At 48.2% G+C, this 136,304-nt stretch overlaps 6 protein-coding genes across 13 annotated transcripts; 3 read left to right on the top strand and 3 right to left on the bottom strand.

Annotated features, from left to right (window-relative positions):
* Positions 1-12,282: 12,282 nt before the first annotated feature.
* Positions 12,283-27,702, top strand: LOC133360355 (uncharacterized). Its single transcript, XM_061579034.1, has 5 exons — positions 12,283-12,397; positions 18,469-18,607; positions 23,234-23,407; positions 24,064-24,225; positions 26,154-27,702. The coding sequence occupies exons 3-5, from the start codon at positions 23,250-23,252 to the stop codon at positions 26,491-26,493; spliced, it is 660 nt and encodes a 219-aa protein (XP_061435018.1). The 5' UTR covers positions 12,283-12,397; positions 18,469-18,607; positions 23,234-23,249; the 3' UTR covers positions 26,494-27,702.
* Positions 27,703-33,475: 5,773 nt separating this feature from the next.
* On the bottom strand, positions 33,476-44,721 carry SPC24 (SPC24 component of NDC80 kinetochore complex). Its single transcript, XM_061579038.1, has 6 exons — positions 44,547-44,721; positions 42,864-43,050; positions 41,099-41,240; positions 38,900-39,004; positions 38,553-38,629; positions 33,476-36,353 (listed from the first exon to the last, which is right to left on the bottom strand). The coding sequence occupies exons 2-6, from the start codon at positions 43,030-43,032 to the stop codon at positions 36,247-36,249; spliced, it is 600 nt and encodes a 199-aa protein (XP_061435022.1). The 5' UTR covers positions 43,033-43,050; positions 44,547-44,721; the 3' UTR covers positions 33,476-36,246.
* A 340-nt stretch (positions 44,722-45,061) lies between these two features.
* FANCE (FA complementation group E) lies at positions 45,062-57,512 on the top strand. Of its 2 annotated transcripts, none has more exons than XM_061579012.1 (12): positions 45,062-45,869; positions 47,069-47,265; positions 48,691-48,862; positions 49,256-49,604; positions 50,487-50,531; positions 51,417-51,482; positions 52,089-52,232; positions 53,362-53,497; positions 54,384-54,459; positions 55,368-55,443; positions 55,590-55,715; positions 56,717-57,512. In XM_061579012.1, exons 1-12 carry the CDS (start codon positions 45,622-45,624, stop codon positions 56,816-56,818), a joined length of 1,737 nt encoding a protein of 578 aa, XP_061434996.1. In that variant the 5' UTR covers positions 45,062-45,621; the 3' UTR covers positions 56,819-57,512. The 2 variants fall into 2 exon arrangements, with proteins under 2 accessions (XP_061434996.1, XP_061434997.1); XM_061579013.1 differs by having other exon boundaries at positions 53,362-53,485.
* A 3,674-nt stretch (positions 57,513-61,186) lies between these two features.
* LOC133360330 (synaptonemal complex protein 1-like) lies at positions 61,187-92,222 on the top strand. Of its 7 annotated transcripts, none has more exons than XM_061578978.1 (29): positions 61,187-61,240; positions 63,103-63,756; positions 64,638-64,702; positions 65,999-66,160; positions 67,853-67,920; positions 68,747-68,820; positions 68,929-68,987; positions 69,109-69,178; positions 70,502-70,575; positions 71,200-71,308; positions 71,698-71,807; positions 71,977-72,152; positions 72,882-72,949; positions 73,129-73,181; positions 74,138-74,242; positions 74,417-74,520; positions 76,503-76,620; positions 76,715-76,785; positions 77,594-77,666; positions 79,338-79,400; positions 81,483-81,596; positions 82,753-82,860; positions 83,848-83,940; positions 85,462-85,527; positions 86,555-86,737; positions 88,309-88,407; positions 89,202-89,279; positions 90,833-90,919; positions 91,519-92,222. In XM_061578978.1, exons 2-29 carry the CDS (start codon positions 63,105-63,107, stop codon positions 91,675-91,677), a joined length of 3,261 nt encoding a protein of 1,086 aa, XP_061434962.1. In that variant the 5' UTR covers positions 61,187-61,240; positions 63,103-63,104; the 3' UTR covers positions 91,678-92,222. The 7 variants fall into 7 exon arrangements, with proteins under 7 accessions (XP_061434962.1, XP_061434964.1, XP_061434963.1 ...); XM_061578980.1 differs by having other exon boundaries at positions 86,600-86,737; XM_061578979.1 differs by having other exon boundaries at positions 71,698-71,792.
* A 1,259-nt stretch (positions 92,223-93,481) lies between these two features.
* Positions 93,482-120,949, bottom strand: LOC133360353 (autotransporter adhesin BpaC-like). The gene is made up of 4 exons (XM_061579031.1): positions 120,667-120,949; positions 100,610-101,321; positions 99,883-100,044; positions 93,482-97,797 (listed from the first exon to the last, which is right to left on the bottom strand). The coding sequence occupies exons 2-4, from the start codon at positions 101,262-101,264 to the stop codon at positions 97,790-97,792; spliced, it is 825 nt and encodes a 274-aa protein (XP_061435015.1). The 5' UTR covers positions 101,265-101,321; positions 120,667-120,949; the 3' UTR covers positions 93,482-97,789.
* A 12,305-nt stretch (positions 120,950-133,254) lies between these two features.
* LOC133360302 (uncharacterized) lies at positions 133,255-135,911 on the bottom strand. Its single transcript, XM_061578946.1, has 4 exons — positions 135,899-135,911; positions 135,088-135,264; positions 133,827-134,242; positions 133,255-133,359 (listed from the first exon to the last, which is right to left on the bottom strand). The coding sequence occupies exons 1-4, from the start codon at positions 135,909-135,911 to the stop codon at positions 133,255-133,257; spliced, it is 711 nt and encodes a 236-aa protein (XP_061434930.1).
* Positions 135,912-136,304: the final 393 nt, after the last annotated feature.

Here is a 136,304-nt window from a genome sequence, read left to right on the forward strand (position 1 = left end):
ATAGAGACCCCATAGACTCGGCACAATCATATCCACAGATGAGCACGGTTGGCTACGTATGGTGCGAAAGAAGTTCGCACCATAGGTAGCCATGAGTCTATTGACTCGCATAGACCCGTGGCCTCGTAGAGACCCATGGCCTAGCGTATAGACCCATGGCCTCGCGTAGAGACCCATGGCCTCGCGGAGAGACCCATGGCCTAGCGTAGAGACCCGTGGCCTCGCGGAGAGACCCATGGCCTAGCGTAGAGACACGTGGCCTAGCGTAGAGACCCGTGGCCTAGCGTAGAGACCCGTGGCCTAGCGTAGAGACCCATGGCCTAGCGTAGAGACCCGTGGCCTCGCGTAGAGACCCGTGGCCTAGCGTAGAGACCCGTGGCCTAGCGTAGAGACCCATGGCCTAGCGTAGAGACCCAGTGGCCTAGCGTAGAGACCCGTGGCCTAGCGTAGAGACCCGTGGCCTAGTGTAGAGACCCGTGGCCTAGCAGAGAGACCCGTGGCCTCGCGTAGAGACCCATGGCCTAGCGTAGAGACCCATGGCCTCGCGTAGAGACCCGTGGCCTAGCGTAGAGACACGTGGCCTAGCGTAGAGACCCGTGGCCTAGCGTAGAGACCCGTGACCTAGCGTAGAGACCCATGGCCTCGCGTAGAGACCCATGGCCTCGCGTAGAGACACTGGCCTAGCGTAGAGACCCATAGCCTAGCGTAGAGACACTGGCCTAGCGTAGAGACCCATGGCCTCGCGTAGAGACCCGTGGCCTAGCGTAGAGACCCGTGGCCTAGCGTAGAGACCCGTGGCCTAGCGTAGAGACCCATGGCCTAGCGTAGAGACCCATGGCCTCGCGTAGAGACCCAGTGGCCTAGCGTAGAGACCCGTGGCCTAGCGTAGAGACCCGTGGCCTAGTGTAGAGACCCGTGGCCTAGCGTAGAGACCCGTGGCCTCGCGTAGAGATCCATGGCCTAGCGTAGAGACCCATGGCCTCGCGTAGAGACCCGTGGCCTAGCGTAGAGACACGTGGCCTAGCGTAGAGACCCGTGGCCTAGCGTAGAGACCCGTGACCTAGCGTAGAGACCCATGGCCTCGCGTAGAGACCCATGGCCTCGCGTAGAGACACTGGCCTAGCGTAGAGACCCATAGCCTAGCGTAGAGACACTGGCCTAGCGTAGAGACCCGTGGCCTCGCGTAGAGACCCGTGGCCTCGCGTAGAGACCCATGGCCTAGCGTAGAGACCCATGGCCTAGCATAGAGACACTGGTCTAACGTAGAGACCCATGGCCTCGCATAGAGACTCATGGCCTAGCATAGAGACCCATGTAGCCTCACGTAGTATTGAGTCTGTGTCCTCACGACATCTGTATCTTGGTTACATCTCTTCTATCATCTCACTCGGAGTCTGCACATTGGGGAGTGGGGGGCGTGGGGGGAGTGGGGGGGGCGTGGGGGGAGTGGGGGGGGGGCAGCCCCCAGCACTTAGAGGGCACGGGCCGTGACTCGAGTGGTCCACAAGCGTCTTGACCTCAAGAGTCCTGCACCTCTTCCCCATCACTCTCTCCATCTCTCTCTCCATCTATCTCCCCCTCTCTCCCATCGCTCTCCCCATCTCCCCATCTCTCTCCCCCTCTCTCCCCCCCATCTCTCCCCCATCTCTCCCCATCTCTCTCCCATCTTTCTCCCCCTCCCTATCTCCCCATCTCTCTTCCCCATCTCTCCCCCATCTCTCTCCCCATCTCTCTCCCCCATCTCTTCCCATATCTCCCCATCTCTCCCCATCGCTCTCCCCCTCTCTCCCCCCTTCTCACCCTCTCTCCCCCCCCTTCTCACCCTCTCTCCCCCCTTCTCCCCCCATCTCCCCCTCTCTCCCCCCTCTCTCTCCCCCTCTCCATCTCTCTCCACCTCTCTCTCAAAAACTCCAGCTCCGGAAATTGGCGTCCGCTTCACAATGCCGCTGGCTTCTCAAGTGGCGCACGAAGGCCCCGAGCTGGGAGAACGGTGCAGGTGCTTTGGTGGTCGTCGTGGTGGCGAAACGGGGTCATTGTGCAAAATTCAGCCATTCAGCCGCTGTGAATAGGAGTTGTTAAAATTTTTTAAAACTTTTACCCCGCGGCTTTGTGAAAGTTAAACACACGAGAGCGCGCGCGCGTCTTAATATTCGCAAAGTTCCATTCGCGGATGTGGCCTTTTGTTTGTTTGGGGGGGGGGGGGGGGTAATGAAGAGTGCAGGGTGAAGGAGCAGCCCCTGCAATCGCCTGCTCACGTCACTGCTGGCGGAAGGAGCCTCCACTGAACGAGCCCCTCTGTAGGGTAGCTTGTTCGAGGGTGCTTTGGCCTACTCTTCCACCCTGGCTAAACGCCTGTGTCATTCTTAATTTTGGAGCTTTCGTGACTGCAGGAATTATTCTTTGGTTCTTTCGGTTAAGTCACGTCTAAAGATAAAATAATAAATTAAATAATAGCATATTACGACGTTTCGATTGCAACACAAGCAATCATCATCATGTATAAAAGAAATAGCAACAAAAATCTAACTAGAAAACTAACTAGAATAGCCTGTGTCATTGCCAGAAATGATTAAACATCTTTTTGTTTAATACTTTGATACTGGCGAAAAGGTCCCATGTTGTAGCTGTTCACCCCGAGCTATGAATGCCCTGATGGTGGTGGTGGCATTGCCCTTGTACTGCTCTCTGGGCTGACACTGCTGGTGAGACTGGACCATGAAGAAGGCTGCTGCTGTCTCTGGTGTAGGGCAATCAGTCTCAAAGACAATGTCCATAGATTATGATCAGATCATGTTTGTTTGCATGTCCACCAGAAGCACTGTGTGTGGTTAATGCAGTAACTGGATTCCTTTGCAACATTTATCCTCTATTTGGTGTTTGAACATCTTAACAACTTGAAACAACTCCTGTTTTATTACTCTTAGGTTTTTTCGGTAAAGTCACGTAGGTAAGAAAAGAAAAATAAATAATAAAAATAATAGAAATAATAATAGAAATAAAATAATAAATCACGACGTTTCGGAGGCAACACAAGTCTCCGTCATCAGGTGGGACCGTCACAGCTAAATTAAAATCCTGTTTTATTGCCAGAAAGAGTAAAACCTCTTCTTGTTTTTTTCATACTTTGATGCTGGCAATAAAGTTCCCATGTTGTAGCTGCTCGCCCCAAGCTATGAATGCCCTGATGGTGGTGGCATTGCCCTTGTACTGCTCTCTGGACTGACGCTGGTGGTGAGACTGAGCCCTGAAGAAGGCTGCTGCTGTCTTTGCTGTAGGACAATCAGTCTCACAGACAATGCCCGTGTATTACACTTGTCAACACACTTTTTCTGGCATAAGGTATTCCAACGGTTTTAATGTAATTTTGGGGTGCTGATTCCAAATCTGGCATCAGTTTTTGTCCATCACATCAGGTTTTTGAGATATTAAATATTGCATTTTCAATAAAAACTGCAGAAGAAAAATATTAAATAAATGTGGATATCTACGTAAAATTATATTATAAACACACTATCCTAAAAATACAGCACCATATTTTAACACTAACGCAGTCACTGACTCGCAACAACTTGCAATCATAAGTGACGAGTTAATTTCGGGTAAAATCAATGAAAATGGGGTATGCCGATAGCATAAAAATGAGATGTGATAGAGCAAATCTGAGATCACATTTGGAATCAGCACCCTGAAATTAGTCTAAAACAGCTGCAAAAGTCCAGGCCAGAAAAAATGTTTTTTTTTTAAATCCTTTATATTAAGTTCGCTTGCTTGCTTACGACCGTGCAAATCTTTCGGTCGTTTTTTAACCCACTTTCCGTGATCCAATCGAGCTGACATTTTGCACACAGATTCGTTGTGCGAGACAATTAATGTTCGTGAAAATTTTTTTTCAAAAATTTTACACTGTTTAGGGAAAACAAATTAAATATTTAATTACCAATTGCTTAATACTGGCAGACAATCATCTGACCCATAGGTGGCAGCCATCTCAAGCCAGAGGACGAGAGGACTCTAGCCGCCACGCATATAAAGGATTTAGAGTGAAAAACTTTGTTTTTACGGGTAAATTTTTTCATGAATGAAGTCACCACCACGACCACCACGATGTGTAGCTGACGGGCTGTTGTCGTGTGCGGCAACGGCGTCCCGAATGTACGCAAAACAACTGCATGTTGAACGTTTTTCGCACCGTACGTTGCCCACCTAATGCGGCCCAATGGTTCGCCAATGCAGCCTTGCCGTGCCCCTCCCCCCCGCGCCCCCACCGCGTCTCTTTGCCGTGAACCCGATCGGTGGTGGGTGGTGAGACCATTGGGAACTAAGTTGTTGTTGTTGTGGTTGTTGTGGTTGTTTGTTTTTGATGTTCCCACACGGCTAACGCCATTGGCAGCCAACCGCCGCCGTTATCAGACGTCACCGCATTCACCATCATCGTCGTCATCATCATCATCCATGAGCCTCCATCATCATCACAATCATCATCACAATCATCACCATCATCATCACCATGATCCTCCATCATCATCCATTGCCTTCAATCATCAACCCATCATCATCATGATATCACGCAGTAACAACGCTGACGTTCCCCACGCCGCTCTTTGTATCAACATCGTTGCCCGTAAAGACACGTGACGTACGGGTGGCCAGCGTTGACGCAAACGTCGCCACGAGCTCGCATATCTCTCCGAATTATAACAAAACACACAAACACACTCACACATGCGCACACACACACACCCACACACACGTACACACGCACGCACATACACACGCGCACATACACACGCGCACACACACGCACGCACACACCTACACACACGCACACATACACACCTACACACACGCACACACACGCACACACACACACGCACACATACACACGCACACATACACACACATACACACACATGCACACACACGCGCACACACACGCACACACACACATACACACACATGCACACACACGCGCACACACACGCACACACACGCACACATACACACACACGCACACACACGCGCACACACACACCCACACACACCCACACACACGCACACATACACACACACGCGCACACGCACGCACACACACACGCACACACACACACGCGCACAGATGTTGTAACAGGGGACGGTTTTTTGGGGTTTATTTAATTTTTCAATTTTACGTGCAACATGTTGGTTCAAATAATAATTGTTAGACCGCATCCCACATGCAAACACTCCGTTTGGCGAACAGCAGAGCGAAAGAATGTCCCATCAGACATTCTCGGAAGGTCTCTCTCTCTCTATTTCCGCCCGGGAACTTCTTTCTTTTTTACAAAAAGCTTCCCCGTGTAGCCTGCAACAGACTGTAGGGGCAAGTGCTGTTAGCGAGTAGCACCTATGAAGGCCGGCACGGCACACGAGGGGGTGGGTGGCCAGCACCACGCCCGGCCGCCTTTGTCTCCCCAGTGGCGATGTTTACTACACACCGCACAAGGTACTCATTCGAGGCTGAGTCGACCTAAGGGAGGCCCAGGACCGGTTCAGATAATCGTCAACGGTGTTGGCCGTGAGCAGGAATCGAACTTGTCTCAAACATGTCTCAAACATTTCTCAAACATGTCTCAAACATGTCTCAAACATGTCTCAAACATGTCTCAAACATGTCTCAAACATGTCTAAAACACGTCTCAAACATGTCTCAAACATGTCTCAAACATGTCTAAAACACGTCTCAAACATGTCTCAAACATGTCTCAATCATGTCTCAAACATGTCTCAAACACGTCTCAAACATGTCTCAAACATGTCTCAAACATGTCTAAAACACGTCTCAAACATGTCTCAAACATGTCTCAAACATGTCTAAAACACGTCTCAAACATGTCTCAAACATGTCTCAAACATGTCTCAAACATGTCTCTCGCTCGAGCGCGCGCGGAGGGATTGGAGGGACGGGCGGTGAGCGAGTGGTGGTGGTGAGCGAAGAGTGGTGGTGGTGGTGGATGTGGTGGTGGTGGAGGTGGTGGTGTAGGTGGATGTGGATGTGGTGGTGGTGGTGGATGTAGATGTGGTGGTGGTGGATGTAGAGGAGGTGGTGGTGGATGTGGAGGTGGTGGAGGTGGTGGTGAACATGGTGGATTTGAAGGTGGATATGGTGGAGGTGGTGGTGGATGTGGAGGATGTGGTGGAGGTGGATGTGGACGTGGTGGTGGATGTGGAGATGGTGGTGGATGTGGAGATGGTGGTAGATTTGGTGGTGGGGGCAGTGAAGAGAGGTGGTGGTGGTGAGTGAGGAGTGGTGGTGGTTAGCAAGGAGATGTGGTGGTGGTGGTGAGCGAGGAGTGGTGGTGGTGGTGAGCGAGGAGTGGTGGTGGTGGTGAGCGAGGAGTGGTGGTGGTGAGCGAGGAGTGGTGGTGGTGGTGGTGAGCGAGGAGTGGTGGTGGTGGTGGTGAGCGAGGAGTGGTGGTGGTGGTGGTGAGCGAGGAGTGGTGGTGGTGGTGGTGAGCGAGGAGTGGTGGTGGTGGTGGTGAGCGAGTGGTGGTGGTGAGTGAGGAGTGGTGGTGGTGGTGGTGAGCGAGGAGTGGTGGTGGTGGTGGTGAGCGAGGAGTGGTGGTGGTGGTGGTGAGCGAGTGGTGGTGGTGAGTGAGGAGTGGTGGTGGTGGTGGTGAGCGAGTGGTGGTGGTGAGTGAGGAGTGGTGGTGGTGGTGGTGAGCGAGTGGTGGTGGTGGTGAGCGAGGAGTGGTGGTGGTGGTGGTTAGCGAGGAGTGATGGTGGTGGTGAGTGAGGAGTGGTGGTGGTTAGCGAGGAGTGGTGGTGGTGGGGGGAGGAAGTGGAGGGGGTCTCGACGTTTGTACCCAGTTGTAAACCTTGAGCCGGAATAAACTGTGACCCGTCATTGTCATCTTCGTCATCGTCGTTCATTACCTTGCACGAACATCATTCTCATCATCATCATTCAGTCATCTCGATCATCATATGTGTCTGCGTGTGAAGAATAGGGGTTTTCCCCTTTTTTCTAGGAACAAAATTGAAACCTTTTACAAGGAATCATGTCTACATTAACCACAATACGTGTGGTCAAAATGCAAACAAAAACACGCTCTGATAATATATGCATTGTCCTTGAAACTGATTAGTCCACAATTGAGACGAAACTCAAAAGAAAGCTGTCTCTGTGTGAGTCTGTGGGTCTCTGTGCGAGTCTGTGGGTCTCTGTGTGAGTCTGTGGGTCTCTGTGCGAGTCTGTGGGTCTCTGTGTGAGTCTGTGGGTCTCTGTGCGAGTCTGTGGGTCTCTGTGTGAGTCTGTGGGTCTCTGTGCGAGTCTGTGGGTCTCTGTGTGAGTCTATGGGTCTCTGTGTGAGTCTATGGGTCTCTGTGTGAGTCTGTGGGTCTCTGTGTGAGTCTGTGGGTCTCTGTGCGAGTCTATGGGTCTCTGTGTGCGTCTATGGGTCTCTGTGTGAGTCTGTGGGTCTCTGTGCGAGTCTATGGGTCTCTGTGTGAGTCTGTGGGTCTCTGTGTGAGTCTGTGGGTCTCTGTGTGAGTCTGTGGGTCTCTGTGTGAGTCTGTGGGTCTCTGTGTGAGTCTGTGGGTCTCTGTGTGAGTCTGTGGGTCTCTGTGTGAGTCTATGGGTCTCTGTGTGAGTCTATGGGTCTCTGTGTGAGTCTGTGGGTCTCTGTGTGAGTCTGTGGGTCTCTGTGTGAGTCTGTGGGTCTCTGTGTGAGTCTGTGGGTCTCTGTGTGAGTCTGTGGGTCTCTGTGTGAGTCTATGGGTCTCTGTGTGAGTCTATGGGTCTCTGTGTGAGTCTGTGGGTCTCTGTGCGAGTCTATGGGTCTCTGTGTGAGTCTATGGGTCTCTGTGTGAGTCTATGGGTCTCTGTGTGAGTCTGTGGGCCTCTGTGTGAGTCTGTGGGTCTCTGTGCGAGTCTATGGGTCTCTGTGTGAGTCTATGGGTCTCTGTGTGAGTCTATGGGTCTCTGTGTGAGTCTGTGGGTCTCTGTGTGAGTCTATGGGTCTCTGTGTGAGTCTGTGGGTCTCTGTGTAAGTCTATGGGTCTCTGTGTGAGTCTATGGGTCTCTGTATGAGTCTATGGGTCTCTGTGTGAGTCTACGAGTCCCTGTGTGAGTCTGTGGGTCTCTGTGCGAGTCTATGGGTCTCTGTGTGAGTATATGGGTCTCTGTGTGAGTCTATGGGTCTCTGTGTGAGTCTATGGGTCTCTGTGTGAGTCTGTGGGTCTCTGTGTGAGTCTATGGGTCTCTGTGTGAGTCTGTGAGTCTCTGTGTGAGTCTACGGGTCTCTGGTGAGTCTGTGGGTCTCTGTGTGAGTCTGTGGGTCTCTGTGCGAGTCTATGGGTCTCTGTGTGAGTATATGGGTCTCTGTGTGAGTCTATGGGTCTCTGTGTGAGTCTATGGGTCTCTGTGTGAGTCTATGGGTCTCTGTGTGAGTCTGTGGGTCTCTGTGCGAGTCTATGGATCTCTGTGTGAATCTGTGGGTCTCTGTCTAAGTCTATGGGTCATCATCTTCAACCCCCCACCACTACCATCATCACCTTTAACCTTCCACCACCATCATCACCATCGTCTTCACGCAGGAGGCTGAATAACATCAACAGAGACGTCGTGTTCTTGGAATATCTGGCAATTCAAGTCGCGTAAATTCGCAAGAAATATTTTTATTTCTTATATCCGTTTATTTTATATATATATAAATAATCGTGTATAAGCAACGTTAACCAACCGGCACGGCATCTGCCACCAAGCAAATCTCGAGAACAGCCGGGGGCGATCTGCAATTCTCTCGCCGTGACTCAGCAGTCGGACAGCGACAAATCTCCTCCGCCACGTGTCACGGCCTCAGCCAATGAGACGGCGCCTTCGCGGTTCGACACCGGCCGCCGGCCCGGGCCGCCCTGGTTAACACCGCGGTCAAACCGCGCACGGACACTCGCTCCTACGGGCGCACGTCGGCTACCGCTCGCTCGCTCCCCCGCTCCCTTGTCGAGCGGAGTGCGAAAACGATGCCCGTGGAGTCGTTCGTAAAACAATAAAAATGGGGGGCCCCCCCCAGCCCCCTCCAGCCCCCCCCCCCGTGTCCGTAGGTCAGAGTTCACATTGACCGACAATATTTTTGTACTATGAGACCTCATTTACCAGTGGAAAATATAGGAATAGGTTTTTACCCTTTCAACTGATACAAAACTGACACCTTTATACAAGGGATCATCTTCTTGGTTCTTTCGGTAAAGTCACGGAGAAGGGAAATAATAAAATAAGAAAAATAAAACATAATAAAATAACGCATCATGTTTGCAATAACCACAACACAAGCAGTCAAAATGCAAACAAACAAAAAAAAGAATCATAATCAGAGTTGTTTCTTTTAGTTTGCATTTTGACTGCTTGTGTTGTGGTTGTTGCAAACACGATGCCTTGTATAAAGGTGTCAGTTTTGTACCACTTGAAAGGGTAAAAACCTATTCCGATATTTTTGTAGGTTTTTTATTTTCACCACCGGATGTCACTCAATTGGGATTAAACGATAGGGGAAGCGATGTCCACTGCTGCGACAACTTTGGCAGGAAAACCTCTTTCCTGGCGTAAACAAGCGAGTGTAAAAATAAACATTTCAGTAGATAATAAAAAAATAACATCAGCATGTCTTGAAGAAATTTTTTTGTGGAAAGTCAACATTGTTTGTCATGCGGAGCCAGACTGGGCCCCTGCCATAGGAATGTGGAATTGCCACCAGCCACTCGTGGCCGTAGGAGGCACGGGAGCCAATTGCGACTGTCTGCATCAGGCGGTGAAGTGTTAAAGGCGCGGCCCTGCAAATTCCTTGCTCGTGTCACTGCTGGCGGATAGGAGCCTGGCCACTAGAGGGAGCTCTACAGAGCCCCTTCAGTGGTGGGTGGGGGGAGGGAGGCGGGTGGTTTGGCCTACTCTTCCACGTTGGCCGAATGTCAGGGGAGAGGTGGTACAACAAACTATGGGTCTCTGTGTGAGTCTATGGGTCTCTGTGTGAGTCTGTGGGTCTATGTGTGAGTCTATGAGTCTCTGTGTGAGTCTATGGGTCTCTGTGTGAGTCTATGGGTCTATGTGTGAGTCTACGGATCTCTGTGTGAGTCTATGGGTCTCTGTGTGAGTCTATGGGTCTCTGTGTGAGTCTGTGGGTCTATGTGTGAGTCTATGAGTCTCTGTGTGAGTCTATGGGTCTCTGTGTGAGTCTATGGGTCTCTGTGTGAGTCTATGCGTCTCTGTGTGAGTCTATGGGTCTCGATGGAGCGCGGTGAGTGACCTTTCCCGACCCCGCAATCGTTCTCGTCGCTCTGCCCACTCATCCCTCTGGCATCACTCTCAACACGCCCGCAGAGCCCCGGACTCTCCTTGTCCCTCGCCTCGTGACTGCTGCTATGATCGCCGGCGAAATTCCATCCTCTCCAGCCGGCGCGGCGGTTTTCGCAGCACTCCCGACGATTATCTGAACCGGTCCCGGGGCCTCACCCCCCCCTCCTCCCCTAGGTCGACTCAGCGTCAAATGGTTGGGTGCGTAAAAACATCGCCACGAGGGAGACCAAAGGTGGCCAGGCGTGGTGCTTGACCACCCACCCACCCCCCTTCGTGTGCCACCGTGCCGGACTTCATAGGGTGCTGCTGCTGCTCGCTGACAGCACTTGCCCCGACAGTCTGTTACAGGCTACACGGGGGACCTTTGTCTTTGTGGTGTTGGCCACCCACCCCCTCGTGTAGGCCACCGTGCCGGCCTTCATAGAGTACTGCTGCTGTTCGCTAACAGCCCTTGCCCCGGCAGTCTGTTACAGGCTATGTGAGGGAGAGGGGTCTCTATCTGCTCGTGTGTTTGTACATTACAGAGTGCTTCAAAAGAATGTGAACGCTTCCGAGAATTTGCAACAACAACGCCACGAGAAATGCGCTTCCTCCGGGCTCTGGAGACCACTTGGAGAAGATTCCAGGAATGCGTTGACAACGATGGCGACGCTACGAACGTACGTGTGCTTGGAGTGTCATTGTCGTTCGCTCTTTTTCCATTAAAAACCATAGTCCCATATAAGTGTTCACGTTGCTTTTGAAGCACCTTGCGTACGGGAAATCTCCCTCGGCAAATCAGTGGTCGGTAAACCACGGGGGGCCCCGTGGGAAATTTGGAAGTTAGGGGAACGCTTGCCGCGTTGAGGCTCGTCACAGCTTAACCAACTCGCCTCTTCATTGACTACGAACACCGAGTGAACCCCAATGCGTTGCACAATAGGAGCTCCCAAATCCTTGAAAAATCTGGGCAAAGTCCCATCGGTGAGCTCGTCCGGCAGGCAAGGCTGCGTTGGCTGGGTCATGTAGCCCGCGTGCCCAGCCACCGCATGCCTAAACAGCTTTTGTTCGGCCGGATCGAGGGGGCTAAACGGGCGCGGCACGGGCTCGAGAAGAAATGGAGTGATGTGGTACAGGAGGACGTGGAACTGAGTGGACTTGCCGATGACTGGTACCAGCGGTGTCAAGATCGGCCTCAGTGGAGGAGGCTCGTGAAGGACGCTACTGGGCAGTTGGAGGCAGTCGCCCTCCAACAACAACGGAGGGCGGAGGAGCGACGCTCACAACAACGAGCGGAGCGCCGGGTGGCTAAAGCACAGCAAGTTGGTACAGTAGGGGGCACAGGTGGTGCATCAGCCAGTCATCTCGGTCATCTCGGTCAGTCGACCCGTGGCACCTGCTGGGTCTGCCCCGTGACCTCCTGCCAGCGGGCGTTCGACACTTCACGTGGCCTCAAGGTGCACATGGCCTGGCACAAGCGTCGTGGTGACGTCACCGCCACTTAGTGGCGAATGGCGGTTGTTGTTGTTGTGTGTATGAGTGTGTGTTCGTGAATGAGTGCGTGTGTGCATGAGTGTGTGTGCGTGATTGAGTGTGTGTGTGTGAATGAGTCCGTGAATGAGTGTGTGTGTGTATGAGTGTGTGTGCATGAGTGTAGCGGTTAGCGCGCTGTGCTATGAACCCGGCCACCCGGGTTCAATTCCCGCTCACGACCAACACCAGTGACGATTATCTGAACCTGTTCTGGGCCTCCCGTAGGTCGACTCTGCCTCAAATGAGTACCTGATGCGGTGTGTAAACATTGCTACTCGGGAGACAAAGGCGGCCGGGCGTGGTGCTGGCCACCCACCCTCTCGTGTGCCGTGCCGGCCTTTTTAGGTGCTCGCTAACAGCACTTGCCCTAACAGTCTGTTAAGGCTACACGGGGGATCTTTGTCTTTGTGCGTGCGTGCATCGAGGCAGAGGAATTCGCGAGGAAGACCCCGAGCGAGTCCTGGACACTGGAGCGGCGGGGAGCTCGGGAGCGTGCCTCGATCCCGCGGAGAGAGAGAGAGAGACTCCAAGACACCCCTTGGGACACTTAAATGTTCTGTGCGTCTCCCCCCCACACACCCCCACCCCCCCACCCACACCTCCTCCTCCTCCCCACCACCCCCACCCCCCTCCCGTTCACTCTTTGGCGGATTTAGGATTTTGTTTTTGTCTTTCGCCCGGAAATTCCAGAGGCTCGCAGGGGCCACGAGAAGCCACCGGGAGGATGATGACGATCGCGACGATGATCGCGATGATGATCGCAATGATGATTGCGATGACGATCGCAATGATGATTGCGATGACGATCACGATGATGATCGCAATGATGATTGCGATGACGATCGTGATGATGATCGTGATGATGATCGCGATGATGATTGCGATGATGATCGCGATGATGATTGCGATGACGATCGCGATGATGACCGTGATGATGATCGCGATGATGATTGTGATGATGATCGCGATGACGATCACGATGACGATCACGATGACGATCGTGATGATGATCGTGATGATGATCGTGATGATGATCGCGATGATGGTCAAGAGTGTGCAAAGAAGCAACAGAGAGAGACGCCCGCTGATTGTTAAACGAATATATCAACACAATTACATCGTTATGAACTTATGAAGCTGACCACACATCTCTCATGAATATTGGGGGGGAGGGGAAGGGGGGGGGGGATCAATGAACACCCGCAAATTTACTCGATTGAGATCGCTCCCCATAACCGCTAATTTAAAAAAAAACGACTTGGCAGGACCCTCCTCTTGAAAACGAGTCTTGAGACTCGGTGAGGCTTTTGCTGGCTGAAACAACAACGTAATAAATTGCGATTTAAAGCTTTCGTGACTGCAGGGATTCATCTTCTTGGTTCTTTCGGTAAAGTCACGTAGAATGGAAATAATAAAATAATAAAAATAAAACATAATAAAATAATTCTCACGACGGTTCGACCACAACGCAAGCAGCCGCCCTCAGGTGGAGAACAGACCTGTTTTCCACCTGAGAACAGACCTGTTCTCCACCTGAGGACGGCTGCTTGCGTTGTGGCCGAAACGTCGTGAGAATTATTTTATTATGTTTTTTTTATTACTTCCCTTCAACGTGACTTTACCGAAAGAACCAAGAAGATGAACAACGTAATAATACACAGATCCATTGATCTAATTGGTATTGGCGCCGAAAGTTTTAAGGAGCCATCGCGACTCTCAGGAAGTCACCTGGAGCTTGAGCACTTTCACATCTGAGAGCCGAATTTTTATTTTTACGAACTGCTTTGTGCGTTTTGTTTTTCTCTCCCCCCCCCGCCTCCCGCGCGCTACGTACGGTGCCAAAGAAGTCCAACGTGCACAAGGTGCACGCGGTAGCGTCAGAGTAGGGACAAGATTTTTCGATTTAAAGCTTTCGTGACTGCAGGGATTCATCTTCTGCTGCTGCTGTGAGCGGTGGCGCAGCGGTTAGCGCTACGCTGCGCTACGAACCCGGCGACACGAGTTCGATTCCCGCTCACGGCCAACACCGGTGACGATTTTCTGAACCGGTCCTGGGGCTCGCCTAGGTCGACTCAGCTTCAAATGAGTACCTGGTGCGGTGTGGAAACATCGCCACTAGGGAGACAAAGGCGGTCGGGCGTGGTGCTGGTTACCCACCTCTCGTGTACCGTTCCGGCCTTCATAGGTGCTCGCTAACAGCACTTGCCCCTACAGTCTGTTAAGGCTACACGGGGGATCTTTGTCTTTTTTTGTCTGTGTGTGGGGAGCGGTGGTGCAGTGGTTAGCGCTACGCTGCGCTACGAACCCGGCGACCCGGGTTCGATTCCCGCTCACGGCCAACACCCGGTGAAGATTATTTGAACCGGTCCTGGGCCTCCCCTAGGTCGACCCAGCCTCAAATGAGTACCCGGTGCGATGCGTAAAAATTGTATGTCGAACTTTTTGATTTTTTTGTCTGTGTGTGGGGAGCGGTGGCGCAACGGTTAGCGTATGTAGCCATCCGCGTTAATCTAACATCGCCTCGAGGGAGACAAAGGTGGTCGGGCCGGCCTTCCGTGGGTCCCTCGCTAAGAGAACTTTCCCGAACAGTTGTTAAAGGCTACACGGGTGATCTTTGCCTCTGTATGTGTGTGTGTATATATAACATAATTTTCAGTACCCATAATTTAATTTTAATTGTAACCTCCCTGGACCAAACAACCTACAACACCACAAACCCACGCACAGAATCCCCAAAGACACTTACTTGCCACAGACACACAATAAAATACACACACACACACACACCACCGCACACACCCACACATAACCATCACACACACCCACACATACCATCACACACACAGAGACAAAGATCGCCCGTATAGCTTCAACAGAGTGTTGGGGCAAGTGCTGTTAGCGAGCACCTATGAAGGCCGGCACGGCACACGAGGAGATGGGTAGCCAACACCACGCCCGGCCGCCTTTGTCTCCCCCAGTGGCGATGTTCACGCATCGAACCGCATTGAGTCAAGCAAAGTCTGACTGCTGATGATGCACTGAATGTCAAAACCAGCCCCTGATCTCTAAACATCTGGGCAGTGCACCAGTATTGAGTCAAGCAAAGTCTGACTGCTGATGAGAGGCTGAATGTCAAAGCCAGCCCCTGAACCTCTAAACATCTGGGCAGTGCACAAGCATTGATTCAAGCAAAGTCTGACTGCTGATGATGCACTGAATGTCAAAACCAGCCCCTGAACCTCTACACATCTGCGCAGTGCACAAGCATTGATTCAAGCAAAGTCTGACTGCTGATGATACACTGAATGTCAAAACTAGCCCCTGACCTCTACACATCTGGGAAGTGCACCAACATTAATTCAAGCAAAGTCTGACTGCTGATGATACACTGAATGTCAAAACCAGCCCCTGACCTCTAAACATCTGGGCAGTGCACCAGCATTGAGTCCAGCAAAGTCTGACTGCTGATGATACACTGAATGTCAAAGCCAGCCCCTGACCTCTAAACATCTGGGCAGTGCACCAGTATTGAGTCAAGCAAAGTCTGACTGCTGATGATGCACTGAATGTCAAAACCAGCCCCTGAACCTCTATACATCTGCGCAGTGCACAAGCATTGATTCAAGCAAAGTCTGACTGCTGATGATACACTGAATGTCAAAGCCAGTCCCTGACCTCTACACATCTGGGCAGTTCGCCAGCATCGTACCCCGGGGTATTGCCATGAGGATACAATAAGCAAAGCACGCGCGTGGATTCCTTTCGCGATTCCTTAGGACTGCAAAATTCCTCGGCGGCAGGAGGAATTCCTCAGCGAGCCTGGCGAAGACTCGCGTGAAAACTCAACTAAAACTACATTTTTTTGTTTTTTGACCAGGTAATGCCCCACTCAGCTTGATGCAGCGCTGTTTCAGAAGCGACACTGGCCACAAATGACAGCTCAACGGAGTGGGATTCATCATCATCGTCGTCATCGTCATCATCGTCATCATCATTATCATCGTCATCATCATCGTCATCATCATCATCGTCATCATCATCGTCATCATTATCGTCATCATTATCATCATCATCGTCGTAATCATCATCATCATCGTCATCATCATCGTCATCATCATTATCATCATTATTGTCATCGCCACGTGAGAATTTACAGCAGTCGCCAAATAACTCTAAACGCGTGGTGACGTCGATTCTAAATGTGGAGGGAGGATCCGGAGGGGCCCAGAGAAAAATGCGCGCGATCACGGGGAGGAGAGAGAGAGACACGCAAACTCCAAATATACAGCAGCAGCAGCAGCAGGCGTCAGGGTCGGGATCGAACCCACGACCTCCTGCACACCAGGCGAGGTAGTCAACATCTCCTAGCCACCGTGATGATGATGAGAGACGCAAACTCCAAATATACAGCAGCAGCAGGCGTCAGGGTCGGGATCGGACCCACGACCTCCTGCACACCAGGCGAGGTAGTCAACATCTCGCCATCATCTCCAATGAAGAGGTCTCAAGCCCGCTAACGACAACTCGAGCGAGCTCGTGTTGAGATGTTCACCGAGTGTTTTTTTTAAAACCTCTTAACACCCACTTTAATTAATGGCATCGTTCAATATACCGATTACTGGCAACATGGTTTCCCATAGATAACGGCCCTAAGCTATGAACATCTGGGCAATTCACCAACATAGATTCAAGCAAAGCCTGGCTCTGCTGATGCGACACTTAAATGTCAAAACCATTCTATGGCCTTAGAAGATCTGGGCAGTCCCACCAGCCGAGGGAGAGCGCCACGTGCCACTGGGCTGAACGTTTCTACGGGACAGGTTCCAGCATTTGATGTTTGCCGAGTAGAGATTTGAAATCTTTTGGGGCGCGAATCGCACAGCGCAGAACGGCTCTCTCACATTTTGCTTACCTGCACGCAGAAAGGCGCGTGAAGATACGAAATAATAAGTAATATTAAAACATACTTTTCTAAAAAAAGACGCTTTAATGAAATGTACCGTACTAGCAATGGCAGAACTCCACGACTCCAGGAAGTGGCTCCCAAGCTTGCCATAACGTGAGTTGAGCGTGGACAATTAGACCTAAGCCGAAACATAACATATAAAAAATGTAGTAAAAATGTTTTCTTTTTTACGATAGAATACAGTATTGTCATCAGTATGGCATAAGTATACCAAGTTGGCAGTCGATACCACATTGGGAAGTGGGTTAAAATTGAGTTACAATATTTGTGGATACAACAACAGACCAAGTGAGTTAAATAAAAGCGTGTAATAAAATATAACCAAAACTTCGCGAAGTAAACCACAACGCAGACTGTTGGGGCAAGTGCTGTTAGCGAGCGGCAGATACGAAAGGCGGCACGGCACACGAGGGGGTGGGTGGGTGGCCAGCACCACGCCCGGCCGCCTTTGTCTCCCCAGTGACTGTATATGATGCACATCGCACCAGGTACTCTTTTGAAGGCTGTGTCGAGCGAGGGGAAGGCCCAGGACCGGTTCGGATCATCCGTGACCGGTGGTGTTGGCCGTGAGCGGGAATCGAACCTGGGTTCGTAGCGCAGTGTAGCGCTAACCGCTGCGCCACCGCTCCCAATGTGAACAAACAAATACAAAGATCGCCCGTATAGCCTTTAGCAGACTGTTGGGGCGAGTGCTGTTTGCGAGCATCCACAAGAACACACACGTGAACACATGCACAAACGTGAACACACCCATGAACACACACATCAACACACACACATGCAAACATGGAAACACAGACACATGAACACACACGTATACACACACACGAGCGCACACGAATACACACACGAACACACACATGAACACACACGGATAGACACATGAACACACACATGAACACACACGCAAACATGAACACACACACACGAGCGCACACGAGCGCAAACATGAACACACACGAACACATACGAACACACACACGAGCGCATACGAACACATACACGAACACACACGCAAACATGAACACACGCACAAGAACACACATGAACACACACACGTGAACACACACACACATGAACACACACAAATACACACATGAACACACACACACGTGAACACACACACACGGACACTTGAGTTTGAATTCGGGCGATTTTGACACAGCGTTGCTCGATTGTTCTCAGTACAAAACACAACGAGAGCGAAGCCACTCCACGGCAGAGACACGCAAAGACAAAGATCCCCCGTGTAGCCTTACCATACTGTTGGGGCAAGTGCTGTTAGCGAGCACCTATGAAGACCGGTACGGCACACGAGGGGGTGGGTGGCCAGCACCATTTCCGACCGCATTTGTCTCCCTAATGGAGATATTTACACACCGCACCAGGTACACATTTAAGGCTGAGTCGACCCAGGGGAGGCCCAGGACCGGTTCACGTAATCGGTCACTGGCGTTGACCGTGAGCGGGAATCGAACTCGGGTGGCCAGGTTCGTAGTGGTGCAGCGCGCTAACCGCTGTACCACCGCTCCCCACATGAACACACACGCGTGCACACAAGTTGCGTTAAAGAAATCAAAATTGGACTTCAACTCAACCGCACACCCACGCATCCTCACGCCCGCGTGTGTGCGTGTGTGTGTGCGTGCGTGTGTATATATAGAAGTTGTCGAGCCACGGGAGTTAGGATCACTTCTAAAGTTCGCCTCCAGCAGGCGACACGAGGACCTGGTAAGGGAGTCGAACCTACAGCCCCTTCGCTTGGGGGCCACTCAACAGGTGTGTCCCCACGTGTCTCAGAGGTGAGTGACGCAAAGGTGAGACACCGTTCGCGACTCAATGCCGCTTGCCGTTCTCGTTTAGCCGTCACGAAACCATCTGTGAGTCTTCTTCTGTGAGTCTGCTTCTGTGAGTCTTTGGTTTTATTCGGTAAAGTCACATAGGTAAAAAAAAACAGATAAAAATGAAAAACAACTATATTAAATATTTAATTTAAAATTTAAAAATGAAAAACTAAATTACATATTTAATTTAGTTGTTTTTTATTTTTTATTTTGTTACCCACGTGACTTTACCGAAAAAACCCAAAGAGTATGGATTCTTGCAGTCACGAAAACTTCAAATCTTGAGTCTCCTACTATGAATCTACTTCTATGAATCTACTTCTATGAGTCTACTTCTATATGTCTACTTCTATGAGTCTACTCCTACCATGGAAGTCCAGTTTATGATGGGAGTCCAGTTTACCATGGGAGTCCAGTTTACCATGGGAGTCCAGTTTACCATGGGAGTCCAGTTTACGATGGGCAGGGGTCTCCGGATCAGCATTGCGGCCCATTGAAGACTCTGCTGCTTCGGACCGTCATGTGCAGTGATAGACCCAAACACCACCGTCTCGTATTCACCACCATCACCACCATCATCATCACCATCATCACCACCATCATCATCACCACACACCATCACCACCACACACCATCACCACCATCACCACCACACACTACCACCACCACCACCACCACACACCATCACCACCACCATCATCATCACCACCGCCACCACCACCGTCTCGTATTCACCACCATCACCATCACACACTACCACCACCACCACCATCATCATCACCACCATCATAATCACCACCACCATCATCACCACCACCACCACCCCACACCACCACCACCACACACCATCATCACCACCACCACCACACACAACACCACCACCACCAGCACCACCACACACCACCACCATCACACACAACACCACCACCACCACCATCATCACCACACACCACCACCACCACCACCAGCACCACCACCACCACACACCACCACCATCATCACCACCACCACCACCATGATCACCACCATCACCACACACCACCACCACACACCACATCACCACCACACACCACCACCATCCAGACACACCACCACCATCCAGACACACCACCACCACACACAACACACAGTGACATTGGCGGTGGTGGTGTTCATATTTTTACTGCAAAATTCGACAAAATGCTTCTCTTGTTGTTGTTTGGGTTGCCAACCTCCTCTCGAGATCCTCCCCACCACCACCGCCGCCTCTAGAAGTGGAGGCCGTGGTGGTGGTCGTGGTGGTGGTCGTGGTGGTGGCAGTGGTGGTCGTGGTGGCGGTGGTGGTGGCGGTGGTGGTGGCCGTGGTGGTGGTCGTGGTGATGGTGGTGGTCGTGGTGGCAGTGGTGGTCGTGGCAGCGGTGGCCGTGGTGGCGGTGGCAGTGGTGGCAGTCGTGGTGGTGGTCGTGGTGGCGGTGGTCGTGGTGGAGGTGGTGGTGGAGGTGGTGGTGGCGGCGGTGGTGGCAGTGGTAGCGGTGGTGGTGGTCGTGGTGGTGGTCGTGGTGATGGTGGTGGTGGTGGTCGTGGTGGCAGTGGTGGTGGTGGCAGTGGTGGTGGTCGTGGTGGTGGTGGTGGCAGCGGTGGTGGTCGTGGTGGCAGTGGTAGTCATGGTGGTGGCGGTGGTGGTCGTGGTGGCGGCGGCGGTGGTGGTCGTGGTGGTGGCGGCGGTGGGGGTGGTGGTGGTGGTCGCGGCGGCGGTGGTGGTGGCGGTGGTGGTGGCGGTGGTGGCGGCGATGGTGGTGGCGGTGTCTCTACCTCCAGCAGTGTCTGGGTGTCGGCATTCTCAGGCCCGCGCCCTGAACGCTGCTGGCTGAGCAATGGTCCCGTGGCACCGGCTATAAACATCTGCGGGGGCGAGCGGCTTGGATTTATACTTCGAGCGAACTTGTGCCGCTGAGAATATGCGTGTCTGTGTGTGCGTGTGTCTGTGTGTGTGCGTGTGTCTGTGTGTGTGCGTGTGTGTGTGTGCGTGCCTGTGTGTGTGCGTGTGTGTGTGCGTGTCTGTGTGTGCGTGTGTGTGTCTGTGTGTGCGTGTGTGTGTGCGTGTGTGTCTGTGTGTGTCTGTGTGTGCGTGTGTGTGTCTGTCTGTGTGTATGTGTATGTGTGTGTCTGTGTGTGTATGCGTGTCTGTGTGTGTGCGTGTGTGCGCGTGTGTGTCTGTGTGTGTATGCGTGTCTATGTGTCTGTGTGTGTATGCGTGTCTGTGTGTCTGTGTGTGCGTGTGTGCGCGTGTGTGTCTGTGTGTATGCGTGTCTGTGTGTCTGTGCGTGTGTCTGTGCGTGTGTCTGTGCGTGTCTGTCTGTGTGTGCGTGTCTGTGTATGTGTGTGCGTGTGTCTGTGTGTGCGTGTGTGCGCGTGTGTGTCTGTGTGTGTATGCGTGTCTGTGTGTCTGTGCGTGTGTTTGTGCGTGTCTGTCTGTGTGTGCGTGTCTGTGTGTGCGCGTGTCTGTGTGTGCGTGTGTGCGCGTGTGTGTCTGTGTGTGTATGCGTGTCTGTGTGTCTGTGCGTGTGTCTGTGGGTGTGTGTCTGTGTGTGCGTGTCTGTGTATGTGTGTGTCTGTGCGTGCGTGTGTGTCTGTGCGTGCGCGTGTCTGTGTGTGTGTGCGGGTGTGCATGTGTCTGTCTGTGTGTGTTTGTGCGCGTGTGTGTGTGTCTGTGTGTGCGCGTGTGTGTTTGTGCGCGTGTGTGTGTGCGTGTGTGTGTGTGCGTGTGTGTCTGTGTGTGTCTGTGTGTGCGCGTGTGTGTTTGTGCGCGTGTGTCTGTGCGTGTGTGTGTGTGCGTGTGTGTCTGTGTGTGTCTGTGCGTGTGCGTGTGTGCGCGTGTGCGTGCGGTAGTGTAGCGGTTAGCGCGCTGCGCTACGAACCTGGCGACCCGGGTTCGATTCTCGCTCACGGCCACCACCAGTGACGATTATCTGAATCGGTCCTGGGCCTCCCCTAGGTCGACTCAACCTCAAAAGAGTACTTGGTGCGATGTTTAAACATCGCCACTGGGGAGACAAAGGTGGCCGGGCGTGGTGCTGGCCACCCATCCCCTCGTGTGCCGTGCCGGCCTTTATAGGTGCTCGCTAACAGCACTTGCCCCGACAGTCTATTAAGGATATACGGGGGATCTTTGTGTGTGCGTGTGTGTACACCCTTGTGTATTGTAAATACGTAGCATTTTATTTATTATTTTATCTCCACATAGAACATTGGCAGCAGCGATACATGCCAATGTCTATGTAGGTTAATAACATTCAAGACATGTACGCGTGCACGTGAGTGTGTGTGTATGTGTGTCTCTATGTGTGTGTGCGTGTATTTCTATGTGTCTCTATGTATGTGTGTGTATGTGTCAGTGTTTGTGCGTCTGTGCGTGTGGGGAGCGGTGGTGTAGTGGTTAGCGCTGCGCTACGAACCCGGCGATCCGGGTTCGATTCTCGCTCACGGCCACCACCAGTGACGATTATCTGAACCGGTCCTGGGCCTCCCCTAGGTCGACTCAGCCTCAAATGAGTACGAAATGTAAAAACATTGCCACTAGGGAGACAAAGGCGGCCGGGCGTGGTGTTGGCCACCCACCCCCGTGCCGGCCTTCATAGGTGCTGCTGGCTAACAGCGCCTTGTGTTGTGGTGGCTAGGAGATGTTGACTACCTCGCCTGGTACACAGGAGGTCATGGGTTCGATCCCGACCCTGACGCCTGCTGCTGCTGCTGTATATTTGGAGTTTGCGTGTCTCTCTTTCTCGCATGGAGTTTATATCCAGGTTCTCCGGGTTTTCCCCTCCACTTGAAGAACCGACGAGTCATTTGGCTGATATTTCGATTTAAAGCTTTCGTGACTGCAGGGATTCATCTTCTTGGTTCTTTCGGTAAAGTCACGTAGAATGGAAATAATAAAATAATAAAAAGAAGGCATAATAAAATAATATAATAAAGATTTTATTATGTTTTTTATTATTATTTTATTATTTCCATTCTACGTGACTTTACCGAAAAAACCAAGAAGATCATTTGGCTGATGTCAATTTGCACGCGATAAGCCACTTAGCCGTACTTTCGTTTGTGGCCAGGTCGCTTGATAAAATCCTCAGTGAAGATGACAGATATTAGACATACCAGGCGAGGTAGTTAACATCTCTTAGCCACTGTGATGATGATGAGAGACACGCAAACTCCAAATATACAGCAGCAGCAGCAGCAGGCGTCAGGGTCGGGATCGAACCCACGACCTCCTGTGTACCAGGGGAGGTGGTCAACATCTCCTAGCCACCGTGATGATGATGAGAGACACGCAAACTCCAAATATACAGCAGCAGCAGGGGTCAGGGTCGGGATCGAACCCACGACCTCCTGCAGACCAGGCGAGGTAGTTAACATCTCCTAGCCACCGTGATGATGATGAGAGACACGCAAACTCCAAATATACAGCAGCAGCAGCAGGCGTCAGGGTCGGGATGGGGGGGGCGATGGGCGGTTTCGTGAGATGAGATGATATGTCGACGACTCGTGAGAAGACGCGTCGTAGCGGAGATGACGCCAGCGATGTCCGTGCCCGCTGTGCGGTAGAGACGTTCCACCAGCCATGCTCATCCACCGCCCGTGGCTCTGCCGACTGCTGCTGCTGCTGATGATGATCGCTGCCCTCTGCCGCCGCCGCTGCTGCTGCTGCCGCCAGCCGGAGCCGTCTGACTCCCGCAGCCCCTCGAGGTCGATCATTCACGCAGCAGATCGCGTCTCAAGGTGAGCGTGGGGTGTGTGGGGGGGGGGGGGGCATTGTGATGTCATGTATTGCTAGGGATGTCCACTGAATGAATGAAGCACGTGGGATGGCGAGTGATGGGATGACGTCATGTCTTGCTAGGGATGTCAACTGAATGAAGCACGTGGGATGACGAGTGATGGGATGACGTCATGTCTTGCTAGGGATGGCCACTGAATGAAGCACGTGGGATGGTGAGTTATGGGATGACGTCATGTCTTGCTAGGGATGCCCACTGAATGAATCACGTGGGATGACGAGTGATGGGATGACGTCATGTCTTGCTAGGGATGTCGACTGAATGAATGAAGCGTGTGGGATGACGAGTTATGGGATGACGTCAGGTCTTGCTAGGGATGCCCACTGAATGAATCACGTGGGATGACGAGTGATGGGATGACGTCATGTCTTGCTAGGGATGTCAACTGAATGAATGAAGCACGTGGGATGACGAGTGATGGGATGACGTCATGTCTTGCAAGGGATGTCCACTGAATGAATGAAGCACGTGGGATGGCGAGTGATGGGATGACGTCATGTCTTGCTAGGAATGAATTAACGAATGAAGGAAGCCCCCAGGTGTAACGAGAAGGCCACAACCTTCATCTCTGCGCGTGTCGCCCCTCCCCCGCAACAGGCCACTCGTAGCGCCATGCGAAGAGGTGGACGAGGCAGCGTCCTCACCTCCTCAACTCCACCACCACCACCTCCTCCTCCTCATCCTCCTCCACGACCACCACCCTCGCTCCACCTTCTCCGCCAGCAGCGAGCAGCCCACGGAGTTGCCTCGAGGCGCCAGGTGACTTGTTTCGTTTTTGTGGTCGAGCGCTGTGGAGGGAGCAGTGAGGTTTGGTGGATCACTGCCGGAGCCGTCCCTCGGGTAATAACTCGCTATTAAAATATGTTTTCTTTAGCAGGTAAAGCCCATTGAGCTACGTAGATATTTTTATTTTTCTTCTTGGTTCTTTCGGTAAAGTCACATAGAAGGGAAATAATAAAATAATAAAAATAAACCATAATAAAATACAATTCTCACGACGTTTCGGCCACAACGCAAGCAGCCGTCCTCAGGTGAAGAACAGGTTTTTCGGAAAGACAGCGTCTGAATGAACCATTCAGCGTGATTAAGGGCCGCAGACGCTGTCTTTCCGACAGACCTGTTCTTCACCTGAGGACGGCTGCTTGCGTTGTGGCCGAAACGTCGTGAGAATTGTATTTTATTATGTTTGATTTTTATTATTTTATTATTTCCCTTCTACGTGATTTTACCGAAAGAACCAAAAAGATGAATCCCTGCAGTCACGAAAGCTTTAAATCGAAATATTTTTTATTTTGTTTACAGAAGCGAGCTGGCCTGCAAATGATGGCTCAAAGAAGTGGGCTTACTCTTTAGTTATTTCGGTAAAGTCACGTAGGTATAAAATAAATAAAATAAAAATAAAGTAAATTAAAAATAACGAAACAAAATTTAAAATAAATCAAATCGCGACGTTTCGTAAGCAACACAAGCTTCCGTCCTCAGGTGGGACAGCCACAGCAAGAAATAATTTGCTGTAGTGGGCAAAACGCAATTTGCTGTAGTGGGAAAAAAGCAAATTGTTTCTTGCTGTGGCTGTCCCACCTGGTGACGGAAGCTTGTGTTGCTTACGAAACGTCGCGATTTGATTTATTTTTTTATCAAATCCTTTATATTAAGTTCACTTGCTTGCGTGCTTGCGTGCTTGTGTGCTTGCTTGCTTACGACCGTGCAAATCTTTCAGTCGTTTTTTAACCCACTTCCCGTGATCCAATCGAGCTGACATTTTGCACACAGACTCGTTGTGCGAGACAATTAATGTTCGTGAAATTTTTTTTCCAAAAATTTACACTGTTTAGGGAAAACAAATTAAATATTTAATTACCAATTGCTTAATACTGGCAGACAATCATCTGACCCATAGGTGGCAGCCATCTCAAGCCAGAGGACGAGAGGACTCTAGCCGCCACGCATATAAAGGATTTAGAGTGAAAAACTTTGTTTTTACGGGTTTACTTATTTAGTTTTGTTATTTTTTATTTATTTTATTTTTGAAAGTGAGCGGCCCGCGATCAATCGGAAAAAATATATCCGTAGAGTTCAAATCCCGGGTCGGGGGTTCAAACTCATTAGGTGATTGGGTGCCATTCGGTGGGGAAGTCCTGCGGGGAGACTCGCCACTGCCATAGGAACGTGGAGTGTCTGCAACTGGCTTCTTCGGGGCAGGAGAGCTGCACTGCCTCGTTTGCTCACCTGGGATTCCGACGATGAGAAAAATAAATAACAACGAATTGACCGCGACCTCTCCCTTCTCGCTCTCTGTCCTCCTCCTCCACCTTTACCATATCCACCACCTCCACATCCATCACCGCCACCACCTTCAAATTCACCATGTTCACCACCACGTACACCTCCACCGCCACCTCCACATCCACCACCACCACGTCCACATCCACCACCACCACCACCTCCACCACCACGTCCACCACCATCTCCACGTCCACATCCACCACCACCTTCACATCCACCAACACCTCCACCACCACCACATCCACCACCACCTCCACCACCACCACCTCCACCACCACATCCACCACCACCACCACATCCACCACCATCTCCACATCCACCACCACCACCACGTCCACATTCAACACCACCTCCACCACCACCACATCCACCACCACCACCCCCCACCACCACCACCACAGCCAAACCTTGCGACGCAGCCCTCGCCAGAAGCGCCGTGCGTCCCCCTCCTCCGCGCAGCCGGCCCACGTGCAGCAGCTGCACCACGGCGGCAAGGGGGGGGCCCTGTCCAGCGGCTGCTCCTTGAGCTCGTGCCAAGTGCAGAATCTGAGCCACCGCCTCTACCGCCTGCTGGGCAAGGGCCGCGGCCCCGAGACGCAGCGCTCCGCCGGGAAGGCCACGCGGAGCCCCAACAGCTTCGGGCGACGCCGGAGGAGGAGGCGGCGGCGGCGGCGCTCGGCGACTCGAGTCGTGGCCGCGTGGCCTCGCGAAGGCCGCCGGCGGTGGCGGTGGCAGCGGTGACTGTGGCAGCGGTGGCAGCGGTGACGGTGACGGTGGCAGCGGTGACGGAGGGAGGAAGAAGTTGAGGAGGAGGAGAGGGAACGGCGCGTCGGACAAAGGGCCGGGAGGAGGAGGCGGTGGCCGTCTGTCTAAAAACTTTTCGACAATAAAATTTGTCTTCTTGGTTCTTTCGGTAAAGTCATCACGTAGAAGAGAAGTAATGAAATAATAAAAATAAAACATGATAAAATACAATTCTCACGACGTTTCGGCCACAACGCAAGCAGCCGTGCTCAGGTGGAGAACAGGTCTGTCGGAAGGACAGCGTCTGAAATTTTTTTTTTTAACCCCGCGCTAAATGAGTTCAAGCTATCGATTTCGGGTTCGGTGATCCTGTACTTGCTCTATTGCTAAAGTACTATACCGCCTTCGACTTTTATGAACGACCGGGCGTTTGAGGTTAGAGATGTGTCGTATTACCCGGGCTGTATAGCAAATGAAAAAATACAATTACTTTACTGTGCAAGTAAAAAAAATTATGTTTTAATATTAACGTGTCTTTTTTATATCTAGGGCCCCTGTATAACATATGCTGCAGGCCCCGCACTAGCTTAACCCGGCACTGGTTGGGGCACTGCCTGAGATGGTTGAGACGTTTGGTGGAGACTCGTTTGCGTGTTTCACGCAGAGCACTTGATCATCATCATTGCAAGGCCCGCACCGGGCCTTAGTGGCCTTCTCTGCAGCCTCCTGACGTGCAGCCAACCCCGACACAACGACACAATAAGTAATATCTTAAAAACTTTTTAAAAAATACGCTTGAATGAAATGTACCGTACTGGTAATGGCAGAACTCCACGACTCCAGGAAGTGGCCCCGAAGCTTGCCACAACGTAAGGGCCGTGGTGATTTACAGCCAACGTGAGTTGAACGTGGACAATTAGACCCAAGCCGAAACATAACATGTTAAAAAGTTTGTTTAAAATTTGTATTTGTATTTTTCATGATAGAATATAGTATTGTCATCAGTATGGCATAAGTATACCAAGTTTGCAGTCGATATCACATTGGGAAGTGGGTTAAAATTTACTTACAAGATTTGAGGATACGACAACAGAGTGAGTTAAATAAAAGCGTGTAATAATAAAATATAATAGATCACGAAGTTTCGATCGCAACACAAGCAATCGTCATCAGGTGAGAACTACAGCAAGAAAAAACTTCTGAAAAAAAAACTCCCTTCAACAGTTTTCTTATTTTTCGATTTAAAGATTTCGTGACTGCAGGGATTCATCTTCTTGGTTCTTTCGGTAAAGTCACGTAGAAGGGAAGTAATAATAATAATAAAAATAAAACAATAAAATAATTCTCACGACGTTTCGGCCACAACGCAAGCAGCAGTCCTTAGGTGAAGACCAGGTCTGTCGGGGAGACAGTGTCTGAATGAGTTTTCTTATTTTTGGTTCTTTCGGTAAAGTCACGTAGAAGGGAAACAACGAAACAATATGAACATAAACCAATAACAATTCTCACAACGTTTCGACTGCAACACAAGCAATCATCATCAGGTGTGAAATCCGAAAGAACCAATAATATGAATCCCTGCAGTCACGAAAGCTTTAAATCAAAATTTCATTTGTTTTCTTGTTGAAGGTGTCTCACCTGATGACGATTGCTTGTGTTGCGATCGAAACGCCGTGAACCATTATATTTGTTTCTACCGACGTGACTTTACCGAAAGAACCAAAGACTATGAGTTTTAATTTTTTAGTTTCACTTCTGGAGTAGAAAAACAACTAAATTCAATCACGTTTCTGGCGCAACACAAGCGTCCGTCTTCAGGTGGGAACAACGTAACCTGTTTCTTCACCTGAGGACGGCTGCTTGCGTTGTGGCCGAAACGTCGTGACAATTATTTTATCGTTTTATTTTTATTATTTTGTTATTTCCATTCTACGTGACTTTACTGAAAGAACCAAGAAGATGAATCCCTGCAGTCACGAAAGCTTTAAATCTAAATTTAAAGCACAATTATATTGAAGACACAGCAGCAGATGTTAGTGTGAAAGCGATGGGTATTACTTTTTTGTCGCGGCATCTCTTGAGGAAGGCCAGCGTCTCGATAAGCTGTGACTTCTTGTCTCGATGTCTGTTAAAAACTCTAACAGATAAGTGGAAATCCTCCCCGTAGAGGGTATTAATTCTATTCTAGATTTGAAGCTGTCGTGACTGCAAGGATTCATATTCTTAGGTTTTTTCGGTAAAGTCACGTAGGTAAAAAATTAACCCGTAAAAACAAAGTTTTTCACTATAAATCCTTTATATGCGTGGCGGCTAGAGTCCTCTCGTCATCTGGCTTGAGATGGCTGCCACCTATGGGTCAGATGATTGTCTGGCAGCATTAAGCAATTGGTAATTAAATATTTTTTTTAAATTCCCTAAACAGTGTAACATTTTTGAAAAAAATTTTCACGAAAATTAATTGTCACGCAAAACGAGTCTGTGTGCAAAATGTCAGCTCGAGTGGATCACGGGAAGTGGGTTAAAAAACGACCGAAACATTTGCACGGTCGTAAGCAAGCAAGCAAGCAAGTGAACTTAATATAAAGGATTTAAAAACAGCAATCGTGCTGTGACGGTTCCACCTGAAGACGGAGGCTTGTGTTGCCTCCGAAACGTCGTGATTTTATTTTACTTTTATTAATTAAAATTTTTTTACCTACGTGACATTACCGAAAAAAACCTAATAATAGGTATTAATTCTAGATTTGAAGTTTTCGTGACTGCAAGGATCCATACTTCACATCTAGAATTCTGGAGTAGAAGGCGTGCGTTCACGTGGCGATGTTGAAATTGCGTGTTTGGTGGGTTTTGGTTGTTTGAAGCGCGCGCGACAGACGCTTCGTTTGCGGGACATGCCGATGTTGCTGGCGATGTTGTTTGCGATGTTGCCGGCGATGTTGTTTGCGATGTTGCCGGCGATGTTGCTGCCGATGTTGTTTGCGATGTTGCCGGCGATGTTGTTTGCGATGTTGCTGGCGATGTTGCTGCCGATGTTGCTTGCAATGTTGCTGGCTGGCCAACACTCGGTCGTGCAACCAGTGCCGGATGAATGGAGTGCGGGACATGTAGCAAATGTTATAAAGGGGCCCTAAATAAAAACACAAACATTAAAACACACATTTTTGACAATAAAATAATTGTATTTTTTTCAATTTGCTATACAGCCCAGACAATACGACAAATCGCTAACCTTAAACACCCGGTCGTTCATAACAGTTGAAGGCGGTATAGTACTATAGTAATAGAGCAAGTGCAGAATCACCGAACCGGAATTGATAGCTTGAAAGCATTTAGCGCGGGGCCCTTGAAAGTGCGGGTCCCGTAGCCTGTGTAGCTACTACATGCGTAGCTACTACATGTGTAGCTACAACATGTGTAGCTACAACATGCGTAGCTACTACATTGTGTAGCTACTACATTATGTAGCTACTACTACATGTGTAGCTACTACATGCGTAGCTACTACATTATGTAGCTACTACTACATGTGTAGCTGCTACTACATGTGTAGCTGCTACTACATGCGTAGCTACTACACGCGTAGTAGCTACAACATGTGTAGCTACTACACGCGTAGTTACTTTTGCTACTACGATAATGTGGCACTGCCTGCACCCGCGTACGGAACTCGTGGCATCTCGTCGGTCCAAGCCGGTGGGCTTTGTTCTGCAACTCCCCCGTTGACGGTGAGACGTCTTAAAACAAATACTTTCGACTGCAGTCGTCCGCTCCAGTTACAGCCCAGATGTTTCCGTTTCTGCAGCTTCCCATCTCTGCCAATATCCCTGTCATGCATCTTTGCAATTCGTGTGTTGGTTGGCAAGGCAAAGCCCCACTCTGCTGACGATTCCTAAAAGAGACGATACATCTTCTTGGTTCTTTCGGTAAAGTCACGTAGAATTGAAATAATAAAAGGAATAAAAATAAAACAATAAAATAATTCTCACGTCGTGAGAATTATTAAATAAGTCGTGAGAATTATTAATTAATTCTCACGTCGTGAGAATTATTTTATTGTTTTATTTTTATTCCTTTATTATTTCAATTCTACGTTACTTTACCGAAAGAACCCAGAAGATGAATCCCTGCAGTCACGAAAGCTTTAAATCGAAAAGAGACGATACAGTTTAAAGCAGCGGTCGGGAACCTATGGCTCGCGAGCCATATATGGCTCTTCCAGTGATGGCATATGGCTCCCAGACAATTTTGAGTTGAAAAAATAAATAAAAATCAGTTTGGAACTGATTTTAAAATACTTGTGATATTGCTTAATAATACTGTGTCATTTTAAAGTAAACAGAAATTAGTTTTGAAGATAAATTTCACGGGTCACGCCTGCATGAAGCTCAACCTCACCAAGTCGTATGAACCAGACTACAAGGCCATCAGCAAAACCATGCAGCACCAGAAGTCGCATTTAAAGTAAGACATATTTAATTTATTATACGTTAAAAATACTATATGGCTCTCAATGAAATATATTTAGAAATATTTGGCTTTTATGGCTCTCCCAGTCAAAAAGGTTCCCGACCCCTGGTTTAAAGGGTAAAAACCTACTACTATATTTTTCCACTGGTAAAGGAGGTCTCATAGTGTAAATGCTTACCCCGAGCTCTCAATACTCTGATAGTGCGCTGTTTTTGAGTTGTACGCCTTTTGGCGTCATCTGGTCCAACACCAATGGAGACTAGGCTCTAAGAAAAGCTGTTTCGGGTGTGGACCAATCAACTTCAAGGACAGTGCATATCATTACCTTAATCAGAGTTGTTTCTTTTTGTTTGCATTTTGACTGCTTGTGTTGCGGTTATTGCAAACATGATGCCTTGTATAAAGGTATCAGTTTTGTACCAGTTTAAAGGGTAAAACCCTACTACTAGACGATACAAAGTTGAACTTTTTGAAAAGGCCAGACTTACCGGAGCGAGACAGCTCTTTTTAAATCCTTTATATTAAGTTCGCTTGCTTAGGACCGTGCAAATCTTTCGGTCGTTTTTTAACCCACTTCCCGTGATCCAATCGAGCTGACATTTTGCACACAGACTCGTTGTGCGTGACAATGCATTTTCCAAAATTTTACAGTTTAGGGAATTTTTGTTTAAATATTTAATTACCAATTGTTTAATGCTGCCAGACAATCATCTGATCCATAGGTGGCAGCCATCTCAAGCCAGAGGACGAGAGGACTCTAGCCGCCACGCATATAAAGGATTTATAGTGAAAAACTTTGTTTTTACGGGTTTATTTTTTCAGAAGCCATCTGGCTATCACCAACGATTGCTCGACAAAGTGGGCTTAACATCATCGAGTCGGAATTTTATATCGGTAGCCAAATACTCTGAACGCTCTCTTCGTCTGTTGTATCCTCAAAAAATAAATCTTGTAACTAAATTTTTACCCACTTCCAAATGTGCTATCGACTGCAAACTTGGTATAGGTACGTCATACTGATGACAACACGACATTCTATCATAAAAAATCCAACATACTTTTAAAGACATGTACACGCTTTTATTTAACTGTGTGTTGCCGTATCCAAAAGTCTTGTAACTCAAATTCAACCGTATTCCCAATGTCGTATTGACTGCAAACTTCGTACAGCTATGCCATACTGATGACAATACTATATGCTATCATTCAGAGGTGTGGACTCGAGTCATGTGACTTGGACTCGAGTCAGACTCGAGTCATGAATTTGATGACTTCAGACTCGACTTGGACTTGCATAACAATGACTTTGTCCCACCTCTGCTATCATTACAAATATATATTTTTAAACAATCTTTTTAACGGCTCTAATTGTCCACGCTCAACTGACGTTGCCTGTAAAGCACCACGTGGTCCCTTACGTCACGGCAAGCCTCGGGGAGCCATGCCCAGGGGCGGGGGATGTGGAAGGAGGGGAGGGGCGATGGGGGAAGGAGGCAGGGGGAGGGGCAGCTCGGACAGTACATTTCATTAAAGCGTGTTTAAAATTGTTTTTTAAAATATTTTATTAAAGATGTTCTTTGTTCATGTTTTTGTTTGTTGCGGTTGCACCCGACTCAAGAGCCGCATGGCTCACAGGGCTATCACGCGAGCACGTACGATGCACGCCGATGCTGGGGACCGTACGAGGGGGAGAGCACCAAGCCCGGAGCTTCGATCGAGTTTGAGAAATTCAGTAGTGACCTCGAGAGCTGTGTGCATCCGCCTCGCTCTGCTGGGTATTTATGTTGCTGTAAATAAAACTGCAATTCACGAACGTGCGGCATTCAAGCATTACGTGTACACAGCATTTCAACTTCAAAACATTTAATTACAGGGACTCCTCTACTTATGAACATTTCACTTATGAACTTTCAGAGATACAAACAAACCTGGTTCGTATGTCCAGTTTCCCAGTTCAACTGCCATGCAGTAGATGGCGGCGGTGGCATCTATATCTTCAGAACATGAAGATCCAGTGGCATCCACATCTGCAGAACGTGAAGACCCAGTGGCATCTACATCTGCAGAACATGAAGAACCAGTGGCATCTACATCTGCAGAACGTGAAGAACCAGTGGCATCTGCAGAACGTGAAGATCCAGTGGCATCTACATCTGCAGTACATAAAGAACCAGTGGCGTCTACATCTGCAGAACGTGAAGAACCAGTGGCATCTACATCTGCAGAACGTGAAGAACCAGTGGCATCTACATCTGCAGAACGTGAAGAACCAGTGGCATATACGTCTAAAAGAGATTATACACATTGTAAAGTAATTCCTCGTGTTTAGTGTACACGCCGTACGTGTTCGGAATTTACAGGAGTAAAGTTGGACACAAATCGACTTACAAACAGACCTCTGGAACATAACTCGTTCGTAAGTAGAAGAGTCCCTGACCTAAGTTTTCTCAACGAACAGTACAGAAAATGTTACAGACACGCAGGAATTGTATAAAGTTGTCCATGACCAGTATTTAAGTAGTGAAACGTTTTTATTACAGACACGTCGGGAATAGAATAAGCGCGTTGCACGTACACTCAAGTCGTACAAAACTCAACACAAGTGCCAAGCCACAACAGGTGCACCTAACAAATGCATAACTTTATTGTAAATTGTGAGTTTAGGAGCGGTGTGTAATTAGTCACGTGTCAATGTGGAGACTCCATGGGGCCAGTTCTTTTGAGAACTGGGGTGGGGGAACATTTTTTCTTACAAGTGGCTGAGCAATATTTCAATTACCTTGTGCAGGCCACACTAACAGACCACGGCATTATACAATCCTAATAGTAACGCACGTGCCGTCCCAAGCATGAAGAGGCCTTCGCAGTGACAGAAACTGAGCGTACTAAAATAAAAAAACACAGTACTACCAAGGCAGTTAGCATGCCCGCCCCCCTCTCTAGTAGCTGTTTAGTGCGGCCAAGATGATTGCGGCGATGGGTAAATATCGCCTTCCAAAATGTATTGGGAATAAACGGGCAAGTTATTGACCAACATTTGGCAGCGAGTGATCCAGAACATGTTGTTCCCAACACATTAATGTTTATAACTCCCGTTTATACACCGAGCGGTGGCTTAGCATGCTGAGCTGTGAACCGCGGTCGCCTGGGTTCGCTTCCTGGGCATAGCTAACCATCGGTGGCAAGTGATACCGACATCACTTCCGGACCTGTGCCACGTTCCAAACCCGCACTGACCAGCGTGGTGAAGTATGGCCAGACAACCGCCCACGGCCGACATGGCACGAGAAAACCTTCATCCGGTAGCGAAATTGACAAAAAGCCTGCACATTTTAAGTTCAGAAACACTGCTGAAGCAGCATCGTTGACAGAAGCACACACACACATATTTATACAAATAACATTTGTACATTCCGTAAAGAACCACCGAGAGATGCACGATGTTTGGGATTAGAAACACGCGAGACTTATGTACAGTATCACAGAACTTAACAAAAGTTAAAGACATCAAACGATCGAACGTAAATTTACTTTAAAAATGTTGACTTGGTATAAATGGGCTTAGGCAGTTTACATTGCCGAGAGGGAATGATGCTCGTTTGCAGGTACCAGGAGGACTGCTACTTTGCGAGACTCCGTCCGGCGGCGTATCGATGACAACCCGCCGCTGGCTCGCCATCGAACAAAGACGGTCGCTGCGTCGCGTGGCGCTTCTGCGGCCGTCTGGAATGTTCTTCCTCTCTGGTATTAGGAAGCCGCTGGGAGCCATGCCGCACTTTTAAACCATCATCGAGATTTGGATTTGAAGCTTTCGTGACTACTGCAGGAATCCATGCTCTTTGGTTCTTTCGGTAAAGTCACGTAGGCAGAAAATAAAATAAATAACGACGTTTCGGGCGCAGCACAAGCGTTCGTCATCAGGTGGGAAGGCGTGGCCTGCTGCTGATGCAGACTGTTTTAAAGGTCTGAAATGGGTGTAGCCCAGGGGTCGGCAACCAAAATAACAAGAAGAGCCATTTCTTTCCAATTCGGTACAAAATTCAGTATTTCAAGAGCCGCAATGCATCTGAGTACATACTGTACATATCGTCAAGAAGCAGCCTGTAAAGAGCCGCATGCGGCTCCGGAGCCGTAGGTTGCCGACCCCTGGTGTAGCCCAAAGGTCATAAAGATGTGGCTGGGGCAAGTGATGTTAATGTGAGAAATTAGCTGTTATTTCATGCTAATCTCTCACATTAACATAGCCACTTCCGTGCCCAGTTACATGCTAATTCCTCACTTTAACATCATGCTAATCTCTCACATTAACATAGCCACTTCTGTGCCCAGTTACATGCTAATCTCTCACTTTAACATCATGCTAATCTCTCACATTAACATAGCCACTTCCGTACCCAGTTACATGCTAATTCATCACATTAGCATCATGCTAATCTCTCACATTAACATCACCAGCCCCAGCCACTTCTTTATGACCTTTGGGCTACACCCGTTTCAAACCTTTTAAACAGTCTGCCTCAGCAGCAGACCATGCCTTCCCACCTGATGACGGACGGTTGTGTTGCGCCCGAAACGTCGTGATTTATTTTCTACCTACGTGACTTTACCTAAAGAACCAAAGAGTATCATCGAGATTGACAAACTAATTCTTCAGAACTGCTCGTTGTCGTGTTTAGTTTGCTGTCCTTACCCCCGCACCCCCCATGAGCGCGGTTGGCTACGTACGCTTGCGAGAGAAGTTCTACACACGTACATACATACAAAAGACTCGTACAGAGACCCATAGACTCACATGAGACCCATAGACTCACACAGACCCATAGACTCACACAGAGACCCATAGACTTACACAGAGACCCATAGACTCACACAGACCTATAGACTCACACAGAGACCCATAGACTCGCAAAGAGACCCATAGACTCACACAGAGACCAATAGACTCGCAAAGAGACCCATAAACTCACACAGAGACCCATAGACTCACACAGAGACCCATAGACTCACTCAGACCCATAGACTCACACGAGACCCATAGACTCACACAGATACCCACAGACTCACAAGAGACCCACAGACTCACACACAGAACCATAGACTCACACAGAGACCCATAGACTCACACAGAGACCCATAGACTCACACAGAGACCCATCGTGTTGTCGTCCTTCCCTCGGCACATCCGATTAGCGCGGTTGACTACGTACGACGACAATGGTGGTAGTGGTAGTGTTCAAGCGGGACTGCTCCTCCGGTTCGACGGTCGAGTTCGGCGGCTGGACACTACCAGACCGAGTCCACGAGGCTCCACAGGTAGTTGACGATGAAGGAGCGGCTGTGCTGGCGTGTGTCCAACTCGAAGGGCTGCACGCCCGTCTTGTTCCCCACCACTGCACGCACCATCGCAACAAAGCCGTGCGCGAACAGCATCGCCGTTAGCACTTTGCATTGACCGTATTCTCCACATTGTAAACCGTGACGATTTCAACAATTTGTGTTTTTATTTTACCAGGTAGCTCTTTATACAGAAGTGTAATGGGTTCCGGAGACACTTGTAGAGGTAACTTCTTTATATTTCGATTTAAAGCTTTCGTGACTGCAGGGATTCATCTTCTTGGTTCTTTCGGTAAAGTCACGTAGAAGGGAAGTAATAAAATAATAAAAATAAATGATTTTATTATGTTTTATTTTTATTATTTTATTACTTCCCTTCTACGTGACTTTACCGAAAGAACCAAGAATATAACTTCTTTATTACGATTCAACACTCCAACAGTCCTGATACTCTGTTACAGCCCAGGGACACAGCCTAGGGACACAGCCGAGGGACACAGCCTACTCTGGCTACGCTCTGGGGTCCTCCGGCTACAATTACCCGAGGGGAGGCTACCTGACCCGACCCAGCCAAGGTGCGGGTCTAGACTCTGGCTTCCCCGGACCTCGCCCTTACAAGGGCGCAGAGCCGGGAGTCCCAGAGTCCCACCACTGTCCCGCACAGCATCCCGGCCCTTACAAGGACAAGCGGGACGAGGGGGTCCAGGGTCCTAAGCTGGTCTTGGGTCTTGAGCTGCGACTGGCCCCGATCGGCTGGGGAGCGGCCCTTTTATCCCCCTTGCCCATCGAGTTGCGTGGGATCCCAAATCCCCCGCAGCCCCCCATTGGTGTCGCCGAGGGGCTCAGCTGTCTGGGTTGTCTGGGATCCTGAGCCCCCAGCAGCCCCCCCCCTTCTTGGGCTGGCAGTGGCCCCTCCCCTGGGGGTCCGAGGTACCTGCAGATGGGCCCTGTCCACCACTGCAGGTAAGTGTGACCCATCTACGGCACTACGCACTACAGAAGCGACCCGGCTGTCACAAGTGATAGTTCGACAAAACAGGGGATTGTGGCGTGGAAATTTCGAGCAGCCACATACTCTTAAACGCGTGACGTCGATTCTAAATGTTGAGGGGAAAAAACCGGAGCACCCTGAGAAAAATCCACGTGACCACGGGGAGAGACACGCAAACTACAAATATACAGCAGCAGCAGGCGTCATGGTCAGGATCAGACCCACGCCCTCCTGTATACCAGGCGAGGTAGATAACATCCTCGCCACCGTAGCCTAAACAGACATTTGGGATAAGTGCTGTTAGCGAGCGCGTATGAAAGTTGCCATGGCACATGAGGGGGTAGGTGGCCAACACCACGCCCGGCCGTCTTTGTCTCCCCAGTGGCAATATTTACGACACACCGCACCATGGCACCCGTCGGAGACTGAATCGACCTAGGGGAGGCCCAGGACTGGTTCAGATAATCGTCAATGGTGTTTGTGGCCTTGGGCGTGAATTGAACCCGGATCACCGGGTTCGTAGCGCAGCACGCTTACCATTGCGCCACCGCTCCCCACAAATTATTAAAGATTATCAGACACACTACCCCCCCCAACACACGTAATCCATGTATTTTAAAGCGAAAGATGAAGATGTGTCTTATAAGCCGAACAATATATCGTCACTCTTGTTCATCTCTCTAATACTGGTAGGAACCACCTGGTTCCACCAGCCCACAGGGGATTATTGTGTCCGTCCATCGTGCATACAAAAATGGGAGGGGTGGGGCTGGGTGGAGAGGGGAGGGTGGGGAGGGGCTGGGTGGGGAGGGTCTGGGTGGGGAGGGGCTGGGTGGGGAGGGGTGGGGCTGGGTGGTGAGGGGCTGGTCACCCCGTGGTGCCCTTATAAAACTCAACGTTTAACCTACTCACGCCGGCTTGTGCCCACCCTCACAGTCGGCCACATTTGCGGAATCCACCACGCCGCCGTTGACCCTGGCCATTGACCGAGCAACCCAACGTTCCTACCAGCTCCCTCTGCAGGAATGTGTTCTGTATCTCTCGTCGACAGCTCTCTCCTCTCTTGTGCATCCGTCTCGTCATCTCACTGATCTGTCTCCGTCTTGCTCAGGCCATAACGTAGATCAGTGGGCGAGGGGGGTCACATCTGGCCAGCGGGCCATCAGTTGCGAGTACCCTCCTCCTCTCGTCGACACGCTCACACTGCACGATCACCACTAGGGAGCACCTACTGGTAGGCAGGCGGGCGGGTAGGAACACGTACCTCCCTTGACGATTGCAGGGTCAGCATCGTAGTCGAAGCGCACGAGCGTCAGCTTGGACATGAGGTGAACCATGTACCTGGGAGAGAGTTTGGAAATGAGACTCGACTACCCCTCCCCCCCACCTCTTTCCCCGAAGAAAATGGATCTGACGCACGTGCCGCGTAACGCTATGGGTAGCTACGCGTCCGCGTTGGCCGTCTGTCCGAGCCGCCTTGCTGGCGACGCACCACTCACCCGTCGTGGAAGTTGTACATCCCGCCCCCCCCTTACTCCCCCCCCTGGTCGGATCGATATAATTAATTTACAACAAAACGCGACGACCGGGCGCGCGTGAACGCGCGCGTACTTGGTGCTGGGGATGACGTCGGTCAACTCCACCGTGATGTCCTCCTCTTGGAGCTTCAGCTCCTTCTCCAAGTTCTTCATCTCCTCAAGTTCGGCCAGGCAGCGAGTGCGACGTCGGTCAAGGGGCTAAATCGACCCATGGGCTCACGACGCCTGCTTAACACCGCAGTCGCAACGCACGTACGCACAACTTCTTTCGCGCCGTACGGAGCCAACCGTGCTCATCGGAGGTGCATGGGAAGGACAACAAACTGTGTGTCTCTGTGTGAGTCTGTGTGTCTCTGTGTGAGTCTATGGGTCTGTGTGCGAGTCTATGGGTCTCTGTGTGAGTCTATGTGTCTCTGTGTGAGTCTATGTGTCTCTGTGTGAGTCTATGGGTCTCTGTGCGAGTCTATGGGTCTCTGTGTGAGTCTATGTGTCTCTGTGTGAGTCTATGGGTCTCTGTGTGTCTGTGGGTCTCTGTCTGAGTCTATGGGTCTCTGTCTGAGTCTATGGGTCTGTGTGCGAGTCTATGGGTCTCTGTCTGAGTCTATGGGTCTGTGTGCGAGTCTATGGGTCTCTGTCTGAGTCTGTGGGTCTCTGTGTGAGTCTATGGGTCTCTGTGCGAGTCTGTGGGTCTCTGTGTGAGTCTATGGGTCTCTGTCTGAGTCTATGGGTCTGTGTGCGAGTCTATGGGTCTCTGTCTGAGTCTATGGGTCTCTGTGTGAGTCTGTGGGTCTCTGTGCGAGTCTATGGGTCTCTGTCTGAGTCTATGGGTCTGTGTGCGAGTCTATGGGTCTCTGTGTGAGTCTATGGGTCTCTGCGTGAGTCTATGGCTCTCTGTGTGAGTCTATGGCTCTCTGTGTGAGTCTATGGGTCTGTCTGAGTCTATGGGTCTCTGTGCGAGTCTATGTATGTATGTTGAACGTCTTTCGCACCGTACATAGCCAGCGTGCTTATCAGAGGTGCGGGGGGGGGGAAGGACAACAAACTAAACACAAAAAGCCGTTCTAAACAAATTAGTTTACGATCTATATTTAAAAGCGCATAGCTTGAGTGGCTTCCTAATATTGGAAGGCAGAGAGTCCCAGACAGCAGTAGAAATACATCTAAAAGCACGACGCAGTGACCGCCTTCCAATGCCCCGCTTCCAACTTCAGCCGAGGGGTCCACTCGGTGTGGCAGACGAATCCTACGCAGCGCAAGGTTCACGCAAAACAGACCTTGCACGTACAGGGGTGCGGGCTATCAGCACGGGGGCGATGTTAAACCCACGGTTTCTACCAACCAAGCGATCGAAGGGTAATTTATCGCATTTGGACTTCAGATGCTGCCACGCACGGAGGGGGGGTGCTCTTAGGAATAACATCACGGGAGCTTCAACGTCCTCGGCCACAATTTGCAGACGGCGCAAATGTATAACTATCAGAATGTTTATTCACGCTGGAGGAATCCGATGAGCTATAAAGATCTTTTTCACAGATGTCCAGGCAGTTACGACATTTGACATTCGTGAAGTTACGAGGAGTCGTAACGCGAGTGTTCAGCGATGGCTCTCAAGATTTTCTTGCATTTAGATTATTTTGCCGCTCTAAAATTTCCACACGCCAAGCCAATTTGTCGAGCTATCATTTGTGGCCAGATCGCTTCTGAAAAAACACATTGTCCTGCGGAGGGAGCTGGTAGGAACGTTGGGTTGCTCGGTCAATGGCCAGGGTCAACGGCGGCGTGGTGTATTCCGCAAATATGGCCGATTGTGAGGGCGGGCACAAGCCGGCGTGAGTAGGTTAAACGTTGAGTTTTATAAGGGCACCACGGGGTGACCAGCCCCTCCCCACCCAGCCCCACCCACCCCCTCCCTGCACGACGGATGGACGGACACAATAATCACGTGGGCTGGTGGAACCAGTGGGTTCCTACCAGTATAAGTTAATGCCTCAGTGGCCTTTAGCTGGTAATATAAAAATAGTTAAGTTTCAATTTGTATATTTTATTTAAGTGATCTGTTTACCTTTCCTATATTCCGCACTCCTATCGTGTTTTTGTACCGTTTGCTGTTGTAACGTTCCAACTCCGTGCCCCTACCGGACATCTGTGGAAAAAAACGATTTGTAGCTCATCGGATTCTCTAGGATAAATAAACGTTCTATTCTATATTAAATTCTCGTGACCCAGCCCTGCGCGGAGGTCGCTGCGTACGCGCCCGCACGTCCAAGGATATGCCAGCGCCTGCCGCTGCTCCTCCCGCTCCTGCAGCTTCTGCTGCAGCTCGGCATTCACCTGCTCCAGCTCCCGCTTCGCCGTACCGAGGTCATTCGTCGCCAGCATCATCTCCTCCCGCGCCATCTTCAGCGTATTCTTGTCTGCAGTGAGGCGCGCAAACGCCGGGGAGGGGAGGAGGGTTTTTTTTCTCAGTGTTAAATTAGGCCGGCGTTTTAGCCAAAGCTTAAGTCTCGTCGATGACAACCCTGTGGCGCTTTAGCAAAGTCCGAATGTGTGGATTTCATTTCGTCATTCTTTTGAGAGGTACAGAGAGGAGCAGAGGCGAGAGGTATGTTGAACTTCTTTCACAACATACGTAACCGGAGGCGCGGGGGGATGACAATAAACTAAACACACAAAGCAGTAAGTGGCACAGCTCAGCTTCTGCAGTGGAACATTTTTTTACCTGGTGCCTCCCGAGCTACGGCGCCGGTGCAGCCCAGTTGCACGGCGTAAACATTTTCCAGATTACAAGGCGCACATTTTCCCCTGCACCTTAAAGCAAAATCTGCAGGGTGCATTTTTTTTTTATCCGGTAAGTGACGTAAGGAGCAAGTTTGTGGCAAGCCTCACTTTTCGTGGCATCTTATAAATGGCGCCACGGCGGCAAGATGCTAACTACCTCGCCTCGTGTACAGGAGGTCGTGGGTTCGACCCCGATCTTGACGCCTGCTGTGTATTTGGAGTTTGCATGCTCTCACCGTGGTTGCATGGATTTTTCTCCAGGGCCACATTCAGATGAATGCATTCAGATGAATGCATTCGGCTGCTATACATTTCCACATGATAAACGACTTTGTTGAGTTATCATGTGGCCAAATTGCTTCTGAGCTACATAGGTCAGTGGGCCCTACCTGGTAAAATAAAAAAACTTAGTAGTTGTAATCCAAACCTTGTCTCTCCCAGATACATGGTTCCCCCCCTCGTGCGCTTTGACTATGATGCTGACCCCGAAATCGTCAAGGGAGGTATGTGTTCCTACCCACCCGCCTACCAGTAGTAGCTACTCCCTAATAATGATCATGCAGCGTGACCATGTCATTGAGAGGAAGCTTCTTCCAACTGGCGGTTCGCGGGCCAGACGATAGAGATGAACGAGAGGAGAGAGCTGTAGATGAGAGATACAGGTTCGAGAAATGAACAAGAGATGATATACATTCATAATCAACGTTTTTGGGTTTAGATCGCGTTATTTATAAATGTGTCGTAACCCTCCACCACCCGACACGGCCAATCAGTAAAAAAGTGTCACGTTGACAAAAGAAAAATACTCTTTGGTTCTTTCGGTAAAGTCACGTATAAAGATAAAATATTAAATTAAATAATCTTTATACGTGACTTTACCGAAAGAACCAAAGAGTAATTCCTGCAGTCACGAAAGCTCCAAATTAAGATTTAAAGACAAATAGTTCACTGCTTTAGCCCATCGGTGTGTTGAAGCGTGAAACCACAACATTTACACGCTTCAACACACCGGTGGGCTATTTGTCTTTTGTCAACGTGACACTTTTTTGCTGATTGGCCGTGTCGGGTGGTGGAGGGTTACGACACATTTATAAATAACGCGATCTAAACCCAAAAACGTTGATTATGAATAATATTGGTCGCGAAAGCCTGCTACGTGTTAAGATGATATACAGTTCGGCTTAGAAGACACACCCTCATCTTTCGCTTTAAAACACATGGATGTGATGGAGACTACGGCGTGCGAAAGCATCCTGCACCTTTCAGCGCTTGGATGGCCTCCTCGCTCTGCACCACCCAATTCTCCATCATGTTCCGCTGCATTTCCAAGGCCATGTCCATGTTCTCCTTGGGTTTGAGATCACTTGTGAAAAAGCTGATGATGTCATCGCACACTTCCAAATGCTTCTCCTGGTTGTTCTTCTCCATCTCTGCTCGCTGGACCCCCTGCATGCAGCAACATTCAGAGTTCGCACGAAGCACCGCAGCCCATTTAGAGACAGACCATCGATTTCTAACAAATGGGGTGCCATCTGGTCCAACACCAATGGGGACTAGGCTCTAAAGAAAGCCGTCTCGAGTGTGGACCAATCAACTTCAAGGACAGTGCATATTATTATCATTATCAGAGTTGCTTCTTTTTGTTTGCTTTTTTGACTACTTGTGTTGTGGTTATTGCAAACATGATACCTTGAATAAAGGTGTCAGTTTTGTACCAGTTTAAAAGGGTAAAAACTTACTACTATAAATGGGGTGCCGCGGAGGTGAGATGATATCTCCCTCGCCTGCTATGCAGGAGGTCGTGAGTTCGATCCTGATCCTGACGCCTGTTTGTATATTTGGAGTTTGAGTATCTCTCCCTGTGGTCGCGTGGATTTTTCTTTGGATCTTTCGGTTTTCCCCTCCACATTTAGAATCAACGTCGCGCGTTCAGATTGTTTGGCTGCCACTATCAATTTCCACATGATAAGCCACTGAGTTGAGCTTTCATTTATGGGCAGGTTACTTCTGAAGAAGAACTAAATAGCTCAGTGGGGCCTTACCTGGTAAAATAAAAACAAACTTTCGTTTAGTAGTTACTTTGACATTCCGACCGCAGGTATTGTGGTGAATGCAAACATGACTCCTTGTAAAAAAAGGTGTCAGTTTTGTTGCCAGATAAAAGGGTTAAAAAAAACAATTATCAACCAAGAATAGAATCCTAGATTTGAAGCTTTCGTGACTGCAATGATTCATATTCTTAGGTTGTTTCGGTAAAGTCACGTAGGTAAAACATTTAAATTAATAAAAGTAAAATAAAATAATAATAACACAAACACGACAAATTTTAATTTTTTACCTACGTAGCTTTACCGAAAAAACCCTAAGAATAAGAATAGAATCCACAACATTGACTGTATTTGCCGTACTTAGTAAGGCATTGGGCACGTTGTGTGTTTACGTGGTAAAACCTTACATATTTGCCGTGTCGGGTTTAACGTTATGTTTATATTTACGCGATTTAACTCCAAGAAAACCCCTCTACATTATGGATATTGTCGCGAAAGCCTCCGAAGTGTTAAACTAATAACGAATAAAATTTCGATTTAAAGCTTTCGTGACTGCAGGGATTCATCTTCTTGGTTCTTTCGGTAAAGTCACGTAGAAGGGAGATAATATAATACAAATAAAACATTGTATTATTTTATTGTTTTATTTTATTATCTCCCTTCTACGTGACTTTACCGAAAGAACCAAGAAGATTATAACGAATTGGCTACGCGTTGTTAACATGACAAGCCGCTTATTAATCGGGTGGTGGCGGATTTCACGACACTTTTAGATATTTAAGCGATCTAACCTCCCCCCCCCACCGATATGATCGATATTGTTTGCGAAAGCATATTTCCTACGAAAGCGTTAAAACTTAAAGTTTTAAGTTGCGAATTCGCGACTCGCCTCACCTCACGGCGACTTCAACGTTGGCGCCTCAACGGACGCGACTCGGCGAGCCCCCCTCTGATTGGTCCGTTCGATATTCAAATTTTCGTTCGTTGACGATTGAACGAGCAAATTTTAAAAAAATGGATTTAAAAGTATATATTTATTTGACTCGTACATTGCGACGTCGACTTACGATAGCGACGGTGTAAAGTAATTCGCGATGACATTTGTAATATATAAAAAATATAAAAAGTAAAAAAAAACACAAACGGCCTTGCGTGACGTCATCGGGGGGGGTCAATCGGCGCGCGAGGCTTAGCGACCCGCCCGTGACGTCATCGCGCAAGTGTCAACGGACGTTATCCGTGACGTCATCGTTGCCTTTTGAGCATGACGTCATTGCGTAAGGTGTTGTCGATTGGTGCGTGACGTCATCGCAACGGTCGTCAACGCCGCACACGAAATCAATTGGGCGCGGGTTACATGACGTCACCGCCGCGAACGTCCTCGTTTCGCGTCACTGTTTGGCGCCAAATTTACGATGGCATTTTTAAAGTCGCCGCACAACTTTTTCTCTCGTCATTTCTCGAGACGAATTGACATTTGTAAACATTTCACCGAGTCTCGTTGTCTCTCTAACATGTATTAATTGTACTCCCTTTTCGCCGCGTGCGTAAAATACTTTCCCGACTACGCTGTTTGTTAGCTGTGTACTGCACGCGCAGTAAACATATATTATTTTATTTACCCTCATAACGAGCTAATTTCTCGAGAGATAATGTAATTTTCCACGCGTGATATTTCACGCTATCTTTGTCAATCCACGCCGTGTCGCATCAGTAAGGAGTTGTTGGGTCAGTGCTGTGCGCGTGGGGAGCGGTGGCGCAGCGGTTAGCGCTACGAAACCACGACCACCCGAGTTCGATTCCCGCTCACGGCCACCAACACCGCTCACGGATGATCCGAACCAGTCCTGCCCCCACCTCTAGGTCGACTCAGCCTCTAATGAGTACCTAGTGCGGTGTGTAAAACCACCGCTGGGGGAGACAAATACATCCGGGCGTGGTTGCCGGCCTTCAATAGACGCTACTCGCCATGGATCTCGGGAGCTTTCTGGACCATCCCCTCCCTGCCCGCCACCACCACCATCGCCGCCGCCTCTTGCTGCTGCGCCACGCTCTCCTGGTGGCCCGGCGACCCGAGGCCGCGGGCTTGGCGTGTGTCCGGCGCCTGGAGGCCCGAGGCTCGCCGGCGGCGTGGGGGCCGCTGGTGGCGGAGCTGGTGGAGGAGGTGTGCGGGGAGGTGCCTGGCGCGGGGCCGGGGCAGACCGCGCGCCTGGCGCTGTGAGTTGCGCAGAGGGCGCTGTCGAGTCGGGGGGTGGGTGTTTCTTCTCGCGGTTGTGTTTGGGGTTTGCAGCAAGCAAGACACCCCCCTAGCCCCCCCCCATACCCCTAACTCCACTAGCCCTCTCACACCCCCCTAGCCCCCCCCATACCCCTAACCCCACTAGCCTTCCCACACACCCCTAGCCCCCCTCCCATACCCCTAACCCCACTAGCCCCCCACATCCCCCTACCCCACACCCCCCTAACCCCCCCCCCCATACCCCGAACCCCCCTAGCCACCCCCCATACCCCCACACCCCCTTAGCCTCCCCCCCCCATACCCCCCCTACCCCCACACCCCCCGAGCCCCCCCCATGCCCCCCCTAGCCCCCCACACCACACACCACACACCCCTACCCGCACACCCCCCTAACCCCCCCCACCCCTCTTCCCCCACACACCCTCTACCCCCACACCCCCCTAGCCCCCCCCCCCATACCCCTAATACCCCACACCCCCTAACCCCCCCACACCCCCCTGACCCCCCACCCTTCTACACCCCCTAACCCCCCCCACCCCCCTACCCCCACATCCCCCTAGCCTCCCCCCATAGGGTCCGTCCATAAATGACGTCACGCGATTTTGGACGATTTTTGACCCCCCCCCCCTAGTCACACGGCGTCACAAAAAGTCAGACCCCCCTCAAATATGACGTCACAAAACTTTGCCCCCCCCCCCCAAAATAAAACATGCTTCAAATCGCTTTAAACTATTGTCATTGTAGTGCGTATTTACTATAAAAAAGTCTATTTAATTAAGTAGAACGTGTTGTCTATATTTATTTAAAGTTGTGCATTTTGATGTGACGTCACATTTCTCAACCCCCCCCCCCCCCTTGTCACATCGTCACAAATGTCTGACCCCCCCTAGGTGCATGACGTCATTTATGGACGGCCCCACACCCCCCTAAGTCCCCTCACACCCCTCTAACCCCCCCACACCCTTCTATCCACCCACACCCCTCTACCCCCCCACACCCCCCGAGTAGTCCGTCACGCGCTAGACTCGCGTTATAGCGCCCGCTATGATAGCGGAGCTATTATAGCGCCACTCGCTGGCTCGACTCGGCTGTTGCCGCCGGTGGACAAGGGCTACGATGCACTGGTTTGTCCACCGTGACCCCTGTGACCCCTGACTTCGCCCCCTGCGTGTGGCAGGCTGCCCGCGCTGCTGCGGCTTCCCGTGAGCCTCCAGCGCTCCGTCGTGTCGCTGCTGAGCGCCGTCCGAGACGAAGTCCCCGCTCCAGCGCTCGCCCTGCTGCGCCGCGCCCTGCTGCACCCCGCCGCGACCTGCGACCCCTGGGTCCGCGTCGCCGCACGGACGATGGCGCCCCTGAGCCAGCGCGTGGATGATGGCAAGTGACCCCATCCCACCCAACTACCACCCCCATCACCACGACCCCTTGGGTGAACTTAACGTGAATTTGTTTGAGGTGGCTACGCGGCTCGGGGAAGAACCGCAGCACTTGGGCAAATGTTTGCGCCAGCTCACCGCTGCAGCCGTACCCGCTGCGCCCTCCTGCTTGTCTGTGGTTCTTCCTCGAGCCTCCGAGTCGTTCTCTTTCTTTGAGAGAGCGAGTGAATGCTGTGCGCGTTACGAATTGAAAATTACTTGTTATAATTGTTGTTTATAATTGTTGTCGCACCGTATCGGTGACGCGGAACCGGCACTGCCAAGACCCTGGCTTTTCGAATCCGTGTTTCAGTCGCCCGTGATAAAACCTCTTGAGTGTCGAGAGTCTGGTCGCCAATAATTTTTTACAGCCATTTGTCCTGAACTTTAACCAGGCTAGAGCCCACTGAGATGTTATCCCCTTGCGATTGGAGTCCTTTACCCATCTTCTTGGTTCTTTCGGTAAAGTCACGTAGAAGGGAAATAATCAAATAATATAAATAAAACATAAAATAACATTCTCACGACGTTTCGGCCACAACGCAAGCAGCCATCCTCAGGTCTCTTTCCGACAGCTGTTTCTTCACCTGAGGACGGCTGCTTGCGTTGTGGCCGAAACGTCGTGAGAATTTAGTTGTATTTCTATTATTTTATTATTTCCCTTCTACGTGTCTTTCCGACAGCTGTTTCTTCACCTGAGGACGGCTGCTTGCATTGTGGCCGAAACGTCGTGAGAATTTAGTTGTATTTCTATTATTTTATTATTTCCCTTCTACGTGTCTTTCCGACAGCTGTTTCTTCACCTGAGGACGGCTGCTTGCATTGTGGCCGAAACGTCGTGAGAATTGAGTTGTATTTCTATTATTTTATTATTTCCCTTCTACGTGTCTTTCCGACAGCTGTTTCTTCACCTGAGGACGGCTGCTTGCGTTGTGGCCGAAACGTCGTGAGAATTAGATTTTTTAGTTTTATTTCTATTATTTAATTTTGTTTATATTATTTCATTATTTCCCTTCCACGTGACTTTACCGAAAGGACTAAGAATAATAACAAAGATCCCCCGTGTAGCCTTAACAGACTGTAGGGGCAAGTGCTGTTAGCGAGCACCTATGAAGGCCGGCACTGTAATTCTCACGACGTTTCGGCCACAACGCAAGCAGCCGTCCTCAGGTGAAGAACAAGTCTTTCGGAAAGAGAGTTGAGAATTCACCGATATCCTTCTCTCCTATGTCTTTCTCGAGTTGTGTACCTCCCCCCGTGATCTACGGGGAATTGAATCGCGGCTCCCGGCGTGCGGAGCGGAACGTCGGGACAACGAGCCCAGTGACGCCCGGTAAGCGCGACCCGAAATCCCGTCTCGCGTGTTTCGTCTCGTCTCCCTCCGAAGGTGGCGGAGCGGTGAGCGAGGTGTGGCGTGCCCGCTACGCCGCCCTCTGCGAGAGGCTGCGGGCGCGCTCGCGCTGCCAGGGCGGCGGTGGGCACCGCAGGGACGCCGCCAATCACGTGGGCACGGCTCGGCAGGCAGAGCGTGGGGAGACGCCGGTGTTGGTGGTTCCCGGGTGAGTGTAAGTGCCATCGATTGCGACGCGTAAGATGCCGACGGGCCTGAATGCAAATGCTCACCGGGAAGTGTGTACGTATGCATACCTAATAATAGGGTTTTTCCCCTTTTTTCTGGCAACAAAACTGAAAGCTTTTCACGAGGAATCATGTCTGCATTAACCACGATACTTGTGGTCAAAATACAAACAAAAAACACTGATAAATTATTCATTGTCCTTGAAACTGATTGGTCCACACCAGAGACGGCTTTCTTTTGAGCCTCGTCTCAATTGGTGCTAGATCAAAGGACGCCAAAAGGCGTGCAGCTCAAAGACGATGCACTATCAAAGTAATGAGGGCTCGGGGTGAGCATCTAACGAACGACTGCTGCGCCACATCGTTCTCTTCAGGCGCGGCTCGGACGACGAAGGCACCGTCGGGGTGACCTGTGACCCCGCACCGTCTGGCACGCGGAAGCGCCCGGTGCCCGACGACGATGGCGGCGACGATGGCGGCGGCGGCGAGAGCGGAAACGCGACCGTCGCCCCCAAACGGCCACGCCTCGACTCCCCCCGGCACGCCGACGATTTGAGCGCGTCCGGTCGGGCAGTGCTGGGAGGAGATCCCGGGACGCCCGTGCCGGGTCCTCGGGAGTCGAGCGATGGTGGAGGCGGCGATGGCGGCGGCGGCGTCGACATTTTGGACGAGTTGCCGTTTCCGAAAGTCGAGCCGGAGCAGGGCCTTCCGCCGCACATCAAGGTCATCACTCGCGTTGTGGATTTCGTGTACGCTTTTTTCAAGCCTTATTAGCGATCGCACGGGAAAATGAGGAGTGAATGTCGATAATTACGCGCGTGCGTTATCACGGTTATAGGTTTTGGAGGGATTAGAAAGAGGGCAGGCTTGTGTTTGAGTTAACTGCAGTTTAAGAACTTGCAAGTGAATCTTCATGCCTCCTGGAAGTACAGGAATACAAAGTTATGGGAAACTATGAATGTTGTTGAACTTCTTTTGCACCATACGTAGCCACCCGTGCTAATCGGAGGTGCAGGAGAAATACCACAAACTATGGGTCTCTGTGCGAGTCTATAGGTCTCTGCGTGAGTCTATGGGTCTGTATGTGAGTCCATGGGTCTATGTGAGAGTCTATGGGTCTGTGGGAGTCTATGGGTCTCTGTGTGAGTCTGTGGGTCTCTGTGTGAGTCTATGGGTCTCTGTGTGAGTCTATGTATGTTGTTGAACTTCTTTCGCACCCTACGTAGCCAAAAGCGCTTATTGGAGGTGCGGGGGAAGGACAACAAACTATACACAAAGCAAGTTTTGATGCCGTGCGCTTGGTGAAAAATGCTATCGCGGCAAACCTCGGTGTTAGGTGGTTCGTGCACTGCGCTACGAACCCACGACCTGAATTTAAAGTTTTTCGGGCACAGCTAACATCAGTGGCAATGGATATTTGGATCAGTCCTGGACACACCATGCACCAGCCCACACTGACCAGCGTGGTGAAGTATGACCAAACAAACCCATCACGCCTGGTCTGGCATGCGGCAGGCTGTCAGTCTTAACAATGAGTTGGCAAAGGGCTTTTAAATGAATTATTGCTATATGCTGATTAAAAAAGATCATTTGTTGTTTTTTCAGGAAAAGGTTGCTAAAGTGAAGGAGTGGCTGGAAGCAAGTTGTGAGGTTTGTGTGAACTTAAATATTAAATCATTGAATAATAATAGTCTATTTATGATGCATGGCATTATAAGGGCTATAATTGGGTTTGTTAGAGTTGAGATGGGGTTAAGGTTTGCTGGGTTAAGGTTAGAGTTCAATATTTTATGCTGATGATCGGGCTTGTTAGGTTTGGTGTTAATGTTAGGCTTGTTAGGTCTACAGTTGAGGTCGATTAGGGTAAGGCTACATAGGTATGGGATTATCAACACATTTCTGCGGAGGGAGCTGGTAGGAACGTTGGGTTGCTCGGTCAATGGCCAGGGTCAACGGCGGCGTGGTGTATTCCGCAAATATGCTCGACTGAGGGCGGGCACAAGCCGGTGTGAATAGGTTAAACGTTGAGTTTTATAAGGGCACCATGGGGTGATCAGCCCCTCCCCACCCAGCCCACCCCTCCCACCCCCCACCCAGCCCCACACAGCCCCTCCCCACCCTCCCCTCTCCACCCAGCCCCACCTCTCCCATTTTTGGATGCACGACGGACGGACGGACACAATAATAATCCCCTGTGGGCTGTTGTAACCAGGAGGTTCCTACCAGTATCAGGCTTGTTATGGTTAATCTTGTTAGCTCAGGATGAGGCTTGTTAAGTATAGGATTACTGTGAGCGTGGTTGGGTCTAGCGTCAAGTTAAATGTCAAGCTTTGTTAGGTTATTGATAAGGTCTAGAGATATAGTTATGGCGAGGGTTTTGTCTAGGTCTAGGATTAGAGTTAGGACTGGGGTTGGGTTAAGTTGTGCCTAGGATCAAGCGTGATCTTGTTGGGCTTAGTGTTAAGGTGAACGTGAGGGTTGTTAGTGCTAAGTTTAATGCTGCAATGATTTACATCTATTTCATTTATTTGGCAGTTTCCAGGCATGGAGGAATCGAGCCCTGCTGAGCTGTCCTTGCTGAATGAGTGCCGGCCAGAGCAGGTGAGCAGAATGAACACGGAGGAGGTCAAAGTTAATGAGCGAACTCGGCTAGTCCCGTGTATGCGTGGTTCCTGTGTAACGCGTTCCAGTGTGTATTTGCCCTAGGAAGTATTTAATTAGCCGTATGGCATCTGACCGGGTAGCTGTCGGGGCAAAATGCGTATATGCATTTTTGCAAATTGTCCTCTGTGGTGCCCTGGTTTGTGCCTCCACATTTTTTGGGCAACCCTTTCGTAAAATTTGGCCGCTGTTAAATAAGATGAGTCCTTAAAAGCAACACAATCTACCACCAAAGTTTCATTAATTTCGGATCATCTTTACGTGAGTTAAGGAACCCAACCTCCCACCCGTTACTGAAGGACAGATGGAAAGAGACACATGCATGACCACCTCAAAATGTTCTGTGAAAGCTTTAAAAGCAACGATGAGAGAGAGAGAGAGACACGCAAACTTCAAATATACAGCAGCAGGCGTCGGGATGGAACCCACGACCTCCTGTATACCAGGCGAGGTAGTTAACATCTCCTAGCCACCGTGATGATGATGAGAGGGTGACAATGTGGAGTTCACGACCAGTGCTGTGCGGCGGCTCTGGTATCTGCGCAGGTCTCTGCCGTGTGCGCGGCGCTGGGAGCCGCGACGTTGCCGGAGGAAAGCGTCGCTCTCCTGGCGACGGCCGTGGCTGCTCTCACCCCCAAGATCGGACATGCGGCCTCCACGCAGCTCGCCCGGGAGCTTTTCCTTTCCAAGGTGGGGCGGTGCCGTGGCCTAACGACGCATTTTATCATGGGACCTCCTTTGCCAGTACCAAAATATACTAATAGGGGTTTTCCCCTTTTTTCTGGCAACAAAACTGACACCTTTTGCAGGGAATCATGCTTACATTAACCACAATACTTGCAGTCAAATGCGACCAGATGACGCCTTTTGGCGTCATCTGGTCGAACACCATATGAGACTAGGCTCTAAAGAAAGCTGTCTCTGGTGTGGACCAATCAGTTTCAAAGACAATGCATAAATTATCAGAGTATTGTTTTTTGTTTGCATTTGACTGCAAGTATTGTGGTTAATGTAAGCATGATTCCTTGCAAAAGGTGTCAGTTTTGTTGCCAGAAAAAAGGGGAAAAACCCTATTAGACGCATTTTATATTCACGCGATCTAACCCAAAAAAAACCTTCGCTACGGACCTGTCCGAGGTCTTCTCCGTCCCGTCGTGTCCGCCCGCCAAAGTGGCGAACGGGACCCACACCCTTGCAACTTTGCACGCATCTCGGAACGGGAAAGGGTCAACACCTGGTCTCTTAGTAGTAGTAATAGGTTTTGACCCTTTTGTCTGGCACCAAAAGTGACACCTTTATACAAGGGATCATGTTTGCAATAACCACAACACTTGCGGTCAAAATGCAAACAAAAAGAGACAACTCTGATAATGATATGCATTGTCCTTGAAATTGATTGGTCCACACCCGAGACGGCTTTTCTTAGAGCCTAGTCTCCACTGGTGTTGGACCAGATAACGCCAAAAGGCGTACAACTCAAAAACAGCGCACTATCAGAGTGTTTTTGAGTTGTATGCCTTTTGGCGTCATCTGGTCCAACACCAGTGGAGACTAGGCTCTAAGAAAAGCCGTCTCAGGGTGTGGACCAATCAACTTCAAGGACAGTGCATACATCATCAGAGTTGTCTCTTTTTGTTTGCATTTCGACTGCTTGTGTTGTGGTTATTGCAAACATGATCCCTTGTATAAAGGTGTCAGTTTTGGTGCCAGATAAAATCGTAAAAACCTGTACTCTTGCTGGAAAGAGTAAAGCCCTGTTTTTTTTTTCCGTCGCTCGTGAGTTCATTTGATGTTGCCTGTGCCGTGCGCGCCCGCCCAGCTGTCCAGCCTGGAACAGCCGGCGTCGAGGCTGCTGTCGGGGGCCCTTGGATCGTTTTGCAGCTCCTACCCCAAGCAGGGCTGTGCAGCGTGCCTGCTGCCGCTGACGCAGACGAGCGAGCTGGGTACGTACGCGTGTACGTTGAACTTCGTTCGCACCGTACATAGTCAACCGTGCTAATCGGAGGTGCGGGGGAAGGATAACAAAGGTCTTTGTGTGAGTCTATGGGTCTTTGTGTGAGTCTGTGGGTCTCTGTGTGAGTCTGTGGGTCTCTGTGTGAGTCTATGGGTCTCTCTGAGTCTATGGGCCTCTGTGTGAGTCTATGGGTCTCTGTGTGAGTCTATGGGTCTCTGTGTGAGTCTATGAGTCGCTGTGTGAGTCTATGGGTCTCTGTGTGAGTCTGTGGGTCTCTGTGTGAGTCTATGGGTCTCTGTGTGAGTCTATGGGCCTCTGTGTGAGTCTATGGGTCTCTGTGTGAGTCTATGGGTCTCTGTGTGAGTCTATGGGTCTCTGTGTGAGTCTATGGGTCTCTCTGAGTCTATGGGCCTCTGTGTGAGTCTATGGGTCTCTGTGTGAGTCTATGGGTCTCTGTGTGAGTCTATGGGTCTCTGTGTGAGTCTATGAGTCGCTGTGTGAGTCTATGGGTCTCTGTGAGAGTCTATTGGTCTCTGTGTGAGTCTGTGGGTCTCTGTATGAGTCTATGGGGTCTCTGTGTGAGTCTGTGGGTCTTTGTGTGAGTCTATGGGTCTCTGTGTGAGTCTATGGGTCTCTGTGTGAGTATGGGTCTCTGTGTGAGTCTATGGGTCTCTGTGTAAGTCTATGGGTCTCTGTGTGAGTCTATGGGTCTCTATGTGAGTCTATGGGTCTCTGTGTGAGTCTATGGGTCTCTGTGTGAGTCTATGGGTCTCTTGCTGTAGTGCATCGAGCATTGTGTCTCAGATGGTTCACAGTGGCTGGGATGCCCTGGCACGTCCCTTTAGCTGCGACGCCGTCGCCGTTAACCCACGTGTTTGTCTCGGCAGGGCCTTTCCAAGTGGAGTTCATGTGCAGGGTCATCCGTGACAACCTGGCCTCCGACGATCTCCCAAGTCTCCTCAGGTCAGCGGAGCAGGAGGGGCCGTTCACCACTTCAGAGCCTCCTCCTCTGCCACCCGCACATTCCTCGATTCTGTGTACGAGCACCCGTAGGGCGTGTTGTGTGCGGAGAGCGGTGGAGTACGATGGTCGGTGCGTCGCGCTCAGGAACCCGCCGACCCGAGTTCGATTCCCGCTCGCGGTCAATAGCGATGGCACGTAGAAGGGAAATAATAAAATAATAAAAATAAAACATAATAAAGTACAATTTTATACAATTTTATTATGTTTTATTTAAATAATAAAAATAATACAATTTTATACAATTTTATAATGTTTTATTTTTTAAATTTTATTATTTCCCTTCTACGTGACTTTACTGAAAGAACCAAGAAGATGAATCCCTGCAATCACGAAAGCTTTAAATCGAAAAATAGCGATGGCGTTCGTGTGAACCGGTCCTGGGCCTCCCCTAGGTCGACTCGGGCCTCAAATGAGCACCAGGTGCGGTGTGTAATCATCGCTGCCGGTGTGTTGTGCCGGTCTTCATAAGTGCTGCTTGGTAACAGCACTTGCCCTAAATAGTCTGTTCAAGGCTATATGGGGGGCTTTTGTTTTTGTTTGTGTTGTGGAGAGTAGCAGCGTAATTAGCGTGCTGCGCTACAAACCGGCGACCCACGTTCCATTCCCGCTCGCGACCAATAACAGTGGCGTTCATCTGACCTGATTTGGTCCTGGACCTCTCGTAGCTATACTCGGCCTTAAGTGAGCACCTGGTTTCGGCGTTTACAAAACATCGGCACTGCGGAGACAAAGGCGGCCGGGCGTGGTGTTTCTGTCCACACCACCACCCCCTCCATAGGTGCATCGCCGGCATTGGCCCCAACAGTCTTCTGTGTTGCTTTGTGATTCGTGTGCTTGCTGGTGACCAGGCTGTTGGTGAGCAGCCCGGGCGTGTGCTGGGGTGAGGGCTTCCTCACCGTCTTGCAGGCCGCACTGGACCGAAAGGTGAACTGTGGGACAAGAAACGTTTCCTCTCCATCGCCACCTCTTTCAAATATCGAAACACCTCATCACCACCACCACCACCACATCTCATAGCCACCGTGGTGCCCAGGACACAAAATAGCGTGTTGTGTTGCCATCCCTTAAAGATGGAGCTGAACGCAGAGGAGGTGGAGATGCTGGTGGTGGTGATGTCGGCGCATGCAGCGTCGTTCGCCAAGTCCCTCAAGTTCGCCAAGCTCCTGCTGGCGCTCGTGAACAAGCATGGGGCTCAGGTGAGCTCAACCATTTTCACCGCCACCGCTACGAGCCTGCACGGTCAATACGGCCGCGATTACTACCGATTATCTTCTTGGTTCTTTCGGTAAAGTCACGTAGAAGGGAAATAATAAAATAATAAAAATTAAACATAATAAAATAATTCTCACGACGGTTCGGCCACAACACAAGCAGCCGTCGGGGAGACAGCGTCAGACGCTGTCTCCCCAATAGACCTGGTCTTCACCTGAGGATGGCTGCTTGTGTTGTGGCCGAAACGTTGTGAGAATTATTTAATGTTAAATTTTTATTATTTTATTATTTCCCTTCTACGTGACTTTACCGAAAGAACCAAGAAGATGAATCCCTGCAGTCACGAAAGCTTTAAATCGAAATTATACTACCGATTAGTCTACGTGATAAATCCAACCGTGCCGCTACGACCAAATACGGACAATGCTATCGATGCAGCCACTGCTAATACCAATACGATCCTACACTGTCAATACCACAATCCACTTTTAAATCGAGATTGAAAACTAATTTCTTTAGAGCCACTTCTTGTGTTTAGTTTGTTGTCCTTTCCCCGCACCTCCGATTAGCACGGTTGGCTACGTACGGTGTGAAAGGAGTTCAATATACAAAACATATATTTCGATTTAAAGCTTTCGTGACTGCAGGGATTCATATTCTTGGTTCTTTCAGTAAAGTCGCGTAGAAGGGAAATAATAAAATAACAAAAATAAAACAATAAAATTCTCACGATGTTTCGATTGCAACACAAGCAATCATCATCAGGTGTGAAAACCACACGGAATTTTATTGTTTTATTTTTATTTTATTATTTCCCTTCTACGTGACTTTACCGAAAGAACCAAGAATATACATAACATACATACCGTGCCGGCCCTCACAGGTTCTACTCGCTAACAGTACTTGCCCCAATGATCTGTTCAGGCTATGCGCGGGATCTTTGTCTGTGTGTGTGCGTGCATTAACCTTTTGCCACCCGTGGCAGGTGACACGGGGTCACGGTGCGACCCTGGCCGCGATGGTGGAGGTCGGCGACACCTTTATGAAGCGGACACTGCGTGCGGCTCTCAAGAAGATCTCGGGCTGACCGGCCCTGACCTCTGACCTTGTACCCCGACCTCTGACCCTGTGCCCCGACCTCTGACCTCGTGCCCCGGCGGAGCAGCGTCAAACTTCGTGAACGGAATGAGTGACGAAAACATTCGACGCCAAAGTGTTTCCTGCTTTTTAGTCAACGACGATGACTCTTTTGAGTGGATGGAAATCATCAAGCGTTACGATGGCTACGACTGCCCAGTACAGACCAAAAATAGCGACGACGATGAAACGAAGTTAACAACATTGGAGGCGGCAGTGCACTGGAAAAGACCGAAGATTGTCATTGCCTATATATGTACAGTAGATACAAATGAAGGGGTTTGGTCGATCGCACGGAGATTGTTGGTTGAAATTTATAGAATGCTCACAATGGCCCAGTCAACACAGTCTCTAACCTCACTACCACCACCTTGGAACCAATGTCACTTTGATTGAAAATGTGGGGGGAAAAAACTTGTGCTGTTTGTAATGAAAATAATGTCACTATTCTTTGAACCTTAATGTCTACCTGTCAACCCATACGGTTTACCCGTATTCTTGTACAAGGAAATTGAGTTTTCAGGTCCATATGGCGTACAGCCGTTTCAATACAGGCAAAAATAAATCTGTGTTTCTCCCTTGCGATGGGACTTTGTAGGATGAACGTTGAGTTTTATAAGGGCACCACGGGGTGACCAGCCCCTCCCCACCCAGTCCCACTCCTCCCCCACCCTCCCCACCCTCCCCTCCCCACCCAGCCCCTCTCTCCCCACCCAGCCCCTCCCCACCCTCCCCTTCCCACCCAGCCCCTCCCTGCACGACGGACGGACACAATAATCCCCTGTGGGCTGGTGTAACCAGGAGGTTCCTACCAGTAATATTCTCTTGTACTTCTTGGAACGTTCGCTACTGCACTCAGGTCACCGTGTGGATACTGGATATCTGTGAAAAAAAGAGCTTTTTGGCTCATCGGATTCCTCCGGTGGAAGATGAGATGAAAATTCTGATACTTGTAACACAATTCTAGATTTGAAGCTTTCGTGACTGCAAGAATTCACACGTAGGTAAAAAATAATAATAAAATAATAATACATGAAAATAGCTAAATGAAATCACGACGTTTCGGAGGCAACACAAGTCTCCGTCTTCAGGTGGGACCGTCACAGCCAAATTTACTGTTTCAAGATGCAGTAAATTTGGCTGTCAAAATTACTAAATTAAATCACGACGTTTCAAGATATAATAAATTTGGTTGTGACAGTCCCACCTGAAGACGGAGGCTTGTGTTGCCTCCGAAACGTGATTTCATTTAGTTATTTTCATGTATTATTTTATTATTTTTTACCTACGTGACTTTATCGAAAAAACCTAAGAGTATTGTAACGCAATGTTAGTGGCGCACAAGAGTAGTTCGCGTGCAAGCACAGGGAAGTGGTTTACGGGAAACGATTTGAGAGTTTTCTTTATTTGTTCGGATATTTCGCCCGTAAAAAATAAGAAACGGACCTAGAGATGGAATTTCTCGCTTTGCGTGTCTGCGGTGTCAAGTTACACACACGTAGAAAATACAACGACATGTAGTGTAAATATATAACTTAGACAGTTCTAATGCACCGTGTATATAACTCATAGATATACACAATTAAACAAAAAGTTATTTTACCAGGTAAGGCTCACTGAGCCAAATAGCTTTTTTTTAAGCAACCTGGTCACAAATGATAGCTCAACTAAGTGGCTTATCTTGTGGAAATTTGTGGCAGCGAAATACTCTGAACGCGTGATGTCGATTTGTAAATGTGGAGGAAAAAAAACGGAGGACCCGGATAAAAATCCACATGCAAGCGCATGGAGAGAGACACGCAAACTCCAAATATACAGCAGCAGGCGTTGGGTCTGGATCGAACCCACGACAACATCTCCGAGCCACTGTGATGATGAGAGACATGCAAACTCCAAGTATACAGCAGCAGGCATCGGCTCTGGATCGAACCCACGACCTCCTGCAGACCAGGCGAGGGCGTTAACATCTAGCCACTGTGATGATGATGAGAGAGAGACACGCAAACTCCAAATATACAGCAGCAGGCGTCGGGTCTGGATCGAACCCACGACCTACTGCAGACCAGGCGAGGGCGTTAACATCTCCGAGCCACTGTGATGATGAGAGAGAGACACGCAAACTCCAAATATACAGCAGGCGTCGGGTCTGGATCGAACCCACGACCTACTGCAGACCAGGCGAGGGTGTTAACATCTAGCCACCGTGGCCCAATTTGATGGCGGCCACCACCAGTTTGTGTCAAATATTCGTGAGCTGTACCAGTCTCGAGGTATTGTGGTGGGAGAGAGAGTGCGTCCCAGAAGTTCGAGTGAGTTGATGCTGTCGGCATCTGTGAGCGTCTCTGAGAGACCCGCTGCTCAATCTTGCTGGCTAAAGATGCGTACATATCTTTTTTTCTCAGGATAAATAAAGATTCCGGTAAAAAGACAATTAATGTACAGGCTCAATTCCGTTGGCTCAGGTTTGAAGCGTGTGTCAACTCGGACGTACACACACTGGGTGCTTCCAGTGTGATTTTTCTCCTTAAATAAGTTTATTGAAAGGAAATCCAGTTTATACAAATCAATTTGATGGCATTTTTATTTTATTCGCCGGTTCTGAGACCAGAATATACTTATTTAAAGCCGCGATACGTCAATTAAACCATTTGACTACCAATCGTCGTGTGTCACACGGCAACAGATGACGTTACTTTTTAAATCCTTTATATTAAGTTCACTTCCTTGCTTGCTTGCGCGCTTACGACCGTGCAAATCTTTCGGTCGTTTTTTAACCCACTTCCCGTGATCCAATCGAGCTGACATTTTGCACACAGACTCGTTGTGCGTGACAATTTATTTTCGTGAAAATGTTTTTCCAAAATTTTACACTTTCTCGGAAAAAAATAATTTCATATTTAATTTAAAATACCAATGTGATAAAAATGAAACTCTTACTCAAGAAAAAGAGAAATGAATAATAAATAAAACCGATGCCACGCATATAAAGGATTTATAGTGAAAAACTTTGTTTTTACGGGTTAATTTTCTTTCAGTACAAAGATACGTACAATTGACGCATCACGTACAATTCTAAAATCTGAAAGAGAGAAAAAAACTAATCTGTGAATTTGTTCGAAAAAAAATCCGAACTTCGAAATTGCCCGGTCTATGATAACGCTTTTTGGGTTAGATTGAGCAAATGTGTCGTTAAACCCGCCACCACCCGACACAGCCAATTAGTAAGGTTTGTCACGTAAACAAAATGTCAATTCGTTACTAGTTCAGCACACCGATTGTGCGTTGGAGAGTTAAACCCACTCCAAACATTTAAAATTCCGAGTATTGTGGCGTTTTGCTGGTGATTACAACAACGACAACCAGCTTCAGGCAATTTAGCAGAATTGTCAAGACGGTGAGGTCATCACTGAGCCTATCAGGTCTAGATGGTGCCTACTACACTACAACTCAAGGCCGTAATTATCATATATGTTGGAGGGGACATTCCTCCCCAATATTCAAATAATCTCAAAATGTCCCCCCAATATATTGTTATAAAAACATTGCGATGCTGTGTAAATAAAAACAATTTGCTAAACCTTGGCCACAATATCTGGACTTGTCTTCATATAAATCAATGCATCGAATTCTGTTTATATGATTGTGGTTATGGTTGTACTTTATTAATCCCTAATCTCTGCCATTACATACAATGAAACAAGAAATGGTAAAAAAGTAAAAACAGAGTAATGTATTCCAATACACTATTAGACATTATTGTAAAAAATTTATTAAAAGTCCATCCCATGTGTTAGTGAATTTTTTAATATTTTAGGCAGGAAATTCGTTTTCAAATTTAGATTTTTTTTTCTGGGTTGGGACATCCTGGAAGATTTAGTGACCCCCAATGTTGACTCCATGGCTAGGGCCTTGCTACAACTAAACTTTATTTGGTGGCGCTGCGTTGGCAGTGGCGCACAAGCACACACAATTAGCCAAACTGAAAATCGATAATTCTAGATTTGAAGCTTTCGTGAATGCAAGGATTCATACTCTTGGGTTTTTTCGGTAAAGTCACGTAGGTAAAATAATAATAAAAATAAAACAAATAATAATACTCAAATTAAATAATATTATTTTTTTACCTACGTGACTTTACCGAAAAAACCTAGAGTACGAAAATCGATACTTCATAGCATATTGGTACAGGACTGGCGGAAATCGATATGCGGTGAGCAGTTTGTGGTATCGATTAAACAGGAATAGGGCGATTCTATAGGAATCTACAGCTTTCGATTCCTATGCTCGATTTAAAGAATCGATTCGTGGCGCGCGAGTGTAACGGTTTCTTTTTATTTTTCCCGCGCGTTGAGTTTATTTTCATTTACCTCAGGTAATGATCAACGTTTTCTTTTCATTTATCATTAAAATATAATTATATGAATTATAAAGAATAGGGTTGTTGTGTGCAAACTTTACATGTAGCACGTTAAACGTTTCCCCCCTAAGTAACGTGGCTTAACGGTACAATGCCAATACGTAAAAAGTTATTGAGGTTAATTATTATTGTAAGTACTTTTAATTTTTCGTAAAAGTATAGGTACATTTTATCGTGTTGAAAATGAATGTGCCGTATCAAGTAATTTACATTTTTAGGGCAAAAAAAGCGTAAATATTTACTTTACGAAAGCGAAGATTTCGTGTTGAATATTTAAATATTTTAAATTAAATGCCCACGTATTATACTTTATGTAATTATTAACGCTACCCTGCTAATGCACTTAATATAATTGACTAATACACGTGGCAGTGGCAATTGCTGCCTTGAAAGGGAAATAACACAAGGCGACGTTTCGGGCAATGACCCTTCTTCAGGCCACAATAATCGCAGAAGTCACCTTACGATGACCACTCTTTTATGTATTTTTATATTTTACCACGCCTTAAAATCATAATTATAGCTCTAAAAAAATATAAATACTCTAAGCGATGACACCAGTTACATTACTGATTTACAAACTTTCTTATTCCTGTAGTAATTAACTAGCTTCGGCTGTGGTAATACTTAATTTCGTAGTTTAATTATAGGTTGTGTTGCGTCGCGGTTATCACGGCCACCCAACACCTGTTGACCCGGTTCTGGGCCTCCCCTAGGTCGACTCAGCCTCAAATGAGTACGTGGTGCGGCGTGTAAATATCGCCACTGGGGAGACAAAGGCGGCCGGGGGTGGTGCTGGCCCCCCGCCCCCACGTGTGCCACAGTGCAGGCCTTCATAGGTGCTCGCTAACAGCACTTGCCCCTACAGTCTGTTAAGGCTACACGGGGGATCTTTGTTATTATTCTTAGTCCTTTCGGTAAAGTCACGTGGAAGGGAAATAATGAAATAATATAAACAAAATTAAATAATAGAAATAAAACAAAAAAATCTAATTCTCACGACGTTTCGGCCACAACGCAAGCAGCCGTCCTCAGGTGAAGAAACAGCTGTCGGAAAGACACGTAGAAGGGAAATAGTAAAATAATAGAAATACAACTCAATTCTCACGACGTTTCGGCCACAACGCAAGCAGCCGTCCTCAGGTGAAGAAACAGCTGTCGGAAAGAGACCTGAGGATGGCTGCTTGCGTTGTGGCCGAAACGTTGTGAGAATGTTATTTTATGTTTTATTTATATTATTTGATTATTTCCGTTCTACGTGACTTTACCGAAAGAACCAAGAATATGAATCCCTGCAGTCACGAAAGCTTTAAATCGAAATCTTTGTAATTTTGTGGTGTAACTGGTAAATATGTGAAATTCTGTTCTCGTGGGCTTCGATGAGATGTGATAAACGTATCGTATTCGTATTTTGAAAATAAAAAAAATGCAGCAACAACCCTGCTGCCCCCACTTCCATGTACGCTACTGTGTAAACAGACAGGCGGTTGTGAATAAAAAAAAATCATACCCATTTAAACTTATTCTTGGTTCTTTCGGTAAAGTCACGTAGAAGGGAAATAATACAATACTAAAAATAAAACATATGATAAAATTCTCACGACGTTTCGGCCACAACGCAAGCAGCCATCCTCAGGTGAAGAACAGGGCTGTCGGAAAGACAGCGTCCTAATGAACACTGCTAAGCTTGGCAGCGTATTTTTTAAACTTGCCAACAGATCACGCTTGTGACCTCTGGATTGCTATGCAGTAGTACTGTCTTAATAAATTCCACATTTTTTGTGTGTGTGCACGTACGATCTTTGTGTGTCATACAGGAATGGAGGGGAACGATAATGAATTCTTCAGCATAAATTTAGCCAGCAATTTTTCCCCACTCCAAGCCTTCGATATACAAAGCATCTTAGGCATTGGCTCCGATAATAAGGGGATGCCAGAACAAGGCCACCGCCAATCTTTGCAGGGCCAAAGGCCATCAACCCGTGGCCAGAGTCAGCCAGGGAAAGGTGGTAGCCAACTCAGGCAAGGGCATGGGCAGTTGAGCCGAGGCCGTAGACAGCCAGTGCAAGGTTGGGGTCAAACCGGGCAGGGTAAGCCGAGAGAAGGCCACGGAGAGGCAATTAAAGGTTATAATCAGCCAGGGCAGAGACAATATCACGACAGAACAAAAAAAACACAATTGGACCGAGGTCAGACTCAGCCAAAACAGGGTCAACGTCAACCCGAGCAGGGTCAGAGACTGCCAGGTCACGTCCATGGTCTGCTAAGGCAAGGCCGAGGTCAACCTAATAAGGCCCTGAGTCAACCAAAACGAGTTTACGGTCCACAGGGCAAAGTTCAGGAGCCATCAGGTCACGCTTGGGGTCAACGAGGACAAGGTCAAATGAGTTGTGGAAGGGATAAACCCGGACAGGGCAGGGGTGAAACTGGGCAAGTTCAGCAAGGTCAAGCTCAGAGGACACTATTGCAAGGTCAGTCAACTGAGTCATGGTCAAGGGACACTGGCAAGGTCAAGGTATTCGTTTAATCTGTAGCTCATAGCCCTGTATCGTCTGGTCTGATCTGTAAACCAATCGCGCCGCTATTTTTTCTTAAAGAGATCCCACTCCTTTGATGTCCACATCCTGAGCACGAATTCTGCAGTGCTTTTCAACCGGCGTTTGACGTCAGAAGTACGGTACGGTGCTTGGTTTCGTTATTGACAATAATGATGGTAGCACTTGCCCCAGGAACGCTCGAAAAGCGGCTCAGTCAAGGTGTGCGTGCCTCGGCCGGTCGGGCAAGCGTACCGCGGTGGCGAGATGTTAACTACCTCGCCTGGTATGCAGAAGGTCATGGGTTTGATCCCGACCCTGACGCCTGTATGTTTGAAAGTTTGCATGTTCTCGTCACGGTAGTGTGGATTTTGCTCCGTGTCCTGCGTGTTGAAGAGTAATTTGGCTGATATAACTTTACACGTGATAAACCATGTGGCCTGGTCGTTTCTGAAAAAGAGCTACATAGCTGAGTGGGCTCTTACGTGGTACAATAAAGAGTTTCGTTTCGTTTAGTTGATGGGTTCTCTTTACGCTGGCTTTGGTCTCCCAAGTTCTGGAAACAACTTTTGATTAGTTCGCCGATATACTATAGGGCAAGTCCCTTATATCAAAACACCATTTGACTGAAGATGTATTCATATTTATGATATTCATCATACCCTCTCATTACAGACAGACACCTCGGCGGAGCTGAGCACTAAACCTCAGTTGGAAAGATCTAAAAAACAATATGTGTAAACGTGTACAATGTACATCTCGTGCAGTGTTATTATGAACGATGTACTTTACTTAATTGTGCTCAATTATGTTCGTAGCTCCAGCAAAAAACACTGAACAGCATCAACCTCAGAAGAGCACGCTGCTGTTTGATGAGCAAGAGGTAAGACGACACACTCAACACATTTAAACATGCCCAAAAATGTGCATCGTTATTTAAGATTAATAATACAGTCATTCTAAGAAAACAAAAGTCTTTAGTTTCATGAAGCTTGGGGTTGCTGCCATGGTGTTATGGTCCCCACGCTGGACTTGCAATCCACAGGTCATCTCCAGGCATGGCAGGTTTAATAGGCACATGTCGAAAATGTCCCCCCTCTGTCCACTCCAGTATATATTGGTACACCACAGTTAAATGGCAGGCCGCATGTGGTGTGGTAAAGTGTGGGTACTGCCATCTCTTCCAAGACGTCTGGCCCAGCGTGGAAGAGTAAGCCTCTACTGAGGGTTTATCAAGCTCCCTCTAGTGGAGGCCCTTCTGTCAGCAGTGATATGAGCAAGTAATTGCAGATCTGCACCTTGACCTTTTTTTGTTCACAGCACTTGACTTATTTAAGGAAAGTTAATCAAACTTGTATTTGTGTTTTCTATGACTTAATCGATTATTTGGTTGAAATGGAGAAATAATCAATTTAACACGGAGGCTTTCGCGACCAATATTAATCATAATAATTGTTTTTGGGTTAGATCGCGTAAGTATAAATGTGTAAATGTTGTGGATTTACTCTCCAACACACTGGTGGGCTGACGTCGTAATTAATTGGCGCATTTTGTTTCCGTGACAAACCTTACTGGCTGGGCCCGGTGGTGGAGGGTTATGACACATACTTACGTGAACTAACCCAGAAACCTTGATTATGAATAATAACACTGGTCAACAAACTTTTTCTGGCATACGGTATTCCAACGGTTTTAAGGTAATTTTGGGGTGTTGATTCCAAATGTGGAATCAGTTTTTGTCCATCACATCAGGTTTTTGAGATATCAAATATTGCATTTTCAATTAAAACTGCAGAAGAAAAATATTAAATAAATGTGGATATCTACATAAAATGATATTATAAACACACTATTCTAAAAATACAGCACCATATTTTAACACTAAAGCAGTCACTGACTCGCAACAACTTGCAATCATAAGTGACAGAGTTAATTTTGGGTAAAATCAATGAAAATGGGGTATGCCGATAGCATAAAATGAGATGTGATAGAGCAAATCTGAGATCAGATTTGAAATCAGCACCCTGAACTTAGTCTATAACAGCTGCAAAAGTCCAGGCCAGAATTATTTTTTTTGTACCAGTGTAATCAGTCATCTGCTGCAGAAAATCTGATTTATTCGTGATACTACGGATAAACGCTCCTCATATCATGTGTCGTGTTTTTTTCTTCTTCATAGCATAAAAGCGCGTCAGAAATCTACAGGTCTCTGTGCTTGGAAATTGACAAGGTGATCATATGGAAAATTAAAGTTGAGTGTGTGCTCAACAATCATGATAAGGCTTTGAGAGAGGCCCAGGAGACAATCGACGCCCTGCGGAATACAATTCTAGAAATACAGGTAAGCAGCAGCAGTGGTCATTCATCTAAAGCAGTGGTTCTCAGAGTGTGGTCCCCCCCCCCGTATCACCTGTGTTCCACCACACTCCTCCAGGTGGTCCGCGGGGCTGTGATTGAAATGCAGGCTGATCCGGACAGTGATTACAATGTTTATTATTCTTTTTAAATGAAAGTCATGATGATAATTGTTTTTTTACTCTTTTATCTGGCAACAAAACTGACACCTTTTTTGCAAGGAGTCATGTTTGCATTGACCACAATACCTGCAGTCGGAATGCAAATAAAAAAACATAACTCTGATAATGTATGCACTGTCCTTGAAATTGATTGGTCCACACCCGAGACAGCTTTCTTTAGAGCCTAGTCTCACATGGTGTTGGACCAGATGACGTGTCGGCCATATTTGCGGTGTATTCCGCAAATATGGCCGACTGTGAGGGCGGGCACAAGCCGGCGTGAGTAGGTTAAACGTTGAGTTTTATAAGGGCACCATGGGGTGACCAGCCCCTCCCCACCCAGCCACACCCTCCCCACCCAGCCCCTCCCCACCCTCCCCAGCCAGCCCCTCCCCTCCCCACCCTACCCTCTCCACCCAGCCCCACCCCTCCCATTTTTGGATGCACGACGGACAGACAGAATAATCCCCTGTGGGCTGGTGTAACCAGGAGGTTCCTACCAGTATGAATGTCGTTAAGTATTGATTCACGATGTTCATTTTAGTTATAGCCTTAAGTCTCGTTGACAACAACTTGTAGAGTTTCAGTTGAGTATTTGTGTATCGCATGCGGTCATCTCTTAGTCTTGTTGATTTACTAAAGCAATGAAACACTCATATTACACGCTGGTGTGAGGGGCTCGTAATTTATCCCACCCAGATATTATTATTGTCAGCCAATCGGTGAACTTAATCGTTGTATGTACACATGTAGCCAATTATCAGGTTTGGTTTTCCTCAGTGCACTGTATGTATGTATGTTGAACTTCTTTCGCACCGCACGTAGCCAATAGGAGGTGCAGTGGTTTATCAAATAACGTTACTAGATTATCTTAGTGTGCATATTTGTTCAGACTTGTTAATTTCGTCTGGTTATAATCACGATTAGGTTTTTTTTGTGGATTTCAAATAGTCATCATTTTGATTGATAATTTTGTCTAGTCACTGTCATTGTTAACTAAAATAGAGAAACACTTAGTTGCCAAGACAATCATTTAAAGGTGCTTCTGATCTGTTTGCAGATTCAACTGTGCAGTAATAAGATTCATGTCTGGTTCCTCAGCGATTGCTGTTTTTGCATGATTGACGATGCTATATGAAACTAAACATTATTATCAGTCTTCTTGGTTCTTTCGGTAAAGTCACGTAGAAGGGAAATAATAAAATAATAAAAATAAAACATAATAAAATAATTCTCACGACGTTTCGGCCATTCAGACCCTGTCTTTCCAACAGACCTGTTCTTCACCTGAGGACGGCTGCTTGCGTTGTGGCCGAAACGTCGTGAGAATAATTTTATTATTTGATTATTTTATTATTATTTTATTATTTCCCTTCTACGTGACTTTACCGAAAAAACCAAGAAGATGAATCCCTGCAGTCACGAAAGCTTTAAATCGAAATTATTATTAGTGTGTGTGTCAGATGTTGAAACGCTATGTGTCATCTCAGCGAAGTGTGTGTTGTGTTTCCTTTTAGTTTGAAAATGAAAACCTCAGCGTTAAACTTCAAGACATGATTAAATTCAAACAAGAATTAATAGAGAAGTAAGAAGTCTTTATTTTCCTTGAATTTTCTCTTTGCCTTCTGTTTAGGTTCCTAAACTTACGTTAGTGCAACACAATTGCGTTCACGAAGGGAGCGCACGTTTTAAGGTCATACGTCACAATCTACCATTATATATAGTATTCACCCAATAAAAAAAGTGTTGTGTAAAAAAAAAATCGGTGTATTTTAGTTGTTGTGACTATCAAATCACCACAGACTTATGTACGGGCGAATAGCATGCGTTGTGCGAAATTGCAGCTGACATGAAAGTGATAGATTACGTCTGAATGTTTACAAGCACTCTCATGTTACGCCTGGCATGGCATCAAATCCACAACTCAGTGCTCACACAATCACATTCGTACACATTGTGAAAAAAAGGTCAAGATGCAGCCCTGCAATTCCTTGCTTACACCGCTGCTCGCAGAAAGGACCCTTACTAGATGGAGCTCTAGAAAGCCCCTCTAGAGGGTGTTTTGGCCGACATTGCCATGCTCACCACACGTCTTGGAAGCGGTGGAAGTAGCCACACTTTATCTCGCCACATCGACTTAACGTGGTGTACGCATGTATACAGAATCAGAACCTTTATTTATCCTGGAGAAACCCGATGAGCGATGAAGCTCTTTTTTTAACACATGTCCAGTAGATTTCAGAGATGCCCAGTGGACTACTGGGTGGACAGAGGTCACGCCAGCAGATCAAATGAGCAACTTCCTGATTATACCAACATCCTCTCTGCAATGCACTTTTGTCATAAATGGTGGATATTTTTCTACTAAGGTTTTCTGACCGCTGTCCTTGCAATATGCTTGTGTCCATAAGAATCCGTGGCACCAGGAAAATACGTGACGATGTGAAGGGCCAGTTCGCTACAGTGAAACAAATATTAAAGAGAGGTACATTCTCAACATTTGCCGACCATTTAACATTGACGCTGTAATGTTTTAGTGATTGAACTTGTTTGGCACTGGCTTATGTGGGTCCTGTCCGTATGATATTCACAGCTGAAGCAGAAATGGAAAGCATAGCATATGCTCATTTGTTACTGAAAGAAGAAATGAAGGTAAATGTATAAAATGTATTTTGTTTTTATTTAATTATATTTCTTCAGTATTATAGTATTAACATATACACATGCATATTTCACATTAATGCTTAAACCCTGGTGTCATCTTCTTTTAAAGATAATTGCAGTGACTTTGAATGATTTAAATTTAAATTCTCAAAATGACAAGAACATTGCGTTGGACCAAGGTAAGTCTTGTGCAGGGTGGGTGACAATGCATAGCTCCGTAATAAGAAGGTTTTATTAAATATATAGAGCACCAATGTCCTGAAACAGTCATTCATTATATATTTGTTTGCATTGGGCACAGTGGTATATGCCTGTAAATAGCACATTCCTGCGGAGGGAGCTGGTAGGAACGTTGGGTTGCTCGGTCAATGGCCAGGGTCAACGGCGGCGTGGTGTATTCCGCAAATATGCCCGACTGAGGGCGGGCACAAGCCAGTGTGAGTAGGTTAAACGTTGAGTTTTATAAGGGAACCACGGGGTGACCAGCCCCTCCCCACCCAGCCCCACCCTTCCCACCCCCCACCCAGCCCCACCCTCCCCACCCAGCCCCTCCCCACCCAGCCCCACCCTTCTCTCTCCACCCAGCCCCACCCCTCCCATTTTTGGATGCACGACGGACAAACTTAATAATCCCCTGTGGGCTGGTGGAACCAGGGGTTTGCTACCAGTAAAATACAAACCCGTTGGATTGTGAGGTGGCAGTACAAGAGATTGCAGTAGAGAAAATGGCTCCCTTGATTCCAGCTGTGTGAAACTTTTAAGTGGTGTAAGCACGAGTTTCATTAACGTTTCTATATTCAATTAAATATTTTCATATCACCATTTTGTTCCTGGACACCTATGATAATACATAATCTGATGTATTTTACAATTGTGTCTGTTCAACATTTGTTGAGTTCACTTGTTGTTAATGACTTTGTTTAACTTGTGTTTTTTTTTGAGTTTTAACTTTCCAGCCTCCTTTATTACATATACAAAATTAATTGGAGCACTTTTTGAAAATGAAACATGAAAATAAAAAATGGCATTTTACCCGAAGAAAAAAGTTAGCGACCGTTGACTATAACCTCCTTTGACATGCGGTAGAAATCTGCACATCGACAGCGAAAATGGAACGAAATCTAAACAGTGCACATATGAGCATCATTGAAAAATATCAGAGACCGAACGCAAATTCGAGACGCAGCATTGAGTGTTAAGGGGAAAGTAAGTTGGGCTTGGTCAGGTAAACATCGCTCGAAGGGATGGTGGTCGATGTCGAGGCCGGTGCACAATAGTTCAGCTACAGCGGAGATGGAGCCATGGGATTCGGCTCGCGTGCAGCAGCAGCAAGATAGTTTGTTACTTCACAAGGCCATGAGGGATGGCGGCAGCTTGGGAAGGCGTTCATCGAGCAGTTGATAGAGCACTGTCGATGATTATCAATGGCAGTTGTGGTTTTACTGGATGAATATTGATGCGCTCACCTATTATGTTGAACATACGATGTGTGTTGTATGTAGTGGAAGAAGCTGTGCAAGAAATGGGAAGAGCACAGCGGGACTTTATAACCAAGTTGACAGTTAAAGAAAGACAGGTTTGTGTGAATTCATGAGTTGATCGCTTTTGCTCACATTTTTCATGCATATTAGACAAAAAAATTGGATTAAATTCCCATGCATTACATTTGACAAACTAATGTATATACAGCACAAATCCAAGGGTGTGTTCTAATTCAGGCTCATAATTTTTGTTGATTTCAAATGTAAGAAATTAAGCTACAAAGACATGCCTGTCTCAATCATAAAATATCCTTTGAAGAGCAAGTTCACCTTCAAATAAAAACTGATCTATTCATGTTCCTATCCCAAACGTATTGCCTTTAACGCCTACTATTGCTATTCTGTACAGTGGTGAATACATTGGTTTTACAATTTACAAACGTCTGTAATACAATACAATGCTTAAAATGTAACTTTAAAACGTATTCAGTGACCTAAATGCATTTGTTCAACACAATATATGGGACGTACACATTTATACCTCTTTATGTTGATTTTTCAAGTTATTTTCATTCTCATAAACAAAACTTACTTGAAATAAATGATGACTTGCAAACCAGAAAACTTGCCTTACCTAGCAGTAGGTTATTTCATAGATTCGTGTATACAATCGTATTGTTCAGTAGTTATCAACATACAGTGCTGTCTGTTACTTTTAGGTCAAAGAAATATCTGAGCTTTTGGAGTCAAAATATGAAGAACTCAAAACGACCTCTCAAAAGCTGCAATATTTCATTGAAAACTGTGTTCGACTCACAGAAATAAAGTGTGAGAATGCTCATAAAAAAAGGTTTTTGGGTTAGATCGCGATATTTATAAATGTGTCGCAACCATCCACCACCAGACACTGCCAATCATAAAAAAGTGTCACGTTTACAAAACACAAATAGTTCACTACTTTCGCCCACCGGTGTGTTGAAGAGTGAATCCACAACATTTACAATTTTTGAGTAGCACGACGTTTCGCTGGTAATTACATCCAGCATCATCGGGCAATTTGCCAGAATAGTGAAGCCCTCCACCTGCTCCCGGTCTAAGAAAGTGCATTAAAATTGTGTGCTTTTGCCAACAGCCTGGATATGTGTGTGGTAGGCAAATGTCTACACATCTGATCGTTAAAGTTGATCTCAATTTAGTTTGTTTTACGTAATTAACAGGTAACTTTCAAACACTACTTGAGCAAGCACAGGAAGAAATTAATACCCTCAAGCTTGAAATAAATCGACGTCAGGAAGTTGAAAGCACACTACAGGTGACAAATCCATCGGTATTTATATAAGATTGTCTGCCTACCTATTTCTGCAAATCTCAGCTTTTCACTGTATCTGAAAAATGTAGCGGCTCATCTGCCTCATTGATTTAATCGTCATACGGTATAAATGAATATAACGTTCAGAAATAGTGATGACTAAACGAATCTTCTGCCACTGCTGTAGGCTGAGATGCAAAACATTGCGAGCAGTTTTGCAGAGAAGGAGCGAGCGTACATCGCGAGCACGATGGAGCTGCAACAATTGTATGACAATCTGCAACACGAACATCAGGACCTGCACGTAATTGTGCAAAACCTTGAGAATGCAAATGAAGAGTTGACAAGAGCAGCCAACCAGAGGCAAGTGGTGAACAACACAGCAAGTAGGGTGCTGAGATATTATTTCATCACTAGTATTACGTACTACGCTAGTTGACAAAGGAAAGCCCCCTAGTAGTGTTCTTCACTCATATTCAGAGGTTCGGAGGGTGGGGGGCACGTTCGCCAATACGACATCGAAAGTGTGAGGGCCTCGCAGTGTGAATTTTTTGAAGGGTTCTGCAATTATTTTGCAGTAGGGGGCGACAATTTATACGTGTTTCCCCCAATGAAGTTATTCGCGATTTTTTAAGTTTGCGAATTTCAGACAATGTGAGCTACTAAGGAGAAGGCACTGCATTCCGTAAAGCATGTTTTTTTGTATCTGTGAAGCAAAACAAATACAGTATATTTCGTTCACTGATGCAGCTTTCTGCATTGTTTAATTTGGCTTCTGCCGCACATCACGAATACTGTTCGTGTGACGATTATCTGAACCGGTCCTGGGCCTCCCTTTGGTCGATTCAGTCTCAAATGAGTACCTGGTGCGGTGTGTCAACATCGCCACTGAGGAGACAAAGGCGGTCTAGCGTGGTGCTGGCCACCCACCCCTCCGTGTACCGTGCTAGCCTACAATGGTGCTCGCAAACAACACTTGACCCCGCAGTCTGTGAAGGCCACACGGGGGATTTTCGTCTTGCATTGTGTGCTGCGTTTGGTATACATTTTTGAACAATTAAATGAGGCAGATGTCTTGTTACGTTTTTTCAGGTGCAGTGAAGACGCTGAGATTCGTAGCAGGTTTGAAGCAAATATTCGTGAAAAAAATGCAGAAATAGGTAGGCAACGTTTAAAAGTGTAAATGTCCATTGCGGGTGTATTATTTATCGCATGTGCGACATTTTACCTCGTATCAGTTGTACATTATTAACGTGATTTTAGATATTTTCATCAGTGTCCAACATTTATTGATATTCCTTTATTAATCGTATTACTTTATTATTATTCTTATTTTTAGATAATATGAAAATTGAAAGTGATAATAACAACGCGAAACATAAACAATTACTGGTGAGTACATTTCAATGTCGTTTTCACAAAATCAGCCACAAGAATAGACAATATTCAACGTTACAATTGAAGTTCGTAAGTTGAGCCAAAAAGATCTTTTTCAAGGGTGGTTTAGCTGGAAGACATCAGCAAATCATTCTATCTTAACAATTACACAGATACTCTGGTTTTTTCAGTAAAGTGACGTAGGTGTGCTTTCGCTAAGTTGTCCCCACCTGAAGAAGGACGCTTGTGTTGCGCCTGAAACGTCGTGATTTAATTTATTGAAAAATTTTACCTACGTGACTTTACCGAAAAAACCAAAGAGTATGAATCCTTGCAGTTACGAAAACTTCAAATCTACACAGGTTACATTTAAAAAAATAAAATTATATTGTACTATTGCATTCACATTTGACCTTTCCAAAACTTGGGAGCAGCGACATTAAATGCTTTCGATTTATCTTCCCCCCCCACTTCCCTGAAATTGTTCAGTTGTGTTGGGATTGTTTTCTGCCAACGATGTCACCTGGTTGAGTAAGCTATGCAACGTTGCCGTATTGGGCTCGCATTTTTGTTACAAAAAAAAACAATTGTACTCTTTGGTTTTTTTCGGTAAAGTCACGTAGGTAAAACATTTAATAAAATAAAATAAATGAAAACTAAAGTAAATCACGACGTTTCGGAGGCAACACAAGCCTCCCTGATCAGGTGTAAAATAACCAATTGCTTTTCGATGTATCAAACACGAAGGCGCGCCACTGCGTAGGTCTCCGTCGCTGTGCTTGTACAGCTCTTGAGTTGTGTCGCAAAGTTGTTTGGCAAAGCGTTTGACGTTTAGCTCCCAAGAAGCTCGGGGGCACGGGGGAGAGAAACGAAACGTTCAGACGGTATTCGAGAGCTACGCCCATCGTGTGTAATACATACATTCGGAGTATCATATGAGGTATTGGTTTCGTGTCGTGTCTTGTGTAAAGGAATCTTTAGACATGTTTAAACAAGAAGGAGCTTCATTCCAAGAAACCATCTGTCAAATGAATCAACAGATAGCCGCCATGGAAACACTGATAAACGAAAGCAAGGTATTTCAAATGTTTCTTAAATCTATCGTAATATAACCTGAGCAACATTTTCCAGTAAGTTATTTGTAAACGTGTTATAATTGTCATTTATCGTCACTGCAGATGCTCTTTTGTGTGCAGAAATATTCCATTTGCGTCATCTAGCATAACATCTTGGGTGTCATTTAATTTCAGAGTGAATTCAATGCAATGCAAGCAAACGAGTGCGCCTTGGAGAATGACCGTAAGGACGCCTTGAAGGCAGCAACTGTTCTGGAATCAGAACTGTGCCAAGAGAGGTAAATGGTGGAGCTTTATTTTTAAGTTCAGTGGTACCTTGGTATACGTCGTTAACTCGTTCCAGAAGGGCTAGGACTTATACCGAAAATGACGTATCCCATAAGAAATCAAGGGAAAGGAAATAATTCGTTCCAGAGTATAAGAAATGATATTTTATATGGCATATTATACATTAAGGGGGTTGTAATAAACAATGTAGACACTACAGTAATCCCTCGCCACTTCGCGGTTCAAGTTTCGCGGCCTCAGTGCATCGCGGATTTTTCGAACTGATTTAAAGGCCTCATTATACCTGTGCAGTAACACCATCATCATCATTCATCATCACATTCATCGAACTGCACAGGTCTGTCATCGTCGTCATTGTCATCGTCACTGTCATCGTCGTCGTCGTCATTACTGGAGTCAAGTCTCAAGATACTACTGTCATTGGTGAGTGTAGAACACCATAATACGTATCGAGAGAGAGAGAGAGTGAATGTATAATATTAAGGTTTTATAATTAAATAGATTTAAGCAAAATATATATATGAAGTATAAATATACATATTTTAAACATTCTGGTACCCACACACACATATACGGAAATTCCTAGGGGGCCAATCCTACTTCGCGGATTTTCACCTATCGCGAGGGGTTCCGGTCCTCATTAACCGCGATAAACGAGGGATCACTGTACTTATTACTAAAATGTATACGTAAATAAATTAAAATACATTGAAATAAAAATACAATTTTACGTAACTTTACCTTGCTGAGAGGAGTTGATAGCCTACGAGGATGGTGGTGAGGAAGGGGAGGAGTGGTGAACAGGGTATACGCGGGTACACGGTGACTCATCCCGACCCATACAAGTTCTAGCAAGCGCGTCGTATCCCAAGCAAGACGTCGTATCCCAAGACATCCCCCCCCCCGTCAAAACACGACGTTATCCGAGTTCAGGAAGTAGACACCAGGGATGTAGAGTTGAAACACACGGCATAGAGAGGTTAACAATATAAAATGCTGGTAATAATCGGTGTGCTTCTTCGCATTGTCTGTAATGGTGTCAACTCCCAGGCATGCCCTCTGTGTGTACCTTACTCGTTTGTTCCATGAAATACTTTCGGACAAAAAAATTGTGAAGCTTTGAGACAGTTTGGTAGTGTGTTTAGTTACAGAATTGTTAAATGGTGGGTGTCTAAAAATTATACTTCTAGATTTGAAGTTTTCGTGACTGCAAGCATCCATACTCTTTGGTTCTTTCGGTAAAGTCACGTAGGTGAAAATAAAAATTAAATTAAATACCATGTGAGACTAGGCTCTAAGAAAAGCTGTCTCGGGTGTGGACCAATCAATTTCAAGGACAGTGCATACATTATCAGAGTTGTGTTTTTTGTTTGCATTCCGACTGCAGGTATTGTGGTCAATGCAAACATGACTCCTTGTAAAAAAGGTGTCAGTTTTTTTGCCAGATTAAAGGGTAAAAAAAACAATTATCGTATTTTGCTACTGGCAAAGGAGGTTCCAATGGTATAACTAAATTAAATCACGACGTTTTGGAGGCAACACAAGCTTCCGTCATCAGATGGGACAACCACAGCTGATTTAATTTAGTTATACAATTTATTTATTTTTATTTTCACCTACGTGACTTTACCGAAAGAACCAAAGAGTATTTTACTTTCTTTTTACGGATGAATACTTGTCAATTGACTCAAACGATAGATGAAATAAACCTGAAAATAGATACCATAAAAGGTTCTTACTCATGAAAGTATGTTACCCAATAAATGTGTGCATGTGTGAGGCCAGATATGTATAGCTTTATGGACACTGGGCCAAGGTTTATGGTGCATCTTACATTCCGCAGCATCGTATAATCCAGAGAATACATTGCACTCTCTTGGATTTACACAACTATTGCTTATAGGTTTTTTTTCTGGAGTCAAGTAACCGCACGTGAAATAATAGTATATTTACAATCTTTCCTTTTTAACAGAGAATGCCACCTTGACACCAGAAACAAGGTTGGGGCGGTTATTTTGAAAAACGAGGAACTGACTGAACTATGTTCTCGTTTGGCGAGTCAAATCAACGAACTTAACAACATCATTGAGGTATTCTGGCTCAAGTGTGCTTATAATTCACGTCTGTATTGGCAATTTCAACTGCAAAACTGTATTTCAAAATGATCTATGCTTTCGTTTTCAGACAACAAAGCGCAACGAAGATGCATTACAGTTCAACATTCAAAAGTTGGAATCGAATTATAAAAACCTAGAGTAAGTTGTTCCTGCCTATTTTTTTTTCTTTTCAATTCGCAATCTGTTCCTTTTGTGGATGACATAGTTTTGTTGCAAACACAACTCCCATCTCTGTGCAAAAAAGACCCTGGCCCTTTTCTTTATCCACAAGGTAAGGTCTTTATTTCACGGCACGGGTGCACACCTTCATCCTCGCTCTCCAGCAACGCCCCGAACTCCTCCTCACGCTCCCTCTTTTAACCTCTTCCTGGCTCCGCCCCTTGTCGCACTCCGTCTCCACCAATCATCACCTCTCTTACCCTCACCTGGCCTAACCGTCCCACCTGACGCTCACTCAACAACAACCGCCATTCGCCACTAAGTGGCGGTGACGTCACCACGACGCTTGTGCCAGGCCAACTGCACCTTGAGGCCACGTGAAGTGTCGAAAGCCCGCTGGCAGGAGGTCACGGGGCAGACCCAGCAGGTGCCACGGGTCGACTGACCGAGATGACTGGCTGATGCACCACCTGCGCCCCCTACTGTTCACTCACCCACTCAATCACCCGCTTTCTCTTTTAACCTCTTCCTGGCTCCGCACCTCCTCACACTCAGTCTCCACCAATCGTCGCCTCTCTCACCCTCACCTGGCCTAACCGTCCCACCTGACGCTCATTCAACCCTCTAGCTCTTTTAACTTTTGAATGTTCCGGCCAATTCTCTGGGCTCCCCGTTCCCTAATCAATCAGAGCGTGGAGTGTTTTCTCCCGCCTTCTTGATTACTCTGTCCCAGGGATCGTGTTGGACAATCGCTACACACCTGTAATGTGTTTTTCTTTTAATCCAGGGAAGAGTTGGAATCTTCCAAAGAACATCATCAGGCACAGCTCGAAGCCCACATACAGACAGAAACAAACTTGGTAATACAAAACATAAAACAGTACTCTACAAAGTGCTTTAAATAATTGATTTTCACAATGTAATGGTTAGCACACTAGGCTTGCAATCCAGACGTGGCCGGATCAATCCCCTGGTGTGACAGTTGAGACAATGAGGGCGATTCTGAAATGCGTCTTAAAAGTATACCCAAGTATCTGGCAACAAAACTGACACCTTTTTTTACAAGGAGTCATGTTTGCATCGACCACAATACCTGCAGTCATAATGCAAACAAAAAACATAACTGATAATGTATGCACTGTCCTTGAAGTTGATTGGTCCACACCCGAGACAGCTTTCCTTAGAGCCTAGTCTGACATGGTGTTGGACCAGATGACGCCAAAAGGCGCACAACTCAAAGACAATGCACCATCAGAGTATGAGAGCTCGGGGTAAGCATTTACACCATTGGAACCTCATAAAAGGGTAAAAACCCAATTATCATATTTTTCTACTGGCAAATGAGGTTCCAATGGTATACCCAAGTATTTTGTTTCAGTAAACTTGGGTATAGTATTAAAAGACACACCCTGTATATTTTAGCTACACGGACTGCCATGTATTCTATTCTGATTAACTTATTATAGTTCTTTAATGGGGGCATTACCTCTCATTCTCAGTGAGTCGAGAATTACAATTTTAGCAGTGGTATAAAATATGAAAGATGGTTATCGTTGCTGTGGTTTCCTGGTATCATGACGCGCCCTATGAGACTATCTGAATTAACACGGTTATGATGATTGAATATGTCCTTCCGCTCATATGTTTTGGTTAGTGCCTTAAAATGTAAAACTGAAAGTAAAAAAATAGCAGGAGCTGTGTAGGTCTGCACTGCCATTAAAATAAAAGACACTCACTGTATGTGGTTGCCTAATTATCTCAGTTTACATTTCCATATCGTGTCAACCCATACGGTTTACCCCGTATTCTTGTAAAGGGAAATTGAGTTTTCAGGTCCATACGGCGTACAGCCGTTTCAATATGGGCAAAAGATTTTTTTGTCTATTTGTGTTTCTCCCTTGTGATGGGACTTTGTAGAATAAACATTGAGATGTATAAAGGCACAGGGTGACCAATAAGGTCTGAATTGGTCTGTAATAAGTTAAGGCACTGATAAGGGGTTGACATGTATTTCCAGCATTGTGTCACTTGACACACATTCAATATTTAAAAACACGGCAGTTGAATAGAACCAGTCTGTCCCCTCGACAGTGACGCTTGGTGGCAGTGGTAAAGCGGCATGGCTGCACGATGGCGATGAACGCAGCTGCTGGGATTGTTTGCCGCGTGGTCTCTTTTAAGAAGTCTGTGCGCTCTTTTAATCTCGAAGCGAGGGTCAACACATTCCTGCGGAGGGAGCTGGTCGGAACGTTGGGTTGCTCGGTCAATGGCCAGGGTCAACAGCGGCGTAGTGTATTCCACAAATATGGCCGACTGTGAGGGCGGGCACAAGCCGGCGTGAGTAGGTTAAACGTTGAGTTTTATAAGGGCACCACGGGGTGACCAGCCCCTCCCCACACAGCCCCACCCCTCCCACCCCCCCACCCAGCCCCTCCCTGCACGACGGACACAATAATCCCCTGTGGGCTGGTGTAACCAGGAGGTTCCTACCAGTATTAACCAACACGTCGATTGTACGCGAACTGCAACAGGGTCACGAGTTGGACAAGCAACGGGAGGAGCAATGTGAGGAGGACAGCTGCTACGAAAACAAGGTTAGCGCGAAACCTTTTCAATGACAATGCATATATTATCAGAGCATATTTGTTTGCAAGTGTAAAGGAGAGCCGACACAAGATTGCAGGGGTTTCGTCTTTTAATCCTTTTCTCCCATCCACACCTGTCCCCAGCCGTCCCAATCTCGTTCCCGCCAAAGGCCCCTTCTTACCGCCCGTTCTCCCCTTGTATCTCCTCGATCACCCCTCCCACTAACCCTCCTATTGGTGGGAATCTTTCCCCTGACACCCCTACACATGTTCACCACAGGTACATGTGGCTAATGCAGTACTCGATTCCTTGGAAAAGGTGTCTATTTGGTGTTTGAACATCTTAACGCCTGTTTTGTTGCCAGAAAGGGTAAAAAAACTATTCTTATACTTTTATAATACCAAAAAAGACACTGAGTTCCTTATTTCATTAACACTGGCTCATAAAAAAATGTATATCGGATTTTCCGGATTATAACATGTCCTCCCCCACCCGTATTTCATAGCAAAACTTGGGGGTGATTATTTGAAACCAGTTTCTGTGTGTGTGTTGTGTGCGTGATCTGATTTGTATAGCTTAATCGACACCGGGTACAAGTGTGGGGTGTGTCTTGCTTTCCGGGATAATCCGGAGAATGCTGTCCTAAGCAAGAATTACAGGTCCAGACAATGGCCGAAATCATTAATCTACTTTACTGTATTCAACACACAAAGGCGCGTTCACAAACAGCAGTCAGGAACAACTCCCATAATGCCTTGCATGCATGGCATGTGACCACCGCTGTTGGTGATTAACACACCTTTGTGTGTGTGTTGTTAAATCCCTTTTTTCCAGCCTTCACGTACTTTCCTGCTGTGACGAGTTTTCTCCAAACCAATACGTTAATCGTATGCAGTATATAAACATTATTAATGCTTGTCAACAACAATACAGGACCTAAGGAATAGAGAAATAATGGAAGTTGGTGGACGAATAAAATATATTTAACTTTATTCCCTTGGGCTGTGATTCAGGAAAAAATATGGGGATGGCTAAAAAGCGAGGGATGTGGGAGAGGGTGGGGTAGGGGAAGATCGGAGACAACAGAAAAAAACTAAGGAAAATATGGGGAGGAAGGCTAGGTTTACACGATGTATGTATGTTGAATCTATTTCCCACCGTACTTAGCCAAACGTTCTAATCGGAGGTGCGGGGGAGGGTAAGGACAACCATGGATCCAACTTACTGTATTTCATTTCACAGTAAGTTGTTAATGGTTAACGCTGAAGGTGGCAGGGGTTTTTGTTTGATGTGTGCCGTTGTAAGTCAATGTCTAAAGCCGGTCTACGTGCGATACTGTAAGAGCAGAATGTGGAAGTCAGGTGTTGTTGACTTTATAAATAGCAGACAGGGCGTGGTGACGTAAAAAGCATTGCGCGTGATGACCTATTAACATTGACAGCACTTCTAAAACAACCCCTTTTTTATTACACGCTTTTATTTAACTCACATCGTCTGTTGTATCCTCAATTTTACACACTTCCCAATGTGCTATCGGCTGCAAACTTGGTATAGGTACGTAATAATGATGACAACACAATATTCTATAAAAAAAAATCCAAAACATCTATTTTTAAACAATTTACACGCTTTTATTTAACTTACTGTGTGTTGCCGTATCTAAAAATCTTGTAACTCAATTTCAACCGTATTCCCAATGTCGTATCGACTGCAAACTTCGTATACTGTAGGTATGTCATACTGATGACAATACTATATTCTATCATTAAAAATAAAAAATATATATATTTTTAAACAATCTTTTCAACGGCTCTAATTGTCCACAGTCAACTGACCTTGCCTGTAAATCCCCACGGCCCCTTACGTCACGGCAAGCCTCGGGGAGCCACGCCGAGGGGCGGGGTGATGTGTACGGAGGGGAGGGGCGATGGGGGAAGGGGGCAGGGGGAAGGGCAGCTCGGGCAGTACATTTCATTAAAGCGTGTTTAAAAAAAAGTATTTTAAAATATTTTATTAACATCTAAAACCTAAGCAGTCTTTATTATCGTGACTGCAAGGTTCGTTATGACCGTGTTTATGTGACTTTGCAGATGAAGGATTTCGAGTCTGAAATGGACTCACTAAAGCAACAGTACGAACAAGAGCGCAACAACGCAATGGCAAAGTTAGCGGACTGCAGGGTGCAGATAAAAAAATTGGAAGAGGTTTGCGAAACGAACTTGACAAATGTTGTTTACCTCCGTTTTAGTCTTGGTAAAAAGGCATCTGGTATAATGTATACTCGATGCTTCTAGATTTGAAGCTTTCGTGACTGCAAGGATTCATATTCTTAGGTTTTTTCGGTAAAGTCACGTAGGTAAAAAAAAATTCAAATTAATAAAAGTAAAATAAAAATCACGACGTTTCGGAGGCAACACAAGTAAGAGATACAGCTATCGTGCTGTGACGGTTCCACCTGAAGACGGAAGCTTGTGTTTCCTCCGAAACGTTGTGATTTTTATTTTACTTTTATTACTTAGAATTTTTTTTTACCTACGTGACTTTACCGAAAAAACCTAAGAATATACTCGATGCGTTTATGCAACAAACCTTACTAGTTGGCTGTGTCGGGTGGTGGCGGGTTTAACGACACGTTTATATATTTACGCGATCTAACCCAAAAAAAACTCTTATGGATGATATTGGTCGTGAAAGCCTACGTGTTTAGCTGATAATGTATGTATGTTGAACTTCTTTCGCGCCGTAAGTAGCCAACCGTGCTAATCGGACGTGTAGGGGAAGGACAACAATACTAAAAAACTAAAAGCAGTTAATACTAAAACTATTAAGAGTGCCATTTATTCAATAAAACCTCACCAAGTGTTGAGCTCTTTTTTTCTTTCACTTAAGAATTTTGCTTGGAGATTGTTGCCCATGTCCATCCGTGAGTGTTTTGCGTTCGGTATATTGAAACCGGATCATCTGGCCAAAGATGCACCGCACATATGAGGGCAATTCAGTCACAGTTTTGCGCAACCTACTTTTCTTGTATTTTCTTGGCCTCCTTATCAACAAAAGTGGGTTTGGGGGTTTCACAAATGATCAACGACCTTGCCTTTCTTCAAAGGGTGCTGGATTCGGAGACATGAGCCAAACCCACCGCACACAACGACGGGGATGTTGCGTGTTACTGCGTGTGCGTGCAAACTGTGATTTATACCGTAGCAGATGTTACGTTTTTATACGTGGAGCGTTAACTTGCATCACTTATAAATAAATAAAAGCAGCAAATATTTTGCTTTCATGGCATTACTAATGAAGTTCACACCAAGTGAAAATCCAAGGCACATGTGTGACCGTCGTTTTTTTCCCCTCTTGCAGATAAAACTCAAGAGGATTTCAGCTGAGATTGAGAGAGTGAAAATCAACGCAGAAAAAATTTCACAGTTCAAAATTACAGAAATGACTGCAATGGTGGAAGAGTATAAGGTAACGTGCGGAAGTTGGCACTTCATTCCTGAATCGGACTCGCATGTTTTAGCTGCTTCAAAATAACTGCAACGTTTGTAAAAGAAAATAGCGAAATGTGTTTTTTCTTCTGATCGTTCATTGGCAATGGTGGATAAAAAAACAACTTTTGCACATTTGTTAATAACGCTCTGCAATGGCCCCCTTCTTAACAGCAACTATAACAGTTTCAACTTGTAACTCGCACGGAATTCGCTCACCCTCATAGAGAGATAAAACTGGTAGGAATCTTCTGGTTACACCAGCCAACAGGGGATTATTGTGTCCGTCGTGCAGGGAGGGGCTGGGTGGGGAAGGAGGGGCTGGGTGGGGGGTGGGAGGGGTGGGGCTGGGTGGGGAGGGGTTAGTCACCCCGTGGTGCCCTTATAAAACTCAACGTTTAACCTACTTACGCCGGCTTGTGCCCGCCCTCACAGTCGGCCATATTTGCGGAATACACCACGCCGCCGTTGACCCTGGCCATTGACCGAGCAACCCAACGTTCCTACCAGCTCCCTCCGCAGGAATGTGTTTATTACTGGAGGAGGAATCAGATGAGATGTGAAGCTCCGGTAGCTTCCTAATATCAAAAGGAAGAGCGTTCCAGACGGCCACAGAATCGCATCTGAAAGCGCGGGATGCAGGGTCAATGCCCGAAAGTTACCCTTTGTATTTGTTTTTGTTCCTCTTTAGGACAGTTTTATTGACAAATGTGTTGGATTTCTGTGAATATACATATACAGTATTAGTGTTTATGTTTCAATTGTAGGTTTATTTTTAGTGGAAAGTATGTGAAGAATTTTTAAGCATCGTCTTTCGTCGCTACAATGTTCACGATATATTCACGAAATATATTGAAGCATAAATTGGACCATAGCAAAACACATCTATATGTATTTCCTTAGTTTTGTGCAGTTGGTAAATGCTATTAAAATGTTTTGCAATTTTTTTTGCGATCCTGACGTAAAGCGCCAGTGTGACCAGAATCTGGAAGATAAAAACAAAGAATATTCTTCTCTCGACCAAAAATATAAGGATGCACTTGAAAATGTGTCTACGTTGGTAAGTTTAGCTTTTTTTAAATAATGTATTGGATCCTCCATTGCGAATCGTAACGCTCACATTCACCTCACCCTCACAATCCCGATGATGTTATGCAGGCAAGTCACACGGCAATTAAGACTCATTGTAGAAACAGAATGGTGACAATTTGTGATGAAAGAGCAAGTGCTCATTTGCACGGTCACACATCGCATACAATTTAACTGATAGCTGGTCTGTTCAGTTGTGTTACCTATTAAATACTCAACGGATCTTCAGTCCAATTATTGTACTAGCTAGTCTTTAGCCCGTCCAAGGACGGGTGTATAGCAGTAGATCTGAAACTTGCAAGCGAAAAGCAGACCGCGACATGATATATTCATTGCATCCATTCGTGTGCAATTTGTAAGGCCGCGGTGACACAGACCTATTTCATTTAAAGGTTATAATCCCTTGTTCATCATGACGTCCTTTTTACTTCTATGTCTCAGTAGCGTTACGTAGATCACGTGACGTGAGGGTTCTGCCTTTGTAGTGAGGGTTGTAAGTTGACGCCGAGGAGGGGGGAGGAGGCGCATCGCCCCCCCCCCCCCCATGGGTAGTGACGTCAGCCGCTAATTATTTTTAATTTAAGGTGTTTCCCGCATTCAGGAAGCAGGGTGTGATTGTGGCTGTCTTGATTAAATGTGCCCGTGTAATTAGCTAGAAAAAAGTATTCTTTGGTTATTTCGGTAAAGTCACGTAGATAGAAAGATAATAATCAAATATAATAAAAAATAATAAAAACTAAAAAACACTAATGTAGACCGGTTCTAAATCAGAGTGAGTGTACTGGCAGTCTATGATGGAAACTGTAGCAATGGACACGGAGATGCACATAGAGATAAAAATAAATCAACAGCCCCAAATGACCTCTGGGTTAAAATCCAGGTTTCAGCTGAACTCTGATTAAACCAAGCTCTCAGGTCAATCTTGAACATTTTCGCAACCTCCGATTAGCACAGTTGGCTACATGCGGTGCGAAATAAGTGCAAAGACAAAGATCCCCTGTATAGCCTTAACAGACTGTTAGCGAGGACCTATGAAGGCTGGCACGGCACACGAGGGGGTGGGTGGCCAGCACCACGCCCGACCACCTTTGTCTCCTGAGTGGCAATGTTTCCACACCTTACCAGGTACTCATTTGAGGTTTAGTCGACCTAGGGGCGGCCCAGGACCGGTTTAGATAATCGTTACTGGTGTTGGCCGTGAGTGGGAATTGAACTCGTGTCGCGGGGTTCGTAGCACAACACACTAAATGCGACACTACCGCTCTGCCCCTCTCCTCTGATATACGGAGCCACAGACAGACTCACAGATAGGGAGGCACAGACAAACGTACAGAGATGCACATACATTTTCCTTGATAATGCAAGTAGCTTATAATGCGTGTGTCATTTATATCGCCAGACGCCTGCATTATGTATCAGGTTTTTGGTGTTATAATATAAAACTCAAGTATACAATGTGAATCGCTGCAACGTTTTTGTTGGTTGAAAACAGAACAAGGCCAATGCTGATGAAATGAGAGCAGAAATAGAAAAGTTAAAGGAAGAATTGAAGCAGAAGGTAACTTTTAACCACAGTTGGGCAAACGGACACGGAGACACACAGGGAGACACTCGCAGACACACACGCAGACACGGAGACAGCCAAAGAGACAGAGACACGGAGACATGCTTTTTTATTATAATGCGGGTAGCCTATAACGGGCACGTTATTCATGTCCACTGATGCCCCCGTTAGTTATATCGGGCTTTTACCGTACAATACATAGCTCAATAGTACAATGCGAATCACCACAACGTTTCTGTTTATTGAAAACAGAACAATGCTTTGGCTGTTGAAATGAGAACATAAATAGAAAAGTTAAAATGACGAATTGAATTATTTTTTATTAAAACCATCCAGTTCTTTTCACTTGCTTTCATTACTAAAGCGTGAACCTTTTTAATTATATTCTTTCTTTCTTTACTTCAGACTCGCAAACGTTACAGCAGCTCATACCCTGTAGGCCGGTGCCGTACACAACAGATGTAAATTGTTGTTTGCGTCAATCTGAAAATATTACTATCATCGTCCTGAGATACGGTTGTGTTCAGACGGTCAAGAGATCATAATAGTATTACGAAATTCCTTTCCTCAGGGAAAGCTCACTGGGTCTCAGGACCTCTTTTTTTCAGGAGGGTCCTGCATTGGAACATTAGCGCTTTTCCACAAATTAAGTGTTTGGAATGTGGCAGAACACCGGAGTAAGACAACCCGCGCATGCGATGGGACATACTACTCGCAGCTCCGCGTAATAAATTCAAGAATCTACTTGTCTGCTGCCATCACATAGCTACCTTCCAACCCAATTGTGTGATAGCACATTGTGTCATTGGTTCAGATTAAGCAGTACAAAGAGCCTGTCTATACAAAAAATTATATAACATGGATTTCAAAGAAGGGAATTCTACTTAACTTTTTTTTTACATTCCACATCTTAAAATGTTCTGGCAGGTTATGGCTCCTCTATTGAACGCGCCCGTTAAATGAGTCCAGAACTTTGTCGTGGCAAAGGCGGCAGCGATTTGATTTGTTGCGTTGCCCGCAGGAGAGCATCAATGTGGTGTCACACCGGCCTGAAATCGCTCCTCAGCTGGCGGTTACGCCCAAGACTTCCAAAGTGACGCCAGCGAAAAGAAACAGGAACACACCTACTCCTGTTTCAGTGGAGAAAATGGTACTGCGTAAATCCTCCCGGTGTTCTGTGGGCATCATCACAAGAGTAACACAGGTATGTCACGTGTCCATTGTGTACAGGAACTAATCCCGTCACTCCCAGGGCATTCTCTCCCAGGGCATTCACTCCTTTGGCTGCTATTTCATAGCGAGTGTTGTCCATCAGCTGTCATCCGTTCCAGTCGAAATATATCCGGCCAAAGCCCACTCACATTTTCTTCACATATCCATCTCTCCGTATGAACAATACAAACATCTCTTAACCCATTATCCCACAATTGCCTTTTGGGAGTGCATAACTGGTCAACACACTTTTTCTGGCGTCAGGCATTCCAACGGTTTTAAAGTAATTTTGGGGTGTTGATTCCAAATCTGGCATCAGTTTTTGTCTATCACATCAGGTTTTTGAGATATCAAATACTGCATTTTCAATAAAAAACTGCAGAAGAAAAATATTAAATAAATGTGGATATCTACATAAAATGATATTATAAACACACTATCCTAAAAATACAGCACCATATTTTAACACTAAAGCAGTCACTGACTCGCAACAACTTGCAATCATAAGTGACAGTTAATTTCGGGTAAAATCAATGAAAATGGGGTATGCCGATAGCATAAAAATGAGATGTGATAGAGCAAATCTGAGATCATATTTGGAATCAGCACCCTGAAATTACCAGCTGCAAAAGTCCAGGCCAGAAAAAAAACTCTTTTTTGACCAGTGTAATTCTATCAACATTGTTTCGAGACAATTAAACTCTGGACCTTATTTTGGTCGAGTGTGTAAACGTCAGCGCTGGGGAAGGGGGGGGGGGGAAATGTGGCCAAGTGAGGTGCTGGTCACAGCAACTCTCCTCGTGAGCTGTGCTGGCCAAGCTTGCGTGAGGAGGCTCTCCCTGAAAGCCAGGAGTGGAAATTCCACATTCTTATGACGGGACCCCCAGAATGGGATTTAAACTCAACACTTTTCGTTGAAGTCCACGTGATCTAATCTCTGCACATCTCTGCACCACATAATTTAATTTATGTTGATGGTCAGCGATGCGGCAATCTACTCATCTCGACGAGCTGTACACGATGCACTGTTCAAAGTTAACTTTTTCAATAACGGATTTTTTATGCTAATGTTTGGCGTTTCGACATCGCAGAGTAGCACTGATTTCGGATTGATTGGTACCCCAGTCGCGGAGTGAAGTACACCCCTGGAGAAAATAGTTTCCCAGAAATAAAATATTTAATTGCCTCTGCCATTTTGTATTATTTGGTATCCCCGGGTACCACCATAAGGATCATGTATTCAGACTCGTTGTTCATTGTGGAACGTAATGGGTAGCAATGTATCTAAACACACCTCCATTCGGTGTTTACACATACACACACATAATATATGTTTTGACCATCAGCCTTTTGGCATTCCAAACCAATATCCAGCAGTATTCATTCAAGCTAGCAAGATCTGGACTAGTTTTTACTTTCTGGGTCTTATTCATCAATCAGGCTTGTTAAATAAATTCCGCTGGGTTAAGCGCCGATGTTGGGTGTTTGCGAACAGCACGTCACTCCTGCAGTCTGCGAGCCTAAATGTAGGATCTTTGTTTGTGTGCTTGTGTGATCTGCAAGGCTTCCCCTTTGCCAGCACCGGTAACAGTGGCCAAGTCGGCTTCCAGGGGCATTCTGAAGCCCCTTGCGATGGGGAACATCATAAATAAAAAACGAAAGGTATTTTATTGGTCAGACTCCGAGAGCTCTGACGGCATGGGTTTGGTGGTGAGAAATGTGACTGCTTTGATTGATATTCTTTGGATGCTGCAATGGGACTTGATCCACTCTCGGTGGGAAAAAGCAGCTCACTTGACCCTGGGGATAATTCGCCTCATGGCAGCGTCATTTGTGGATGTTTATGCAAAATAGAGGCATTCCTCTAAATGTACGGTGCACAGTAAAGCCACTCAAAGCTGGACCAACTGGGGTAAGAGCCTTTCCGGTTACGGGGAGCTGACTGGCATGCCGCAGATAATTAAATATTTTTTATAATGTAATAAAAAATAATTGCATGACTATGTGATTGGAATATAAGGCATTCATTTGACAATTAATAACATTGAACTAAAAATGTGCAATTAAAAAAATCACTGCAGTTTAATGCGAGTCGCCATCACCATGAATCAGAATTAAAGGCTGAGGTCATTGGATGTGGGAAGGTGGAATAAACATCATGACGGGTTTGAAGCATTTGTTAAATAAACGTAAGATGAATGTGCCAGAGACAGAGCGCTCACAAAGCATGCCCGGGACCAGGGGACGGGTTTCTGAATTCCCCAAAATCAAAACATGCAACACCTAGATGCAGATTTAGAAATGTTGCGGTCAAAGATTTTAGAAAATGTAAATTATAAAAAAAAAAATTCAGGAAGCCTTTTAGCTTCGAATTCCAGCAAGGCCAAGTATTTTTTTTTAATTGTAGGATCCATGCATATGCATGCTTTTTCTTCCTCGATATTTGCATATGTTAGGTCGATGAACAACTGATGCAAAGTATCTCTGGCGTGATGCCATCCAAGCGAACAGAAAAGACCAAGGCAGCATCCAAGGTGAGCTCTGCCATCTTTCTCACGTATGTCGAGGTTATGCTGCCGCGGTGCAAATTGGGAGTGCACCAGACTTGCAGTCCGGTTTGATCTCCCGGCGCGGCAGTTTAAACAATGCTTATGATGTCACGCACATTTTTTTCGTACTCCAAAATATACATTTCCACGTGGTACGCCACTTCGTAGAGCTACCGTTTGTGGCCAGGTCGCTACTGTAAAATAATCTAATAGTTGAGTGGGCCTTATCTGGTAAGATAAAAGTGGGTTTAGTTTTTTTTGTTCATATTTTTTTATCCATTTATTTACCTTTCCTATACTTTGCGCTCCTGTGGTGTTTTGTATTGTTTGTTGTTGTAACGTCTGACCTGCCCTTAGCGGTGGCGAAATGTTAACTACCTGACCTGGTATACAGGAGGTCGTGGATTGGATCCCGACTCTGACGCCTGTATATTTAGAGCTTGCATGTTCTCCCCATGATCGCGTGTATTTTCCCTCCACATTTAGAAACATGCTTTTAGAGTATTTGGCTGCTATCAATTTCCACGTAAGCCACTTCGTTGAGCTATCATTTGTGAGCAGGTCACTTCTGAACAAGAGCAATACAGCTCAGTGGGCCTTACCTGGTAAAATAAAAAATACTTTATAGTACTGGACATCTGTGATAAAGAGCTTCATAGCTCATCGGATTCCTCCAGTATAAAACACATTCCTGCGGAGGGAGCTGATAGGAACGTTGGGTTGCTCGGTCAATGGCCAGGGTCAACGGCGGCGTGGTGTATTCCGCAAATATGCCCGACTGTGAGGGCGGGCACAAGCCGGCGTGAGTTTTATAAGGGCACCACGGGGTGACCAGCCCCTCCCCACCCAGCCCCTCCCTGCACGACGGACACAATGATCCCCTGTGGGCTGGTGTAACCAGGAGGTTCCTACCAGTATAACCCTCGTGTTGTCCGTACGTGCGTACGTACGTGCGTATGTATGTATGTATGTTGAACTTCTTTCGCACCACCGTACGTAGCCAACCGTGCTTATCGGAGGTGCGGGCGGATGGACAACAAAAACGTTGTTCCTTTCACCGTCTCTCAATGTAATCCCAAGCGGGCATCTCGCCATGCTTCTTTGTGAGCACCTTTGCGTTTGTGTTCCGTATCTTTTTTGTTTGTTTAACGGACAGTATTTATGAACCGTATACCATAGCAGCTAGTAAATTCTGATTTGTCATTTCCTTAGGCACATTTGGGTTCTTAATGTTAAGCAACATGTAGAGAGGGTAAGATTGTATAACCAATAACATTGCAAGCATAACCATAATAACTTTTAATATGTGCGTCCTTTAAAACGTTTTTCTTCAGTGCTCCTGTCACAAACCCTATCAGGCCTAAACATGTTTTTTTTTTGCCAGACACACCAGCCAGGCATAAGCACAACTGATAACCCTCATGAGCATAGGTGAGTTGTACCTGCTTCGTATCCAGGGCAGGTGCAAATCCCAGGTGCAAGGGCAACTTTAATTGCCCGCAGTCTTGTAATATGACACGTGTGAATTGTCACCGCAGATATCCAAACAATCACAGAGGGACATGTCAAGAGTTTTGTGCAGAATCGACCAAAACCCCTCCATATTTTTCGCAAAACCAAACAAGGTACTCGGTACTTCAGTATTTGATGACATTTAACCGTTGTGGAGTTTTTGTTGTTGTTACGTGTGATTGTGCAACCACTCTCAGTGCAGTTGCAGCAGCATCACCAAGTCATTTCTTCAACTCCACACTGTGTAACCTGAGGTGGGGGATTCACACAGCACGGTACTAAACTGGAAATGTCTGGCACGTGGCATTTCAATACAGTACTAAACTTGAAATGTCTGGCACGTGGCATTTCAGTAGAACACTAAACTTGGACTATCTGGCACGCGACATTTCTTTGCAGCGTCCGAGGATGCAGCCAACCTCAAGTCGGCATCGCTCTACGCGCTGTTCGGTTTATTGAGCTACCTTAGCACGAGTTTGAATTTCCTTCCGATTAAATTTGTAATTGTACCCGTTATATGCAGCACACGGTGAATCCACACGCGTTATTTCGAGGACACGCCATAGCAACGTGGACGTATCCACCACTGGACCCGTACACCTCCTCACGCGAGACCAACACCAACTCATGCTCACTTGAGCAGGAGACCCGCTTTAGACTTTTTTGACGATGCCCTATCGTTGTGGTGTCTTCGATGTGTAATTTGTCACAGGCGATTGGGATCTCAAGAAAAACAACGTTGACAAGAAAGGCCAAACAAGGGAAGATATTCTCTGCATTACCTCCCATCAAGCCTCCTGCAAAACAGCGGGACACGACCTTTAACTGGTTAAAGATTCAAGATGTCTACACTTTTGGACCCGAGGATTAATAAATAATTGGAGGTTTTTTTGAGCGACGTTGTTTTGCGTTCTGTGTTTTAGATGGAGACTTTTAGCCACCGCAGTTAAAATGTTTTGGGTGTTCAGTTTTAAGGCAGTGTTTTTCACCAATTTTCAGAGGGGGGGGGACACTTTCGCCGACAAGTGTGAGTAGGGCCGCCACACATTTGAAACCACAGTTGGATTTGACAGTAGCACGATGATGATGATGGTGGGGGGGGTGTTTTCACATTTGTGTATTGTTGGGGGGGAGGGGCGCGGGCGCACGTCAGAGGGCCGCAATAAAGGCCTATCAGGGGCCGCCAGTGGCCCGCGGTCCTTGCACTGAAGAACGAACTGTGTTTAGGTGTTTCGGTCAATGTTTGAAAGCTATGCCATTCAAGTGGTGAAAAAAACCAACCTGGGTCATTCCGAATAGGTAAAACATGGTTGACGTCAGTCGCAATGAAATGGCCACGAACAAAATACAAACTGTGTTTAAAGACCGCTCACGGAGTGTGGAGTTGAAATAACATAATAAACACACTTGACACAATAGGAGCAGTGTAACATAACTGGCAGGCATGTACTTTCGTGGAAATGCGGATGCTGTGATTGTGAAGTAAATCTTGATTTGAGGCTTTCGTGACTGCAGGAATCCATACTCTTTGGTTCTTTCTGTAAAGTCACGTAGATATAAAATAAAACAAATCACGACGTTTCGGGCGCAACACAAGCGTCCGTCATCAGGTACTGACATAGGCAGGTAGGATGGAAACATCACAGTCAGTTAAGACTTTACCTGGTTAATAACGTCCTTCCAATGATTGCTCAGTTAGTACCCATCTTCTCGGTTGACGTGTCTGTATATATCTGGATGGCTTCATGAACAAATCTCTGAAGGTAGTCGGTAGGTTTGCAGAGTACCTATGTCTTGGAAAAAAATCTATTAAGTGTGAGCCCACAGCGTCAAAACAATGATCAACAACGGCAGAGGTATTGGTCCTACCGTGTTTCAGATCTGCCTTGTGTTCACTAACGCGGTCCGAGACATGTTTCGTTTAACCAATGTAACTGCTGCCGCAACCACAACTCAGTTTGTAGACACCAGGGTATTGCATGTCAGGAATCACATCCTTTACAGATGGGATTAAATCACGGATTGTGTGTACTGTGTTGAAACGAACCTGGATCTTGTGTTTGTTTAAACAGGGGTTACCAAAACGATTTCTGACATGCAATACCCTGGTGTCTACAAACTGAGTTGTGGTTGCAGCAGCAGTTACATTGGGGAAACGAAACGCCATGTCTCGGACCGCGTTCGTGAACACAAGGCAGATCTGAAACACGGTAGGACCAATACCTCTGCCGTTGCCGATCATCGTTTTAACGCTGTGGGCTCACACGAAACAGATATTTCCAAGACGGAGGTACTCTGCAAACCTACCGGCTACCTTCAGAGCTTTGTTCATGAAGCCATCCAGATATATAAACTCAGACACAGCTTGAACCGAGAAGATGGGTACAAACTGAGCAATCGTTGGAAGGACGTTATTAACCAGGTAAAGTCTTAACCGACTGTGATGCTTCAATCCTACCTGCCTATGTCAGCACCTGATGACGGACGCTTGTGCTGCGCCAGAAACGTCGTGATTTATTTTATTTTATACTTACGTTAATTTACCGAAAGAATCAAAGAGTATGTGAAGTAAATGTACATTTTTTTCTGTTCATTGCGAACATAGTTTCATTGAGTGCCATCTCGCAAGGTTATGTCAAGTGTACGTTCAACATTAAAGCACTTAAAAGCCCATGTAATTCCATACTTTTTTTTTTATTCAACGTTAGGAAATACATTCTGTGCAAATGATCGGAACCGGTGATGCTGACGTAAGATTCACAATCAAATTCTTAATTCGGAAAGGTTGCGAGTTCGCTACCCCGTCGCGAGTGTCAACTCAGCCCTTCACCCTTTCGGCGTTGTTAACATTATTACGACTGTCGGAGGTCAATAGCGGTTTGCCCTACTGCTAGACCTTCGCCCCGCCACGAACACAGTGAGGAATTGACAACACTGACCGTGAGGCCATAGCACACCGGAGCCAGTTAATTGGCCAAATTGTGACCGGCAGCACATTGACCAGGGCAGTTAAGGCAACTTGCGTGGCAAACAGCGACGCGACAAAAGTTCTGTCGAGAGAGGTCACGGGCAACGAGTCTTGGCGGCTTGCTCAGCGTATCGAGGACTCTTTAACGCGAGCGGAAGCGCTATCTCACTTCACTGGAGCAAAAGACAACACTTTTACACTTTGATATTTAAGCTGTAGATTCGTAAAAGTTGTAGTAACAACGTTGTGTAATAGCGGAGGCTCCAGGGTTATTTATTGTAAAAGTGTAAGAGAATCAACAACCGGTGGCAGAAAATATTGTAAAGGAAAACATTGCAATACAACAACAAACTTTACATATATAGATTGTTTTCCTCACGTTAAAAATAGTTTAAAAGGCATAGCTGTTACGACAGAACACTTGTAACTTAAATCCTGGCCACACTCCACATCGATATGCTTTTAGCATAGTGCCACACAACAGTGGACAATGGTGCAACATTGACACCTAAGTATAACAACTCCCAAGGTATCTTACAGAAAGCACCCACACACATACGGCATATCCAAAGATATACGAACAAAAAACAATGTGTACTCTTAGTGCAAAACAGCATTATTTACGCTATTATTCTTCTGCTTAAAAGCCAGTGATCAACTGCGTTCTTCGTTGACAGAGGTGCGTGCGATGTGTGCCGTGGTGGTCGTTTGCCGGCCATGGAGTGTTCGTTCTTTTCACCCGATGTTTCAAAGGAAAGTTGAGTCTTAAAAAAAAACGAACAGGGCTCATCCAGCGCTGTTTGGGCTCAAAGTTTCGTTGGTGCAGGGTTGGCCACCTCTTTGAAGTGCACCAGAATAACCCCCTGGGACATGTCATGAGGCAGGAGAATAGAGGGTGCTTCAAAAGAAATGTTAACACTTATATGGGATTATAGTTTTCAATGGGAAAAGTAACGAATAATAATACGCTGTGACATGACAACAAATGTCATGTTAATAGCTTCAAAAAGTCAAAGAGTCTCCGCTTATTCGCCATCATTGTCAACGCACGCCTGGAATCTTCTCCAGGTGGTCTCCAGAGCTCGGAGGTACATTTCTTGTGGTACTGTTGCAAATTCTCAGAAGTGTTAACAATTTTTTAAAGCACCCTGTATTCATAACAGCAGAAGAGGGGAGGATGACTGCATGTAAATGCACGGTATTGAGTGGTGTGCTTTCACGCGACTGACAAAAAAAACCAGGACTTTGCGAAGACTTGCAGATATCCCACGGGAGCTAACCTCAATAAGAGGATGATCTTGGGAAAACCAGTACAGTAAACGATTAAAAATGGTAACCGTGGCAATCTAGTGACATCCATTAAATTAATTTAAATGCATCAACGCAGGGATATCGTGACATCAAAGCAAGGACAGGTGGCAACCTCGCGTCTTAAAACAACAACAAAAATACTTTAAAATCACACTCGTTCTGGAAATCTAGCGGCGTCACTTAAATGGAATTCGATGTCACGTCAGTGCTGGACCATGACCTTGTCTTTTTTTTTGGTTTGATTTGCTCACTAAACGAAGCCTCAAAACGTCACGTCGGACGGAGCCGGTGTCTGCACACCGCCTCGCCACGTAACCACCGGGAGAAATTCGTGCTTTCCTTCTAAATTGTTGTTTGTTAACGAACATATCCTGAACGAGGAGGTAAAAACCGTGAAAACCCACCACACTAGGCAGCGCCACAAGGGAGTAAGAGAGAGGCTGGCGCTTTGCCCCGCTTGGTAGACGGGGGTGGGGTGGTGGGCAAGCAAGAGACTTCACACCCCCGCTCATAACTCCCTGCTCAGGGAGGCAAGCGCCAATTAAGTTAAATTTACCGGGTAAAATGTGTATAATTATCACACGCCGTTTATGTTCGAAATCCCACCCCCTACAACATCACCAAGGTAATGTGCTAGAGACTATTTCTGTTCGCGTTAGAGGTAACGTCCCTACAACATCAAAGAGGTAATGTGCTAGAGACTATTTCTGTTCGCGTTAGAGGTAACGTCCCTACAACATCAAAGAGGTAATGTGCTGTAGATCAGTTACGTTCATATTCTTTGGGTCTTTCGGTAAAGCCACGTAGAAAAATAATAACAAAAATCAAAATCACGACTTTTCGGTTGCAACACAAGCAATCATCTTCAGGTGAAGAAGATGGTGAAATCTGCTGAGGCAGGCCTGTTTATAAAGATTTAGACAGTCTGCCTCAGCAGATTTCCCACTCTTCTTCACCTGAAGACGATTGCTTGTGTTGCGATTGAAACGTCGTGATTTAGATTTTTGTTATTTTTTATATCCTCGTGGCTTTACCGAAAGACCCAAAGAACATGAATTCCTGCGGTCACGAAAGCTTTAAGTCAAGATTTAGTTACGTTCATGTTCGAAGTAACGTCCCTGCAATATCGCCTAGGTAATGTGCTGTAGACCAATTATGTTCTTGTTCAAAGTAGCGTCCCTATAACATCACCTAGGTAATGTTCTACGGACCATTTACAAAAACAGCGTTGGTTGCCGGAAAGGTTACGATAGCCAGAGGGAGCGGATTAAAACATAGAAAATACTCGGTAGCCCGAGGTGGGGATTCGAACCCGTGTCCTTCACGTGTTAAGGGTGACCCACCCTTCCTGTCCTGTCCCCTCGGCAATGCCGCCTCCACAGGGACAACCAACCCGTACTTTATCCCTAATGAACATCTGTTGCATCGCCAACGTTGCCACTAACCCCATCACCCAATTCCCTGACCCCCCACCCTCAGCTTGCGCCCGATGCAGTACAGGGACTACCTCTACTTACGAATTATTCGACTTAGGAACTTTCAGAGATACGCACAAACCTGTCCGTATGTCCCGCCGTATCTTTCTTCATTACTGACAACTTGCAGCTCAGCACACGGCAGATGCCTGCGCAGCGCGACTCACGACCTCCTCTCAATACCAAGATCCAGGATGGTCATGTCTACGCGCCGCTTCTCGGTGGCAGCCCCAACAGTCTGGAACGATATCCCTCTGCACATTCGCAGCATCACCTCAATCGCCTCCTTCAAGAGACACTTAAAAACTCACCTCTACAATCATGCTTTTGAGCGACTTTGAGCTTGGCTCCGCGCCTCTGAGTTGCGGCCACTACGTCTGCAAATTTGCGCGCGTTACAAATTGTACTATTATTATTATTATTACCGCTGTTCAATGATTCTATTGCCCGTCACAAGTTGATTTATGCAGAGATGAAGAGTAGAGAGGAAACACAAGCGCCAAAGGGAATTAGCATCGATATCTGCAGAACATGAAGAACCAGTGGCATCTACATCCGTAGAATATGAAGAACCAGTGGCATCTACATCTGCAGAACGTGAAGAACCAGTGGCATCTACATCTGTAGAACGTGAAGAACCAGTGGTATCTACATCTGCAGAACGTGAAGAACCAGTGGTATCTACATCTGCAGAACGTGAAGAACCAGTGGCATCTACATCTGCAGAACGTGAAGAACCAGTGGCATCTACATCTGCAGAACGTGAAGAATCAGTAGCATCTACAGAACGTGAAGAACCAGTGGCATCTACATCTGCAGAACGTGAAGAATTAGTGGCATCTACATCTGCAGAACGTGAAGAATCAGTAGCATCTATATCTGCAGAACGTGAATAACCAGTGGCATCTACATCTACACACATGCGTGTGTGTGTGCGCCTGCTTGTTTGCGGGCGTTGTGTGTTACTTGACTCGGGGCTCGCCCTCTTTGAAGTTTCACCGTGAAATTCGGCAACCGCGGAGGGCGGGCGGGGGAGGCACGCAACCATGATGCACTTTTGATTTCCAGCCCCCCACCCTCTGGGTGGTGCTGCGAAGTGGGCTAAGTGTCTCGAACAGAGACAAAAAAATATAAAGACGGGGAGATGTGACTCCGAAACACGTGCTTGTCCGTCAGCGGTCACCCATGGGAAAGAAGGTGATGATGATGATGCAGTGGGGTTTTTCTTCTTAGAGACCTGGAAATTGAAACACAAATGGCGCATTATTGATGACAACGCGCGATAACCTTTGCCACGCGTGGTCACGTGAGCGCAACGCGATCTAGAAATAACGCCGCGAGCTAAGATTTCAATTCACGCTTGTTTTTGTGATGCGCGCGTGCTGGCGTTGAAACGGTTCTACGCGCGCCGGAGCGCGTTGAGCCCCGCGGTGTTCCGGAGCGCGCTGGCGAGCTGATCGTTCGTCACCGGGGTCGGGCAGTAAAAGTTGGGTAAGCGACGCTGCCGCCTGAGGTGCGGCAGTACCACAGCCGGCGTCTTCCTTCTCGCGCGACATTTCGAAGGTCCTGTCTGCGTGAACTTTGCACTTTGTGTCAAATGGCGTTTCAAGTTACGCAATTTAGAGTTGGGCGCCTTTTTAAAGAACACGACCGCCCCCACCCCCCGCCCACGTCGAACGAGAGGGAGCTGCGCTGTGCTCTCCCGATTGTAAAGACGCTCCGGGAGAAATTTAGATGCGCCCAAATTAAAAAACTTGTGCCTGGTGTCAATCATGGCTTGGCTTCGCGAACGAAGATCTAGGAAGGACATCCACGTCTTCTGCAGGCACGCTGGTGGCTGACGAGGCCTATGCGGGACAGGCAGGTCCTGCCACAACGGCTGCAAGTATAGGTCTGATCTGGGATGGGTGCTGAGGATCATGGAGCCCGGTGTCAATAAATGTACAGTAATCCCTCGCCACTTCGCGGTTCAAGTTTCGCGGCCTCAGTGCATCGCGGATTTTTTGAACTGATTTAAAGGCCTCATTATACCTGTGCAGTAACACCATCATCATCATCATCCATCATCACATTCATCGAACTGCACAGGTCTGTCATCGTCGTCATTGTCATCGTCACTGTCATAGTCGTCGTCATTACTGGAGTCAAGTCTCAAGATACTACTGTCATTGGTGAGTGTAGAATACCACAATACGTATCGTATGAGAGAGAGAGAGAGAGTGAATGTATAATATTAAGGTTTTATAATTAAATAGATTTAAGTAAAATATATATGTAAAGTATAAATATACATATTTTAAACATTCTGGTACCCACACACACATATACGGAAATTCCTAGGGGGCCAATCCTACTTCACAGATTTTCACCTATCGCGAGGGGTTCCGGTCCCCATTAACCGCGATAAACGAGGGATCACTGTATACAAACTTGGGTCTCGCACACACGTGCACACCTGCCAGGTCTTAACATGCGGAGAATACGGTAATGAAATACAAGGGGTCGCTCATTTCACGATGCCATCGATTAAACGATATTTCGATGAATGATCCGCCTACCCATAGGGTCTCCCCATTCTTGCTATGAGCGATACATTTTCGATTAAAGACTATCACTGAACAAAAGAAACCGTGAAAGGGGCAGCCCTTATCTTACTTCATCATATTTATATAACAGCGCCCTAGCCTGAGGGTGTTCTTCATAACATAGTTTAGAAAGCGGAAACGGGAATTGTGGGATTTCGATGGCGGTGCAGTGCAAGGGGCTAAGGAGTGAGTGACTGTAACAGAGGGCAACAGAGGAGATCACGAAAGGGCTACAGGGGAGGGACGGGAAGGAGTGGAGGGGTGAGGGGAGGGATGAGGAAGGGAGTGGGTGATGATGGAGAAGAGGTGGTGAGGCTTTGAGAGAGGAACGAAACGAGGTTAAGGAGGGGGACTGCTTCATGTACAGGGGCAGTGTTGAGTCTATGGTGCAGTGTTGTCTACGGGCAGTGTTAGTTCCTGGTGCAGTGTTGAGTCTACGGGCAGTGTTGGTCTATGGTGCAGTGTTGAGTCAGTGTTGTCTACGGGCAGTGTTAGTTCCTGGTGCAGTGTTGAGTCTACGGGCAGTGTTGGTCTATGGTGCAGTGTTGAGTCTACGGGCAGGGTTGAGTCTATGGTGCAGTGTTGTCTACGGGGAGTGTTAGTCTATGGTGCAGTGTTGAGTCTACAGGTAGTGTTGAGTCTACGGGGAGTGTTGAGTCTATGGCAGGAGGGATCTCGTCACGGTCGTAACGTCGGTCAGCTCGCAGTGAGTGGCAGCGAAGGCGGCAGCCTCTCACCCGTGTCGTCACTGCCGTCGTCCAGGAGACGCTGGTGGTGGAACGGGCGGTTGATCATGTAGCGCTTGCGCACGACGAACAGTACGCCCAGCATGAGCGCGATGGCCAGGAGCACTCCGAACACGACTCCCGCCACGTGGCCCGAGCCCTCTGCACTGCTGGCTGTCGTGGGGAGTGGGGGAGGAGAGAGTGAGTGAGAGAGAGAGATTCAGCGGGATGGTGTTTTGCGGTCGGCAGGGACTTGCGCGCCAAATTCGTAGGGATTCTCGCCCGATCACGACGCAGGGTCGCAAGGTTCATGTTGGGGGGTGAGGGCCACCTATCCACTCACGTTAAAACTGAACTGAACAATTCTTTTGCGTTTTACTGTGTAATAGCTGTTTTTTGTTCAGAAGCGCCCTGGCCACAAATGACAGCTCGCCGAAGCGGCTTATCGTCGCGTGGGAAATGCACGGCGGCCAAATATTCTGAACGCGTGACCGTTGGCTCTAAATGTGGAGGTGGAAAAAATCGGAGGACCCGGAGAAAAATCCACGCAGCCACGGGGAGAGAGAGAGAAACATGCTCCAAATGCCAAATACACAGCAGCAGGCGTCAGGGCCGGGATCGAACCCACGACCTCCTGTACACCAGGCGAGGTAGTCAACATCTCCTAGCCACCGTGGCGTATAATGTCACGTGGGGCCATCGGGAGTCAACCGAGCCTGCCATGGGGGACGTCAGTTACCTTTGTCATTCCTGCTACCGTCTCCCTTCGCGTTCATCACGGTCGTGCTCGCCACGCTCTTGGGCGTCGTCGCCGCTTTGGTCGTCGCCTTTGCCGTTGTCGTCGTCTTCACTGTTGTCGTCGCCGTCGTCGTTGCCGTCGTCGTTGTCGTCACTGTTGTCGTCGCCTCGGCCGTTGCGTTGGCCGTTGCGTTGGCCGTTCCGTTGGCGGTTGCGTTGGCCGTTCCGTTGGCCGTTCCGTTGCCCGTTCCGTTGCCCGTTCCGTTGGCCGTTGCGTTCGCCGCGACCGACACCGTGCTGACGTTGCCGGCAGTGGCAGCGGAGGGTGCCGTGGCGTTGGCGGCGGCGGTGGCGTTCGCGGTCGACGCCGGCGCCTCGGTGGCGGTGGAGTTGGGCGCCGCCGGCGACGACTCGTTGCGCCCCGGTGACGTGCCGTTGCCCGGAGCTGTCGACGGCCCCCCGGTGACGTACGGCGGCGACGACGGAACGCCGCCCGGCAGCGTCGTGGTGACCGTGGTGCCGGTGGACGCGGTGGACGCCGCCGCCGTCGTCTTAGGCGGCGGCGGGGTTTTGGCAATTTGACCCGACGCGCCGGCCACGAGCACGGCGAGGATCATCGCCAGGCTCCCCCACGAGGTCGCTTTAGTCTGCCGCATCCTGAGGGCCTCCCCTTGGGTCTTGGCTTCTTTCGCTTCGAGCGGAACGGGCGAAACCTGCGGCGACAGCGGTGATGTTCACACGGGGGTCACTTCTCGCGGGTCAAAGGCGCAGCCCTGCAAGCGATGCCTCTGCTCGTGCCGCTCGCTGGCGGAAGCGGAATCTTTGTTTTAAAACTCGAGAGAATTGTCTGTGTGAAGAGTTGTTCACAGACGTCCAGTAATGGGCGGCGGGTCGTAAAGTTACAACGACGAACGAAGCATAAAAAAGCAACGATAAAACTACAGGAAAGGTAAGCGAATTACTAAAAAGTTTTAAACTGACACTAAATTATTATTGGTTCTTTCGGTAAAGGCATGTAGAAGGGAAATAATAAAAATAAAACGGTAAAATTCTCACGACGTTTCGATTGCAACACAAGCAATCATCATCAGGTGTGAAAACCACAGCAAGAAAATTTTTTTTAAAACCACAGCAAGAAATATTCTGGAACGCTGGGAGCTATGCAACTTTAAAATCGTCATCATCTACATTGACAAACTGCAAATTGTGTTTAGTTTGTTGACCTTCCCCCCCCCCCCCCCCGCAACAAACATAGACTCACACAGAGACCCATATACTCACACAGAGACCCATAGACTCACACACAGACCCACAGACCCACAGAGACCCATAGACTCACACAGAGACCCACAGACTCACACAGAGACCCATAGACTCACACAGAGACCCACAGACTCACACAGAGACCCATAGTTTGCCGTCCTTCCCCCGTACCTCCGTTTAGAGCGGCTGGCTACGTACGGTGCGAAATAAGTTGAGCGTGCGTACGTGCATAGATGCGTGCCGCGTTTTATGTTCAGCCAAACGGACGACACGGGAACCGTGAAACTTAAGCCGTACGTGCCATCGATGTAGCGTCGCCACTGCCACGGCAGAGCTGCTCGTGACTTTACCGAAAGAACCAAGAAGATGAATCCCTGCAGTCACGAAAGCTTTAAATCGAAATTTAAGGGGAAGAATTTTTTTTTTATCCATTTGCACCTTTTTTCCAATAATCACATCATCAGTTCCCGGAGTACGCTTAATGTAAGCCTTCTTGTTTTTCCACTCTCCTCCTCCTCCACCCACCCAAACCCACCGCCACTTATTTTGGAATCAAAATAACAGTAAGGCGTGAAACGCAACGGGCGAAGGGACTGCGAGAGAGAGTAGCGCTCCACGCGCCTCATAACGTGCTTCCGCCAGATTGCCCTTGGGGTCATAATCTGCCGCCGATAAGGTTTCCCTCGGCGGAAGCGTTAAGACGGCATGGCCCACTGTAGGTACACGGCATCGCCTGTCGGGATTTTCTTTTTGCACTCTTAGGTTTTTTCGGTAAAGTCACGTAGGTAAAAATAAATAAATGAAAATAACTCAATTGAGTTATTTTCCCGAGACAGCTTTTCTTCGAGCCTAGTCTCACATGTTTATTTTTTTATTTGTTTTATTTTACCTACGTGACTTTACCGATAAAACCTAAGAGTATGAATCCTTGCAGTCACGAAAACTTCAAATCTAGAATGTTCTTTTTGCACCGTGGAGGTGACTTTTGGCACGGTTGGTCTACGTACGGTGGCCAGGAGATGTTAACTACCTCGCTTGGTATACAGAAGATCGTGGGTTCGATCCCGACCCTGACCCCTGCTGTATTTGGAGTTTGCGGTGTCTCTCTCCCCGTGGTCGCGTGGATTTTTCTCCGGGTCCTCCTCCACGTTTAAAATCAACATCACTTCGCGTCCAGAGTATTGTATTTGGCTGCTGCTGCTACAAACTTCTACGTGATAGGCAACTTAATTTGGCTATCATTTGTGATGGGCAGGTTACAGCTGAAAAAGTGCTCTATAGCTCAATGGGCCTTACCGGGTAAAATTAAATAAATAAATAGTCGAGTCGTGTGTGTGTGTGAGTAATGTGTGTAGAGTGTGTGTGTCGTGTGTGTGTGAGTAATGTGTGTAGAGTGTGTGAGTCGTGTGTGTGTGAGTAATGTGTGTATAGAGTGTGTGAGTCGTGTGTGTGTGAGTAATGTGTGTAGAGTGTGTGTCAGTGTGTGTGTGAGTAATGTGTGTATAGAGTGTGTGAAAGACACGTGTGTGTGTGAGTAATGTGTGTATAGTGTGTGAGTCGTGTGTGTGTGTGAGTAATGTGTGTAGAGTGTGTGAGTCGTGTGTGTGTGAGTAATGTGTGTAGAGTGTGTGAGTCGTGTGTGTATAGAGTGTGTCGTGTGTGTGTGAGTAATGTGTGTAGAGTGTGTGAGTCGTGTGTGTGTGAGTAATGTGTGTAGAGTGTGTGAGTCGTGTGTGTATAGAGTGTGTCGTGTGTGTGTGTGAGTAATGTGTGTGTAGAGTGTGTCGTGTGTGTGTGAGTAATGTGTGTGTAGAGTGTGTGAGTCGTGTGTGTGTGAGTAATGTGTGTATAGTGTGTGTCAGTGTGTGTGTGTGAGTAATGTGTGTGTAGAGTGTGTGAGTCAGTGTGTGTGTGAGTAATGTGTGTATAGAGTGTGTGACAGACACGTGTGTGTGTGTCAGTGTGTGTGCGAGTTGCACAATAGGGGGCACAGGTGGTGCATCAGCCAGTCATCTCGGTCATCTCAGTCAGTCGACCCGTGGCACCTGCTGGGTCTGCCCCGTGACCTCCTGCCAGCGGGCGTTCGACACTTCACGTGGCCTCAAGGTGCACATGGCCTGGCACAAGCCTCGTGGTGACGTCCCCGCCACTTAGTGGTGAATGGCTGTTGTTGTTGAGTGTGTGTGTAGTGGTAGTGTAGAGGTTAGCGCGCTGCGCTACGAACCGGCGGACCTGAGTTCGATTCCCGCTCACGGCCACCAACACCAGTGACGATTATCTGAAGCAGTCCCTAGGTCGACTCAGCCTCAATTGAGTACCTGGTGCGGTGTGTAAAACATCGCCACTACTATACACTACTATACTGTACACTATTATACTGTACACTACACTATACACTACTATATACTACTATCCACGATACACTACACTATACACGACTATACACTATACACTACTATATACTACTATACCACTATACACTACACCATACACTACTATACACTACTATATACTTTACACTACTACACACTACTATAATGTACACTACTACACTACTACACTATACACTACTATACACTACTGTACACTACTGTACACTATACACTACTGTATACTATACACTACACACTACTACACTACACTATACACTACAACACACTACTACACTACTATACACTAGACCAGGGGTCGGGAACCTCTTTGACTGGGAGAGCCATAAAAGCCAAATATTTCTAAATATATTTCATTGAGAGCCATATAGTAATTTTAACGTATAATAAATTAAATGTCTTACTTTTAATGCGACTTCTGGTGCTGCATGGTTTTGCTGACGGCCTTGTAGTCTGGTTCGTACGTGGTGAGGTTGAGCTTCATGCAGGCGTTGAGGCCCCGTGACCCGTGAAATTTATCTTCAAAACTAATTTCTGTTTACTTTAAAATGACACAGTATTATTAAGCAATATCACAAGTATTTAAAATCAGTTCCAAACAGATTTTTGTATTTTTTTTTCAACTCAAAATTGTCTGGGAGCCATATGCCGTCACCAGAAGAGCCATATATGGCTCGCGAGCCATAGGTTCCCGACCGCTGCACTAGACACTATACACTATTTCCACCAGCTCACCCTGGCGTAGCAGCAGAGACAGAGCTTGACTGCGACTGCCCCGTCTACTGCGCATGCCGCGATGGCGGTGGTGGTGACGATGGTGGTGGTGACAATGGTGGTGGTGATGGTGGTGACAATGGTGATGATGATGGTGGTGGTGACAATGGTGGTGGTGATGGTGGTGGTGGTGACAATGGTGGTGGTGATGGTGGTGATGGTGGTGGTGATGGTGGTGGTGGTGATGATGATGATGATGGTGGTGGTGATGGTGGTGGTGATGGTGGTGGTGATGACGATGATGATGGTGACGATGGTGATGGTGATGATGATGATGGTGGTGGTGATGGTGGTGATGATGGTGGTGGTGATGATGATGATGGATGGTGGTGATGATGATTATGATGGTGGTGGTGACGATGGTGGTGGTGGTGATGGTGGTGGTGGTGATGATGATGATGGTGGTGATGATGAGGCTGGCGATGGGAGCGGAGTGCTGCTCGTATTGGCGGCTGCATTTTTGTCGTCAGATTTACGACCTGGGTGTGGGAGAGCCGAGAGCATCAATAAAAATAAATAATTTCGGGCAAAGGTCACGGAAAATCGCAGGGAGCGTTCCCCCTCTCCTCCCCCCGACCACAACAACCCCCACCGCCTTTACATTTCGCTATTTATTCAATTTCATGTACAGGGTGGCCAAAAAGGCAGGACACACAGGGTTGATATTAGTGGTAGGAACCCACTGGTTCCACCAGCCCACAGGGGATTATTGTGTCCGTCCGTCGTGCAGAGAGAGGCTGGGTGGGGAGGGAGGGGATGGGTGGGGAGGGGAGGAGCTGGGTGGGGAGGGTGGGGAGGGGCTGGGTGGGGGATGGGAGGGGAGGGGCTGGGTGGGGGGTGGGAGGGGTGGGGCTGGGTGGGGAGGGAGGGGCTGGTCACCCCGTGGTGCCCTTATAAAACTCAACATTTAACCTACTCACGCCGGCTTGTGCCCGCCCTCACAGTCTGCCATATTTGCGGAATACACCACGCCGCCGTTGACCCTGGCCATTGACCGAGCAACCCAACGTTCCTACCAGCTCCCTCCGCAGGAATGTGTTACACAGGGTGGCCCAAAAGTTAGGACATGGGATTAGTTGATTTACTTTAGCAACTGTTCAGACCGACTTCCGTTAACATTAATGCACGATGCTTGGCTTTTCTTTCGAAATGAATCCATGTTTTTAATTATTAAAGATTAAATGCAGGTGCTTAATCTGCGAACATTCGTCAATTATGCGTTGACTCAATTCATTCAGTCGGGGTTCCCTGGTCGAGTTTTGTGAACAAATAAATATTACTAATGCTAATACAGTAGATATCATATGAACAATGATCAAAGAGTGTTAAAGTAAATGAAAAAACACGATGTGTCCTGACTTTTTGGGCCACCCTGTATATTTATTAAACTGTTCAAACTATTTTTTTTTATCTTACCAGGTAAGGCCCACTGAGCTATATCACTCTTTTTCAGAAGCGTCCTGGCCACGAATGATATCCCAACGAAGTGGCTTATCGTCACCGTGTGGAAATTTATAGCAAAATACTCTTACAAACGTGTGATGTCGATTCTAAATGTGGAGGGGAAAAACCGGAGGATTCGGAGAAAAATCCACATGACCACGGGGCGGACAAGCAAACTCCAAATATACAGCAGCAGCAGCAGGTAACAGGGTCGGGCTCGAACCCACGACCTCCTGTACACCAGGCGAGGTAGTTAACATCTAGCCACCGTGATGATGATGAGAGAGACACGCAAACTCCAAATACACAGCAGCAGGCGTCGGGGTCGTGATCGAACCCACGACCTCCTGTACACCAGGCGAGGTAGTTAACATCTCCTAGCCACCGTGATGATGATGAGAGAGACACGCAAACTCCAAATATACAGCAGCAGGCGTCGGGGTCGTGATTCGAACCCACGACCTCCTGTACACCAGGCGAGGTAGTTAACATCTCGTTAGGGTCGGGATCAAACCCACGACCTCCTGCGTACCAAGCGAGCCAGTCAACATTTCATAGCCACCGTGATGATGATGAGAGAGAAAGAGAGAGACACGCAAACTCCAAATATACAGGTGTCAGGGTTGGGCCCGAACCCACGACCTCCTGCGTACCAGGCGAGGCAGTCAACATCTTGTCACTGCTGCGCCCCAAACTAAAAAAAAAGTTTCTCCAATTACATTTTTTTTCTTTCATGAATGTTCCCCATTCGAAAAAAAATCATAAATCTTTCAAGAAAGCGATAGCCACAGGCGTCTCCCCTTCATTCCCGTACCGACGACATCAACGCACCCAAAGGTGCAACTCCGTACTTTCACGAAGAGCGGCATTTTTCGTGCGTAAAATAAAAGTTGCCACATCTGACGCCGTTCCCACGGCCGTCCTTGTCCGACGTTTCACTCCGGGGGCTTTTTAAAGAGCGGTCCGTTTACGATTTCCGCCCGGCCCCTGTCCAGTGACCACCGTGCCCCCTTGCCTGGTTCGTAATAAATGTTTGTTGGGTTAGATCGCGTGAGAATAAATGTTAATTCTAGATTTGAAGCTTTCGTGACTGCAAGGATTCATACTCTTTGTTTTTTTCGGTAAAGTCACGTAGGTAAAACAATCAATAGAATAAAATAAATGGGTAGGTAGGTGGGTGGGAGGGTGGGTGGGTGGGAGGGAGGGTGGGTGGGTGGGTGGGAGGGAGGGAGGGTGGGTGGGTGGGTGGGAGGGTGGGTGGGTGGGAGGGAGAGTGGGTGGGGGGGAGGGTGGGTGGGAGGGTGGGTGGGTGGGTGGGTGGGAGGGTGGGTGGGTGGGTGGGGGGGAGGGAGAGAGGGTGGGTGGGTGGGTGGGAGGGAGAGTGGGTGGGGGGGAGGGTGAGTGGGAGGGTGGGTGGGTGGGTGGGGGGAAGAAAGGGAGAGAGGGTGGGTGGGTGGGAGGGAGGGTGGGTGGGTGGGAGGGAGGGTGGGAGGGAGGGTGGGTGGGTGGGAGGGAGGGAGGGAGGGAGGGTGGGAGGGAGAGTGGGTGGGGGGGAGGGAGAGAGGGTGGGTGGGTGGGAGGGGGGGGTGGCGGGTGGGCGAGGTGCCGCACCTTGGTGACACGATGAGACTAAAGGACAAAGCGAACAAACCCCCCGTCCGGTTGATCTCAAGGGCGAGCCGCTGAGGTTGATCACGGCGGATGGGCCACACGCCCATAAAAAACGTGGCACGGAATTGAGGAAGTAGCGCTTGTTTTCTTGGTTCTTTCGGTAAAGTCACGTAGAAGGGAAGTAAAAAAACAATAAAAATAAAACATAATAAAATAATTCTCACGACGTTTCGGCCACAACGCAAGCAGCCGTCCGAAAGAACCAAGAAGATGAATCCCTGCAGTCGCGAAAGCTTTAAATCGAAATTTAGCGCTTGTTTCTCCAGCGTGGCACGGCCGTCATGCGAAAATCTCGCGCCTCTGTGTTACCCGTCTCCTTACGAGATACTCTTAGTTTTTTCGGTAAAGTCACGTAGGTAAAAAATGAAATGAAAATTAATAAAAATAAATGAATATTAAAAAAATCACGACGTTTCGGAGGCAACACAAGTCTCCGTCATCAGGTGGGACCGTCACAGCCAGATTTGCTGCATCAAGTGAGGCAAGGATTTCAAAAGAAAGCCGTTCCTTGGTGTGGACCAATCAGATTCAAGGACAATGCATCTATTTACACTGGTCAAAAAAAAAACATGTTTTTTGGCCTGGACTGTTGCAGCTGTTTTAGACTAATTTCAGGGTGCTGATTCCAAATCTGATCTCAGATTTGCTCTATCACATCTCATTTTTATGCTATCGGCATACCCCATTTTCATTGATTTTACCCGAAATTAACTCTGTCACTTATGATTGCAAGTTGTTGCGAGTCAGTGACTGCTTTAGTGTTAAAATATGGTGCTGTATGTTTAGGATTGTGCGTTTATAATATCATTTTATGTAGATATCCACATTTATTTAATATTTTTCTTCTGCAGTTTTTATTGAAAATGGCGTGGTGGGGTGGGTGGCGTGGTGGGGTGGGTGGGGTGGGTGGGTGGGTGGGGTGGGTGGGGTGGGGTGGGTGGGTGGGTCGGTGGGGTGGCGTGGTGAGGTGGGTGGGGTGGGTGGCGTGGTGGGGTGGGGTGGGTGGGGTGGATGGGTGGGGTGGGGTGGGTGGGGTGGGGTGGGTGGGTGGCGTGGTGAGGTGGGTGGGGTGGGTGGCGTGGTGGGGTGGGGTGGGTGGGGTGGGTGGGGTGGGTGGGGTGGGTGGGTGGGGTGGGGTGGGTGGGTGGGGTGGCGTGGTGAGGTGGGTGGGGTGGGTGGGGTGGCGTGGTGGGTGGGTGGGGTGGGTGGGGTGGGGTGGGGTGGGTGGGGTGGGTGGGGTGGGGTGGGGTGGCGTGGTGGGGTGGGTGGGGTGGGTGGCGTGGTGGGGTGGGGTGGGTGGGGTGGGTGGGGTGGGTGGGTGGGGTGGGGTGGGGTGGGTGGGTGGGTCGGTGGGGTGGGTGGGTGGCGTGGTGAGGTGGGTGGGGTGGGTGGCGTGGTGGGGTGGGGTGGGGTGGGTGGGGTGGGTGGGTGGGTGGGTGGGTGGGTGGGTGGGTGGGTGGCGTGGTGAGGTGGGTGGGGTGGGTGGGGTGGGGTGGCGTGGTGGGGTGGGTGGGGTGGGGTGGGTGGGGTGGGGTGGGTGGTGGGTGGGTGGGGTGGGTGGCGTGGTGGGTGGGGTGGGTGGGGTGGGGTGGGTGGTTGGGTGGCGTGGTGAGGTGGGGGGGGTGGGTGGGGTGGCGTGGTGGGGTGGTGGGGTGGGGTGGGGTGGGTGGGGTGCGTGGGTGGTGGGGTGGGTGGGGTGGGTGGGTGGGTGGTGGGGTGGGTGGGGTGGGTTGGGGTGGGTTGGGGTGGGTTGGTGGGGTGGGTGGGTGTTATTTTCGTCCCACGACGCGTGGAAACATGTTGCGGTTAAATGCGGCAGAGTCCGTGGCGGGTCAATGCGCCGATGTGAGCGTTTGTTTACAAGCCGCTGATAATCACGCAAATGGGCACGTTAGAACTGCGATTGTATGTACTGTATTGCTATTGTGGATGTGTGTTGAACTTCTTTCGCGCCGTACGTAGCCAACCTGTGGCTAATCGGAGGTGCGGGGTGGAAGGACAACAAACGGGACACAGAATAAAATCAGTTTTAAAGAAATGAGTTTGTGAATCTAGACGACGATGATGATGATGATTTAACACGTTCCTGCGGAGGGAGCTGGTAGGAACGTTGGGTTGCTCGGTCAATGGCCAGGGTCAACGGCGGCGTGGTGTATTCCGCAAATATGCCCGACTGTGAGGGCGGGCACAAGCCGGCGTGAGTAGGTTAAACGTTGAGTTTTATAAGGGCACCACGGGGTGACCAGCCCCTCCCCACCCAGCCCCACCCCTCCCAGCCCCCCCACCCTCCCGACCTAGCCCCTCCCCACCCTCCCCACCCACCCAGCCCCTCCCCATCCTCCCCACCCAGCCCCTTCCCACCCTCCCCTCCCCACCCAGCCCCACCCTCCCCACCCAGCCCCTCCCCACCCTCCCGACCTAGCCCCTCCCCACCCTCCCCTCCCCTCCCACCCAGCCCCACCCTCCCCACCCAGCCCCTCCCTGCACGACGGACGGACACAATAATCCCTTGTGGGCTGGTGGAACCAAGAAGGCGTTTCGGGCGCAACACAAGCGTCCATCATCAGGTGGGAATGCGTGGTCTGCTGCGCCCGAAACGTCGTCATTTATTTTATTTTCTACCCACGTGACTTTACCGAAAGAACCAAAGAGTATGGATTCCTGCAGCCACGAAAGCTTCAAATCTAGATGGATGATATTGGTCGCGAAAGCCCCCTCCTCCTCCTACGAGTTGAGCCAAGTCAAGATTTTTTTTAATTTTTAAACACAACCGGTACAGGTCCTCACCTAAGCAGCGCCTCTCTTCGTGTTTGTTTATTTTTAAAATTATGTTTAATCATTATTTGTAACATGATTTTGTTCGATATACTTTTTTTTCACGTAAATGTTTTCATAATATTTTACATTCTTTCTTACATACATTTTTCCAAAAAAATTTCATTATTTTTGTACATACGTTTTTCATTTTTTTCCATAATTGTTCTCATTATTTTTTACATCATTTTGTACATAATTGTTTTCATTGTTCATTTAATTATTTTTGTGCGTACATTTCTTCATTATTTTTTCATTATTTCTTACGTAATTTAGTTCCTATCTTTTTCATTATTTTTTACGTAATTTTCACATTTCCCCATGAATTTTTTCATACGTAATTTTTGAACATTATTTTTCAGAAGCGACCAGGCCACCACAAATGACGACACCTCAGCAACTGATGGCGTCGCAAGAGCACGGGGGGGGGGGGACGTGACGTAGGGGGGGAGGGAGTCTCAGGACTTCATAGTCAGGTGGGTCCTGCTGCGTGCTACGTTGGCGTTAAATGTTGTTGTTTTTCGATTTAAAGCTTTCGTGACTGCAGGGATTCATCTTCTTGGTTCTTTCGGTAAAGTCACGTAGAAGGGAAGTAATAAAATAATAAAAAATAAAACATAATATTATGTTTTATAATATTATGTTCTTTCGGTAAAGTCACGTAGAAGTAATAATAATAAAATAATAAAAATAAAACATAATATTATGTTTTATTTTTATTATTGTATTACTTCCCTTCTACGTGACTTTACCGAAAGAACCAAGAAGATGTTGTTATTTTATTTCACGAATAGCGACACTGCGGCATTGGGAGCTGCCCATTCTAAACATCTGTCTGCATCATTAGCTGTGACGGTCCCACCTGATGACGGAGACTTGTGTTGCCTCCGAAACGTCGTAATTTATTATTTTATTTTATTTCCATTATTACTTTTATTAACTTAAAATTTAATTTTTTAACCTACGTGACTTTACCGAAAAACCCGAAGAGTATGAATCCTTGCAGCCACGAAAGCTTCAAATATAGAATCTGTCAGTTCAACGTTGATTCGAGCGCATCATTAATATGCTGCTGATGAGATGCTGCATGTCGAAACCGATCGTGGCCTGTGGACATCTGGGCAGTTCGCCATCACTGCATCACGTGAGCCCGACTGTGGCTGATGAAGAGCTCCACTCCAATAGCTACAAGATTGGGGTGTCGCTATTCATACGCCAATTTAAAATTAACTCTTAATAAGATCACGTGTTTAAAGAAAACACATTTACTGTCATTCTTATCAGTGCCCCATGGTACAGACAAGTAAGTGCGGTCTCCAACTTGTATTACACTGGTCAACACACTTGTTCTGGCATAAGGTATTCCAACGGTTTTAAGGTAATTTAGGGGTGTTGATTCCAAATCTGGCATCAGTTTTTGTCTATCACATTAGGTTTTTGAGATATCAAATATTGCATTTTCAATAAAAACTGCAGAAGAAAAATATTAAATAAATGTGGATATCTACATAAAATTATATTATAAACAAATTATCCTAAAAATACAGCGCCATATTTTAACACTAAAGCAGTCACTGACTCGCAACAACTTGCAATCATAAGTGACAGAGTTAATTTCGGGTAAAATCAATGAAAATGGGGTATGCCGATAGCATAAAATGAGATGTGATAGAGCAAATATGAGATCAGATTTGGAATCAGCACCCTGAAATTAGTCTATAACAGCTGCAAAAGTCCAGGCCAGAAAAAAATGTGTTTTTTTGTTGACCAGTGTAATTATTAGTTTCCACTCTGTCTCTCTACTGGCCTCCCTGTGTGCTATGATGAAGGGCAACTGCTCGAAACGTCGACTATTGTCCCTTTTCATTTTCACGCCCCACACACACCATTGTTGTTGTTGTTGACGAATGAATGTGTCGTGTTGTTGTTATGTGTGCTTGTGTACCACCATTGCATCGCCACCACCAACGTATTTCTTTTGTGAAAGTCCGTGAGTGTTGCGATCGTGAACATCTGTGATTTTTTTTTTATAAAGAGCTTCACAGCTCATCAGATTTCTCCGCGATAAATAAAGATGAAGATTCAGATTCATCATCAGTGGCTCTGATTTCAAATTCATCATCCAGCAGCTCTGATTTCAAATTCATCATCCAGTGGCTCTGATTTCAGATTCATCATCAGTGGCTCTGATTTCAGATTAATCATCAGTGGTTCTGATTTCCGTTTAATCATCAGCGGCTCTGATTTCAGATTAATCATCAGTGGCTCTGATTTCAGATTAATCATCAGCGGCTCTGATTTCAGATTAATCATCCAGCGGCTCTGATTTCAGATTCATCATCCAGCGGCTCTGATTTCAGTTGAATCATCAGTGGCTCTGATTTCAGATTAATCATCCAGCGGCTCTGATTTCAGATTCATCAACCAGCGGCTCTGAGTTCAGATTAATCATCAGCGGCTCTGATTTCACCGCTGATCTCGGTCTGCAATGGCAGCCGTGACGAGTGGACCTAGTTAAACGCTGAACGTTTGGCCAACGTTCGTTCGGCTCGGTTACAAGCACGTGTCGTGTGGTGAGTGGGCTGTGCGGTGTCGCGCTTACAGCAGCAGCAGCAGCAGCTTGCCTGCCTGTTGTTGAAACGACAGTGTTTGTGTGTGTGTACACGTGTGTGTGTACACGTGTGTGTGTACGTGTGTGTGTGTACGTGTGTGTGTACGTGTGTGTACACGTGTGTGTGTACACGTGTGTGTGTGTACGTGTGTGTGTGTACGTGTGTGTGTGTACGTGTGTGTGTGTACGTGTGTGTGTGTACGTGTGTGTGTGTGTACACGTGTGTGTGTGTGTACATTTGACCACGTGTGTGTGGGGGGAGCGGTGGTGTAGCAGTTAGCGCGCTGCGCTACGAACCTGGCGACCCGGGTTCGATTCCCGCTCACGGCCAACACCAGTGACGATTATCTGAACCGGTCCTGGGCCTCCCCTAGGTCGACTCAGCCTCAAATGAGTACCTGGTGCGATGTGTAAACATCGCCGCTAGGGAGACAAAGGCGGTCGGGCGTGGTGCTGGCCACCCACCCCCTCGTGTGCCGTGCCGGCCTTCATAGGTGCTGCTCGCTAACAGCACTTGCCCCTACATTCTGTTAAGGCTACACGGGGCATCTTTATCTTTGTCTTTATCTTTGTCTTTGTATGTACGTGTGTGTGTGTGACGATTTGCAGGCTGAAGGGTCGCGCCACTAACATTACCGGCGAATATTTTCCATGCCACTGAGAAGATAACACTCTCATACACACAAAGACAAAGACAAAGATCACCCGTGTAGCCTTAACAGGCTGTAGGGGCAAGTGCTGTTAGCGAGCAGCACCTATGAAGGCCGGCACGGCGCACGAGGGGGTGGGTGGCCAGCACCACGCCCGGCCGCCTTTGTCTCCCCAGTGGTGATGTTTACACACCGCACCAGGTACTCATTTGAGGCCGAGTCGACCTAGGGGAGGCCCAGGACTGGTTCAGATAATCGTCACTGGTGTTGGCCGTGAGCGGGAATTGAACTCGGGTCGCCGGGATTCGTAGCGCAGCGCGCTAACCACTACACCACCGCTCTACACAATATTTACACACAAAGACAGATATACACACAACAACAGCACCACGACGCTTGTGCCAGGCTAGGTGCACTTTCAGACAACGTGAAGTGTCGAACGCCCGCTGGCAGGAGGTCACGGGACGGACCCAGCAGGTGCCACGGGGTTGACCGACTGAGATGACTGGCCGATGCACCGCGCACACACACGCACACACACGTACATACGTACACACACACGTACACACACATACACTGTCGTTCCAACAACAGATAGGCAAGCTGCTGCTGCTAACATAACATCGGGTTACTCGCCACATCTATCGAGTCCCAATACACAAAGACAAAGATCACCCGTATAACCCTCAACAGACGTTTTGGGGCAAGTGCTGTTAGCCAGAGTCCCAATTCTATAGACACCATCATTTAACACCAATTATGTTGGTGGCGATGCTGTTGCTGCGGCATTGGCAGTGGTGCACAGGCAAAATTAACATCAACAACAAACTCCACAAATTCGTCAATAACAAAAACTGTGTATGTGGCCTTAAAGAAATAATACAGGGACTACCTCTACTTAAGAACATTCGACTTACAAACCAGTGGCATCTACATCTGCAGAACGTGAAGAACCAGTGGCATCTACATCTGCAGAACGTGAAGAACCAGTGGCATCTATATCTACAGAACGTGAAGAACCAGTGGCATCTACATCTGCAGAACGTGAAGAACCAGTGGCATCTACATCTACAGAACATGAAGAACCAGTGGCATCTACATCTACAGAACGTGAAGAACCAGTGGCGTCTACATCTGCAGAACATGAAGAACCAGTGGCATCTACATCTACAGAACGTGAAGAACCAGTGGCATCTACATCTGCAGAACATGAAGAACCAATGGCATCTATATCTACAGAACGTGAAGAACCAGTGGCGTCTACATCTGCAGAACATGAAGAACCAGTGGCATCTACATCTACAGAACGTGAAGAACCAGTAGCATCTACATCTGCAGAACATGAAGAACCAATGGCATCTATATCTACAGAACGTGAAGAACCAGTGGCGTCTACATCTGCAGAACATCAAGAACCAGTGGCATCTACATCTACAGAACGTGAAGAACCAGTGGCATCTACATCTGCAGAACATGAAGAACCAATGTTATCTATATCAGCAGAAAATGAAGAACCAGCGGCATCTACATCTGCAGAACGTGAAGAAACAGTGGCGTCTACATCTGCAGAACGTGAAGAACCAGTGGCATCTACATCTGCAGAACGTGAAGAACCAGTGGCATCTATATCTGCAGAACATGAAGAACCAATGTCATCTATATCTGCAGAAAATGAAGAACCAGCGGCATCTACATATGCAGAACGCGAAGAACCAGTGGTATCGACATCTACAGAACATGAAGAAACAGTGGCGTCTACATCTGCAGAACACGAAGAACCAGTGGCATCTACATCTGCAGAACGTGAAGAACCAGTTGCATCTATATCTGCAGAACATGAAGAACCAGTGGCATCTACATCTGAGGAAACGTGAAGAACCAGTTGCATCTATATCTACAGAACATGAAGAACCAGTGGCATCTATATCTGCAGAACATGAAGAACCAGTGGCATCTACATCTGCAGAACGTGAAGAACCAGTGGTATCGACATCTGCAGAACGTGAATAAACAGTGGCGTCTACATCTGCAGAACGTGAAGAAACAGTGGCGTCTACATCTACAGAACGTGAAGAACCAGCGGCATCTACATCTACAGAACGTGAAGAACCAGTGGTATCTATATCTGCAGAACACGAAGAACCAGTGGTATCTACATCTACAGAACATGAAGAACCAGTGGCATCTACATTTGCAGGAGATTATAAAACTTTTAAAGCCACTCCCCGTGTTTAGTGTACACGCCGTACACCACGTTTGTATTCGACAGGGAGTAAAGTTTGGACTTACGAACAGATACTTCTGGAACATAACTCGTTCGTGAGTGGATGAGTCACTTATACCGATACGACGTTTCGGACAATAGCTCATCCAATGTGTGATGGCCGTTCTTAACTTGTGTTCTGAAGAAGGGCCATTGCCTGAAACGTCACCTCTGTCTTCTTGTAAGGCCGCATTAGTGGTTATTGACGAACGTGTTAAAGGTTTCTTGAAATGTATTCTACAATTAACTCGCGAACCGTACGTCCTTTGGACGTGACTGTTGAGCCGTGTTAACTACCTAAGTGTTTTTGTAATATTACTTTTTGTTGTTACATCACCAAGTAACGCACCTTCTTCTGTGGGTGATAAGCCGCTCCGGAATGCACTCACGATGTCAACAAAGTTGCACACAAATCTGGTCTCGCACAAATCACGCGCGCACACAGCCAGCGGCTGATTACACTGGTCAACAAAAAAACATTCTGGCCTGGACTTTTGCAGCTGTTTTAGACTAATTTCAGGGTGCTGATTCCAAATCTCATCTCAGATTTGCTCTATCACATCTCATTTTTGTGCTATCGGCATATCCCATTTTCATTGACTTTACCCGAAATTAACTCTGTCACTTATGATGGCAAGTTGTTGCGAGTCAGTGACTGCTTTAGTGTTAAAATATGGTGCTGTATTTTTAGGATAGTGTGTTTACAATATCATTTTATGTAGATATCCGCATTTATTTAACATTTTTCTTCCGCAGTTTTTATTGAAAATGCAATTTTTGATATAGACTCACACATAAACCCATAGACTCACACAGAGACCCACAGACTCACACAGAGGCCTATGGACTCACACAGAGACCCATAGACTCATGCAGAGACCCACAGACTCACACAGAGACCCATAGACTCACACAGAGACCCACAGACTCACACAGTGACTCACAGACTCACACAGTGACCCACAAACTCACACAGAGACCCACAGACTCACACAGAGACCCGTCGTTTTTAGTCCCTCCCCCGATTAACCACGCTTGGGCTACGTGCGGTGCGAAAGAAGTTCCAACATACAGACGCCAAACCGACGTTTGACTCCCACCCCCTTCATTTCCACGCATTTCCACGTGGGTCCAATTGGACACAGTACAGTACAGTGTATATATACACATAGTACTGCGTGTATGTGTGTATGTGTGTGTGGTGTGTGTATGTGTGTGTGTGGTGTGTACGCGTTTGCTGTGTTTCTCAAGAGACTTGTTGTTGAACATAAATTATCCTTGAATCCGATTTCGTGCTTTGGTTGCTGTGCCACATTCCACGCGTTAAGCTCCCTCCGTTCAACAGGTGAAACGGGTTTTCATTTTGGGTGGGTGGTGATGGGTGATGATGGTGGGTGGTGATGGTGATGGTGGTGATGGTGGGTGGTGATGATGGTGGGTGGTGATGGGTGGTGATGCTGATGGGTGGGTGGTGGTGGTGGGTGATTGGTGATGGTGGTGGGTGGTGGTGGGTGGTGGTGGTGGTGGGTGGTGGTGGGTGGTTGGTGGTTGGTGGGTGGGGGGTGATGGGTGGATGGTGATGGTGGTGATTGGTGATGGGTGGTGATGGTGGGTGCTGATGGTGGGTGGTGGGTGGGTGATGGTGAGTAATGGGTGGTGATGGTGAGTGGTGGTGGGTGATGGTGAGTGGTGAGTGGTGGAGTGGTGGGTGGTGATGGTGAGTGGTGGGTGGGTGATGGTGAGTGGTGGGTGGTGATGGTGAGTGGTGGGTGGTGATGGTGAGTGGGTGATGGTGAGTGGTGGGTGGTGATGGTGAGTGGTGGGTGGGTGATGGTGGGTGGGTGATGGTGAGTGGTGGGTGGTGATGGTGAGTGGTGGGTGGATGGTGATGGTGGGTTGGTGGTGATGGTGGGTGGATGGGTGGTAATGGTGAGTGGTGGGTGATGGTGAGTGGTGGGTGGTAATGCTGATGGGTGGTGATGGTGGGTGATTGGTGATGGTAGTGATGGTAGGTGGGTGGTGATGGTGGTGATGGTGGGTGGGTGGTGATGGTGGGTGGGTGGTGATGGTGGTGATGGTGGGTGGTGATGGTGGTGATGGTGGGTGGGTGGTGATGGTGGTGATGGTGGGTGGGTGGTGATGGTGGATGATGATGTTGGGTGGTGATGGTGGGTGGGTGGTGATGGTGGGTGATGGTGAGTGGTGGGTGGGTGATAGTGAGTGGTGATGGTGGTGATAGTGAGTGGTGGGTGGTGATGGTGGATGATGATGTTGGGTGAGGGAGCGGGAGTTGTCGCAGTGAGCGCGCTACCAACCCCACGGGGTCACCCGAGTTCCATCCCCGCTCACCGCCAACACCGGTGACGGATGATCTGAACCGGTCCTGGGCCCTCCCCTAGGTCGACTCAGCCTCAAATGTCTACCTCGATGTGATGTGCAAAAACATCGCCACGAGGGAGACAAAGGCGGCCGGGCGTGATGCTGGCCACCCACCCCCTCGTGTGCCACAGTTCCGGCCTTCATAGGTTGCTGCTGCTGGTACTCGCTAACAGCACTTGCCTACACAATCTGTTACAGGCTACACGGGGGACTTTTATCTTTGGCCTAGGGGGGGGAGGGGGTAAGGGTGTGAATGCTTCGGCTCTGTTTGCGTGACTCAACTTCAATGTGCACACACACACAGAGAGAGAGAGAAACTTGCTGCAACCTCCTCCAGATAACGATTACCCCACCACACACACACACGCCAGCCCCAGTTTCCCCAAAACACTCTCATGGCACAAGCAGAGGCAAAGGTGCCCCGGATAGCCTGCGGTAAGACTGGGGGCAAGTGCGGAGCGAGTCGCAACACTGACGAAGGGTGGCCAGCAAACACGCCCGGCCGCCTTTGTCTTCCTCCAGCGGCGATGTTTATTTTATTTTTTTACGCGTCGCACACAAGGTACTCGTTTGAGGCTGAGTCGACCTAGGGGGTGGGCCCAGGACCGGTTCGGATAATCTGGACGTGAGCGGGAATCGTGTGCGCGCGTGTGTGTACACTCGTGTGTGTGTGTGTACACGTGTGTGTGTGGTGTGTGTGTAATCACATCTGTGTGTGTGTGTACACGTGTGTGTGTATACGTGTGTACACGTGTGTATACGTGTGTACACGTGTGTGTACACTGTGTGTGTGTACACGTGTGTGTGTGTGGTGTGTGTGTAATCACTTCTGTGTGTGTACACGTGTGTGTGTGTGTACACGTGTATGTGTGTGTAATCACTTCTGTGTGTGTGTACACGTGTGTATACGTGTGTACACGTGTGTGTGTGTACACGTGTGTGTGTGTACACGTGTGTGTGTAATCACTTCTGAGTGTGTGTACACGTGTGTGCCGTGCCGGCCTTCATAGGTGCAAATCGCCTACAGCACTTGCCCCAACAATCTGTTAAAGGCTACACGGGGGATCTTTGTCTTGTGTGTCCGTGCGTTGCCGAAGCGATCAGCGCTGCGCTACGAACCCGGCGACCCGAGTTCGATCCCCGCTCACGGCCAACACCGCTGATCGATAATTATATCAGCACAGGGCCTGGGCCACCCCTAGGTCGACTTAGCCTCGAATGAGCACCTGGGTGCGGTGCGTAAAACAAACATCGCCACTGGGGGAAGACAAAGGCGGTCGAGCGTGGTTGCTGGCCACCCACCCACTGCCGTGTCAGCCAGTCGCTAGCAGCACTTGCCCCGACACTCTGTGGCAGGCTACACGGGGCACCTTTGGTGCGTCGCGAGCGGCCCACACTGCCCACACAGCAGCACACACGCACCAGCTGATGATGATGGTGCTGATGGTGGTGGTGATGATGATGCTGGTGATGATGATGGTGATGATGATGATGGTGGTGCTGATGATGGTGATGATGATGATGGTGGTGATGGTGGTGATGATGGTGATACTGCTGCTGATGATACTGCTGCTGCTGATGATGATGATACTGCCGCTTCTGATGAAACTGCTGCTGAAGATGATGATGACGACGATGATACCACTGCCGTTGAACAAGAAGAAGATGATGATGATGGTGATGATGATGGTGACAGTCGTGATGAGCAGGGAACACGAGCGGGCTTTGACGAAACATCATTCGCGATGCGGGAACAGGGTCCAAGAGAGAGATAGAAAGAGATTAAAATAAAACCCTTACCGGTTTCAGAAGGCGGCCAGAAGTCGTTCAACCCGATCGACTTTTGCTCCAGGCGAAATGATGATCACAGATGTGCCTCCCACCTTCCCCTACCATCACCCCGGAATACGTGGGCGGACTTGTGTGTGTCCGTGTTGTGTCTGTGTGGGATGGAGAGTGGATGGGTTGGTGGGTTGGTGGTGGTGGTGGTATCAAGGTGTGAACACGGGGAGGGAATGGGGAGGTTTATAGCCCATCACGAGGCGCAGAGCCACTCAGAAAAGCCGGTGGGGGGGGGGGAAATGTTTCTCTGGGCTGAGCTCGTGGTGGTGGTGGTGTCGTCAAGTAGCCGTGCTGCTCGCCGGCTCTCTGGCCAATCGATGAGAGGCCGCTCCGGGAACGTGAGCTCGTGACCGGAGCGAGGTGGCGACGAATCTCCGGAGTTATATTTAGGGCGGCGTGAGATAACGCGGGGGTTGACGGTGATTCAACGCGCGCAAACTGTTGGTCGGTTGAGACATTCACCATCTCATCAGCGGTGTTGGTGGGGGTGGTGGGGGTGGTGGTGGGGGGGGTGATGATGATGGTGATGATGATGATGGTGGTGATGGTGATGATGGTGATGATGATGGTGATGATGGTGATGATGATGGTGGTGATGATGGTGATGATGGTGATGGTGATGATGATAATGGTGGTGATGATGGTGATGATGGTGATGATGATGGTGATGATGGTGATGATGGTGATGGTGATGATGATAATGGTGGTGATGGTGGTGATGATGGTGGTGCTGATGGTGATGATGATGGCGATGATGGTGATGATGATGGTGGTGATGATGGTGGTGGTGATGATGATGATGGTGATGATGATGGTGATGATGATGGTGATGGTGGTGATGATGGTGATGATGGTGCTACATCACAAGAGGTCAAGTCGGGGACTCACACACCCGGTAGCAACAACACGAATCGAGTTCAGCAGCGAGCCGACACTAGCCATGACCGGTCATGTCCAGACATGACCGGGAGACACCACCCCCATCACCACCACCACCACAACTACCACCATCACCACCACCATCACCACCCCCATCACCACCACCACCACAACCATCACCACCACCACCACCCCCATCACCACCAACACCACCATCACCACCACCACCCCCATCACCACCACCATCACCACCACCACCATCACCACCACCACCACCACCACCATCACCACCACCACCATCACCACCACCACCACAACCACCACCACCACCCCCACAACCATCACCACCACCACAACCATCACCACCACCATCACCACCACCACCACCATCACCACCCCCATCACCACCACCATCACCATCACCACAACCACCACCACCACCACCACCCCCCATCACCACCACCACCACAACCACCATCACCACCCCCATCACCACCACCACCACAACCATCACCACAACCATCACCACCACCATCACCACCACCAACACCACCCACCACCACCCCCGTCACCACCACCTCTACCACCACCACCACAACCACCACCCCCATCACCACCACGACCACCCCCATCACCACCACCCCCATCACCACCATCACCACAACCACCACCTCTACCACAACCACCACCACCCCCATCACCACCCCCACCACCCCCACCAACACCACCCACCACCACCCCCGTCACCACCACCTCTACCACCACCACCACAACCACCACCCCCATCACCATCACCACCACCACAACCACCCCCATTACCACCCCCACCACTCCCACCAACACCACCCACCACCACCCCCGTCACCACCACCTCTACCACCACCACCACAACCACCACCCCCATCACCATCACCACCACCACCATCACTACCACCCCCATCACAACCACCACCACCCCCACCACCACCTCCACCACAACCACCACCACCACCTCCACCACAACCACCACCTCCACCACAACCACCCCCGCCATGACAACTCGTTTCGTCCGAGCGAGCCTCCCCTCGGCTACTCCACATGGGGACTCACTCCACGTGGGTCCCCTTGGTGACCCCACGTGGACCCCTCTCACCTGGACTCCCCTAACCACCCCCTCCCCCCCCCCCAATTAAAACCACCAGCCCCCCCCCCGCGTCACCGTGGCCCCTCGAGTTGTAAATCTCTACCCCCCCCCGTAGTGGCACGAAGCTCACGTGACCCAACGCCCTCCCCGCTTGCAATGCCCCCAATGATCGAGGCTATAAGAATTAGGGGGGTTACCACTTTTTTTCTGAAACCTTTTTACGAGGATTCATGTTACTGCATCAATCACGTCGCTTGCGGTCAAAATGCAAACAAAAAACACACTTATTGGTTCTTTCGGTAAAGTCACGTAGAAGGGAATTTATTTATTATTTTTATTATTTTATTACTTCCCTTCTACGTGACTTTACCGAAAGAACCAAGAAGATGAATCCCTGCAGTCACGAAAGCTTTAAATCGAAAAAAAAAACACTGATAAAATATGCATTGTCCTTGAAACTGATTGGTCCACACCAGAGACGGCTTTCTTTTGAGCCTCGTCTCGGTGTTAGATCAGATGACGCCAAAAGGCGTACAGCTCAAAGACGATGCACTATCAAAGTAACGAGGGCTTGGGGTGAGCATCTACATCATTAGACCTCCTTTGGCAGTACCAAAATATAATTTAAAAAAGGGGAAAAAGCCAATTATTATATGTTGGTACTGGCAAAGAAGGTCTAATGATGATCGAGACGATGTTTACCATCAACCCCAACCCCACCTCCACCCACAATTAACGACATCGTTTGCTCCGATAGCTTCCCTGTTGTGTGCGTCTTTGTAGTCTGTGTGTGTGTTCGTGTGTGTGTGTATGTGTGTGTATGTATGTGTTGGTGTGTATGTACGTGTTGGTGTGCGTGGGGAGCGGTGGTGTAGCGGTTAGCGCGCTGCGCTACGAACCCGGCCACCCGAGTTTGATTCCCGCTCACGGCCAACACCCAGTGACAATTATCTGAACCGGTCTTTGGCCTCCCCTAGGTCGACTCAGCCTCAAATGAGTACCTGGTGCGGTGTGTAAACATCACCACTGGGGAGACAAAGGCGGTCGGGCGGGGTGCTGGCCACCCACCCCGTCGTGTGCCGTTGCGGCCTTCATAGGTGCTCGCTAACAGCACTTGCCCCTACAGTCTGTCAAGGCTATATGGGGGATCTTTATCTTTTTTGGTGTGTGTAGGTGTTGAGTTAATTAAGAACACTGCTTAAAATAATAATTAGCGTCTGCGTAGAAGATTGTAAATAACGGAAGAGATAAGTGGACAATGCCTTTTTCACGTGGCCGACTCTACAAATCAACACAGGTTGGACTTGTGGACGTGTGTCGAACTTCTTTCGCGCCGTACGTAGCCAACCGTGCTAACCATGGGTCTCTGTGTGAGTCTATGGGTTTCTGTGTGAGTCTGTGGGTCTCTGTGCGAGTCTGTGGGTTTTTGTGCGAGTCTATGGGTCTCTGTGTGAGTCTATGGGTCTCTGTGTGAGTCTGTGGGTCTCTGTGTGAGTCTGTGGGTCTCTGTGTGAGTCTGTGGGTCTCTGTGTGAGTCTATGGGTCTCTGTGCGAGTCTATGGGTCTCTGTGTGAGTCTGTGGGTCTCTGTGTGAGTCTGTGGGTCTCTGTGCGAGTCTATGGGTTTCTGTGCGAGTCTGTGGGTCTCTGTGCGAGTCTATGGGTCTCTGTGCGAGTCTGTGGGTCTCTGTGAGAGTCTACAAGTCTCTGTGTGAGTCTGTGGGTCTCTGTGTGAGTCTACAAATCTCTGTGCGAGTCTATGGGTCTCTGTGCGAGTCTATGGGTCTCTGTGTGAGTCTGTGGGTCTCTGTGAGAGTCTATGTGTCTCTGCGTGAGTCTGTGTACGTACATGTGTTGAACTTCTTTCGCGCCGTATTTAGCCAACCGCGCTAATCAGAGGTGCGCCCGTCAGCCGCCTCTTCCCCCCGTGAGTGTAGAATGTCAGTGGCATTGTCTTGGAGAGAGGCAAAACTCACTCAACCGGTTTCGGCATCTCGCTCGGGTCAATGCCGGCAATGGGGCAGGTTTCGTGCGCATGGTGTCTCATCAGCAACAGTCAGGACGGTTCGCTCGGATGAATGGCATCACGTGTTGACCCCTTATCAGTTGCCCCTACCTTATTCTTAGGTTTTTTCGGTAAAGTCACGTAGGTAAAAAACATAAAATTTAAATTAATAAAAGTAAAATAAAAATCACGACTTTTCGGAGGCAACACAAGCTTCCGTCTTCAGGTGGAACCGTCACAGCACGATAGCTGTATCAAGTGCATCTCTTTAGGAAGGCCAGCGTCTCGAGAAGCTGTGACTTCTTGTCTCGTCTGTTAAAAACTCTAACAAATAGGTGGAATTCCTCCCCGTAGAGGGTATTAATTCTAGATTTGAAGCTTTCGTGACTGCAAGGATTCATATTCTTAGGGTTTTTCGGTAAAGTCACGTAGGTAAAAAAAATTAATGAAAGTACTTTTATTAATTTAAATAAAAAAATTTTTTACCTACGTGACTTTACCGAAACAACCTAAGAATATGAATCCAAGCAGTCACGAAAGCTTCAAATCTAGAATTAATGCCCCTACCTTGTTCCAGACCAATTCTAGACCGTATCGGTCACCCCGTGCCCTTTATAAATCTCGACGTTCATCTTACAGAGTCCCATCGCAAGCGAGAAACACACAAATAGACAATTCACTCGAGATTTGAAGCTTTCGTGACTGCAAGGATTCATACTCTTAGGTTTTTTCGGTAAAGTCACGTGGGCAAAAATAAATAAATATAAATAAAAAATATAGAAATATTAATTTAATTTATTTAAATGTTTAGTATATTTCTATTATTAGTATTTTATTGCTAAATATATTTATTTATTTCCTATTTATTTCTTATTATTTGTTTATTTTTACCTACGTGACTTTACCGACAAAACCCTAAGAGTATAGACAATTCACGTTTTGTGCCCGCATTGAAACGGCTGTGGGCCGTCTGGACCTGAAAACTCAATTCCCCTGCACAAGAATTGGGGGGTAAACCGTGTGGGTTGGCAGGTGAGGGATGCTGGCGAGGGCTGGTTTTTTTAATCCTTTATATTAAGTTCACTTGCTTGCTTGCTTACGACCGTGCCAATCTTTCGGTCGTTTTTTAACCCACTTCCCGTGATCCAATCGAGCTGACATTTTCGACACAGACTCGTTGTGCGTGACAATTAATGTTCGTGAAAATTTTTTTCCAAAATTTAACACTTTTTAGGACAAAAATATTATATTTAATTACCAATTGCTTAATGGTGCCATGCAATCATCTGACCCATAGGTGGCATCCATCTCAAGCCAGAGGACGAGAGGACTCTAGCCGCCACGGTGTCTCATCAGTGGCAGGGTCTGGCTCGAACGAAACTCACCAAATCACGGCTTAAACATTTACAGAGGGATGAGTCACGCGATGATTGATCAGTGCAAGAGACTCAGTGTAATCATTAGCGCCGCTGCAAAGAATATAAATTGAAACAATGAAAGATAAGATTATATCAATAAAGATAAAACGTTTGTTGTCAATAATGGCCATGGTCTATATTATATAATTTTATTATGTTTAATTTGTTTTCTTTTATTATTTCCATTCTACGTGACTTTACCGAAACAATCAAGAAGATGAATCCCTGCAGTCACGAAAGTTTTAAATCGAAATTTCACCTTTCGAACCGGTTTCGACACTCAGTGACTCATCAGCAGCGGAGGCAGCCTCGCTTGAAGCAACGCTGGCGAACTGTGGAACTTGTTGTTGTTGTGTTGTTGTGTTGTTGTTGTGTTGTTGTTGTGTTGTTGTTGTGTGTTCGTTTGTTGTCTCTCTCCCGCACCTCCGATTAACCACGGTTGGCCACGTACGGCGCGAAAGAAGTTCGTCTTCACGTGCCATTCATTGTCTGACGGTTTGAAACCCGGCCCTGGGATTCCCCCTCGCCCACGTGTGTTGGCTCGATCTCTCCCCACGTGTGGCGTGGGTGGCGAATAATTTGCATGAGCACCATCAGATAATCACCAACCACCATGACCTTGACACGTGGAAACCCCGCAGCCCACCAGCCAACCCACCAACCCACCCACCAACCCACCAACCCGCCCACCAACCAACCCACCCGCCCACCAACCAACCCACCAACCAACCAACCCGCCCACCAACCAACCAACCAACCAACCCACCAGCCCACCAACCAACCAACCCGCCCACCAACCAACCCACCCGCCCACCAACCAACCCACCAACCCACCCGCCCACCCACCAACCCACCCGCCCACCCACCAACCAACCCGCCCACCAACCCACCCGCCCACCAACCCACCCCCGACCCACTGACCCCCCAACCCGCCGACCCGCCCACCCACCGACCGGCCGACCCGCCAACCCACCGACCCGCCGACCCACCAACCCGCCCACCCACCCACCAGCCCACCAGCCCACCCGCCCACCAGCCCACCAGCCCACCCACCAACCCCTCCGCCGAATGTCGCGGCACGTGACCCACAGACTCACACAGAGAACCACAGACTCACACAGAGACCCATAGACTCACACAGAGACCCACAGACTGACACATAGACCCACAGACTCACACAGAGAACCACAGACTCACACAGAGACCCACAGACTCACACAGAGACCCACAGACTCACACAGAGACCCATAGACTCACACAGAGACCCCCAGACTCACACAGAGACCCACAGACTCACACAGAGAACCACAGACTCACACAGAGACCCATATACTCACACAGAGACCCATAGACTCACACAGAGACCCACAGACTCACACAGAGACCCACAGACTCACACAGAGACCCACAGACTCACACAGAGACCCATATACTCACACAGAGACCCATATACTCACACAGAGACCCACAGACTCACACAGAGACCCACAGACTCACACAGAGAACCACAGACTCACACAGAGACCCATATACTCACACAGAGACCCATATACTCACACAGAGACGCACAGACTCACACAGAGACCCATAGACTCACATACACGCACAGACTCACACGCGGGGTGCACTCTCCATCAGCAGCCGTACGAAAGAGGAAGTGGGGGGAGCGGTGGCGCAGCGGTTAGCGCCGTGCTGCGCTCCGAACCCGGCGACCCGAGTTCGATTCCCCGGTGACGATTCTCCGAACCGGTCCCGGGCCCTCCCCCCTCACGCGATGTGGGTGGGTGGCCAGCACCACGTTCGGCAGGCAGCCCCCCCCCCCCCCCCCCCATTAACACACCGCAGCGGGTACTCATTTGATGCTGAGTCGACCTAGAGGAGGCCCAGGACACCGGTTCAGATAATCGTCACCAAAAAATCGAACTCGGGTCGCCGAGTTCGGAGCGCAGCGCGCTAACCGCCGCGCCACCGCTCCCCGACAAACAAAGATCCCCCGTGTAGCCTGTGACAGACTGTAGGGGCAAGTGCTGTTAGCGAGTAGCAGCAGCTGTGAAGGCTACCGGCGCTGTGGCACACGAGACGCGTGCGTGACGAACACCACGCCCGGCCGCCTTTGTCTCCCCAGTGGCGATGATTTTACAGACACACACACGCCCACCTGCAACATAAAAATAGTCTTTATTTTTTAAAGTCGTATTGCAAACAAAACACAGTGTTATCACCAGAAAAAAACAATAGCCACAACACTGCAGCGATGTTTAACCCACAAACACACAGCCGGAATCATCAAGAGCACTGTGTCTGTGAAATATAATATCATCGACAAGGAAGGGCGGCACACAGAGAGAGAGAGGACGACTCAGACAGAGGACAGCGTCTTGGTGGCTATGAGATGTTAACTACCTCGCCTGGTATACAGGAGGTCGTGGGTTCCATCCCGACGCCTGCTGTATATTTGTAATTTGCGTGTCTCTTTCTCATCATCATCACAGTGGCTAGGAGATGTTAACTACCTCGCCTGGTATACAGGAGGTCGTGGGTTCGATCCCTACGCCTGCTGCTGTATATTTGCAGTTTGCGTGTCTCTCATCATCATCACGGTGGCTAGGAGATGTTAACTACATCGCCTGGTGTATAGGAGGTCGTGGGTTCCATCCCGACGCCTGCTGTATATTTGGAGTTTGCGTGTCTCTCATCATCATCATCATCACGGTGGCTAGGAGATGTTGACTACCTCGCCTGGTTTACAGGAGGTTGTGGGTTCGATCCCGACGTCTGCTGTATATTTGGGTTTCGCGTGTCTCCCATCATCATCATCATCACGGTGGCTATGAAATGTTAACTACCTCGCCTGGTTTACAGGAGGTCGTGGGTTACCTCCCGACGCCTGCTGCTGTATATTTGGAGTTTGCGTGTCTCTCATCATCATCACGGTGGTTAGGATATGTTAACTCCCTCGCCTGGTATACAGGAGGTCGTGGGTTCGATCCCTACGCCTGCTGCTGTATATTTGGAGTTTGCGTGTCTCTTTCTCTCATCATCACGGTGGCTAGGAGATGTTAACTACCTCGCCTGGTATACAGGAGGTCGTGGGTTCGATCCCGACGCCTGCTGCTGTATATTTGGAGTTTGCGTGTCTCTTTCTCATCATCATCACGGTGGCTATGAGATGTTAACTACCTCGCCTGGTTTACAGGAGGTTGTGGGTTCGATCCCTATGCCTGCTGCTGTATATTTGGAGTTTGCGTGTCTCTCCTCTCGGTCTTTCCCCTCCGCGTTTAGAATCGACATTGAAACTGCGGGACAATGGTCCACCCGCCGACAAGTCCCGCACTCACTTCGCCGAGGCTCTCGTTCCGTGATGGCCGGGTTCCGTTTCTGATTTTTAAAAAGTATAACCCGTAAAAACAAAGTTTTTCACTCTAAATCCTTTATATGTGTGGCGGCTAGAGTCCTCTCGTCCTCTGGCTTGAGATGGCTGCCACCTATGGGTCAGATGATTGTCTGCAGTATTAAACAATTGGTAATTAAATATTTAATTTGTTTTCCCTAAACAGTGTAAAATTTTTGAAATTTTTTTTTCACGAACATTAATTGTCTCGCACAACGAGTCTGTGTGCAAAATCTCAGCTCGATTGGATCACGGGAAGTGGGTTAAAAAACGACTGAAAGGTTTGCGCGGTCGTAAGCAAGCAAGTGAACTTAATATAAAGGATTTAAAAAATCTACGAAGCTACGCGGGAAGGCAGCAGCCAACACCTGCCCCAAGTTCTGCGGTCCTACACATGGATTATTGTCATCCAATCAACGGAAAACCGCAGAAAACCCTCAGCCGTGTGTGAACGTGATGATGATGATGATACACTATACACTACACTATAAACTACGAGACACTACACACTACACTACAAACTACTATACACCACACTACTATACACAACGATATTACAGTACTATGCACTACACAACTATACACCGCAAAGATTTCGATTTAAAGCTTTCGTGACTGCAGGGATTCATGTTCTTTCGGTAAAGTAGCGTAGAAGAGAAAGAAAGCAAATTTTTTTATTATTATTTTATTCCCTTTTACGTGACTTTACCGAAAGAACCAAGAATACTATACACTACGCAACTATACACAACACTAGTAACTATACTACTATACACTCCACTATAAACTACTATACATTACACTATACACTACTAAACACAACACTATACACTACTAAACACAACACTATACGACTATACACTACACTATACACTACTATACACTATAAACTACTATACACTACACTATACACTACACTCTGGGGCAGGGTGGTGAGCGGTGTGAGTGCGTTTTGAGTCGGCTGCCCTATGCCGCCGCCTCCTGGACGATGCCAGGAGGTCGCCGCGTCTCCCCAACATCCCCACACGGTTTCGATTTAAAGCTTTCGTGACTGCACGGAGTCATCTTGGTTCTTTCGGTAAGTCACGTAGAATGGAAATAATAAAATAATGAAAATAAAACATAATAAAATAATTCTCACGACGTTTCGGCCACAACGCAAGCAGCCGTCCTCAGGTGAAGAACAGGTCTGTCGGAAAGACAGCGTCTGAATGAAACACCACCAGGCTTGGCAGCGTATATTTAAGCTGCTGGGTTGGAGGGGGAAGAGCGCCTTGACAAAATAATTTGCATATCAATAGGAATTTAGCATATTAAAGGGAAATGCAGGTATGTGATTAGTACTACTTATGCCCGTGCATTATGCATAAGTAGTACTAATCACATACCTGCATTTCCCATATCCCCTCCCTTTGATGCTGCTATTCCTGCATAATGCACGGGCATAAGAAGTACTAATCACATACCTGCATTTCCATAAATATGCTAAATTCCTCTTGATATGCAAATGCCTTTGTCAAGGCGCTCTTCCCCCTCCAACCCAGCTTAAATATACGCTGCCAAGCCTGGTGGTGTTCATTCAGACGCTGTCTTTCTGACAGACCTGTTTCTTCACCTGAGGACGGCTGCTTGCGTTGTGGCCGAAACGTCGTGAGAATTATTTATTATGTTTGATTTTTATTATTTTATTATTTCCATTCTACGTGACTTTACCGAAAGAACCAAGAAGATGAATCTCTACACGGTGTCTCGGAGTTTCCCGGGACACGCACAAGACAAAGATCCCCCGTGTAGCCTTAACAGACTGTAGGGGCAAGTGCTGTTAGCGAGTAGCACCTATGAAGGTCGGCACAGCACACGAATCTAGGGGTCTCTGTGTGTGTGGGTGAGTCTATGGGTCTGTGTGTGGGTGGAGTCTATGGGTCTCTGTGTGAGTCTATGGGTCCTCTGTGTTAGTCTGTGGGTCTATGGGTCTCTGTGTGTGTGGTGAGTCTATGGGTCTCTGTGTGAGTCTATGGGTCTCTGTGTGAGTCTGTGGGTCTATGGGTCTCTGTGTGTGGTGAGTCTATGGGTCTCTGTGTGTGTGGTGAGTCTATGGGTCTCTGTGTGTGGGTGAGTCTATGGGTCTCTGTGTGTGTCGGCGAGTCTATGGGTTTCTGTGTGTGTGGTGAGTCTATGGGTCTCTGTGTGTGTGGGTGAGTCTATGGGTCTCTGTGTGTGTGGGTGAGTCTATGGGTCTCTGTGTGTGGGTGAGTGAGTCTATGGGTCTCTGTGTGTGTGGTGAGTCTATGGGTCTCTGTGTGAGTCTATGGGTCTCTGTGTGAGTCTATGGGTCTCTGCGTGTGGGTGAGTCAGGCAACGTACACGCAGCATGAATACGACAGAAAGATGTTGAATTATCATCACGGATAGGCGTGCCTTGCGGTCTAGTGGTAGTGCCTTACGCAGTACGATCCCATACTTGCGAGCGAGGCGATGAGAGCGTGTCCAGCGGGCCCAGAAACAATAACCGTGGTCAGAAATGAAGCCGCGCACACGTGCAAGTGCTGCTCATTTAGAAACAACACTGGTCAGCAAAAAAATTCTGGCCTGGACTTTTGCAGCTGTTTTAGACTAATTTCAGGGTGCTGATTCCAAATCTGATCTCAGATTTGCTCTATCACATCTCATTTTTGTGCTATCGGCATACCCCATTTTCATTGATTTTACCCGAAATTAACTCTGTCACTTATGATTGCAAGTTGTTGCGAGCCAGTGACTGCTTTAGTGCGAAAATACGGTGCTGTATTTTTAGGATAGTGTGTTTATAATATCATTATATGTAGATATCCACATTTATTTAATATTTCTCTTCTGCAGTTTTTATTGAAAATGCAATATTTGATATCTCAAAAACCTGATGTGATGGACAAAAACTGATTCCACATTTGGAATCAGCACCCCAAAATTATACCTTATGCCAGAAAAGTGTGCTGACCAGTGCAATCAATCAATCTCGGCCCACTTTTCCGAACTGAATCGGGTCGCAGCTCCCGGCTCGCCGGCCCCTCCTCGGCCGAGACGCCACCGCCGTGGTCTTCGCAGGACAGAGGTCGCAAACGGGTTTTGATTCCTTACCCGTACCCGTACCGGCCGCACCAGGGTCGCAAACGGGTATCGGGTACCCGATTGCGACCTCTGGGATGAAGCCATGTTGCAGGCGCGGGTGGGTTGATTCTAGGAACTTGAATTGTGAGAAGAGACAAGACTTTGGGAAATGAGTGACAAACGGTTACTCACCAGTGACTCACGGCCTACCCGTACCCGTACCCGGCCGCACCAGGGTCGTAAACGGGTACCCGTACCCGGCTGGGTACGGCTAGCCGGGTATCGGGTAGGGTACGGGTATCGGGTACGGGTAGCCGTGTATCGCGTAGGGTACGGGTATCGGGTACGGGTAGCCGTGTATCGCGTAGGGTACGGGTATCGGGTACGGGTAGCCGTGTATCGGGTAGGGTCCGGGTATCGGGTAGGGTACGGGTATCGGGTAGGGTCCGGGTATCGGGTAGGGTCCGGGTATCGGGTAGGGTACGGGTATCGGGTAGGGTACGGGTATCGGGTACCCGGTTGCGACCTCTGTCGCAAGGCCATTGCCGGCGGCCTCCGGGTTTGTTTCGTTTGTTCACAGAGCGAGAGACGACTGTGTGTTGGCGATGCGGGACATCGACGGAACGCCGGACACGTCGTTCGCTTCAACTCGGCGTCCACCACCCAGACCACGTCAGCGGCGACGCGTCCACCGCCCAGACCACGGCGGCGGCAGCCAGACGCGAAAGCGCCGCCTGGCGACGATGCTGCTGCTCGGGTGGGAAACTCAACAAAGTCTCGGGCAGCGGCGTGGCGACTGTGGGTCATCCACAACGTGCAACGTGCAACGCCGCAATGTCCCGATCAACACGCACGGAGGGGGAGACATCACGGCGACGACGACGACGACGACGACGATGATCCAGCACTCCACTGGCCCCTCACGCCGTTGTGTCCGTCTGGACTTGACCACCCGAATGTGAGAATTAAGCCCCCCAGGTGCGACGATGACGACGACGACGACAACGATAACTACGACGACGACAACGACGATGACCGTGAGGACGGCCGAAGGGGCGGCCGTGACGTTCACCCGTCGTCACCGCCTCTCCCGGCCATGGCCGCCCCCCCTGCCCAAAGGATGACTCAATACGCCCGAGTTTGCCTCGCATCTTTCCTCCTCCTCCCTCGCCCCCCTTCCTCCCCCTCCTCCTCCCCCCCCCTCCTCCCCCCCCGCCCCTCCCCTCTTCGCGTCGACGGGAGCGCTAGCCGGCCTCGTCCGCTCGCTCATCTCCACGGCGACGCCCTCCGCGTCACGCGGCCTCTTCCGGAGCAGCCGCTGTCGCTCCGGCTCCCGCTCCGCCTGGCCGCCGACGAGCGGCCCAACGTCCGCCGCGACCGCCGCCGCTGCGGCTTCCACCGTCGCCTGCGTGGCGACGCCGGCGCCGGTGACACCGCCGGTGACGCCGCCGGTGACGCCGCCGCCGACCTCCTGGCAGTTCTCGAGCGCGGCGAGCACCGGCACCACGACGAGCAGCAGCAGCCAGCCGATGAGCGCCAGGCCGTAGGAGTAGCCAAAGCGCAGCAGGCCGGGACCCCCCTCGTAGCCGCTGCGGACCGTGAACGATGCCCACGGGATGAGCGTCAGCACGCCTGGGGGGCGGGGGGGGGCACGGGGGGGGGGCACGGGGGGGGGCATGGGGGGCACAAGGGGGGGCACAAGGGGGGGTGGGAGGGTGAGGGGTCGGTGGCCGTGGGAGGATGTGGAGGGGGGGGGTGATGGGGAGCAGGGGTGGAGGGAATTGGGGTGAGGGGGCATGCGAGATTACAGCGGCACGGGGATAGGTGGGGGGTGAGGGGGCAGTGGAGCGAGGTGATGAGAGGGGAGAGGCAGGGGAGAGCGTGGAGAGGAGTGGAATGAGATGAGAGGGGAGAGGCAGGGGAGAGCGTGGAGTGGAGTGAGATGAGAGGCAGGAGAGAGCGTGGAGCGGAGTGAGATGAGAGGCAGGGGAGAGCGTGGAGCGGAGTGAGATGAGAGGCAGGGGAGAGCGTGGAGGGGAGTGGAGTGAGATGAGAGGGGGGAGGCAGGGGAGAAGCGTGAAGGGGAGTGGAGGAGATGAGAGGGGAGAGGCAGGAGAGTGCGTGGAGAGGAGTGGCGTGAGATGAGAGGGGGGAGGCAGGGGAGAGCGTGGAGGGGAGTGAGAGTGAGATGAGAGGGGGGAGGCAAGGGGAGAGCGTGGAGGGGAGTGGAGTGAGATGAGAGGGGGGAGGCAGGGGAGTGCGTGGAGTGAGATGGATAGGCAGGGAAGAGTGTGGAGGGGAGTAGAGTGAGATGAGAGGCAGGAGAGTGCGTGCAGCGGAGTGGAGTGAGATGAGAGGCAGGAGAGAGCGTGGAGGTGGAGTGAGATGAGAGATGAGAGGCAGGGGAGTGCGTGCAGCGGAGTGAGCCTGCCAGTCACATCCACCAGGAGTGATCGGGCCCCACCGGCGCTACTCACCGGTGGGCATGAGCACGGCGAGGAGCAGCGAGCTGGGCACCAGCGTGCGTCGCGGTGCAGGGCGGGGGTCCCGTGCCGCCGCTGGTCCCAGAAGAGCAGCATGTGGAGGCAACCCGGAGGCCCCGGCGCACGCCAGCACGCACGCGGTGCCCGCGTACACACGCTCCGCCTGCACGGCTGCGGAGAGGCACGCCCGGGATGTTAGCTACCTCGCCTGGTACGCAGGAGGTCGCGCGTAGACTCACACAGAGACCCATAGACTCGCGCGGAGACCCATAGACTCGCGGGGGAGACCCATAGACTCGCGCGGAGACCATAGACTCGCACAGAGAGACATAGACTCGCACAGAGACCCATAGACTAACAGAGACCCACAGACTCACACAGAGACCCATGGACCTCCACAGAGACCCATAGACTCACACAGAGACCCATAGACTCGCACAGAGACCCATAGACTCGCACAGAGACCCATCGACTCACACAGAGACCCACAGACTCACACAGAGACCCATAGACTCACACAGAGACCCATAGACTCGCACAGAGACCCATAGACTCGCACAGAGACCCATCGACTCACACAGAGACCCATCGACTCACACAGAGACCCATAGACTTACACAGAGACCTACACAGAGACCCATAGACTCACAGAGACCCACAGACTCACACAGAGACCCATAGACTCACACAGAGACCCACAGATTCACGCAGACTAGCAATGTTGGCTACGTACTGCGCGAAAGAAGTTCAATGAACATACCACGGCCGTGAATTTACCAAACATGAGCGGTGCCCGAAATCGCACCCAAATTCGTCATCTTCGATCAATGAATCACGACCACCCACCACTCCACCCACCATCCACCACACCACTCACCCACCACCCACCCCACCCACCACGCCAACCACCCAACCACCACCCACCCACCACGCCACCCACCCACCCACCCACAACGCCACCCACGCCACCCACCCACCCACCACCCACCCCCAACCAACCACCCACCACTCCAACCACCCACCCACCACTCCACGACCCAGCCACCCACCCCACCCCCACCACGCCACCCAACCAACCAACCACCCACCACTCCACCCACCCAGGCATCCACCCACTACTGCACCACTCTACCCATCCAGCAACCCCCACTCAACCACTCCACCAATCAGCCACCCACCACTCCACCCACCACTCAACCATCCACCCACCA

The sequence above is a fragment of the Lethenteron reissneri genome, chromosome 68 (genome assembly GCF_015708825.2).
Source record: "Lethenteron reissneri isolate LAM-NWPU_2019-01 chromosome 68, ASM1570882v1, whole genome shotgun sequence".
Lineage (NCBI taxonomy): Eukaryota > Metazoa > Chordata > Hyperoartia > Petromyzontiformes > Petromyzontidae > Lethenteron > Lethenteron reissneri.

What these genes read in the sequence shown, in the direction of transcription:
- FANCE (XM_061579012.1), top strand. Translation starts at nt 45,622, where the DNA reads ATGGATCTCGGGAGCTTTCTGGACCATCCCCTCCCTGCCCGCCACCAC. An exon ending in GAGCCAGCGCGTGGATGATG is followed by an intron (nt 47,266 to 48,690) that starts GCAAGTGACCCC and finishes CTCCCTCCGAAG; the next exon opens with GTGGCGGAGCGGTGAGCGAG. An exon ending in CCGGTGTTGGTGGTTCCCGG is followed by an intron (nt 48,863 to 49,255) that starts GTGAGTGTAAGT and finishes CGTTCTCTTCAG; the next exon opens with GCGCGGCTCGGACGACGAAG.
- LOC133360353 (XM_061579031.1), bottom strand. Translation starts at nt 101,264, where the DNA reads ATGCGGCAGACTAAAGCGACCTCGTGGGGGAGCCTGGCGATGATCCTC. An exon ending in CGGTAGCAGGAATGACAAAG is followed by an intron (nt 100,045 to 100,609) that starts GTAACTGACGTC and finishes TCCCCACGACAG; the next exon opens with CCAGCAGTGCAGAGGGCTCG.
- LOC133360330 (XM_061578978.1), top strand. Translation starts at nt 63,105, where the DNA reads ATGGAGGGGAACGATAATGAATTCTTCAGCATAAATTTAGCCAGCAAT. An exon ending in CGAAACATAAACAATTACTG is followed by an intron (nt 73,182 to 74,137) that starts GTGAGTACATTT and finishes TCTTGTGTAAAG; the next exon opens with GAATCTTTAGACATGTTTAA. An exon ending in AGACCAAGGCAGCATCCAAG is followed by an intron (nt 89,280 to 90,832) that starts GTGAGCTCTGCC and finishes TTGTCACCGCAG; the next exon opens with ATATCCAAACAATCACAGAG.
- SPC24 (XM_061579038.1), bottom strand. Translation starts at nt 43,032, where the DNA reads ATGGAGAAGAACAACCAGGAGAAGCATTTGGAAGTGTGCGATGACATC. An exon ending in GAGCAGCGGCAGGCGCTGGC is followed by an intron (nt 39,005 to 41,098) that starts ATATCCTTGGAC and finishes CCGACGTCGCAC; the next exon opens with TCGCTGCCTGGCCGAACTTG. An exon ending in CCCTGCAATCGTCAAGGGAG is followed by an intron (nt 36,354 to 38,552) that starts GTACGTGTTCCT and finishes TGGTGCGTGCAG; the next exon opens with TGGTGGGGAACAAGACGGGC.
- LOC133360355 (XM_061579034.1), top strand. Translation starts at nt 23,250, where the DNA reads ATGCTCATCCACCGCCCGTGGCTCTGCCGACTGCTGCTGCTGCTGATG. An exon ending in GCAGCAGATCGCGTCTCAAG is followed by an intron (nt 23,408 to 24,063) that starts GTGAGCGTGGGG and finishes CCCCCGCAACAG; the next exon opens with GCCACTCGTAGCGCCATGCG. An exon ending in GAGTTGCCTCGAGGCGCCAG is followed by an intron (nt 24,226 to 26,153) that starts GTGACTTGTTTC and finishes CCACCACCACAG; the next exon opens with CCAAACCTTGCGACGCAGCC.
- LOC133360302 (XM_061578946.1), bottom strand. An exon ending in CGCCGTGCTCATGCCCACCG is followed by an intron (nt 134,243 to 135,087) that starts GTGAGTAGCGCC and finishes CCCGCCCCCCAG; the next exon opens with GCGTGCTGACGCTCATCCCG. An exon ending in TCGACGCGAAGAGGGGAGGG is followed by an intron (nt 133,360 to 133,826) that starts GCGGGGGGGGAG and finishes CCACCCGAGCAG; the next exon opens with CAGCATCGTCGCCAGGCGGC.